The following is a 144,179-nucleotide window of genomic DNA, read 5'->3' on the forward strand; positions in this document are numbered from 1 at the left end:
GAAAAAAATATATGTAGCCAATATACATAAGGTTTACTTTCTTGTAGAATTTTTCACATCAGTTTTTATTTCACATATAACAGGTATACTTTTCTGATAACACTATTTTTGGAAATGCTAAAAGCAACCTGAGAAACACTTTTAAAACATCTGAACAAAAACAAAGTTATTTCTGACTGAGATAGATGTGAAGTTCTGATTTATAGAATGGGAATATTTTCGTAAATGGCAGATCCTTTGCACAACTACTTAAAGCTAATAATAATGAAAAATTTAAAAATAAAAAAAGTCCCAATATTTTATCATTTTATGTAATTTTATATAATGTAGGTTATTATTATTGAATGCATACTATGGTTTCAATGGTGAATTTAAAGAATACAGTAAATTCTGTTTTTGATAAATACCTTTCCTATATTTAACAATCAGATCAAAATGAAATTTTTAAAGAGTTACAGAATTCTGTCTATCTCATATATACATATGGTGCATTTGTGTGTGTGTGTGTGTGTGTGTGTGTGTGTACAGATTTTAAATCAAAACAGATGCAGGTTATAAAAAGCTGATATTAAACTCAAAATAATGACATATCAAGTCTTTAACAACACATCCAATGCTATAAAGAACAGAGGTGCTTTCTTCAAGTTTACTCTGCTCTCCTTCTACCTTGAACACTACTATTTCTTCTTTTGGAATTGTTGCTGGAGGGTTTATAGTTCTTTTTCAAGAACACAGTATTTTCTATTACAATTTATTCATACTATTGGTTCTCAAATAGGAGAGATATTTTAGTGCATATTTTGCAACTCAAGTGCATAATCTACATTTGAAACCTTCAGGTGGAAATTCTGATTATGAGAGTTTAAGATGCCATGCTCAGTTCTCATGAACTGCTCTCTAATGGAAAGGTTTTGTACTTTAGATAGCATGCCTACTTTCCTGGTTGTAAGGAAAAGTTCTGATTGAAATGAGAAACTGTCTGGTTGTAAGGCGTCCACGGAGGAGGACAGTGCCAGCCATGCAAATGGGTTGGTGAGCAATGTGACCTAATTATCACACATAGTAAGGGAACTTGTGACCTGAGAGGTTGTTGGGTCAAATTCATTAAGACCAAGCAGTAAGAACCAGCAGGCAAATCAGTGCTTCTAAAAACATCTCGACTCAGAAGGGAAGTACTATGCCCTTTCCTGATAAACTCCTCTCAGAGGATCCACAGGCATCTCCCCATTACTTCTAATCAATAGTTATTGTGCTTATGCACATGACATCTTCACCAGGGAGATGAAGCTGATTGAAAAATAATGATGATCAACCAGCTCACCCCAAGAGTTCATTTTTGTCTCAGAAGTGCAATACAGAGCAGACACAAACCTTATACACATACAGGAAGGGAACGGTGTGCCGACAAGCTGGGCTCTGCCACTTACAAGACATTTCCCCCTCCCAGTTGGTGAGGAGAGGAACCAGCAAGATTATTCTTCATCAAAGTCACAGATGCTACAGTGGGAGAGGACAAGGACCTCACTTTGTTTTTCTTATCAGTATAGGAAATACTCTTCATGGGCAAACAGTGGACTACAGAAGTCATTCCTGTTTTTTGTTGCTTTTTTTTTTTTAAAGAGTAAAGTTTAACGATAAGTATGATGCTCTTAGGAGGTACATCATTCATTAGTCACATTTTGTTCTATTTTTATCATTTCAAATACTTCAATATTACCTACTACAACCACTGAAGATGGTTATTTATGCCTTCTGCACTTGTACTCCCAGTGGTTCAGGTATTTTGAACCTGTCGTTCCCAGTACCATTTGAAAAACTGAGTCTTAAAAACCTTCAGTGTTTTAAACACATGTTAAAAAAAAGAATAAGAGCTACTTTTAATTATGTAGCTTATGTGCTTCATGATAGCTTTTCAAAATGAGAATGTAAATCATTGTATATAAACTCAAAATAGGTGATACAGAATATTTTCTGGCATTTTCTAGAAATAAAGCATTCAACATAAAACATCTTACAATGAAAATATAAGAAAATAAATGTTTACATGTTCATATGAGATTACCTTAGGGCAGCAGAAGTCCATATAACTGGTGCAAGCAGTAGAGACCATTGAAACCCACATTTCTGTCCACAGCCCTTCTGGGAAGGCGCCACAGCTACTGCCATATGTGTGGTGGGTATCCCAACATCATGATTAAGGCTCTCTAGTTTGAAGGAATGAACTCTAGTCTTACACAAGTACAGAAGTACCACAATCTTCGGTGAAAACACTGAAACATTCTAGAAAGTTTCCAAACATTGGGCTAAGGGCCTGAGGGACAGGGTTTGACTAGAAAAAGAAAACAAAGTAAGAGTAACTTCAAGTACTTTGGGGGAAAGGATGCTGATGCACAGTGCCAAAATAAGGAGGAGCAGAGTCCTAAGAGACTCCAGGAACATCCTTCCCTTCTCCCCCACAACCTTATTCCCACGCAATCGAGATTCCTAGGAGCCAAAATGGCGGCTCTGGGAGGAAGATGAGCAAGTTGGATGGGAACCAGGAAGTACAGTTTCTCACCATTTGAACACACCTATGCCAGTGCCAAGCCCTGTGGAAGATTGCCCTCGGAATGAACCATAGACATTGGAAGTTTGGAAAATGGAAAATGCCATCTATTTTCAATTAGGAGCAGGGAAGAATGAAGAGTGGAAGAACCTGGTTCCTTCGAATGGCAGTATTTCAGGCAGATGGCGATATAGGTTTCCTTGGAGATCTGCTCTCCAGACCGGTGTGATGAAACCGGATAGCTGGAATCTTGTGCGGTGAGTAAAGGTGATTGAGGAAGTTTTGAGGTGTGCTAGGAGGGCTAGTCCCTGGGGGCAAGTAGATCCGTACCTCACTGTCCCAGAAACTGGGACAGCAGTGTTGGCATCCACAACTGCCTTCAGTTTACTACAGCAGCATATGAACGATAGGCTGGGGTCACGTCTGTCTCCCACAGAAAAACTGGAGCTGGAGACGTGCTATGGCCTGCTAGAGCCTGGTGATGTCTCTGCATTGCTGCAGATCCCCAATGCTCTCATAGTCGTTTTCCTTGGGGACTGGGCCATGGGGACCATTGGTCTCTGGGGGGGCTCTTTCTTCCTCTCTGTTGAGAGTGTGGATTGCTTCATAGTCTGGCTCTGGCTCCTCACTGGGTCTCCTCGCTGGTGGAAATGTGCTGATGCTATTCCCAGTTTTCTCAAAGTCTTTAACAGTAGCATACAGGTCATTACAGGAGGAGGGCGACCTCTGAGGGGCTTCTTTAATGGAGCTGTAGGTGCACTCTGGTGCTTTCAGCGACTGCCCAGATTTATGCATTGATTGTCCAGGTTTATTCACTGAGGAGTACATGGCTGAGATCTAGGAAGCAAAAGGAGACCTGTGAACCTTGTCCCTGTTTTGGTGATAAGATACATACATAGCACTTATGGGCTTTAAGATTTGCATTTGTTATCTACATCCATCATTGAATATATTACTAGAGACCGATGAAGACATTATTCATTACTGTTTTTTTTTCTTTCTTTCTTTTTTGTGGGTCATGGGACTTGAACTCTGGTCCAGGGTGCTGTCCCTGAGCTCTTCAGCTCAAGGCTAGTGCTCTATCACTTCAAACCACAGCACTACTTCCATTTTTCTGGTGGTTACTTGGAGGTAAGAGTCTTATGTTCTTCAGTGCCCGGGCTGGCTTTGAACAAGATCTCAGCCTCCTGAGTAGCTAGGATTACAGGCATGGGCCACTGCGCCCACTTCTATTCTTTACTTTGTATGCAGATCAACCCATTCATTCAATTCCTTATGAAGCACATTTTTTTTTTTTTTTGCCAGTCCTGGGCTTAATCTCAGGGCCTGAGCACTGTCCTTGGATTTTTTTCAAGGCTAGAACTCTACCACTTGAGCCTCAGTACCACTTCTGGCTTTTTCTAAGTATGTGGTACCAAGGAATTGAACCTGGGACTTCGTGCATGCTAGGCATGCACTCTACCACTAGGCCAAACTCCAGGCCCCATGAAGCATGTTTTATGGGACCCAGGACAGCTGGAGGAGTGGTGCTCAGAAGTGCAGCACCTGCGTTATTCAAGTTCCATGTTGGGACGACATTTCTGGCTTCAAAATCTGATCCTCTGACCTCAGCCTCCTAAGTAGCTGGGATTACAGGTATGTACCACCCCTGCCCCCTTGGCCATTGTTTGGGTTTTGGGACAGGATCTCACTGTTTTGCCTAGGCTAATTCTGAAACCACTATGTAGCCTATGTTAGCTTTGAACTGGGGATCTTCTTTCATCCCTAAATAGGCTAGGCTTACAGGTATGTGCCACCATCATTGGCTCAAGAAAAAATCATTTTTTAAAAAATTGTTGGAATAATGTATAGAGGGATTACAGTTACATTTGTCAGGTAGTGGGTACATTACTTCTCACATATTGATACCCCTTCTCATGTTTTTGTTCCCATATCCCTCTCCCCACCCTCTCCCAATCATCTTGTTTTCCCCCCTTCCCTTTCCTATTTCAAATAAACAAATAAACATATATACAATATACCAGGTAACAAAGTCAGAAACAGTAATAAGAAATTAACCAAAGGGCAACAAAAGAGAAGAGAAATAACATAGTACATTAAGAACAACAGTCACTCAAGGTAAAGCTCTTGTTTCCATATCCTAGAGATCCTTTCAGTTAGTCTCATCCTATATGACCTTATATATCTAGGCTTTGAACTATTGTAATCCTCTGCTAGGAGAGTCCTAGATGTGTACTAATTATTACAAATGAGGGAAACCATTGAGCCTATGTTCCTTTGGGCCTGGCTTACTTCACTTAATATGATGAAAAAAATCATTTTTATGTGTAACTCAGTCAACTCAAATGAATTTGAAGTCCACTTATGGTTGCTTCATCCCATAACAAGAGCTGGATCTTTGCCAAGAATACATTCACAGCATTGCTAACATACCACATATAATCTCTAGTATCAAGCAGGATTTTTTAGGTAATGATAGATTAAATGTACCAACTAAGAGATAGTTGGGGAGCTTTATTTTACTGTTAGAACTCATGATTGCAAACAAAATATATCCTCTATTTTCCTTGTATTTTTAAAAAACCATAGTGATTAATTCATTCTAAAACCGAGGAAATAAATAAACATGTTTCCTAACAGATGCCTGGCTCCCCAAGTGTGGAGGGGCATTCTCCTGCTTTCCCAGATCTCACATACTGTGGGTGAGGTTTCCAGCTGGCCTAGAAGCTTCCAAAGATGGGTGGCCTGCTGTGTGTTAACTGGTCATTTGCATGAGAAGTTTTCACTCCCAGACTGTGGCTCAGTTCTGCTAAGGCAGTGACAGAGAAAGTGCCTTTGGAAAACTCTTACCAGGTGGTCCTGACTGTTGTAATGAATAGGAAGTTTACATTCTCATGTTACAGGTCCCAATTGAAGAGGCACTCTCAGGCTAAGAATGATCATTTTATGAATTTAGAAAGAATAAAAGGAAATGTGTTGTTTTACATAGTGAGATATGAAAAGATGAACTTTATCATCTAAAAGGTAGCACAGTGAAAAACATAGACCCATTATAAAGGAATGAACCATGCAGAACAGTGACCAGGGAAGCAGCCTGCCCTTGAAGGGGGAGGTCAAGGGCAACAGAGACATCTGTACTTAGATGGTAAGATGCTAAGTGGCTCTTCCACACGCAGTTTCTCTTCTCAACTTCCTTCCCATTGTTTCCCACCAATAATGACCACTAGTCTTTGTAAGAGTTCCTACTGTTTACAATTTTAGGCTTGAAAATTTATTTGCAATTTAAAACTTACTCTTGGAATGAGCTCCACATCAGAGGACATCATTGGACCGACTGACCAACCTCCTTCCCTCCCTCCCTCCCTTCCTTCTTTCTGAGCTCTTCAGCTCAAGTCTAGTGATCTACCATTTGGGTCACGACACCACTTCTGGTTTTCTGATAGTTAATTGGAGATAAGAGTCTCATGAACTTGTGCCTGGACAATCTTCAGATCCAGCCTCCTGAGTAGCTAGGATTACAGGTGTGAACCTCTGGTGCCTAGCTCCTCCCCCGCCCCCCCTCAGTCTGTCTCTCACTTTCAAAGCTGCTCAAACCTTCTAATAACCCTTGGGAATGTTTTCTGTGAGTATTTCTAGCTTATTTCTAATATGCAGACAGGCTTCTCTTCAAGCCTCTTGGCCATTTTGCTTTTCTGTTTTTTTGTTTAAATTTTCTTCTCATTTGAACATTATTACTCATTCTGCATATTGTTATGATATTTTCATAAATTATTCTTTGTCTTTTTCCATTCCTTTCATTTTTATCTTTTCTTCATCATTCTTGTAAGCCAAAACAGTCATATTTAAAGCGTAGATCTCTGTTTTAGTCTGGGCTATCTAACACTGTAAGAATGCAAAAACAAATGATTTCTAGGCTTCTTCCTTCCCACTACCCCTATCTTCCTAACCTGAATGGTTGGAAACTGCAGTTCTTTATTTCATATTCAAACTTTTTATCAGTATCACTAGGCACTATATTCACAACCGCATTCAAGTATACTGGACTTAGAATTTATTTGAAAGGATCATTGCCAAGATTTCTTTTATATCCTTCCCTGTGTTAAAACCCCAAACAGTTCTTCTGGCTGTAGAAAGCTGACTTGAAGGAGCTGCCTTGGGAACTGGGAAGGACACTGTTCTCCTGTGAGGCCCAGCTGAACTTAGGTGCTTGTGACACAGTGAGAGGTACATTTAAAGAGACTTGGCTAAGGACAACAGCTGGGACAGTAAGGGATAGGAGGAACAAAGAATGACTTCTAACATCTTGGAGCAAGAAAGAATACGTGGCAGGTCCATTCCCAGGGAAAGGCAGCATGTAGGGGGTTAAGAGGTATCATCTTTAAAGTAGCAAAATGTTCCTTAAATTTTAACGCAGGAGATTGTCTTCATATTTTAACAGTTCACTAACGCAGATGAAGATGTACACTGATTTTACACAGGGAATGCTAGCATGTTCTAGTGAATGATTCTAGATCATTTAAAACATTCATTTGTCTGCCTGAGCCCAGCTCCACACATAGCACACATATGGTTTTCACATACACATACACATACACATACACACATACTATAACTTTTAGTTTTTCTTAATAGTCTAGTGAATTTTTAGCTGTGATTCTTGAGAACACAAGATCTGTTTTTGTTGGCTACAATATCTGATCGATCATAGCTTTGGCTTAAATTATACTTCCTAAAGGTACCTGCTCTTTGCACCTGAAAGTCCCCATAGAAACCTTCTTCTTACAGCCGGGTGCAGTGGCTCACATCTGTAACTTTTGCTACTCAGGAGGCTAAGATCTGAGGGTCACAGTTCAAAGCCAGCCTAAGCACAAAAACACAAAAACCCCTGAGATTCCTTATCTTCAATTGCCTACCAGAAAACCAGAAGTGCGCTATGACTCAAGTGGTAGAGTGCTAGCCTTGCACTGAAGAGCTCAGGGACAGTGCCCAGGCCCAGAGTGATGGACAAACAAAAACAAAGAAAGAAAGAAAGAAAGAATTTGATCCCAAGTGGGATTAAATTCTCTACACCTACTTGTCCCAGTGCTTGGAATTTTCTAGCTCACTGTTGACTTCCAATGCTCCTGTACTGAAAAAAATTTCCATCTCCTTATCTTTTCTTACTATGTATGCTGGACCTTTCCTTCTTAGCCAGTGTCAGGTCCTTTGCTGACTAGTTCATCCTTATGCTTTGGCTTACTGTCTGCTAATCACCCTCTCCACATATAGTGAGTGACAAGTTCCAAACCTTGACCTTCAAATTGTGCTGAAATAAGTATTGCAGCTCTTTCAGACCAAAGGAAACATCACAGTACATTTATCCCAAGGGAGGCATTCTATTTCCATATCATGAGCTGGTTATTTCAAAAGAAACAATACTTACCTCCTCTTCTGTGAGAGTTGGGTCTTCTTCCCGTGACTTGTATGACAAGGAGCTGTATCTCTGTCGGTCAAACATACAGAGTAAGTCATTTGAAGCCAATAATCCAGCCTGTCTTTAACATGTCTCCATGTATCAGTCTATAAACTGTTTTCAGGGGGCTGGGAGTTTGGCCTAGTGGTAGAGTGCTTGCCTAGCATTCGCGAAGACCCGGGTTCAATTCCTTGGTACCACATACTTAGAAAAAGCCAGAAATGGTGCTGAGGCTCAAGTGGTAGAGTTCTAGCCTTGAGAAAAATCCAAGGACAGTGCTCAGGCCCTGAGATTAAGCCCAGGACTGGCAAAAAAAAAAAAAAAAAAAGAAAGAAAACAAAAACTGTCTTCAAACTTGGTACCAATGTTTCACATGCATAATCCTACCTACTCAGGAAGCTGAGGACTGTGATCTGAAGATAGACTGGGCAGGAAAAGTCCAAGATACTTCTTACCTTCAGTTAACTACCAAAAAGCTGGAGGTAGACCAGTTGTAGAGCACCAGACTTGAGCACAAAAAAAGCTACGGGCCCGAGTACAAGCCTTAAAATTGACTCTGTCTCTCTGTCTCTGTCTCTGTCTCTGTCTGTCTCCCTCCCTCCCTCTCTCTCTCTCTCTCTCTCTCTCTCTCTCTCTCTCTCTCTCTCTCTCTCTGTCTCTCTGTCTCTGTCTCTGTCTCTGTCTCTGTCTCTGTCTCTGTCTCTCTCTCTCTCACACACACACACACACACACACACACACACACACACACACACACAGAGGCAAAAACATTTTCAGATTGTCATGGAATACAAAATAATTATGTGAGATGTCTGAGAAACAAACACACGTATTCTATGTACGTATGATGTTTTTGGCTACCTTGGCAGCATTACATAGAAATGTCTTCATATTTTACATTTACATCTTCAGGTACAGATAAACAAAACTTTTTAGATTACTGTTTAACCTTCTGTCACTGAGGAACTGATAACTTGTGGAGAACTGATGATGGGAAAGGTTTTTCTTTTCAAATCAAATACATACACACATTGCATGTCTATAGTTACTAATTATCAGAAAGGTTTTGGAAACTCTTTGAAATAAACAGGGAATCAATTGTCATGTGGGGCTTTCTCCAACTCACTTCCCAATACTTTGGCTCTTAGCTTCCTAGCTATCTCACTTAACACATTTCTTGTCTCAGTTTTTGGTGATGTGAACAAAGGTGTATTCTTCCAAACCTTGTCCTCCAGTTCCTCTTCTGCCTTTTCCCCCACGGATGGTGCCACGGCACACGGATCTCATTCTCTCACTTGTATCCAGACCTGTACCCACCTCAAATCCACAGCCCTCTACCAACACAGTTCCCAGAAACCTCTTTCAGAATACTAGTCATTATTCAGGCTTTTTATTTCTATAACCCAATTCCAATAGTCTTTCACCACTGGTCACATCCAGCCATTTTTTTTCTTTCTTTTTATTTTTGGTCTTGGGACTTGAACTCAGGGCCTGAGTGCTGTCCCTGAACTCTTCAGCTCAAGGCTAGTGCTCTATCACTTTGAACCATAGCACCACTTCTATATTTCTGGTGGTTAATTGGAGGTAAGAGTCTCACACACTTTTCCCCCTGGGTTGGCTCTGCACCTCAGTCCTCAGATCTCAGCCTCCTGAGTAGCTAGGATTCCAGGTGTGAGTCACCAGCTCCTGGCCCAGCTATCTTTTCTATCTTTCCCATTCTCCTTGGTATCTTTCTGCTCTGTATCACCAAGCTTATGGGGAGTGTAGAGAGAATAGTTCTCCTTCCTCCTTTTCCTTTCTCTTTCTCTCTCTCTCTCTCTCTCTCTCTCTCTCTCTCTCTCTCTCTCTCTCTATCTCTTTCTCCTTCCTTCCTTCCTTCCTTCCTTCCTTCCTTCCTTCCTTCCTTCCTTCCTTCCTTCCTTCCTTCCTTCCTTCCTTTCTCTTTTGCCAGTCCTAGGGCTTGAATTCAGGACCTGGGCACTGTCCTAGAGCCTTCTCAAGGCTATAGCTCTACTAATTGAGCCACAGCACCACTTCCTGCTTTTCCTGTGTATGTGGTACTGAGGAACCCAGGGCTTGGTGCATGCTAGGCAAGCACTCTACCACTAGGCCACTCTCCCAGCCCACCCTTTTATTCTGTAGTTTGGAAGAGGAAAAAAGCCTAAAAGGAGTTTGGGGAAAGTTACCTGAGCTATCATTTAAGTATGATTATAGGTTTTGTTATCTTTCTATATGCGAGGTGACAAACACCAGACTTCATTTTGCAGTTTATGAGCATGATCATGAGCACTTTTACTGGTGATGTCAACAGCTGACATGGAAAGCTGAAACACAGCCACAGAACAGACTTCCTTATGGGAATCAGCATAAGCAGGGCTTTTCTCACCTTGAATTCCAAAAGTATGGTGAGGTTACAACTGGGTGACCAATGCTGTTCTTCCTACCAGAATCTGGACTCAAGGGGGACTTTGTGTGTGTGTGTGTGTGTGTGTGTAGAACAAAAATCAGGTCCTAGTTGCTTATAGCACACTGGGCCTAGCGAAATCCTGAGGAGATCTGACAACTAGAGAAGCAAAGTTGATTATGGCTGGGCTATCCAATTACACATATTCGTAGAAAGCCGTGGATTGCATGTACATTTTAGAGCTTTGCTGAATGTATAAACTTTAGAGCTGTATGTTATTGTTTAACATACAAAGCTCTTCACTGGTTTCTACGAAAACATACACAATTGGCTGTAATCAGACACACATGCATGTTGGCTCTCTCTGTATACACCACAATGATTTGATTTCTGGGACCTGGAAGGGTCAAGGCCACTACAGTGCTTGCAACAGCAATAAGCAGAAAAGATAAACCATGTGGCCAAGTGTAGTCTCTTTCTATCATTTGTAGTCTTTGGTGTATGTAAAACTAATAGCTGGTCTTAATTAGACCAGCTAGGATGTAGGAACTGGAAAATACCCAAGTAAGGTGATGAGAGAGAACTATTTTTATAAACACGAGTTCTCAGTCTTCTATTACTTGGGGCGGGGGGGGGGGGGGAGAAAGCCAAACACAGCTTATATTAAAACAGCTTTCATCACTCAACAAACTCCTTGGCAGGATAAAAGCTCTGGAAAGCGGAAGCGCACAGCCTACCTTATTGGTTTCGCTGGTCCCAGGTGAAGCCTGCTCTTCTGCCCCTCCCTCCTCCTCCTCCTTGTCCTGCAGGGTCTCATTCTCATCCAGGAGTTTCACAGGAACAGGTGGCGGGGCCTCCTCCTCCTCCGCCTCACATGAAGTCTCAAGCACACTCTCAGCATTGGTACTCTGGCGACACTTTTTGTTCCTGTCTACTGAGGCGTACTCAGCAAACTCTGCTTTGCCTTCAGATGGAGGCCCAGGAAGATCTTTCAGTGCACAAATAGACTTGGACTTGCCTTGGCCTTTGTCTAGGTGTGCAGCCGTGGCCACCTCCTTGATCTCCTTCACCGTCTCATACAAGCAGTCCTCCACTATGTTTTCCTGGGACGAACTGTCCTTCAGCACCTCATAAGGCCCTTCCACGCCTGGCCCCTGCTCACTGTCCACGCTTCTTGTGGTGAGCATGTCCACTGAGCTCTCAGGGGGAATGCTGGGTAGCTCCCGGCTCTGATGACACTTGGGCTTCCCTGTGCTGTCCTGTGAGTCAAGCAGATCTGAAGCTGAGGTCTGGACTTCCTCGTAATGTTGCATGCAGGTCAGGGTGCTGCTGTCCTCTGAAAGAACTGGAAGAGCAGAAGAGCATTCCTTCAACAAGGAGCTCAGCCCATCAGATAACCTAACATTAGGTTACATCTCCAAGACACTTGCTTTCATATGACACATTTTGAAGTCATTTGGTATTCTCATATTTTAATCATATTTTATTTTTTAATGTTTTTTATTTCTTTCTGGTATTGGGGTTTGAACTCAGGGCTTTCTTGATTGGCTGGTGCTCTACTACTTGAACCACATCTCTAGCTCAGCTTTTTGCTACTTTGGAGATGGAATCTTTTGGACTTTTCTTCTTCAAGCTTGCTTCAAACCATGATCTAGATATCAGCCATTGGTTCCAGACTTCGATCACAATTTAAATAGAAACCACCTATTGCATCTTTCTCAGTACAAAATTTAATAAGTGGTCTGGCTATACTTTGATTCAATATTTCTTATTATTACTCTTAGTAAGCCTGATGTAAGCAATGTTCTGTGAGAGAGGATGAAAGTGATGATGGATGGGGCCAAATTGTAGGAGGCTGGACATGAAAAAAGGATGGCCATCTATCCTCACAGTTCACTTTTTGGAAGCAACAGGGTAAAAATACATATGTAAGACAGCATCACAAAGCTATGCTTTTTCAAAGTCCCCTCCCCCATCTCATCCCTGCTCTCTGAATCTCTATCAAATTAGTATGTTCAAATGTGAAATTCTTCTACTCAGGATATAGAGAATGAATTGAGGCCAGCAAAAGTTAGTAAGACTTCATCTCAAAACCAAGCCAGGACTTGGGCACTGATAGCATTGCAGTTCTAGCAAATCAGGAGGCTGAGACCTGAGAATCACTGTACGAAGCCAGCCTGGACTGAAAAGTCTTTGAGATTCTTATCTCCAACTAGCCACCAAAAAGTCTGAAATGGAGGTATGTGTAAAGTGGCAGGGCACCAGCTTTCAGCAAAAGAGCTAAGGGACAAAGTCAAGGCACTGAGTTCAAGTCTCAGCGCCAAAAAAACAAAATAAAACAGAACAACAAGCCAGGAATGGCACATAGACTTGCAATTCCAGCTATTCAGGAAGCAGAAATTAGGGGGCCATGATTTGAGGCATAGGCAAAAGGATGAGACCCTATCAAACTAAAGCTAAAGAACTGGGATGTGTGGCTCAAGTAGCAGAATGCTTGCCTAGGAAGTGCAAGGCCTTGAGTTCAGTCCCCATTACTACCAAATATGAACAAATAAAGACACATGTCAAACTGAACAGAAATGGTGCCAAGTGAAGTCATTCTTTTGTCAATGGTTGTTATAGAATGCCTACTGAGTTTCAGGAAGAGCCTGAGGCAGGTGAAGAAGTCTCAATGAGCAGAATAGAAACCTGCTGCTATAGTACCCAAAGAAGTAGTTATATTCTTTACATTACTGTCTCGCATATTTGTGGGGAAGGGTGCTGGAAATAGTGGGGCACACGGGAAAAATATCGGATCCCTCAACCCTCTGAATTTAGTTACCACCACTCCGCATTTAAACACTATCACCCTCATCCTGGGGAAAGCCTTCTGCCCTGGAGTTCTGATTGTGTCATGGGGGTCAGAAAATCAGCACTGGTATTAGAGAACTTGGGGATGAATTCTGACTACCTCAGTTTTCTTACCAGCAAATGACAGGGAGACATTGCGGGGTGTGTGTGTGTGTGTGTGTGTGTAGAAAAGGAACCCCCAGAGGATAAATGAGGCAGAGCCTAGAAGGACCAGTGAAATAAACCATAAATGACTGCTTCCTGAACACAGAAGGTGAGGACAGAGGGCTGAGGAGACAACAGAGCATGCTGTGGTGGCCCTAAGTCTTTCTACCCTTCTGGGAACTGGGGTTTGTCCATAAGCTCATTGCCAAGTGACCGTATGTATGTATGAAGGGAGGGAAGGACACCCTCCCAGGGCACTTCCAGTTTCATTGCTAAGTGATTCCTTCCTGTCTGCACACCCTGTTTCCACTCAGGGGGAAGTGTATCATAAGCTGTAAACCACAAAGCAAATGTAATTGCCGCTTCTGTGAGTGAGCACAAAGCGCGTGTGAAGAGGCTGGGATGTAGAGTACTCTGAGCACAGGCCCAAGACTCCAACTGCCTGGTTCACTGGTTCACGACTGGTGGCTCATGCCTATAACTCTACCTACTCAGGAGGCTGAGGTCTGGGCACTGTGGTCAAAAGCTGGCCTGGGGAAGGAAAGTCCATGAGATTCTTATGTCCAATAAAAACTACCAAAAAGAGGTGGATGTGGAAGTGTGGCTCAAGTGGTAGAGTACTAGCCTTGTGTTCAAAAGCTCAGAGATAGCACTGCGGCCCTGAATTTAAGATCCAGGCCCAGCAAAACAAAAAGCAAGCAAACAAAAAAATCCTCCCCCAAACTAACTTCCAGATCCTGGAGCTCAGTGACTGTAAGTTCTTGGTGAAATTATTCACCTCTCTGTGACTGGCAGAGGGGATAACCAGTCCCCTTTGCTATTGCCAGAGGGAGGTCTGCAGATGGATCAGGGGTCAGCTGACTGTGAGGAGAGAGAAGAGAATACTGGACCTTCAAGATGGCAAAAAGGAAATGACATGTTTGTTATAAGTGAAAGAGGGAGTGAGTGAGGCAGAAAGAAATGTGACGATGGAGGTAGGAGGTAAAAATATTACCATGGATAATGGCAATCTTTCTGGGTTGGGGTGAATGACTTAACACACATATAAATCTTAGAGCAATGGCTGGAATGCAGGAGCCAATTATTAGATATTTATCCACATACATGAATATCTACACGCTTTCCGATTTCTGAGCTACATTTTAAAAGAGCACTTGTGCGGGTGATGAGGCCAGGTGGGAAGTTGGTATTTTTGCAGCACTTACTGTCACCATTCGTGAGCATTCCATTCTGCTCACTGCTTGCAAGGGGGTCCGTTACGAGGCTGGTTGCGGAACGGCTGAACATCTCCTTGTCTGATGGCTGCAAAAACAAACAATCCACAGTGCTGAGAAGCTAAGAAATATAGCAAAAAATAGTACACACACTTAAGGGCTCACACAGCCCCCCAACCTCATGATTTGACGGTGTGTCCCAAGAATCTCAGAGAAACCAGCCATCTCCCTACTTGATGATCATCAAATGAGAACCTATCTCTGATCAAGCCAGGGAGGAGAACCAGAAGTTACAGTACAAGTCAAACTGAATAACAGGTGTGACACACATGGTCAAGTGTCACTCACTGTCACCTTAAGAGAAAAGACTTAAAACTGGTAAAGCTCAGACCATGCCCCGGGTTTCACTGATTTCTGAGACTTTGGAACCATCATGCCACCATGGTTCATAAAAAAATATTCTACATAGCTTTGCAAACTTTTCCCAAACACGCATGGGACACTTGGAGGGATGGCATACCCAGCTTGTTTCTTGATGGCTATATGGTGTTGACACTGCCTGGAATAATTTGCCAGGTGAAGTTATCACTAAGCCTAGGCAGAATTGTGCTTTTCTCAATGTAGTTCTTTAAATGCCCAACGGACTCCAGATTGCAGCCAGATCGAATTAGTGTATGATTCCCCCCCCCCCATCCTTGTCAGGACTTAAAAATTCTGAAGATAGGAACATGTCAGCTGGTTGGATTTCCTGTTCCATATTCGGACTCATCCAAACTTCCTTTTTTGTACCCTAGTGACTCACCTAGTGTGTGCCTGACCTTGCAAAATGATGTTCTATGTAGGAGTCATTGTTGCTGACACTAGTGAAGATAAGGTCACATTAGGATAGGGTAGTCCAATATGTCTGGTATCTTTATAAACCAAGGGACAAGTTTGTTTAAAAAGGGGAAAGTTAGACTCCCGGAGGGAAGTCCATGTAGAGGGAGACAGCCATGGGAGGGCAGAGGCAGAGACAGGAATGATGCATCCATAGAGAAGGAAGGTCAAAGGATATAGCAAACTCTCAGAAAGCAGGAGGGCCTGGGGCCTAACGCCTTGGTTTTTGGCTTTTGCCTTCCACAACAGAGAATACAACTGCTATTGAATCCACTTGTTTGCCCTCCCAGACTCACGCAGGCAAAATAGAAGCATCCTTATGGTATGTGGGTGCCAGTATAGGCACCCCCATTTCAGAAGCCCTCAGTTGACCTGGCCAACTACAAGATCTGCAAGCCAGAGTGACACCAATGGACAGAAGGTCACATTCACTTCTGCCCATTTCAGTCAGATAATTAGTGGTGACTCACTTGGATGTGTGGCTTTTAAAGCACATAGACAGAGGTCAGACAGAAAGACAGGCAGACAGACACAGGCTCACCACATTCATTAGATTCTCATGGTCTCCACTGTGCAGCCTTGGTTTCTTCTCTCTGAAATGGAAAATAAGACATTGATTTAAATGTTCAATGTGTCCTTTAAAGTCAAACCCACACTGTCTTTTCCTATCCTAACTCTTGCTAAACTTTAGATCTCTCTTGTTTTAAGAAACAAGAGAAAAGACTGGACGACAGTCAGTGGGCCTTTGTACTTGTCTAGGGTCTGAAGAGGTCAAATTTGACAAGGACTGTTCCCCTTTGGTGAGAACCCTTTTCTCAGAAGTAGACACAAGAGGACCAAGGCTGGGGTCTAGAATTCCAGAAAGAGTTCTATCATTTCTTAGGAAATCCAAACAATTATTTCATCTCTTCATTTAAATCACACACTGTTATGGAACAAAGAAAAATACAAATTTTGGCATGTCAGTAATAGTACCTCTCTTAGGATGAGTCATATATACTTCTAGTTTATGGAAAAGTCAAATGAAAATAGAAAGTTAAAAAAAAAAAAAAAGAAAATAGAAAGTTTTCAGTCAGGCCAATCCACAAAGCCTTTGGGTGTATACCAATTTATTCTGTGTATGAGACAAGAGTGACACCTCGTGGCAGTATCAGAAATTTCAGCAGTAGATCCTTCCAGACCTGAGAGGGCCAGTAGTATGGTCACCTCTGTCTCCTTTTCATAGCCATTGGACCTGCCTAGCTATGGAGACCTGGCTCCATTCTAGGTAGGAGCCTATATGGGGTCTGAGAGTCTGGATTTTCTTCTCCAGAAAGGTTTTTTTTGTGGGTCATGGAGCTTGAACTCTGGACTGGGCGCTGTCCCTGAGCTCTTCAGCTCAAGGCTACCACCCTACCCCTTGAGCTACAGCATTATTTCCCATTTTCTAGAAGTTAATTGGAGATAAGTCTGACAGTCTTTAGTGCCCAGACTGTGTTTGAAACTTGATCTTCAGATCTCAGCCTCTTGAGTAGCTAGGATTACAGGTGTGAGCCACCACTCCCTGCCTCCTGACAGATTTTTAAATGGCACTTGTCCAGTTTGTTCTGAAAATAAGAGGACAGCTAGATTGAGGTGGGTCCCCAGGAGCATGAAATAACATGGCCCATCCCAGAAGGCTGCATGCAACACAGGTGTGACTGAAATCACAACTGTTACTAAGAAATCACCCCCGATAACCCCAATTTTCTTTTTTTCTGAATAAAGACATCTTTATTTTTAAAGGGAGGCAGTACGTGATATTTTGCACGAGACAGAGAAGAGAGACAGCATAATTCTAAAAGAAAGAAAAAGGCACTGATAATGATTTTACATATAACATTATTCTCTTCTAGGAAAATGAATGGGAAACTTCAGTTTTAAATCACACATTTTAATTTCCCAGGTCAGCCTGGAAGGAAACATCCATGGGGCTCCCTCCAACAGGAAGAAGCTGAGTGTGGTGGCATGTGCCTTGCGTCACTGCTATGGTGGGAGAGGAAAGACAGGAGGAGCATGGTCTAGGCATGTATTCAGACAGGAAGGAGATCCTATCTCAAAAAGAATTAGCACAAAACAGGGCTGGAAGCATGGCATAGTGGCAGAGCACTTACCCACTAAGTGCAAGGCTCTGAGTGAAAAACCTAGCACTGCCAAAAAAATTCATTCTGAGTTAAAAATATAGGAAGGTTTTCTTAATCCTTCCCCAGCAAACACAGTAGACATTTCTACTTATTTAGTGAAGAGACCCTTTGCCAACAGAGCGACCTAAAGTAATTTGAATTTAGGAGTCTGCAAATATCTGTGCAGTAGGGTTTTGTCTATAACTAACTGGCTCTCACCTGTCACAACTAGAGCACAGGAAGATGAGGAAGGCGATGAGGAAGAACATGGCGGCAGCTGCCAAACTCGCACACAGGATGGTCTGCACCTGCCCATGGCTCAGCACACTCTCTGCAGGTCCCATGATGACAGCAGGAAATGGCACCGATGATGGAGGGAGTCAGTACTTCAAAGGTGGCTGCATAGGGATGGAGGGCTGGGTCCTCCTGCAAAGCAAGCAGAGCATTGTAAAGGCGCCAGAACCTGGAAGAAATGGAGTGAGTATTCCTAATTAAAAAATCTAAGATCTAAATTGACCCCAAATCCTATCTTTCTGAGTACTGGCATGATGCCACAAGTGGAAATGCCCACACCTGACTTCGAGTGACAGGTAGGTCAAAATGCATGCCCAAGTCCAGCCAGCTCACTTTCTCCAGGAGATATACTCCTGGCTGCCCCATCTGTCACCGCTGGTGTTAGCCCCATCAAATGCTTCTCTCCAGTGCCCAAAAAACAAAGCGCCCCCCCCACCGGAAAAAAAAATTGTCAGGCTGTGTGCAGAAGGTGAATATGAAAGGAATTTTATGTCCAGATTTAGGCCCCTTCCAAAAGATACTCCATTACAGGTCTGCAAAGGTTTTGCAAAATCCGACAAAATCCCAACCCCTTGGGTTTTAGATAAGAAATATTCAACCTGTAATTAGATTCCCAGGGTTGGGGAGCATAAGGTCTCAGAGCAAAGTCAGGGAGGCGTGTGCAGGAAGCAGATGCGATTGTGCTGGCTCTGGGCCATTCCCTTCTGTGGTTACTTTCCCTTCATGGTCAGGTGTAAACATGTCAAGTGGGAAAGCACCAGTGCCTAACAGTATTTGGAACAATGCTTATCTTACCATATTGCTATGTTTGGAGGATAAATTACTTATTTTATTTTTATTTGGAGTTAGAATTCAGGGCTTCCTGTTTGCTAGGCAGGAGCTCTATTTCTTTAGCTACTTTGCCAGTCCTTTGTGTTCTGGTTATTTTTTAGATAGGGTCTCCCTTTAGTCCTCAAGCTGTCCTGGATTGCAATCCTCAGACTTTTTGCTATAGCTAGGATGGCAGGCGTGTGCCACCACACCCAGCTTTTTCTGTTGAGAGCTTTTTTTCTGTTGAGCTTTTTCTGTATGGTCTTAATACTTTTTTTTTATTTTCCTGTTGGCTAAAGCCATGATCTTCTTGATCTCCGCCTCCTGAATACCTGGGATGAAAAGGGTGTGTGAGTATACTCAGCTATGCATTGAGGTGAGGGTATTATCAACATTTTTTGCTCTGTTTGGCTTGACTCAGATGGTGAGCAGTTATGCTTACTAGGGGATGGATTCTAAATGTCTTCAAATAAGGATCCCAATTATTCTGAGGCAAGTAAATACATGTTTATATAGGTCCATTTCTTTTAAATTATCAAAACAAAACATTTTTATATAGCTTTTGCAAACATGCAATTCCTTATCTGTGCCTTACTGTCATCGCTGACCCCTTAAGCTATCCAAGTCCCTTTCCTCTTAGAAAGTTTAGGGTCACCAATGTCATTCTTTAAAGAAATAGAAGAGGCAATCCAAAATTTCATATGGAATAATAAAAGACCCCGTATAGTAAAAACACTTCTTAGCAGAAAGAACAGCGCTGGAGGAATTTCAATTCCAAACTTTAGACTCTATTACAGAGCTATAATTCTCAAAATAGCTTGGTACTGGCACAGGAACAGGCCTGAAGACCAATGGAATAGAACTGAGGACCCAGATATTAAACCACAGACCTATGGCCACCTAATCTTTGACAAGGGAGCCAAAAAAATAGAATGGAAGAAAGACAGCCTCTTCAACAAGTTGTGCTGGCAGAACTGGTTAAGCACCTGCAGAAAACTAAAGTTGGATCCTTCTTTGTCACCTTGCACTAGAATTAACTCCAAATGGATCAAAGACCTGGAGGTAAAAGCTGACACACTGAAAACTCTACAGGAAAGAATAGGAGATACACTAGGCCTCCTTGGCACAGGTCGAAACTTTCTTAATAAGGACCAAGAATCACAACAAATCAGAGAAAGGCTGGATAAGTGGGACTGCATTAAACTGCAGAGCTTTTGTATGGCAAAGGACATAGCTAGTAAACTAATCAGGAAGCCTACAGAGTGGGAGAAGATCTTCACCAACCAAACAACGGACAAAGGCCTCATATCTAAAATATATCAACAACTCAAAAAATTGAATCACTCCAAAACCAACCTCCAAAGTAACAACCATCCCATTAAAAAATGGGCCAAAGAGAGTCTTCTCTGAAGAAGAAACAAAAATGGCCTATAGACACATGAAGAAATGCTCAACATCTCTGGTCATAAAAGAAATGCAAATCAAAACAACTCTAAGATTCCACCTCACTCCAGCTAGAATGGCCAGGATCAGGAAAACAAATGACAACAGATGCTGGAGGGGATGTGGCCAGGAGGGATCACTACTACACTGTTGGTGGGAGTGCAAACTCATTCAACCACTATGGAAAGCAGTATGGCAGTTCCTCAAAAGGCTAAACATAGAGCTCCCCTATGACTCAGCAATTCCACTACTTGGCATTTACCCAACCACCCAGAAACAAGGACATACTAAACCCACTAGCACAACAATGTTCATTGCAGCACTATTCACCATAGCAAAGATATGGAAACAACCTAGATGTCCCTCAGTTGATGAGTGGATCAACAAGTTGTGGTATTTATACACAATGGAATTCTATGCTGCTGTCAGAAAGAATGACATTTTCCCCATTTGTTAGGAAATGGAAAGACTTAGAAAAAATCATATTAAGTGAAGTAAGCCAGACTCAAAGGAACTTAGGCTCAGTGGTTTCCCTCATTCGTCATAATCAGTAGAAACCTTCGGCTCTACTAGCAGAGATTTGCAATAGAGCAAAATCTTGATACATAAGGACATATAATGCGAAGCTAATTGAAAGGACCTCCAGGATATTGAAACAAAAGCCATATAATGAATGATTGTTGTCCTTAATGTACTATGTTGTCTCTCATCTCCTTTGCTGTCCCTTGGTTATCTCATATTGGTATAGTATCTCACTTTGTTATCTGATATATTGAATTTATTTGTATTTGGATATTTGAAATTTGATAGGGAAGGGGGGAAAACCAAGACGGGTGGGGGGTGTGGGAGGGAAACGGGTACCAAGACATGTGAAAGGGTATCAATGTATGTGAATTAATGCACCTTCTATCTGGCAAATATCATGTAACCCTTTTACTAATTACAATAAAAAAAATCGCCCCCCCCCAAAAGAAAGTTTAGGGTCAATACAAGTCAATACAATGAAGTAGATTGCCCCTCTGTTTGCCTGCCCACAGTTAGCCACACAACTTTATTTTCATTGAGCTGTTTGCTGTGAGTATTGAATAAATGCATTTTCAAATTAATGGCTGGAAAGACATGCTAGGAATATATCCTAAGTAATAAATAAGAGCTATTTTTAATACTTGTATGTGCCAGGAACTCTAAATGCTTTCCACATTTAATTACTACCATCATGTGGAAAGCACTGCCAGTCTATGTTTCATAGACATGGAAGCTGAATCCAGCAGAGAAATCACTTGCCTCAAGCATCGCAAGAGCTCAGTGGTCAGGAAAGGTACATGCATCCCTCTGCACTCCAAAGCTTGGGGCTCTTATTTCCTCCAGGAAGCTCTGGCTTACTGGGACTGCTGCTTTCTGCTCTAGCTATGATGCTAATAAATGAGAATGGGCAGCTTAGCCTTATCTCTCTTAAAAGAAAAGTCTCAGCTAAGTTCTGGCAGCTCCTATCTGTGATTCTAGGCTTCCCAGGAGGCTAACGTTTGAGAGTCACTATTTTAAAAAGCTTAGGGACAGCCAGTCTCTGAATTCAAGCTCCAGTATTGGGGGTACATGTACAAACACAGACACAGACACACACATGCACATATATACACACAGTCTAGAGCTTACGCAGAAAGGAAGAAAATAAAATTGTAATCTTAAGAAAACAAACCATAACCCAGCTACTGAGGTTTACATTTTCATTTGCTTCAATGACAGTCCTGAGGCTGTGCAGCCATCCCTGCTTTCTTACACGCAGGTGTCTAAGTGACAAACCAAGGTGTGACTAAAAGAGCAAGTACAAACCATTTCAGCAAAGACAGTTCCAGGTGATCACATTTTCTCCAGAGGAAAAATGGTCACATTTATTCCAATATTCAAGGTCGAAGAAAAAAATAAAAAGTTAAAGATAGAGAAATTTTATCTATGGTGCATAAAGAGAGAACTATGGGAGATGAAGTAGGACAGTTCCCACCACCGCTCTACAATACATAGATCAGAACTTCCTGTGCAACATCCAACTGCTTTCCCCCTGTTTGCTTATATATGATGCCTGAGGAGACGGCCAGGAATGTAGTGATAAACAGTCAACTGGTTTCTATTGGTTGCAGCTATAACTGAATGAAAAGTCTCATCTTCTGACTTGTTGATGCAAAGAATCATTCACTTTAAACAGACTCTACACCTTGTCACCAGAACCAGTTATTAAAATACATTCAAGAAAGCAGTTAAATCTTAATGACCCATGGAAATACATAAAATGAGTTTTCATGCCTGGAACCAAACCATGGGATGTTTTAGAAATTTCAGACAAAAGAGTAACCCTCTGCATGGACCTATTTCTTGCATTCACATAGCAGATTAATCCAGTGAGACTAGTGCACGAAGAGCTAAGTTCTTAGATTAGTCAGAGGCAGAGCTCACCAGCGAGCCTGCTTTGGGATCTCTGTCTGTCTCTCCATGTCTCCACAGGTTTCCTAACTTTCCTTTTTCTTTCTGCATGATGAGACTGATGGAAGAGAATGAAACATGCGGGGTGCCAATCTATTAGGACAGTGCCAGGAAGAAGCATGAAAGGGGATTATTATAAGCCACTGAACGGTTGGAAAAAATGGTGTGAAAACTGCCAGCTTACTCCCTTTCAATTAGAACTTTCTGCACTTACTGACAAATATACTTTCCCTGAAAGTTTTGTTCTCACAGCAGACAAAAATCTCACAGTGAAGAGGATGGTGGGGTGGGCGAGGTTTCTGAGGGAGGTCCAGTGTGTCCCACGGCGTGGAGGACCTCTTCCTTGGATGCTTCACAGTATGCCTGTGCAGGAGCCACGCCACAGCAGTGGGGGTGAGTGGTGCCAGGGACCCCCAGGGCAGAGGCCTCTGCGGCAGCTACAATGTGCCAGACCCCTGGGGCTTGGCAGTGTGTGTGTGTGTGTGTATGTGAAGATGAGAAGATGAAGTTCTTAAGCAGGTCTCTTGGGTGGGGTGATCTGCTCCACTTCTCTCTTGGACCATTTCTTCCTAGATTGCTTTGTAAAATTCCGCTGCCTCTTCCTCCTCTGGATAGTCTTTACATTTTGATTGCTCACCTACAATACAGCCCAAACTGTCTCCTGCCATCTCCCTGTGTGCAATGCAGTTGGACTGCAGTGCAGGTGCATACGTATGGCTCTTGGGCTTTATAAGGGTGGGGGCGGGCAGTGGATATTATGTATTTGAAATTAAAAAACTCTGTTAAAACTAGTTCAGGTCTCCTTCTTCTTCTTCTTCTTCTTCTTCTTCTTCTTCTTCTTCTTCTTCTTCTTCTTCCTCCTCCTCCTCCTCCTCCTCCTCCTCCTCCTCCTCCTCCTCTTCTACTTCTTCTTCTTCCTCCTCCTCCTCCTCTTCCTTCTTTTCGACTCAGGGCCTGAGAACTCTCCTTGTGCTTCAAGGGTAGCACTCTACCACTTGAGCCACAGCACTACTTCTGCCTTTTTCTGTGTATGTCGTACCAAAGAATTGAATCCAAGGCTCCATGAATGCTAGGCAAGCACTCTACCACTTGGCCATGCTCCCTGCCCCATAAACTAGTTCAGTTTTTACCTAGCAATGGTGAGGTGGTTCATGCCTATAATCCAACTTACTCAGGGGGCTGAGATCTGCAGATCGTGGTTCAATGTCAGCCTGAGCAGGAAAGTCTGTGAGACTATTTTTTTCTTTTCTATGTATATGGTACTGAGGAATCGAACCCAGGTCTTTTTGCATGCTAGGCAAGCACTCTACTACTAGGCCAAACTCCCAACCCCTGTGAAATTGTTTTTTGTTTTGTTTTTTGTTTGGTCCTAGGGCCTGAACTCTAGGCCTGGGCATTGTCCCTGAGCTCTACCAGCGAGCCACAGCACTACTTACAGTTTTCTAGTGATTAACTTGAGATAAGAGTCTCATGGACTTTAGTGCCATTGGCTGGCTTTGAACAGAGATCCTCAGATCTCAGCCTTCTGAGTAGCTAGGATTATAAGCCTGAGCCACCAGCACCGGGGCTAAGTCTGAGAGACTCTTATTTTATAACCATGAAAACCTGGAAATGGAGCTGTGGCTGAGGTGGTAGAGTGCCAACCTTGAGAAAAAAACATCTGATTAGAATGTGAAGCATTCAGTTCAAGCCCCAGTACACACACACACACACACACACACACACACACACACACACACACACACACACAGAGTTGTCAGACCATAATTACAAATACTCTTTTTGAGGTCAACATTATACCATGGCACTTGAATGCTCTACTAAGAGGAGACACAGAATATGGTAATATTCATGCAATTAGAATGTAGCTTAATAATTATCCACCATTCTTTTCATTTTACAAGAGTCTTCATTATTGGCTGCACGGATATGAAATCATGGCTGGAGACTTTTTAGTAATACTAAACTGGGAGGGATTGCTTGAAAGAGATGGTGGAGTTCCTTCCAGCCTCTAGGTCTACATAACATTCAGTTTTCTTGGAAGCTTATCCTTGACCCTGAGAAAGGTTAGTGCTTGCACCTACGTGACCCCTGTGGGGGATCCTTACAGAAGTGGACTTGATTTCTAATTTTTAATGGACATCTCCATAATCTATTTTTATTCTTTAAAATTCATTCATTCTGGGCCGGGAGCATAGCCTAGTGGTAGAGTGCCTGCCTAGCATACAAAGACCTTGGTTTGATTCCTCCATAACATACAGAGAAAAAGCCGGAAGTAATGCTGTGGCTCAAGTTGTAGAATGCTAGTCTTGAAAAAGCCCAAGGACAGTGTCCAGGCCCTGAGTTCTAGCCCCAGGACTGGCAAAAAAATTCATTCATTCTATGACTTTATTACATTAGTGATTCAATTGACTACCACCATTCATAAAACCACTGGCCCTTTACTTAAAAAGCAGGAGCTATGTTTAACCACAAGGTGGCAGTATAATGCTAGTCTCAGCCTCCATGAGCAGGCTCCTTTCTCAAGGAGAGGCACTCAATTATTCTTGTTTGTGTCTTAGGTTTGGCATTTTAATTGTCTTCATTAGCTGGGACTATCAACTGCCCAAATCAATTCCAACAGGAAAGAAAAGAAATCCCAGATAAAATTAATGAAAGGTGCACACCAGGACATGGCAGTTATTTCCTTCTTCACCCAAATGTCCTCGGGCTCAGGTAGGTGCTCTGATCACAGCCAGTTCTATAGATAATACCTGGGCAGAGCTGGATGGCTAGCTAGATTAGCTTGTGAGACAGACACTCTGCACTTCCTCTGAAGCCGATTTAGGTCAGTAATGATAGTCATTACCACTTTACAGCTGTCCTAATCAGCCTATAATTAAGGATGATAGAAACAACCTCCACTGATTGTCATGACACCCCCACGTCCCCTCTCCCCCATGGACAAAATAAAGGTGAAGTCCCCAACCCACGGGAATTGCTCCTTCCTGATCATTACAAGGTAGGGGAACAGTGGGGTCAAAGGATCCTTTCAAGGGCTACAAATTAAGCAACCATGTTGAACGATGGCGGAGGAGCCATCTTCTCTCTGGTGGAGAAGCCTTGTTTCGGGAGTTTATTGGGGGAGGCACAGGCTGACCGGACAAAGCCTGCTTCACAGAATGAGAGGATACCAGGTCTGTGGTATAAATATACTTTTGAGTCCACCTTGATAAGGTACAAAGGCTTTCCTCCCATATCACACGGTCACCACAGGGATGTACACATTGTTCCTTACCGAATCAAGGGCCTAAAATATTCTACAGTGTTTGGACTTCACCTAATTCTGGTACCTATTTTCTCACCCTAGTACCTCTGAATTCCCTCATCCAAAGAAAAAAGAAAAAAAATACCATCCAAAGATAAGGAGGTGGTGGAAAACTCCAAGGCAAAATTACTTTATGTACGGTGACTACAATACCACTGTACATGACGATGTCACCTGGAAGACCTAGCCTGGCCAGGCCTCAGGGACATACACTCAAACTCTCTGTTCAGGGCAGAGCCAGGTTCTGGTCCTCAGAGGCCCCACAAATCCTCTCAGCCATCTGTCAGCACAACCTGATTACTTCCCAACACACCAACCTATCAGGCCTCTCAGGAAACATGAAACGGGACCATTTGGGGATGGGATGTGTGTAATTGTCACTTGTCCTCGAGAATACATTAAACTTGCATAAGAGAGCATATAGTTGGTTGTTTATCAAAGCCCAGTTATTTTATTTTTTTTTTTTACCTCCAGAAAAAAATCAAAAGTCCAATGGCCTTGATAGAGAAGGGAAAGAATGACTACTAAGGTTGTTTTCCTCATATTGTGATTTGAAGGCCAATTTCCAAGGGTCAGTTTTCAAGAAAGCCAGGAAGAGTTAGTGTGAATTATTAATGTAAAAGCTTGATCTTTAAAAAAAAAACTTAAAAATTTTTTGTCAAGGTAATGTATAGAAGGGTTACAGTTACATTTGCCAGATAGTTGGTGCATTACTTCTCACACATTGATATCCCTTCTCATGTTTTTGCCCCCATTTCCCTCTCCTAACCCTCTCCCAATCATCTTGTTTCCCTCCTTCCCTTTCCTATTTCAAATAAACAAATAAACATATATACAATATACCAGGTAACAAAGTCAGATACAGTAACAATATGAGATTAACCAAAGGGCAACAAAGGAGAAGAGAAATAACATAGAACATTAAGAACAACAATCACACAAGATAACGCTCTTGTTTCCATATCCTGGAGATCCTGTCATTTAGCCTCATCCTATATGGCCTTATGTATCTAGGTTTTGTGTTATTGTAATCCTCTGCTAGGAGAGTTCTGGGTGTGTACTAATTATTACAAATGAGGGAAACCATTGAGCCTATGTTCCTTTAAGTCTGGCTTACTTCACTTAATATGATTTTTCCAAGTCTTTCCATTTCTTTACAAATGGGGAAATGTCATTCTTTCTGATGGCAGCATAGAATTTCATTGTGTATAAATAGCACATCTTCTTGAACCAATCATCTACTGAGGGACATCTGGGTTGGTTCCATATCTTTGCTATGGTAAATAGCGCTGTAATGAACATCATTGTGCTAGTGGGTTTAGTATGCTCTTGATTCTGGACGTTTGGGTAAATGCCAAGGAGTGGGATTGCTGAGTCATAGGGGAGCTCTATGTTGAGTCTTTTGAAGAGCAGCCATAATGCTTTCTATAGTGGTTGAAAGAATATACACTTCCACTGTGTAGTATAAAAGCTTGATCTTTGTAGAAGTACATATTGTGTGCATTCTGGTCAGAGCCTGAGACTTGCACTTGAGCAGAGACATGTTCTCAGCTATGCAATTTGGGCGTCAGATTTTCTTTCTTCCCGCATCATGTATTTGTTCACTAGCCACTTTTCAGACACTATTTTATTTAATCTTATTACACTCAGATTTAGGGATAGGAATCATTGAATGCTTTTTATGGATTCAGCAATGAAAGCTTTGAGTAATGCAAACAATAACAACACTTTCTCCTCTAAGTGCCGCCCTGCTCTGTGTTCCAGGGGCCTGACCTGTGTTGGACAGCAGTGGATGGGTGAGAAGCAGGGAGCCACTTCATCTTCCTAGAGGTGTCTGCTTCCCTACCCCACAGCAAGCTCTGCCACTAGAGACCAGGATGACTGCTCTCATTCATTTGGCCTACATGAATGCCCAGCCATGCATTAATCACAACTGTCTTTGCAGGGCTAGGAGGATTTACAGGCCCTGGCCCAGCAGCTGCTCTGATGGATATGGTGTTTACACACAGGCCCGCTTCCTGAGACCAGCACTACTGACAGTCACACTCGGCTAAGCATTACTTTGCACTGTTTTTATTTGGCTTTTGTGGCTCAACGATTCAGTTATGTCTCTATCAAAATAATAAGACTCAGACAAAAACCAACCTGGGTTTCTTTGTTGAGAAAGGCTCAGAAATGCACTCCTGGACATCAGTACCCTTCCCTCCCATCTTTCATGGTTCATGAAAAAGGTGACATGTATTTGAATACATTGGAAAGGGATGGTTACAAATGCTCCACTCTGTCACCACTACCACTGGGATTTTTTTTTCCTCTAGTACTATATTTGAACTCAGGGCCTTATATTTGCTCAGCTGATGTTCTACCACTTGAATCATGGCCTCTGCTTGGGTTTTTGCTGGTTAATCAGAGATGGAGTCTTGAAGAAGACTTCTCTTCCCCGGCTAGCTTCAAATCTCAATCCCCTAGTTCTACGTAGCTAGCAGGAATGAGCCATGGTACCCAGCTCCATCTAGCTTCTTTGTGCAAAGACCTTGTGCTACTCAGGAAGCCGTGTATCAAAAATGCTTTTCTGATAATAGGAAAGAGCTGAAGAGCAGACAACAAGTCACTCACACAGAAATGCCAGCTGAGGTATTCTGTTTGTAACACCTGTTCATTCTGTGACAGGGCAATTAGGTCAACACCACCCTAATGGGTTAGGTTGTGGGTGCTGCTCATTTAATATTTAATCCAGGCACTGGCAAGAATGCAGCTCAATTTATCATCTGATGGCTAATACATCATAGTTATCCTTATATTTAAGGTTTTTTTTTTTCCTTTCCCGTAACGGGATTGAACTCTATGGTCTCCTGCATGTTAGGTAAGTATTCTATCACCTGAGCTTTGCTTCTTCCCATCCTTTTACTTTTATCTTGTTTTTGAGGTAGAATCTTACTAACTTTGCCTGGGCTGGCTTAGAACTTGAGCGCCTGCTGCCTCTGCATCCTAGTAGCTGAGATTATAGGCATTTGCCACTGTATCTGGCCCCAAGAAATATTTATATTATGAAAGAGCCAGAAAAAAATACTTCTTCATTCTTAAGAAAGAAACAAAGACAAACCCACAAATTCTCCAAACACAGAAACATATTACTTAAGGGTGTAATTGCCTACACAGATGTGGGGAAATGTTTCGAAAGAGACTAGATTGATGGGAATATGTGGAAACCCTAGGCTGTGGTTTGTTTCCTGCTCCTCCCCTCCGCCCCCCACCTCCTCTTTCTTCTTCCTGCCATCTAGGGCTTGTACTCAGGGATTCATGCTTGCTTGGCTGGTTCTCTACCACTTGAACTATACTTCTAGACCTTTTTTTGTGGGTCATGGGGCTTGAACTGGGCCTGGGCCCTACGGTCAAGTCCCGTTTTCTAAAGGTTATTTAGAGATAAAGAGTCTCAGGTCCTTTTGTGTCTGGGCTGGCTTTGAACCTTGATCCTCAGATCTCAGCCTCCGGAGTAGCTAGGATTACAGGTGTGAGCCACTGTGCCTGGCTAGACCTTTGTTTATTTTGGAGATAACTGTTCTGGCCTTGAACTGTGATTCTCCTGATCTCAGCTTCTCAAGTAGTTAGGATTAATGTCACAAGCCACCCGGCTCCAGCAATGTCTATTTGAACAATTCTGGTGACAGATGTAATCTGTAATTACAGAAGACTATCCTTAGATTGGTGCTTCTCTCACTTTAATAGGCTCACAGATGATCCAGAGATCCTGTTAAGGTGTAGATTCAGATTCAGCTAGTTTGGAGGAGGCCAAGGGTTCTGTATTTCTAACTGGCTGTTATGTGTTTTCTAGGTTATGGCCTTGAGTTATACCAGTAAGATGTTTGTCTTCCTTCCAACAAGGGATGGAGAGATGCAGCCAGATCCCTGACCTACCTCTTACCTGAAGTATATATGACCATAAGGTCAGAGCTCTTGTATCTGAGGAACATTCCTTCTGTTACTACTGTTTTGAGACAGGGTCTCCCTGCATAGGCTATGCTGGCTTTGAACTTGTGATCTGCTTGCTTCAGCCTTCCAAGTATTGGGATTAGAAGCATGCATCTGAAGACCTTCTTAATTTCCAGAGTATGAGAAAATAGCAGAGACTGGTCTATATTGCAACCCTTGTCACCATTTAGCCCAGATTTAGCATTTACTCTATGCATTCCCATTGAGTGGCTTGAAACTTGCCCACATTCTCTGTGCTTCACTTTCTCTTTCTGAAAAAGATCTGTAATCACTGCTGAAGTGACGTTCTGGCTGCAGCTTCTAACATTTTATAATCATGGTTGGTGATTCCCAAAATGTGCAACAAAAATTCAGGACTTTGTACACAAAGCCAATGTTGCTCCTGCAAGAACCTTAGATTCTCAATGGTATGGATAATTTCAGCTTTTCTGACAGCAGGGGAACCCCGACGAGGCCACACCAGCTAAAAGGATGCCACAAGGAAAAATCGTGACAACCTTTTGAGACGGTACCTTGCCAGAAGTCACCCCATGGCCCTTACAGACACTGAGTTCATGCTGGCAGTGCTATCAACATACTCAGACCAAGGAGTTCCGCATAGCCTCTTTCTCATGAACACACGCTTGGGTGGGGTATGGTGTCACATGATTACAATCCCAGCACTTGGGATGGTGATGCAGGACAATCAATAGTAAGCTCCAGGCCAGCCTAAGCTGTCTTAAAACAACACAGGAACAACAGAACACAGGGGCTGTGTGTTAAACCTTGTGTGGGTCTCTTGGGAATTTGTGGACTAATACTTCTGATGAGATTTTTACTCTCTCATCTCTCATCTACGCAGCACCATCCAGCTAATCACACCTTGAGCATGAGGTCATATGAACCATTATGAAACTATTCACAACAAAATTCCAGCCACAGAGATGCATTTTGGCTGAAAACAGAGAACAACTCCAGGTTGAATTTCACTGTGACTTGCAGACAGGGCGGGACATCCCTCCCACCACATTGCATCAGAGCTGGCATTTTCCCTCTGTCGCTGTAGCTCTGTGCTTCCTCACTTGGTGGCTGAGGCTCATGCAATCTCAGGCAGCTGCAGAGACCTTGGACTGATGTGGTTTCAAGCTGAGAACTGTCCTCAATGTGTCTGGCAGATTCTGAAGACAGCCTTCGCATGTTCACAGGGTGAAAAGGCCCACGTCCCACATGTACACGCCCATCGCAGCAGGGTCAGTTGGCCTCTCAGGGTGGGCCGGGTTCCAAGGATAATGAAAAAGAGAGCCCCCAAACACCAATCCCCCTTCTGAAGGGCAGAATACTGCTTTCACTTTGCAATTAAGATTTAAGCTTAGAAGAGCACATGTCACAAAAGCAGGTAGGTAGCTTGAGCCCTGAAAATCACACGAAGGCATTAACCACTGGCAGCAGACCAAATCAGCTGCTGAAGAAAAGGAAGGGAAAGGCTGGTCGGAGGGAAGATAGGGGGAAATCAACCTGGTTTTCTTTTTCTTTTCAGGTCACTTCTTTCTGCTTTCACCTTGATTGTGGCTGGCCTTGACCTTGGGGAACTTAGTGAGGAACGATGTACTTGTATTCGTATGCATGAGCACATGCATGCAGGGATGGATGGATATATGTATGTACATGTGTGTATGTGTTAATATTCTGGTATCCCTTTCTTCCTTTGTCCAACATGGAGAAGATAACACTATGTGAATAAAAGTAGTGCATGGAGCCAGGTGTGCTAGCATAGTAACATTTGTGGAGTCTATTCTCACAGGAGCTCACAGGATTAAATATCAGTTGGAATGTGTCATGTCTCTGAAAGAAACTTGTTCTCTCTAAGGCTGCTCATAATTTGGAGAGGGGAAAAGTCTCTAAAACAGAGAAGCCCATATGGAACATTTCAAGGAGATATGTGTCTGGGAGAAAAGATCATCTCACTTTGAGTGGGCAAGCCAGAGAGAGCGTCAGATCCATTGCTGTTGGTGAGAGACTTGAGTATGGGCCTACTGAATAATCAGCCTGCATTCACATCAGAGATCCACATGGCCTGAGGGTTCCTCCACCAATACCCACCCCTTGCCTCTTGGCCTCAGTGGATTCGGTTACCTTACTTCCCAGGCAAAGGTGCCATGAAGAACCCTTTACTCTCTTACCTCCTCCCAGACCTGCTGGTGATACCTGGAACATGCCCAGGACTGGTCATCAGATCATCTGACAGATAAGAATGGGGCCTAAGAACACACACACACACACACACACACACACACACACACACACACACACATGCGCGTGCACACAAAATCTGTACCAGGGCTTGAACTCTCATCTGGCTTTCTTGTTTATGGCTGGGGCTCTATCACTTGAACAAAATCTTCAGTCCAGCTTTTTGTTGTTCTTGTTGTTGCTGATCAACTGGAGATAGAGTCTCACAGACTTTTCTGCCAGGGCTGGCTTCGAATTTTGGTACTTCAGGTTTCAGCCTCCAGAGTTAGGATTATAGGTGTGAGCACCTGGGCCTGAACTCTGGGCCTGGGTGCTGTCCCTAAGCTCTTCAACTCAAGGCTAGTGCTCTACCACTTGAGCCACAGCACTACTTCCAGTTTTCTGGCCTTTAATGGAGATAAGAGTATCCTGGACTTTTTGCACCTGGGCTTGATTTGAACGGCAGTCCTCAGATCTCTGCCTTCTGAGTAGCTAGGATTAGAGGTGTCCAGGCCTCAAACATCTGTATTTCTTATGTGCATCCCAAGAGATTCCAAAACGGTGCATCCAAAAGAAAACTTTTGAAGAACACACGTGGGTCCTGTCTTTGCTATCTGATTTGGAATCTGTTCTTGTCCTGTTATCACTGCCCAACAGCTAAAGTGCCACCTCCAGACAAAGGAACAGGCCTTTGTCTCAGGATCTACAGACAGCCTCACGGTGCCAATGGAACTGAGGCAAAGCTTCAGTTCCACGGTGGGGCTTCTTAGTTGTCACCTGCCTAACAGGAACCCCAGAAAGTGGTAGTCATTCATCTTAGCCAACCTTCAGAATGACTGAAAATCCACACAGTATTGGGGAATCATCATAGAGGTTGGGAGGAAACTTTTTTTTTTTTTTGGTGAATGTGGCTCCTATACAGTGTTCATTGGTTCATTTTGGGAAAGGGAAAGTCTAATCCCACATTGGGAGCTGAAGATAGAGGGAGGGAAGGTCCAGGGAAGTCCACAAGGAGCCGGAAGGCTGACTCTGCTCCTCACAAAGCCACATCACTAATGTGATTATGAGACCTAATGAACCAAGACAAATCCAATTGTGAATGTCTTAATAGCTAATGAAATCACATCTTGTCCCTCAAGATTTCCCCTTTTCTCTACTTACAAATCACAAAGTAAAATGGAGGTGTTGCGTTAAGGTTGTGCTTATGTAGAGTCTTTTGAGTAGAAACAGTTTTAGGCTTTTAATCTTATCGTGTTTTTGGAGTAGAAGGATCACATGTGGAAGTTCCATTACAGACCACAATGTTAAGGAGTTGTGGGAAAAGAGCTTAGAATATGATGAATTCATTCAATTAAAAAGATAGTCCCCTTTTCCCCTTCTCTTACTGAATTTAAAGTGCTTTGTATCCGAGCAGTCAATGCGGTCACTTCATCCCAATTTCCACTGTCTTTAGAAAGTAAAGATTCGGAGAATTAATAATCTTGCCTAATGTGCCAGGCGGTGTCTCGCGCGTGCAATCCTAGCTACTCAGGAGGCTGAGATCTGAGGATCATGGTTCAAAGCTAGCCTGGGCAATACAAAGCCGTGAGACTCTTATTTCCGATTAATCACTAGAAAAGGGGAAGTGGGGCTGTGGCTCAGGGACAGTGCTCAGGCCAGAGTTCAAGCCCCATCACTCCCCCGTCCCCCCCCCCCCCCCGCCCCAAATAAGCTTGTCCAATGAGTACTAATACTAAGGCGGGGGTGGGGGGAATCTATCCCTTCCCCCATTCCTTACAGCTTTGTTCTGTGTTTTTTGTTCCTTTTCCAGAAGGGCCATTTTAGCAGCATTGCACTGAGAGGGAGGGACAGATGGTGAAGTGGAAGGCCTCCCAGATTGGGAGTGTGGCACGTGAACTGGGATAAAAAAATGCTGGCCTCATTCTCCTACAGTACCAAGTCACTCTGTTCCAACTTGGTCAGCTGAAAGGCTTTATGAAGAACCTTGAAAGCAGGACGATTTATTTAAAGCTTGGGAACTCAGATTTTTCACATGACGTCAGGAGTTCCCTCTCCTCTGTCTGAGACTGTGAATGGAACTGGCAGTGTTGTGCACAGATGGATGTACTGAGCCCCCCTTTAGAGGTGTGGGCTGAGTGTTGTGCAGTCATAGTGACCCTGCCAATGCAAGCTCTGGGAAATATTACAGTGGGAATTGATCTGGGAAGATCACTCTGTATGTGTTTCTTATAATCTGTAATAAATTTTTTTTTCAAAAATATATTTACAAAATTGGACAAAATGTGTGTTCAGCACCAAAAGAACTCATCTAGGAATCAGGTGTGGTGGCCCGACTTGTAGTTCCAGTGCCCAGGAGGATGGAGCAGCAGGAAGAGGTCTAAGTGAGCCCAGATTTCATGGGCAGCCTGGGCAACAAACCAACCATCCAAGACCAAAAACCAAAATGTAATCTAGGAAAAGGTAGTCCTTGCCATCATATATCCTAAGAGAATGCTGTTATAGCTCCTTTTCTCCTAGTTTACTACTAGGTGTGGCTTCCAGACAAACTAAGGGCCTACTCCTGCCTCTGTTTACCAGATAGACAGCATTCTTGAGTGTGGCTAGATTGTTCCTATGCCACGAGCTGTGGACTATGTGAAACAGCAGCAGAAGCTATCAAGTAATTAATGTCACAAAAGTGGCTTTCATACAACAGCAATATAACCAACTGTTATGGTTTGTTTACCTGCATTATTGATAAAAACTGTTGATGACACTGCCATTAACAATGGCCTTCATTGTTCTCATGTAGTGTCCCTAGAGTTTTATGTGACTGTGTACTAATCTTTTAAGAGATTTTAGTGCTTGGAAGGTTTTCTGTCCCCATGAATAAGCTTGCCTCTTTTTATAAAGACAGAACTATTCATACAGAAACATATTTCCTTCATTTCCTTTTTTTTTCTCCCTCTCACATGGCTGGCGGTAGGCTCAAAGCATGTAATTATCTTCAATTACAGCAATTATCTTAGTCTAGTTCTTTTTTCCCTCTCTCTGCACCAACCCCAATTACAAGTTTCTTTAATCTTACACTTTCTGAAGAAACTTATGTGTCTGTACTATAACTTCAATTTTTAGAAGCAAATCTTCATTTCTGAATAATGCATACATAAAGCTTTAAATTTAATTACCATGGACTATTCTTTATAGGTTAAAGAAAGTCCTCAATGTCCAGATTAGGCTTTAGAAGGAAAATACATCTTCAAGACAACAAAACACAGAAGAAAGAGGGAAGAAGGAAAGAAGGATGGGAATAGGGAGGGAGGGATGAACGAAGGAGAAAAACTGTCCTTCTAAATTAACCCACAGAGCCATAAGTTCTGATCTCTAAGGCAATAACGAAGGAAATGGCAGCTGATAGCCTATGAAACGCATTAAGATGATGAAAATCTAATCTGCTTTATCCTACAGGCTATGGAGAATTATGAAATTTCTTTAGATAATCTATTCCTTTGAACAGACTAATGGTTTTTAACTCTGGTCATATATTAGCATCACTTGGGAAACTTTTAATGCTATACCAGTGCCCAAGCCCAACCCCCCAACAATGGCTTAATTAGAGATGTGGGATGGACTTACTTCCTTGCATCTCCAGGGGGCATTTAAAAACATAATTAGGGTTGAGAATCACTGAACTAGACTGTCCATTCATATTTCTAAACTCTTAAATTGCAAAGACTTCCTCTGAGTCACTTGTCTGTCCTGTGGGATTGGGAAAGGGTGTCATGAGAATAGGATAATAGAAAAGATACAGCTCATTCCTTTTCTTCCCACACAAGTCTACAGCGGGAAGTGGATAACCAAGCTTTTGCTCAGATGTTCCTGAACTTAGGATAGAAATGCATTCCAATAAGCCAGTCTTAAGTGAAAATTATTGTAAGAGGGAAATGCATTCATTATACCTGTTCTATATACCAACACAGCATGCAGTCAGGTTAACTCACGATGGCATGGCTGACTGGAGCTTAGGCCCATACTACTGTGCAGCATTAAGAGAGAACTGCACCACATCCCATTAGACCCAAGTTCAAAATTCCAAGTACAGTTTCTATTGCCTAAACATTGGTCCCATGACATCATACAATTATAATAAAATCCTAAGTTGAACCATGGTAAGTCAGGGTACATGTATTATAAAAGCCTGGGCCCAAACAGAGGCCACATCAAGTCTATTCCCGAATGCAGTGTCTGAGCTCACCACATAGATGTAGATTCACATGGATTTTTGAGCCATACCTTTGATTACTGTATTATTTCTATGCATTTTTTTCTCCTCTCTCAAAACTACAAATCCCAGTTATATGGTTATTCCTGGTTTATTAGAGATTAAAATAACATTATTTAAAAGTATGTTCTAACATTTAAAAAATCCAATAAGATATTTATTAAATCTCCTGTCCCATTATTGTTTTGAAGCCCACTTAGTGTTGTTTTAGGCTGTGTTAAAGTTGTCTAAAATACATTTGTTATCAATCCACTTGCACGAATCTTTCATCCATTACCCTGTGCCTTCCCTGCTGTCCATATCTGAAAGCATCTTTCTCATTGCTCCATGTGTATAGTGTTCTCTGTACACTCTATAGACCACAATAGCCTCCATGAGCACAGACCCCTTGTTCATCTCTGCATCTACAACTCCAGCATCTATGACCATGAGACAGGGAGTACATACTCAGGGAGTGAATTAATGCCTACCTCTGCTGTTTTACTAAGAACAGTAGTGAGTGCAGTCTTGAATTCTTTGAAGTGGAACACACTGATGGTTAGTAGGTAATAAATGAGTGTGCACAGTTGCAATTTTAGTCTACAGTTCTCCCTGCAGTATGCACATGTTGGGATTTTAATTAGACCCACAGTGCCAGCTACTTTTGCAGAGAAGGCAATCTGTATCCTGTGCTTCTCCGACCTCTGGTTGGCTCTAAGCTTCTGCCAGAAGGAGCTCCTCATTGTGTACATCTTGCATCTTAATCTTGGCTGTTCCTCCCCACTCCCAGCAGAAAGCAGCTCCACGTTGCTTGACATCACTTTCAATATTCTGTTGATTTTTTTTAAAAAAGACTATTTCAGTTTAGACTACACCATATTTATTTGGCTTAGGGCCAAAAGTTTTTGAATTTCTTGCTATTGTTCTTTCTCATACAAATCTAGTTTTACAAAGTCCATTTGGTCTTAGAGGAGTCATTATAGCCTAGAATCATTTGTTAGTAACTTCTCTCTCCATTATTATCATGTGATACGTAGGGTACTGGCCAGGAAGTCAGCTGGAATACCTTCGGGATAAATTCTACTGACATATGGCATAGACAGTTGGGCACTACTGCTATTTCGAGGCACTTCTGTTGGTCTAGACTAGCATTTTCAGCTATATTGATAACACACTGTGCCAGCTTTCAAAATATGTGCCTGTGTTTGCATGTCAGTTCTATTCAGTGTCTTCATGATTTCAGTTTTCTTTTTGAAGCCCATAACATATATTTGATAGTACTATCAAAATCAATTACATTTATCTATCATAAAACATTCAGAGTCCAGTGCCCTTACCTAGTACAAACTCCCCAAAGAAATGTTATCCCTGTCTGCCATTCCCTTGGTAATTTATCAAAATTGTATTTTATTGAGAAACATAAAGGAAGAATTCACATCTTACTGCAGTCAATGCAATTGATGCTGGTATCGTTTATAACTTTGAATTTAATATAGTTTCAACCAATAAAAGAAATAATCAGATACTAGCTGTGTATAAGTACTTTATATACGTTGGATTTTCCTTTTGCCAGTCTTGGGGCTTGAACTCAGGGCCTGAGTGCTGTCCTCAGGCTTTCCTCAAGGCTACAGCTCTGCCACTAGAGCCACAGCACCACTTTTGGCTTTTTCTATGTTTGTGGTACCAAGGAATTGAACCTGGGTCTTCATGCATGTTAGGCAGGCACTCTACCACTAGGCCAAACTCCTGGCCATATGTTGAATTTTTAAAAGAAGCAGATACCAGTTGGGTGCTGATGGCACACACCTGTAATCCAAGCTACTTAGGAGGCTGAGATCTGAGGATTGCAGTTCAAAGCCAGTCCAGGCAGAAAAGTCTGTAAGACTCTTTATTTCCAATTGGCTACCAAAAAAGCCAGAAGCAGAGTTGTGGCTCAAGTGGTACAATGCTAAGTTTGAGCACAAAAGCTTAAGAACAGTGCCCAGGCTCTGAGGCTTAAAGCCCTAGGACCCATCCCTCTATCTCTCCCCGATTGCACCTCACGCACACAAGCAGATGGATTGAACTGAATGCTCAATCCTAATATTGACCAAAGATGCACAACTAGATACTGAATGGTATGATACAGCAGAAAGTACTGGGAACACCCAGAATATCTAACTAAAGTGAACTTGAGCTGACCAGGGCTCTGGATCTAACTGCTAAGACTTCATCACATATTTGTTGCCACTGTCGTTTGAGTGAATAAATAATTATTAAGGATTTTGTCTAACTCATGTCAGTCAACTCAAATGCACAAGAAGACTGTGCATAAGTTTCTGGAGGTTTTTAACTGTGCTGAAACAAATGTTTACCAAATTTCAGATAAGCATTTTGTATAGCTGTGTTATCTATGTGTTCAACTCAAAAGGCAGAATTAGGGACAAGAGGAAGATGATTCACTATGGCACATGTGATAAAAAACACTTCTGGCTTTGGGTTCTTTTCCTCAGCTGTGAGATTGTAGCTTTAGAAGGCTCAGTCTTAGTCTCCCCCAACCTCTTCTACTCCTGGGCGTGTCATCCATAAGTGTAGCTTCAAATCATGTTGCCTTGATACACAAATTTGTATCCCAACCAAAGGCTACACATACAGCTTCCCTATGACCCAGCAATTCTACTACTTGGCATTTACCCAACCATGCAGAAACTAGGGCATACTAAATCCACTAGCACAACAATGTTCATTGCAGCATTATTCACCATAGCAAAGATATGGAACCAACCCAGATGTCCCTCAGTTGATGAATGGATCAACAAGATGTAGTATTTGTACACAATGGAATTCTATGCTGCTGTCAGAAAAAATGACATTGCCCCATTTGTTAGGAAATGGAAAGACTTAGAAAAAATCATATTAAGTGAAGTAAGCCAGACTCAAAGGAACTTAGGCTCAATGGTTTCCCTCATTCATCATAATCAGTAGAAACCTTGGGCTCTACTAGCAGAGATTTGCAATAGAGCAAAACCTTGATACATAAGGCCATATAGTATGAAGCTAATTGAATGGACCTCTAGGATATTGAAACAAAAGCTATATAACGAATGATTGTTGTCCTTAATGTACTATGTTATCTCTCATCTCTTTTGCTGTCCCTTGGTTATCTCATATTATTACAGTATCTCACGTTGTTATCTGATATATTGGATATATTTGTATTTGGTTACTTGAAATTTGATAGGGAAGGGGGGAAAACCAAGATGGGGGGATTGGGGGGACGGTAATGGGGACCAAGACATGTGAAAGGGTATCTATCTGGTAAATATCATGTAACCCTTTTATTAATTACAATAAAAATATTAAAAAAAATAAAAATCCTTTAGTGTATTACTACTGCTCAAAGGACAAAGAAAACAAAAGAAAATTAGGTCATTAACTCTTGCAAGTTGTACCTTTCACCTAGCTCTTTCACCTCTGCCCGTTTCTTCGTTGCCTACCACCCCAGTTACTTCCTCTTTTTCTGGAACTTCTTCAGCCTTGCCACAGATTTTCTTTCCCAGTTAGTTCCTACACTTCCTGTAAGATCCAAGAGTCTTCCTTGCCCACTCTTGCGTTGCTTTCATTGACACCTCATTTACTTTTGTGTGATATCTTTGGTCATGTGTGTCATTCCTGCTAGACAGTGGAAACCTACTGCAAATCAACCCCAAAAGAGCAGTTGGTGGGGTACTGTATTCTTGGCTCTGGTCTGGTGGTACAAGACAATCTTAATGTCCATGGTTAATCTAGGGATATTTGTCTGATATTTTTTAAAATTTTTGTAGTTTTTATTGTACTATTCACAGTTATTTCATTTTTCCCCTATGGTTTTACCCCCTGCTGTCACTGCTTTATATTTTGATACCCTGTGACTTGTGTATAAGTTTATCTGATTTGGAGAAGGAAGGGGGAAATCACAGAAATGGTGAGACAAAGGACAAGTGTGAATCAATACAACAGCAATACTTGCAAGACAGTATGGTGGAAATGAAGTTTACACCTTGGGGAGCTGGGGAGGGGTCAGGAAGAAGGGAAAGCAGAAGAAAACAAGGGAGGAAGTAATATGTTTCTACAAGTATGACACTCATTACATTACTTATATACCATAATCATTCTGTACGTCACTTTAACAATTAAATAAAATCTTAAAAAACTTAAAAGAAAGACCCCAAAACCTCTACATAATATTCATCCAGGGGAATGTTGTAGGGTTTGAATAACACTGTAAACTGAAGCAAGTAAGAGAATACACCTCTGCACACTGAAAACTCTACAGGAAGGAATAGGAGATACACTAGGCCTCCCTGGCACAGGTCGAAACTTTCTTAATAAGGACCAAGAATCACAACAAATCAGAGAAAGGCTGGATAAGTGGGACTGCATTAAACTGCAGAGCTTTTGTATGGCAAAGGACATAGCTAGTAAACTAATCAGGAAGCCTACAGAGTGGGAGAAGATCTTCACCAACCAAACAACGGACAAAGGCCTCATATCTAAAATATATCAACAACTCAAAAAATTGAATCACTCCAAAACCAACCTCCAAAGTAACAACCATCCCATTAAAAAATGGGCCAAAGACTTAAAGAGAGTCTTCTCTGAAGAAGAAACAAAAATGGCCTATAGACACATGAAGAAATGCTCAACATCTCTGGTCATAAAAGAAATGCAAATCAAAACAACTCTAAGATTCCACCTCACTCCAGCTAGAATGGCCAGGATCAGGAAAACGAATGACAACAGATGCTGGAGGGGATGTGGACAGGAGGGATCACTACTACACTGTTGGTGGGAGTGCAAACTCGTTCAACCACTATGGAAAGCAGTGTGGCAGTGCCTCAAAAGGCTAAACATAGAACTCCCCTATGACCCAGCAATTCCACTACTTGGCATTTACCCAACCACCCAGAAACAAGGACATACTAAACCCACTAGCACAACAATGTTCATTGCAGCACTATTCACCATAGCAAAGATATGGAAACAACCTAGATGTCCCTCAGTTGATGAGTGGATCAACAAGTTGTGGTATTTGTACACAATGGAATTCTATGCTGCTGTCAGAAAGAATGACATCGCCCCATTTGTTAGGAAATGGAAAGACTTAGAAAAAAATCATATTAAGTGAAGTAAGCCAGACTCAAAGGAACTTAGGCTCAATGGTTTCCCTCATTCGTCATAATCAGTAGAAACCTTGGGCTCTACTAGCAGAGATTTGCAATAGAGCAAAACCTTGATACATAAGGATATATAATGTGAAGCTAATTGAAAGGACCTCCAGGATAGTGAAACAAAAGCCATATAATGAATGATTGTTGTCCTTAATGTACTATGTTGTCTCTCATCTCCTTTGCTGTCCCTTGGTTATCTCATATTGGTAAAGTATCTCACTTTGTTATCTGATTTATTGAAGTTATTTGTATTTGGATATTTGAAATTTGATAGGGAAGGGGGGAAAACCAAGATGGGTGGGGGGTGTGGGGGGGGAGGGAAACGGATACCAAGACATGTGAAAGGGTATCAATGTATGTGAATTAATGCACCTTCTATCTGGCAAATATCATGTAACCCTTTTACTAATTACAATAAAAAAATTAAAAAAAAAAGAGAATACACCTCTGTAGTGACAAATAATAGAATAGTCATTGTAGGGGACTCCATGGGAAATCATACAATTCAGTCTCTATTTTTAGAGAGTTATGCTGCCAATTTTGAGGGGAAGGGGAGAAGACAGACATATATGGAATGGGAAGATGTTTACTTTAGGAAAAGAAGAGCTCTCAACCAAGATCATTATACAAAGATTAGAATTGTACTATAATTTCATTTTTCAATAAATTCAGCTTTCTGTATCACAGGAGGGAGGGAAGCAGTTAATGTATATTATTAGAGAAAAACCTATGGAATCAGCTTACAAATATTTTCTGCAATTATCTGTGTGTGTTCTCATGACATAAAACACCTTGAAAACCAGGAAAAGTTTTATTAACTTTATTGAGAACATTTATGTCATCATACAATATATATATATATATATCGCCATGAACCAGTTATGTCTGATATGTTTTTGTTTTCATGGTCAATTTTAAAGGAGGAGGTCAGATTTACCAAGAGGAACATTTGTATTGTTTGTTGGAAAGCTTAACATTATCAATTATGACATAATGCTTCTGATTGTCTGGTAAGACACCATTTAATTATATTATGAACTTTCCAAATTTGAAGTTTAATAGAACCATGAGAGCATAGTTTGGGTTTCTCAAACTAATATGGATGTGCAAAATGCATATTCTATCATGCTGATTTAGCAAGTAGTCTTTTTATAGTAGAGTATAAAAAAAGATATAACAACATCCTCAGTAGTAGTGGATAAATAGGCAGACAGTAGCAACATCTTGCTCCTCTAAGATGTCATCTCAGATCTAAGAGCCTACTTTATCTTTCTCCACCCATTGATTCATAGCCACCGTAATCAACTTACTTTTGTGTACTACCTCAGACCTTTCCTTCTTTTCCTTTCTTTTCCCTTCCTTCCTTCCTTCCTTCCTTCCTTCCTTCCTTCCTTCCTTCCTTCCTTCCTTCCTTCCTTCTTTCTTTCTCTTTCTTCTTTTGTCAGTCATGGGATTTGAACTCTCGGCCTGGGCACTGTCCCTGACCTCTTCAGCTCAAGACTCCCATCTTACCCCTCGAGCCAGAGTGCGACTTCTGGTTAACTGCGACTGGTGGTTAACTGGAAATAAGAATCTCACGGACTTTATTGCCCAGGCTAGCTCTGAACTATGATCCTCAGATCTCAGCCTCCTGAGTGGCTAGGATTACAAGCATGAGCCACCACGCCTGGCCAACTTCAGTTTTATCAAATGTTTTCATAGTTTTCTCTGTGCAGTTAAAAAATTTATGAAGAAATATAAGGTGGAGTTGTGTTTTTATTTCCAAATCATTATGAGTGGCTTTATTAAGGAGGAAACAACAGGATAAAGTAGTTGTCTTCGACCCAACAGCTAAGGCAGGAGACAGACGGCTTTCTCTGCTTCCATTCTAACTCCTATATTCTTCTACCTGTATGTCTGTCCCTTAGGAAAAAATGTGATTCTACAAAGCCTCTGTTCCTAAGCCAGGAACACATAGACTGTAACAGGGCTGCCACTGGTGCCACAGGGACCTGACAGGTAAGGAGCACGCACGAGATAGTTAGGGGGATATTCACCTATGAAATGAGACACCATATTTCTCATATATCTAGAAAGATAACTGTTCATTCTTTTTTCCCCTCCTACTTTGCTTTCTTATTAACACTATTTTAAGAAGACCACAGCACCAAATTAATGAAATTTGGTGACTGCAACTTGATGGTGGAGGAGCTGTTCTCTTAAAAGACACAGCCTTGTCTAAAAGGGATAACGGTCTATGGTTTCAAAAAAAATAGAGGAATGGGCTCCACTACCCAGTGTCAACCTGTGAGGGTTGTGAGACTGCTATAGATTTATGAGGTAGAACTAGCACTTAGGTGTTACAACTTATCTAAAAAGTGAAGAATGAAACAGATGATGTTTATTAAATTTGGCTGTAGCTTGTACTGTATATGCTTTTCTACGTATTCTAATTTATGTGTTCAACATAATTTTTTTTTGCCAATCCTGGGCTTGAGCTCAGGATCTGAGCACTGTCCTTGGGCTTTCTCAAGGCTAGATCTCTACCACTTGAGCCACAGCACCACTTCTGGCTTTTTATATATATGTGGTACCAAGGAACTGAACCCGGATCTTTGTGCATTTTAGGCAAATACTCAACCACTAAGCCAAACTTCTGGCCCCAACATAATTTTTAAACCAGTATGATTACTGAAAACCTTGCACTGGTTGGGGGATTCTTGAACTCTAGTTCCAAATGCCTACTTTTTTTTTTCTTGGTGCTTGTTGTGGTGCTTGAACTCAGGGTTTGGGCATTGTCCTTGAGCATTTTTGCTAGCTCTACTACTTGAGTCACAATTCCACTTCCCCTTTTTTTGGTTTAACTGGAGACTTTCCTATGTTGGCTGGAGCCTTCAGAGTAGCTAGGATTGTAAGTGTGAGCCACTGGAGCCTGACTTGCTTTTTATTTGCTAAAAAAAAAATGTTGCAGCATTTAATATATCTGCAGGACTTACCAAGAGGTAAAATACTCTTATCTGTATTTTAGATCTGTACCCAGTGTTCTATTTTTACCAAACACATGTCAAAAATATGGAAATCCCTTTAAAGACATATATGTGTGTATATATATATACCTCTCTCTCATATATATATATATATATATATATATATATCATCAAGTTTAGAATATGAAGCCCCAGATGGCCCAGTAATAGCAACAAAAGCCACTTCCCTTGCCAACATGAATTTCACAAACTAGAAATCATTATCGGACCTGCAAGTGCAGACAGAGCAAGTCTACAGATACTTATTACTATATGCTAGGTATTACGTTAGGTACTTCATTACATGGTCCATAAAACACTATTTTAGAAACAAACACTGAATGCTCAAAATGAACTGTTTATTCTTCACCACAAAGGCACTGGAGCATCTCCAGAATGCTCCAGAATGCCTAGCCTGTATACCCATGTGTTCTAGCAAGACAGGGCTGTGAATGCAAATGGGACTCACGGCCTTTAAAAGCAAAATCAAACTTATATGCTGGGTTGTCTTGAATATTTAACTGCTCTCTCTCTCTCTCTCTCTCTCTCTCTCTCTCTCTCTCTCTCTCTCTCTCTCTCTCCTTCTCAATCTCCCCCCCCCCTCATAATCTAAGTTTGTAGGATTCAAACAACTTAGTAACTGCGATGGAACAACTACATAAACATAAATGCCACACTGTGATTATAACTGATGAGATAGGGAGACAAGGCTTACTGATTCAAAGGCTTCCCTGTTGCCTGGAGAGGAAGAAAGTAAGAAAGAGATGAGATGCAAGCCTCATCTCTAATCACTTCACCTCAAGGACTTTCTGAAATCATAAAAAGGACTGTTGTACAGTGGCAAATCAGTGCTAGATAATGATGAATTGACTAAGTAGCCACATGATGATGCCAGTGGTCCTGAGATTTCTGAAGAAGTGGGTTGGGTGCATTAGGTTAGAGTCAGAAGACAGAGACCAGTGCTCTTTAAGAAGGGTAAAAAGTCTATCACTCTACAGATCAGACACCACCCTTAAAGAATACTTGCGATAATCCTACACTGCATTTCGGAGTAACTGTTCATAATCTATTTACATCAAAACAGAAAGGTATTTTTTGACCCAGTTCACATATCTGATTAAAGATATTCTAGCTGACGCATAAAGGTATTTCCATCCAATGCAATTTATGAGATTCAAGAGTAATTTATAGATCCAGTCTAGAACTATATATTGCTTAGTTGGTTTTGTGAAAATACTAATAGTAGTAAAAGAAATCAGTGAAGGTTTATGAAGATTTTCACTCTTTGCTTAAGTTTTGACATGGGTTCTTGCCTGTTGTATATATAGCTTCTAATAATTTTGGAATTCAAATATTGCATGCAATTGTTTTGGGTTCTTTTCTTGTATTAACCCTTTGTGTGTTACACATAGCTCTCATGGGACTGTCAGCCTCATCATGTGATAGCACGTAGTACTCACACCAAAGGACACACGCATGCACTCAGAGCCGTCTCTCCCTACTTCTGTTGTCCTTCTGCACCAGAGAAAGAGTAACACCAAGTGCATTCAAAGGCTCATCTGATACTCTAAATGAATAAGCAATTAAGTACTTTGGCTGAATTTTTTTTTTTTTTTTTTTTGTGGGTCATGGGGCTTGAACTCAGCCTGGGCGCTGTTCTTGAGCTCTGTAGCTCAAAGCTTTGGTCCTACCCTTTCCATTTTCTAGAGCTTAACTGGACATAAGAGTCTCAGGTCCTTTTGTGGCTGGGCTGGCTTTGAACCTTGATCCTCGTATCTCAGCCTCCTGAGTGGTTAGGATTATAGGCATGAGCCACCATGCCCGGCTTGAAAGATTGTGTCTTTAATATAACTAAGGAAAAGCTAATCACTTCCAAGCACTGAACATCTACAATTTGCCAAGTACTTTTTTCCACTCATGTGAAAATATTGTATTTAACTTGTTATCTAAAGGATTTCTGTGAGGTACAGATAGGCAGAAAAGACAGTACAAATGGTTTTTCCTTCCCAGTATCTTTACTTTGTGTGTGTGTGTGTGCTCATCCTGAGACTTAAACTCAGTACAGGAGAGCTCAGCTGTCTCTTAGTTTTTTTGCTCAAGACTTGCGCTCTACTACTTCAGCTACAGCTTCATTTTCAGTATTTTTCTGGTTAACTGGAGATAAGAGTTTCATAGATTTGTCTGCTTGGGCTGGCTTTGAACAATGATCCTCAAGATCTCAGTCTCCTGAGTAGCTAGGATTCAGGCATGAGCCATTGTTACCAGGCTTGTATTTTTATTGCAGTGTGACTCTGTAGCTCCATGTAGCCATATATGTCCATCTATCTTCTCATTTCTCATTGGGACTCACTGTAGTCTTGGTGAGTGCTTTCATTCTGCAACTGCTCACAAGCTTTGCACGCTTCTTCTACTCTTACTCTTGGAACTCTGTGATAAGCTCAGACTAGTGTATGGGACAGCAGAGAGATATACGGTATCCTTGTTTTCCCTAAGTTATCCAATGTCCAGAGGCAGAGAAAGATAGCTGACTATAAGTTGATGACAGAAGCGCCCAAAGGAGACCAGAAAAATTCTCACAGTAAACGAGCAGCCTAGAAAACCACAGAACCTATGGAGATTGCTTGATGTTCTTAAACTATGGGGTAGTTGATTATATAGTCAAAGCTAGTTGAGAATAGCAGGCATTCTTAACCTCAGTATACTAAAGAGACATCATAGTTTATCCAAGCACGACTAGCTGGTAAGTAGTAATGCTATTAGGTTATCACATTTGCTTTAAGGGCCCATACTATTAAGTCCCTTTTATTGCTTTTGTTTTTTGGTAGTCCTGGAGTTTGAACTTAGGTTGCACTTGGCAGGTATTATCTCTCTAGCCCTTGATGATATATTTTTTAATATCCTTATATAGAGTACTTTGTATATGCTCAGTGTTGGATTAAATGTATTTCCTACATGTAGGGGGCTTACCATCTCTAGTTGTTTTTTACAAATTAAATTGCCATTTGGGTGATCTGTGATTCATAGTACTGGACATGTGTGTTCTGTCTTTGGAACTTGTTCAAATATAATCACTCCTCAGAAATTTCTCTTAATCTTCCTTAGGCATCTTCGAAGAGAGAAATAAAAATTTCCAATTTGGAGTTAATTGTAAAACCAATCACAAGACAAAGGTCAAATGGTGAACCAATGCAAAAATGATATTCCCAAGACAATGCATTGGAAATGAACTTTACAACTTGGTGTGGGGGGGGAGGGTAAGTGGGTGAAAAATATTGGAGGGGTAAAAATACATAATAAGAAATCTACTCACTACCTTATGAATGTAACTCTAACCCCTCTGTACATCACCTTGACAATAAAATTAAATTTAGAAAAATCCACAATTGCTCATTTCTTTCTTTCTTTATCCTTGCCCTTTGTGATATGACATTTCAGTAACAATGTAATGACTATCAGGAGATGAAATAAATCTCTCCATCTTCTGAATTTGGACTTGCCTTGTGACTGTCTTTGAGCAAGAAATATGGCAGAAGTGGCAGTGTGGCAGTTCTGAGAAGCCTTATGACCTTTGTATGTTCCCAAACATTCTCTATTTCCCAAAAATTTTGGTCTGTTCCTTCCAAAGAAAGAGAGACCACAAGGGCTAGAGCTCAGCCAGCCAGTTGTCTGAGATGAAGCCTCCACACATGTGAGAAGAGGCCAGGCATGATTAGCAAAGCCAAACCATGCTGACCACTGTCATATATAGAGAATCAAGCTGAGCTAAGCCTGAAATGCCCATCCCAGAATTAGGAGCTAAAAAAAGTCACTGAAAGCCACTAAGCTTGTACTGAAGCAACAGATAAGGGAGATCTATTGTGCTTTTTATATATGAGATCTGTTGTACTCTTACTTTTCAACTCAGTTTTTTGAATAGCCAGAATGAATGGATGAATGAATGAATGGCTAAATATTCAACTACACTTAAGCTGAGACTTTCCTAACAAAACAGAACTTTGGCTTTTGGAATAGCAAACATTTCCCTTGCCTAGATGGGAGTCAAAGCAATGTTTAAGCACAAGACCTGCTACTTAGCAGGTGTGCTCAATAAATGCTAGCTCCCACTGATTCTGAGTGTGAAATCAGATGCCAAACAAAAGCCAAAGCAAACACCATGTACTGAGATGGTCTGGATGTTTTTTTTTCCCTAAATGCTTTCACAATCAGGGCAATCACTCTGGGGTACCTGGAAGATGGAGATTTAGGACAAGCAACATGCTGCTTTTGTTTCGGTAGATGTGGGCAAATGTCTTTATTTTTGAAAATGCACACTTTTTGTGGCTTCCTACATCCTCCAACCACCCCACTATCAAGAGTAGAAGTCCTGCAATGGAAAGACCACACTGGAGGCCTCTTGCTTATTAAAAACAGTGCTTCATAGCTTTGATTACACTCTGGAAGCATGTTGTGTTTGTGTGTGTGTGTGTGTGTGTGTGTGTGTGTGTGATGGTAGTGGGGGCTTTAAAAATGTCTCCAATAATTGATTTAGCTAGTTTAGGGGTACAGTTTGCAAGTGGAGACTTTGAAAAGCCTTCTGCGTTATTCAGTGAGGAGTCCTAGTTGAGAACCTATCCTTAAGTTTTCTCCCCAGACTGCTTCCACCAGTGAAATGGTTATTACTGCCTTAACTTTATTTTTTAACCAAAAATAAATCTTGGACTTATTTTATCCATTTAAACCATTTTGACAATTAAGTTTCTACTCCTAGCAAGATCTCCAATTCATATTGCAAATATTTATGGATATCAGGAACTAAGTACATGCTTTTATTAAAACTAAATGAATTAGACTCATAATTGTACAAGGCAGTGGTCACTTTATACAATCATGACCAATGAATAAGTGAGGAAACAAGAGGTTTAAAAGAACAAAGCCATTTATCCAAGGTCCCACTTGTATCAACTGAAGATACTAGGATTACAGTTATTCTGACTGCTTCCAGAGCCTGGGCTATGGCAAATATCACCTGACCTATTCCACCCACTGCTGTACTCTGGGTCCTCATGTAGTCAGGCCACAGGAGACATTTACCTGCAGCTCAGCATCCTCACCATCTCACTTCCTGAACTGCTACTGTTGCATTGTTAGGAGCCCTTTAATGGGAGCCAATAGAAGGAATGACTATAAATGCTGAGCTGTAACTGCCTTAACTTTTAAAGGAATTTTTAAAAGCATCTTCTATCAAAACCCAGCCCTGACTTGCTATAGCTGAGAAGCATTTTTTTCCCTGATAAACAATGATGAGCGCAAAAGAAATTAAGAAATAATTTTCAGGAAAGCCATTTCCTGATGATTGACTACTTAAGTACAATATAAACACTTGGTAAGGTCGTCTAGGTCTTAAAAACCCTTGAACTTATATAAGGAAGTGTTCAAAATTTTATTGGCCTAAAATGACATAACACATACATTACATTAAATAATATATCAAACCTAATTTGTATCTAAGTATACAATAGTAAAGTATAGTTGACCCAAATCTTTCTCTATGAAAAATGCACATTACTCCAAAGGTAAAATAATTTTCACAAATTGATGTCTTACTAAATATTTTAAGCTCAGGCTCAACCTAAGTATTAAAAAACCTGTGGTTTCATCTTCATACTACATAAGGGATTCTCCCAAATGATAATAGTGTTATTTTTAGCCATTATTTATTTTTATAGCATTTAAAGTGGTTGAAAAATGATGGTTTTATTATACCAGCATAATGTATGCAAATTGCTTTAATGTCAAGACTTTATCCTCAATAATTCTGTAACTGCAACCACAAAATGGACCGGAAACATATATTCAGAGTGAGAACTTTATAAATCACAGTCTGTCCAAGAGGAAAAAAAAATCAGTTTTGACATTTCTGATTTCACAGTTAACACTGGAGACAAGATACAGAAAGCATAAACTAGAACAAGTAATGCTCAGGATTGAATGTTTAGCACAGGACTTTAGAGTCTGTATCGTCTTGCTTCTCTGGAGGTTTCTAGAAGATAATTGCAAAGTGTGATCAAGCCCCCCTCCAAATCACATGGAATTGGTTCCCAGTTTGCCAAACAGGTTTTTAAATATATATATATATATATATTTTATTTTTTAACCACTGCTACAGATGGCTAAATTTAACATAGAAGGGCAACAGGAAAAATGATCCTTTTCTACTTCAATTCTTCTTAACTACAAAACAAAATCAACTATAGTCATTTTTTGTCTAAGTTACAAGTATATTTGTTGAACTTTTTAAAGGTTATCATTGGCATATTATAATTAATGAATCACTATATCATTATTCTCTATAGTCCATACTTAATTTACCTTTGCCCAGTTTTTCCCAGATGTCCCTCTTTTGTTTTAGCATTTCAGCCAGGATGGCACATCATAGATAATCTTCTTTGAAGAGAGAAGAAAAAGGGGGAGGAAGGAGAGAGAAAGACAGAAAAGGAAAGGGAGAAAGGAGAACTAGTTTTCTTCTCTCAGCCAATTAAGGGCAAAACCTTACAAATTACTTTCCCATGTTCCCCAATACAAAAGAACAGGGCATATGTTAATGAAGTAGCATGGAGTTTTAATTATGAGAAATACATTGTGGATAAGACAAAGATTAGGTTAGAAAGGATGTGACATTTGGAAGGACCCTACCAGATAGTCTGTTTTCAACATGGATTAACAGTCCAGTAGGCAGGACAGTATGAAAACATAGAGTAACAACAGCCATTTATATAAAACCATAGTAATACTATGCAATATGCCATTGCTTCTTCTAAGAAAGCTTGCATTTTTAAAGCCCATAGAGATGTAGTGATAGTTTCCTTGCCAATGTTTATGTAAAACATTTTCCAAACAAGAGTGATTCATCTTATTCTGAAACAAATTGTTAGAACATAGCTAAAGACGTTAGTGTTTGCATCCCTAATACAAATGCCAAGCCAAAATCTTACTCTGCCTGATAGAGTAGTATAAATGGGGAAATTAAAATACTATACATGTTCTCCAAGTTGTTAAATATCCTTCCTTAACACTTACTTCTTAGAATAAATAACTTGTTCTTTCAAAGTTTGGCAATGAATGCTAGTTCCATTCAGAGAAATGTCGTAGCTTATTTCAATTAATGAAATGTCAAGGATTACTCATAGATATTTCTTTTTCTTTAGATCATATACATTGAACTGCCTCTTTAGATATTTGTTACAAAAAGCAGTTACTCTGATGACAATGAGTTTTTAAATTAAGAATTGGAACAGCAAAGCAACATTAATGTTGGAAAACTGATGCTATGTGTTTCAATATAATAATAGATATGAAATTTATTTATTATAATAAAAACGAATGATAAGTCAGACTTCAAAGCTAAGAAATACATCAAATAAGATTATATAAATACTGCTCTAAGAGCACCATGTAAACATTAAATTAAATTTTAATAGCTCACGTAAAGAAGTCTTAAAAAGAAATCAACTTGCCATGCACTGGTGGCTCATGTCTCTAATCCTAGCTACTTAGGAGGGTGAGATTTGAGGATTATGGTGCAAAGCCATCCTGGGATGAAAGTCTGTGAGACTCTTATCTCCAGTTAACCACCAGAAAACCAGAAGTGGAGTTGTGGCTCAAAGTGGTACAGCACTAGACTTTAGCTGAAGAACTCAGGGATAGTGCCCAAGCCCAGAGTTCAAGCCTCACAACCCCCCCCCCCCAAAAAAAAAGAAAAATCAACTATAGGGCCTGAGAGTATGGTCTAGTGGTAGAGTGCTTGTCTAGCATGCACGAAGTCCTGGGTTCAATTCCTCAGTACCACATACACAGAGTTAGCACACTTTTAAAGAGGTGATTCATGGACAGAGAGAGGGAAGAAGGGCAAGACTGGCTTCACAACATTTTCTGTTCTTTAGACGTCATTATATAACAGTCAAGACTTCACGATACACAATTACAATGATGTATAATGCTTCTATGCTTACTGTTCTTAATCAAAATTGAACATATATTTAAAGTAATGGCATGTTAGAAATTTATAAGAATGGTAAGATTCTCTTTATCTATGCAAATAATTGTTCCTTCTTTTTCTGAGCTTCATTAAAGATGCTATGTGTTGTGCAAAGTTAAATTTTTGTAAGCCTTCAGGGGAGATATATTGTTTTAAAATGTTATAATATATTAATTAACCTGGGTAAAAGGATATGATTTTAGGTAAATTATTATTACATATGATCAAGTTTAAATTCAATCTTCAATCATTATACTTTGACTGCCCAACTACCTAAATTCTTTTGTAATGAATTGCGTAACTGGCAGGCAGTTTTTATTTTGCCAGTCCTGGGGCTTGAACTCAGGGTCAGATCACTGAACTTGGGTTTTCTCAAGGCTAGCACTCTAACCATTTGAGCCACTGCACCACTTCTGGCTTTTTCTATGTATTTGGTAACTGAGGATTTAAACCTGGGTCTTTGTGCATGGTAGACAAGCACTCTACTACTACGCCGAACTCCCGGCCCCATTTGCAAACAATTTTTGAATTGGCATAATAGTATATATTCTTGGTTTGAGGGTCTTTGTAAGTTTCAAACTGTATCTCATATGCCAGGATATACAAAATAGTTTTTGTCTTCAGTGTATCAGGGAGAGTGAAGAGGATGGACAGACGGACAGATGGACACACAGACACGCAGACAATTTATTTAATTTAGCCACCACTCAGTTTAAGAAAAAAATACCAACACTATGAAAGCATGTAAGAACACTGATTAGTTGGCTGAAGATTATAAAATTCTTTCAGCAATGTTCCTTATGCTTACTACATAATGAACCAGGTATCCATTATGTGTATGAAGTCAGAATATGAGTAATGATAAGAACTAATTAAAAGCACTATGGGAGCTGGCATTGTTCATGTGAGCCATAAGCAGGCTTGCTCATTTGAATATCTCTAATGGCTGTGCATCTTCTAAGAAACTCTCTTCCCAATTTTATCACAAATATCTAGGCATCATTTAACGAATTAATTACTGTCATTTTATTTTTTATTGTCTTATGTTAGCTTTGTGGGGATGGATGGGTGGGTGGGATGTCATGGCTATATTTCTGTGTTTACAATACATTTCAATCCATCTTGTTTATTCTATCCCTCTCCCTTCTCCCCATTCCCCTTTAACCAAACAATTTCAGCAGGTGTCATTGTTCTCTTTTATTAGAGGCAAATATCCTACGTTCAGCATACTAATCCTCTTCATTTTATTTTAACTTTAAAAACAGAAATTGGATTTGAAAGTTTACTATTTTTTTTGCCAGTCCTGAGTCTTGAACTCAGGGTCTGGGCGCTGTCCTTGGGCTTTCTCAGGGCTAGAGCTTTATCACTTGAGCCATAGCACCATTTCTGCCTTTTTTCTATGTTTATGGTATCGAGGAATTGAACCAGGGTCTTCATGCTTGTTAAGCAGGCTTTCTACCACTTGGTCAAACTCCCAGCCTGAAAGTTTACTATTCTAAACAGTGTATGTAATACATCTATGATACCTTTGAGTCCCAGTGGTTTTCTAAAGTGGCTGTCAGGAAGACCAGTCTCACTTCTCTTGGCTCTGCTCTGACAAATGACAATAAGTTAGCAAAGGATGGAAGGAAAGAAAACAGGGTATCTTGGAACTAAGCAAGAAGGAGGAGGCATGAAGAAGGTCAGACTAACAGGTTCTGCTTTGAACACTGCTTACCAAGGAGAGTAACTGGGACCTTGGGCCTTTAGTCACACAGTCCTGAAGGTGTGAGTAAAACATAGGAGCTCACAGAACTAAGACATAAGCGTCTCCATATATACCAAAGCTGGGATGGTAACTACGATGGAATGGTTCAGAAACTTGATGTATGTATAGTTACCCATAGTAAACATCTGCTAAGTTCTACGTTTCTTTTGGTGCATCTGAAGCCAGAATAGCTACATACAAGACCAAAAGGCTAAGAATTGAAAAGCATAATCAGAGTTCTGTCATAAAACTTTTGAGCTTCAACTTGGAACAGCTATTTCTCCTATGAGTATATAATTGTTTGTGTTTAGGGGTTTATTAACTATGAACAAATGAACATAATTTCCTTTTCTAAGTATTCACTAATAAAGCATCGAATAAAGCTTGATTCTATCCCATGAAAGGGTTTTCAGAACATATTTTGCACAAGCTTCCCATCTCTACTTCTCTTCACCTTTATTTTCCGTGTTTCCTTTTATCCTTGCCTATTTTTTTCATTTTAATGTGCTGTTTATTGTGTTACATTCTCAAAGCTCTTCTGGAACAAGGCAGGGTATAAACAAACAGTCCACAGCTACCAAAGATGGAAAGGGCTTAGAGAGAATCTAGCTCTATCTCCCATATTTTACAGACGAGAAATCTGAGGCTCCATGACCCAATGACTACTGGTTTAAAGACTAGAAATTTGGAGATTACAGTATCTAGCTGCTGCCTACAACAGGATATTCTGTTGTGTGTCCTTTTCTCAAACTATCACTGTCCAAGTGGTGTCAGCAGACATTTTCCCTACCTGAGAGAAAGCAAACTGAAGGCAATTGTGTATTCCACATAACAAGAAATTCTTTGAGGAATAAGTGAATAGATTTAATTCAGTCTAACCTATACCTCTTTAATATATGTGCTTGTAAATCTTGTTACTTTACTTCTTTGGGACCTGTATATAGCATCCCTCAGAAACACACTTCGGGAGACCCTAGAAAGCAGATAGGAGGGAGGAATGGTCAAATGTCCATTTTTCTACACATTGGCCTAAATATTGACTATTCTTGACATGGCCAAGTGGTGTTGGTCCACTGGTCTAGGAATATGGTCTGGTAATAGGGTATTGACGAAGGGGCAAAGCACTCGCCTGCAGCCTCTCTGAAGTCCTATACAGGTATGCTGGGGGAGGGCCTGTTCTTTAGGTAGGCATTATCCTGCAACCACTTTGACCCTAACCAGAGGGAGGAGGATTACAAATTCTTCCATTAACATAAATATGATCAGATGAAGAATGTACATTTCCAAACATGGTGACATGGCATCCTGTGTGTGCTTCTATAGGGATGCATGTGTGTTTATAGACCCCAATGGGATATGGCAGCTAAGCAAGTGTTGGTGTGGTTTCAGAAGGCCCAACACCCAAATTCTAGAGCCAATACCAATGCGAGGACTGATCAGGCAAGTATTCAGTCTCTCTGAGCTTTAATTTCTGTTTCCATTAAATGGGAATACTTGCTAGTATAAAATGGAAATAGGTAGTAAGTCAGCCAGGTGGATTACAAACATATTATATGCCCAGTATTTGGCCTAGGGTTTGCTTCATATTAAATCCAAGGTAGAATGATGCCATTTGGGATTCATTCTACCTCCCTTAATATATTTTTTTTCAATGTAGAAAACAGTAGTGTATAATAATGGCTTCAACAAGACTCTTACCCTCCTCCTTTTGAAGCCACCCCAGCTAATCAGTGGCAAGGATCCCTGTAAGGGCTGTGTGTATACTGAACTCCCACTGTTTCTGGTGAGTGGTTTTCAGAGCCTTGAAGAGCCAGTTCTCTGCCAGCCCATGGTAACTATCAGGCCTGGAGTACAGTGGCTACTGGGGATTCCAACAAAATACAATGAGCAAGCAGGACAGGAGATGTGGCTACCAGAGTCCCTGGCAACTAACCGCAGTTTCGCTGCAGTGCCCAGACACACAGCCGTCTCCCGGGGCACCAATCCTACAGCACAGGCAGCACTAACACAGAGCCCCTGGCAAGGCCAAAAGGCTGGCACCACCTTCATGACATCTGATTACAAAGCGAAGTCCCATGTTCCTCTCAGTCATCCTTACCTAGTTATTAAACATAACCAAGCAAAAATCATACACATACTAAAATGTGCCATCTAGAAGCAATAAGGAAATGGAACAACTCTGATTAAAGCCTTGGTTAGTTTTTCTTACTTTCTTAATTTAATTGGAAACACATAAATATATTTATCTCTCTGTGTAAATAATAATAATTATGATTATTTAAGGTTCTAGGAATCAAACCCAGGACATCACATTTGCAAGGCAAGTGCTCTACTACTGAGCTACACCCTCAGGTACACACATGCATGCACACGTATATATTCACATATCTATATTCATATATGCATATATTTTGTATACATATATGTAGGAAGAGACACAAATACAAACCAGGTCTTACTATGCAGCACAGGCTGGCCTTGAACTCACTATGCTGTGTATACTGACGTTAAATTTAAGATCCACCTATTTCCACTTCCCAAGTGCTGGTATTACAAATACACCACAATGTCTGGCTAGCTATCTTAAAAATACACATATTGCTGGGTTGGTGCCTCATGCCTGTGATACTACCTATTCAGGAGCCTGAGATCTGAGGATTGTGGTTCAAAGCCAGCTCAGGCACTAAAGATGGACTTTTATCTCTTATCTCCAATTAACCACAAGAAAACCGGAAGTGGTGCTGTGACTCAAGGAATAAGGTGGGAGCCTTGAGCTGAAGAGTTCAGGGACAGAGTCCAAGCCCCATGACTGATCAAAAAACATTTAATAGTACATATTAAACATTAACATGCATATTAATTCTATACACTTAAAACACCTGTATTTTACATCTATTTAACTATATATTCAAAAAGATTGCCACATTTATTTTAAATAATTGAGAAACACAAATGATTAATTCCAGTAGTCTTGAAGTAAAAGATGGGATTTAGTTACTGAAGACCAATTCCTACATAAACTATACAGAAAGGCCTCACATATTTATAATAAATCTAATGATCTCAGAACTGTAGTTTTAGAAATCTCATAATTTATATTATAGAGTACTTGTGAAAATATTCAGGAGGTTATCTGTACACATACAAGCAAAGACTGGCGAGCAAGGAGAAATCTCCATGTTTGATGCTGAGGGACCTGATAGTGATCCCTAAACACCTGCTACTGAGAATGCTCTGGGATTGGAGTCTCTTCTCTTGTTCACATGCCCTGTGAACAAAACAGACTGCATTCTCCAAACATTTTCTACTCTAGTAACACACACACACACACACACACACACACACACACACACACACACCCCACACACACACTTCTCAGGCACGTAGCAGCTAGGATTCTCAGGGATCACTGTAATTGTGAGATCTCTGTGCTCAAGGAAAGGTGGGAAAATACAGCCTTCCAGAAGCTGAAACCCAGGACCTCAGTCATGCTTCTATTTCTGTCCATCCCATTTCCAGTCCTGGGTTTGCACAATGCTTTGAATCTTCCCTTGCAATTGTGGAATCAATTTTGCAGTTGTTGCTTTAAAGTTATGAGTATGCCACCCTTTCACAATCCCCAGCAATATACCTCTTACTTCAATGCACGTCTTTTAAATTTGTTTTATTTTCTTACCTGAGGCAGCACACATTTGCTCCTGTGAATCACCAGATAATGAGCATGGACTAATATTCATTTTATGCTGATGTGAATGCTGATGCATAAGGAACAGTATCAGAGCAGGTCTGATGTGCTCCTAGAGTATTTAGTTCTTGCTACTACAGCATTTAGACAGGCATATTGCTCTCTTAAAACCCTTTTTCATGTAATACATGTACAATGCAATATGAAGAAAGGAGTCACTGAAAGGAAAACTAGTTCCCCAAATTATGACTTACATCTCAGTAATGAGAAGCTATTCAAATATATTTTTAAAAGAAAATCCCTAAGCTGATCTATTCCTTAGAATGTTGAGATTTCCCACTGCTCTGCTATTTTTCCATTCTGTATGCAGAGCACAGATTCCTGCCAAGCCCATTACAGTGAGCAAACAATGCCCTCTCTGTCAGACAGGGAATGAATAGTATCACAAAATTCTCTAATGTACAGCCTGCACCCCCATACCAAAGCCCTTCAGAAGAGAATACCAGGATGAGGGCTGATGAGAAAGACCTGCCTCTCTCCCTGGTCAGTCTGAAACTGCCTTTCAGAACATAAGGGTAATGCCACACATGTATTCCTTCTGAATAGAAACTTGGTGAGTATCTTTTCTTTCAAATAAGGTCACACACTTTTGCATTTCTGGATATATGAGTACACAAACACCTTCCTAAGAAAATAAGCAACATTTCAGGGTTCGGCAAAATCAGTTTTTTGTTACAAATTGAGCAGCAACAGGGCAACTTCATAGAAATGACACAGCAATTTGTGTTAAAATATTGGCAGCTAATTCATGAGGGCTGCGTTTATTAAGCCTTGATTCCTGCAAATCTTGTAGTTCATAAAGAAATAGCTGAGAGCTACTATTCTTGGGTCTCAGTGTCTGTTTCTTTTCCTCCTTGTTACACCGACACACATACATGAACATACACTTCACCCTCCTACAAGGAGAGGATTTTCCAACACTAGAACTTCATGCAATATTTCTCATGAACTAATAAAAGGCTTAATTTATAGGCATTTTCAGAGATGAAAAGGAATTTCCTAAAAATCTTCCTCAATCTGTAAGCTTTAAAGGATTATCCTATTTTTTTAAAATGGAAAAATGTCCTTTTATACTCAAACCACACACTGGCTTTTGTTGTTTTGAAGATCTGTAACAGAGTAGTTTAGCTTTCCTTTCCTTTCTCTGTTTCCACACATTTGCAGTCCAGCTCAGCTAGCTCCCAGAGTTTGATGGCATTTTCCTGGTGACACATTTAGCAGAGGCTGCAGTATGCCCAACAGCTCTACTCTACTTTCTCTCTCTCTCTCCCTTCTCTCCCCCCTGTTTCTTCTCACATCACTCTCGGTCTGCATTAGACTAAACAATTAAAGCTTTGTACGGTAGCACTGGCATCCAAAAAGTCTCATGATGTACTTATTAGTACAATGGTAATATTTACCTTGGAGAGTGGTCCAAAAAAAAAATATCCCAAATTCTGGCAATGTATCCTTTTCAAATGTTGCTATGGTGAGAGTCTCTCTTCTTTCTTGGCCTATAACCAAAAAGAAAGTTAGAAAAAAAGGGGGCAGATGGATTTGTACTATGAAAGACATTTTGCCCAGTAAAATGCTGGCACATTGATAACCCTTCTTAAACACAGCAAACCACCAAGTTTTAACCTCTAAACAGGTACAACTATAAACAGCAGTGAATAAATATGAGATTTGCTTTAAAATAACAACCAAGCTAGTGTCTGATGAAACACAAATCAATTTACTTGCTCTTTTCATATTTTTCCTACTTTATGACAACCCAATTTCTGTGTAACTGTAGTAAAATTAAAACCATCAAATAACTGTTATGTGAATTTGAACTACAATACATGATTTAGTTGAAAGTACATTTATGCTTTTCTTTTTTGACAAGGTAAGCTGTGTTTTAACTGGGCAGATTTCTTAGTAAAAGGCATCTCTGATGCAGTGTGACAGCATGGCATGAATGACATGTGGATCTAATCCTTTACCATTCCTATGTGGAGATGGGGAGAAGGCTACAGAGGGGACCTTCTAGTCTACTCTGACTCATCAGCTCCCCAGCATTATTTGTAGTTATGCTCGGTTTTGGTCCAGGGTTTCCTTATCCTCCTTTCTTCCTATCTACTAACACACCATGGTGAGAGTGGTGTGAGATGGAGGAGAGAAGGGTGGGAAGAATGAATGAATGGTGTATACTCTATGGAGAATACCTACGTTGCTGACCAGGATTCAGAACCTCTCAATTATTTTAGCAAACCAAGACAAAATTCTTGATTTTCATTATAAAAACCCAAGCAGGACATGCATTTCCTACATTTGTATCTACTGATATTCATCTGACACATTTCTTTCCTTGGAAAATTAGCAGATTCTTTCTGCTATCTCAAGATGTATCTATTGTTTCCCTGTCAGTTATCAAGTGGGGAAGACTGACTTTTTGTTTGCCACGGCATCCAGCTACATTATCATTTATTTTAAACATAAATCCAAAAAGATCAGAACAAGACACACAATCATGGGCTGTCTTCCTCCAGCCTGACTTCAGGTCCTTGCACTATCAATCACGTATTGGGGGAGGGCAGGGCTTCACTGAGGTGAAGTAGCTGGCAAATAAGTGAGTTTTCATGCCTTTGTTCTACTCTTTCATTAGCTTTCAAATCAAACCTTCTCCTACACTCCTAACATCTGGAAATATTTAGATGTGGATTTTTCACTGCAAATCTCCTCACTTTTCTATGACAATAAGTCAAACCAGGGGAACTCTCTCCAAATAGTTACAAATACAAGCAAAATTTGATTAACCAAATCACATGGCTATACTTAAAAAATCCTTTCTTTTACTAGGTGTTATTTTAATGTTATAGGTGAAATGAAAATCAAGAAGCTGCAAAAGCATCCGACTTTTTATTGATTAAAACTGGCTTGCTCTGTTACACACTGGAACATCAAGGGTGAAATTACTGTGATGTGCATCTGCTGTCTAGAATTTCCCTTTAAAAATGAACTTAAGGGAACCTGGCTACTCCTGACCTCTTAGGGAACATGGTGGGGAAACCATCGGCAGGTGTCTCACATTGCTACACATAGGTTTAAAAACAAAACAAGCCTCCCAGGTGGTGTTGACACTTGTTCTTGAGAGGATATCCCCATTTTAGGATGTTTGGATACACTCTTTCTCTTGCTGGATAGATTCCTGTGAGGGAGGAGTGTTTTTTTTCCTCAGTATTAGTTTTCTTCAATTTTGCTGGTCAAAATTCACTTCGGACATGTCTAGTTTATCACTCATCTTCAGTAAGAGGCTGGAGGCCTGGTGACTCCAGCTGCTAGGACCTGGCTGAAGAAGGCTTGCCGGTACCAGGCAGGTTGGGTCAGTTAAAAAATTCTTATTAAAATGTTATTTCCCATTAATAGTATTAGAATTATTCCTTCTCTTTTACTAGACATGAATAAAGAGCTTGATTCAAAAATTAAACACAACTTGATAGTCTAATAAGATAAAAATGGTACATAACTTTGCATTTCTTTTCTTTTTGCCAGTCCTGGGGCCTGTACTCAGAGCCTGAGCACTGTCTCTGGGCTTTCTCAAGACTAGAGCTCTACAGCTTGCGCCACAGCACCACTTCTGGCTTTTTTCTATGTATGTGAGGAATCGAACCCGGGTCCTTGTGCATGCTAGGCAAGCACTCTACCACTAGGCCAAACTTCAAGGCCCCCACAACTCTGCATTTCCAAGATAGGCATTGCATGAATTGAAAATATTTCAGGAAAACGAAGCAATCAAGACAGTGATACTATTATAAAGATGGACATACAGATTAATGGAATAGAATTTAGTATCCACATAAATAAACTTGTATATTTATATTCTTTTAATAATATGGTGAATTGGTATTTTTGGCAAAGGAGCCAAGACTATTCAATGAGAAAGCAATCACTACAACAATCAATACTGGGACATCTAGATAAATCCATGCAAAAGAATGAAGCTGGATCCTTAGCCCAGACCCTGTTAAAAAGTTAACTTGCTGGATGTGGTAATATATATCTATAATCCCAGAACTTGAAAGATGTAGGCAGAAAAACAATTTCAGGCCAGCCTGGGCTACATAGTGAGGCCTTTTAGATATATGTAAAACTCTTGAAAGAAAATAGATCTCTATAAGCTCAAATTTGGCAGTAGAGCTTTAGCTATGATACAAATGTATAAACAACAAAAATGTTTAAAAAAAAAGGTAAATGGGACTTTATCCAAATAAGAATATTTTCTGCTTTAGAAAACACTATCCAACCAGATGCCAGTGACTCTCTTCTATAATGCTAGTTACTTAGGAAGCTGAGAAATGAGGGTTCTTGGATGAAACTAGCTTAAGCAAAACAGTCTAAGACATTCCATCTTCAAAACAACCAGAAAAAAGTTGGCATGGCTCAAATGGTAGAACATCAATTGAGTGAGCAAGAAAGCCAAGCAACTGTGAGGCTCCGAGTTCCTATCCCAATAGTAGAAAGAAAAGAAGAAAGGCAGGAAGGAAAGAAAGAAGAAAGGAAGGACATTATCCAGAGTTAAAAAGAGAATGTAGAAAACAAGAGGAAGCAGGAAAGCCAAACTAATTCCGGTAGATCCATGAATGAAATACCATATAGAAATTCCTTTAAACAATTAATATGCACTTAAAAATAAATGACAGGAATAAAAAAATAGGTCCCATCTGGGGTGTGGGTACTAGTAGGATGAAAGAGTATATATATGATCAAAATACTTACATACATGAGAAAAATGAAACAATGAAACTTTTTTGAGATGGCTTTGGGAAGGAGAAGGAGAATACGGGAGAGTGATGGGAGAGGATGAGAAAGTATAGAGGAGGTGTCTGATGAAGGTACAGTGTATACACACATGGACATGTCAAAATGAAAGTCCTTGTACAACTAATTGATGCTAATAAAGCATATCAGTAAAGGGAAAATAAATATCAGAGTATATAATATATACTTATATATAAACGTCCTATAAGTCAAGAAAAGTAACCTCACCAAAAATGAGGTCTAAACAGACTTTTTTTCTAGAAAAATACAAAAGGGCCAATAAACACACAAAAAGATGGAAAACCTCATGTTCAGGAAAGTACAAACCAAAACCATAACCAGATACCACTTCACATCTACTATCACAGCAACAATAAAAGACAATAAGTGCTAGGATGATCTGAAGATATCATCACCCACACACTGCTGCTGGGGATGTGAAATGATGCATCCACTTGACAATAGTGTAGAACTCTTTCATAAACATTAAACATAATTACTATTTGACCTAACAATTTGACTCCTTTGACTCCTCGGTATATATTGAGAGGAATAAAATTGTGTGTACACACACACACTTATATATAGATGTTCATAACATTCACAACATCTCTGAAGTATAAACAACACAAATGCCCATCAACTGGTGAATAAACACAATATATGCATATTGATATAAAATATTATTCAGAATGATGAGAGGTTGGACATTGATTAAGATGTATTGTACTCACAAACTGACATGGTAAAATGAAACCCCTTTATGTAACTACATAGGATAACTAAAAAAAAAAAAAGGAATAATAAGTAAATAGTCCTACAATTGAGCAGGATACCATTGATTCATGCCTGTAATCTTAGCTACTTAGGAGGCTGAGACCTGAGGATTGTGGTTCAAAGCCAGCCTGGGCAGAAAGTCTGTGTGACTCTTATCTCTGATATATTATTACTAAAAACAAAAAAAGCCAGACTTGGAGCTGTGGCTCAAGTGATAGAGCTTTGAACAAAAAGAAGCTCAGCAATAGTGCCCATGCTCTGAGCTCAAACCCTAGAGTGGGTGCAAAACAAAACAACAAATTAACAAAACAACAACAACACCCTACAATTGATGGTTATACAAATCTAAATATACTATTACCTTAAATTTCATGCCTTAAATTGATGGATTGCATAATGCATGAATTGAATCTTGGCAAATCTTTTACCAAAAGTAAAATCATATTCCAAGAGATGTAGACATTATATTGTCAATAATCTTCCATATCACTCTAATTCTAGCTGATTCTTGGAGTTGTGCTGCAGTAAACCATTTAACTCCATTAACTGAAACAACCTGAGTTTAAAGGTGCATGGTTCTTCAGGTCTCCTCTAATCTCATGACTGTTCCTACATGTGGACAGTAGTTAAGCACTGCAAACAACTATTAGCTCAAACAAATCCTATAATTCTGATTTAATTTTCCTTTGTATTAAATAAATTTAGGACTTTCGAAATCAGCTATTTGCTCTAATACAACTGTTCCCACATCTGCCAATACTATGTCAGTGGAATTTCAACTCTGCCCCGTTTCTTCTGTATTTACTACACGGACAGTGTCCACGATCTCTTCTTAATACATATCGTGATGTTCATGACAGGGCCAAAACAAATGGATTCTGGGAGTTCACCATGTGCTTACCAAACCGACCTGAAGGCTTGCTCTGACTAAGGGCACTCAGAGCAACTGCAATAGTTTAATTTCTGGGACACCGGGGCCCTGAGGGATGAGCCATGCACCTGACAGATGGCTTGTTCTGAGCCCAGCTGGCAGCACTTCCTAATTCCTAGTTCCCATTAACAGTACTTCCCAGAGACAGAAAGAATTCCATGGGATGGAGGAAGCCCTTCACTATGGAATGGAATCTGGCACAGGTGGATCTACATTTTGATTATTGGTTTCTTTCCATTACAACATAAAGGAGAGCCATTACATGCATGATTTTTGCATGTGGAAGCACTGCTGTGGTAGTATGAGTGATCCGTGGTCCTATTCCCTTCAGGGTTTTGAGTAACAGTGGCTTTATTATAGTCATAGCCTTGTCTACACTACAAATTAATTCATTTAATCTGGCAAATAAATATTTGAGTATTGCTATATTCTGGGTACATAACTCAAAAGAATGCACTTGGATACACAGGAATGGAATCATCTGGAACTTGGAATGACAAGGCACAAGTATCACAGAAGCCTGGGTGTCATTCCTGGGGTGTCAGATCCTGCATCTGGATAGGCCTCTTGGGGTTACTTCAGAGTTCAAACAAGAGCAATGCTATCTCGGAAGGGGAGATGACAATTTAATCAAAAAAGTCTGCCAATATTGAGCAAGACTATTGTGGGAGAGGCACAGAGAGGTTATGACTAGTGTGTGGGGTTCAGTTAAGAATCCCAAGTATTTCCTGCTTTGGTCAGAGCTAATATAGATTTGAGGAGGGCAGGAGATGTATGAAAAAGGAACTGGAAGATGGGGAGTGTCTTACTGCGGTTGAACTTGGGTGTTCTGCTTTCCTTTTCTACACAAGTATCGTAAAGGCAATTCTGCAGTGAAGCAATGCTCCCTTGTGAAGACTGGAGCACAGCTTGTTTTCATTGGTTAATTTACATACCATACTTTATTGAGAAAGACCTTAGGAGGATTTTCTTATCCTCTTTTTTTTTAAACTAGATACATTATACTGTAACATAAATGATGACAGCGTGACTCAAGTTTAAATTCCTTTCAAATATGATGCTGCTAAACTACATCTCTCTTTATTGTCCTGTTGTAGTTTAACCGGGCAACGCTGCTTACAGGATTCCCATGGCAGTTATGTTTCTCAGCTTTAGGTCACTTGTATTAAATTCTGCTCTGTCTTTTGTCATATTAGCCAATTCTACCTTTTAGTAGCACATTTAACATTTACCCAAGTGATACCTTATGCTGATGGAGATAGGATTAAGATTAAAAAAAAAAAAAACCCTCAAAGCCTCTACATCTCCAGAAAGACAGCGATTTATTAATCTCTTCCCTCTGGGCATATCTACCAAATAAGAGATTAATCCAAATAATTACACACATCCCCAATTTGCCCAAATGATAAATATCAGCAAATTGATATACCTTTTGGTAAAAAAAATACACACACAAATACAGTCTAGTTTTCATTAGTCCATTTGAAGTTTATGATTGATTTAATAAAATTAACAATAAAGTAGAAGTTCAGTATTTAGCCAGTACCAATGGCCTATACCTTTAATGCTATTCAGGAGGTGGACATCTGAGGATCACAGTTCAAGGCCAGGCTGGGTAGGAAAGTCCACGAGATTCTTACCTTCAATGAACCACCAGAGAGCTAGAAGTGGAGCTGGGACTCAAGTGGCAGAGTGCTAGATTTGAGCACATAAGCTCAAGGACAACATCCAGGCCCTGAGTTCATGCCCTAGTACACACACACACACACACACACACACACACACACACACACACACACACACACAATTTCAGTAGTCAGTCTTTCATGGGTATCATGCAAAACAATATTAAATATGCTCAATGGTATAACATTCAAAATAGTAGCAAAGACATAGCGTATTGTGCAATATTACAGAAGCATAACTAATAACACTCCCCCTTCCTTTATTCACGTCTGCTTAGTCTCAGCTGCTCTTCTCCCATTCTTACCTCCCTGGTATTCTCTGGCTGTCTTTTCTTGCTGGCTCTCCCAGCTGTGCTGCTCATCCTCCCTACCCCCTCAGCTGCTTTGGCTCACACATTCAGCCTTCCTGGTATTTGCTGTGTTTAACAGTTCTAGTGTTCATGCCATCTGATGTCTCCTGCTTCATTTTTCACACACTTGAACAGCTGAAATCCCTGATGTATGCAAAGCAACAGTCTATTAAGAAAAGCGCTTTTTCTGGGTTTATTTTTTTCATTGCAAACAGAAAAATGGAAGAGGCAAAAAAAAAAAAATGATCCACAGAAGTGCAAGGGAGAGGCCACAGTGAAAGTAAGATGGCTTAAATAGATCAGACTTTTTTTAAGCATCAAAAAATTAGGATGCTGGGAAACAGATTTCCGAAAATCCTCTTGAAGCTTTAGTTTAATAAAATAATCTCACCACTAAGAGCAACATATTTTTCTTGAGTTCTATGAAGCCAATGATAAAAATCATGAATCATTAAACATGAATTATTATACTATCTACTTTCTACAGAACCCAGGCTCAACAGACACAGTAATCACACATACATTGAGTTCTTAACAAGTGACATTTTATTAGCAAAACCCTATTTGTAAGTATGCTACCTGGAAAGAGGCTTAAAATGACAGAATTTGATATAAGCCTTATCTGTAAGCACATTTCCTAAGTATGGCTTAAATAAGAATTTCTTGCATTTTCAATATTAGAAGAGAAATAACCCGAATCATGAAGTGTTCAACAAGAAAATTCGTTTCTAGCTGGCAAGTAAGAGAATAATTTATAACAGACATGAACTTCTTTAACATATGCTCCCAAAGAGCTGAATAGAGAACAAGGTAGCATAAACATTAACATTAAAAGATTTGCTTTTATACTTACATTTTACTTAAATGAACAAAAATACATGAAAAGACTTCTGTAATGACTGGCTTAAAGTTAGAAGAAAAAGAAATCTTTAGGAACATTCTCCTTTAAACAATGTAAATAAACATGGGCTAATAAGGTAACTAAAGAGGGCATTTATTCATTTTCTTTATTCATTTATCAATTTCTTTGTTTCTGAATGAAAATAATAGTATTATTCTGGCTTGTTTTACTGTGCACATTTAGGAAGCACTTTTACACTGAGAATCTCCTGTCATTTAGAAAGCTTCTAGCTCTAGCTTGCCTTGCCTCATAGTGGATATCTCATTGGGAAGCTGCACAGAGCAAGGCCTTGTTTGTCTCAGAAATTCTGTCAACTTTCAGACATGTCCTGCAGAGAAATAACTCCTCTAGCTTTTTTGGTACTATCAAGTTTGAACTCAGGTTCTCATAATAGTTTTGCTGGTGCTCTATCACTTGACCCTTCATGCCTTCTACTCTGGCGGTTACTTGGGAGATGGAGTTCTAATGAATGTTTCTGTCTAGACTGCCATCAAAAGTGATCCTCCAGATCCTTGTCTCCTTGGTAGCTAGTATTACAGGCATAGGCTTGTGGTGCCTCAATTCTAGGGCTGATGGAAATGGAGGGCTGCTGATGGCTGCATTTCCCAGCAGAAGCTAAGAGAATATAGTCCCTGTAGAGAGATATGCTAAGACAACTTCCACTTCCCCAGAAGCCAAGGAAATGTGGGGCTAGGATTGTAAGGTTGCACAAGTATCCTTTGGAACCCCCAAATTCATGAGCCCATGGAATCACTCCAAGATATGAAAGGCTTTCCTCACTGTTCTTGTAGATCCACAAAACTAGCTCTTTTCTGTGGGACTCAAAGTAGAGTTGCTTAGGGGGAGGGGTCACAGGTGGAGATATGTATGATTTTCCTGGCAGCACTCCACATTATTATTGTCTGTAGAGTAACTGAACTCACAATGGGTATGTAGGCCTGTGCATGAATACAAGTGGGTTGGTGACCATACAGGACAGAATAACTTTCTTCCCCCTTCACCCCCCCCTTTCCCTTCTATGTGTACTTATTCAAGCAAAACAAACTAAACACGTGATTCCCTATTTGTATACAGCTCCAAGAACCAAAGCAGGTTCTGGAAACTCGAAGCAATAACATGATCAGACAGCATTTATAGGAAAACCAAAGTGGTCAGTCAACAATCAATTTGTTATGGCTTAACTAGTTAATTATTTACAGACAAATCAGTTGACTGGCTTTAGGACCTTCTGCAACCTCCCTAAGCAGGTAATTTAACTGAATATTGATTTGGTCAGTTCAGATCTACAGTCTTCTACAAAATATTATTTCACACACATATACACACACAATTACCTCTGTATTCATAAATTAAAACATTGAAAAAATTCTTATGAATTTTTTTAGCATATTGTGAATAAAAAATATTTAGAAAAATCCTTTCCTGAACACGGGCTTTTTTCTTTTTTGTTTTTCTTGTGAATTATGGGACTTGAACTCTGGGTTTGGGTATTGTCCCTGAGCTCTTCAGCTCAAGGCTACCAACCTATCCCTTGAGCCACAGCCCCACTTCCCATTGTTTAATGATTAATTGGAGATAAGAGTCTCACATTCTTTAGTGCCTGAGGTGGCTTTAAACTGCAATCATCAGAACACACCCTCCTGAGTAGCTAGGATTACAGGCATGAGCCATCTCATCTGACAACACAGGCTTTTTTTCTTATCATTATTCCATAAATGATATAGTATAGCATCCATTCTGCATACCTTTTATGTTATATTGGGTATTATAAGTCATCTAGAAATGATTAAGTATATAGGAGAATGTCTTATGGCAAATACTGCACCATTTTATGTAGGGACTTGAACATCTGCAGATTTTGGCGTGCGTGTGCATGCGCATGTGTGTTCTGGACAAACATTTTCAGACACAGGAACAGCTGAACATGTAGTGACACAATTCATGCATGCATTCACACACACACACACACACACTTCAGCACTTTAATCTTAAACTTTCAACATTGCCTGTAGATGTTGCACCAGCACTGTGCCACAGATGGCATACTCACATGCATTCTTTACCCAGGGCATGCTCTATGGAATGCTCTGATGGAAAATAACTACTTGATGATCTAAGTTGAGCTTAAGAGAAAATTCAAGACACCCAGTGACATGTGATGCTTGGATCTACTACCTAGATTTATCTGAAAGCAAATAATGCATGAATTACCATGTAAGTAAGCACCCCAACAGGAGCCTTACAGCAAATAGTAAGAGCTCAGTGAATGTTTACTGTATCATAATTAGTAGAACCCAGTGTGTTTTGCAGACTGAAGGTATCATGATGAACTCCAGTAAACTACATGTCTGTAGGGTAATCACACTTACAATATTATAGTGTATGTGTATGTGTTTGTGAGCTATCTTTCTAAGACTATTATGAAGTTGAATTGTGCCCCTCCATTTGTTTGTTAAAGTTCTAACCCATAGGACTTTAGAATATAACCTTATTTAGAAATAGTGGTATATAATGAAGATGGGTTTCACTAGATTAGGACAGACCCCAATCCAATATGACCAGTGTCCTTATAATCAAAGGGTAACCTGAGCAGAGACATGCACAGAAGAGAACCTAACATTGATATACCAAGTAATGGAACTCTAAACAAAGGGCAGAGGCCAGGAATTGATCCTGGCTAAAACAACAGGGTGGGGGGGAGGGAAAATGGGCTTATCAACAAACAGTATTTCAGAGCTCCAGACTGCAGAAAGGAGATGATTCCTGAGTTTAAGCTACTCAGTTTGTAGCGCTTTGTTTTGGTCACCATGGGGAAGCCAAACTCCAGTCCTGACTTAGGGAAGAGAGAAGAAGGGAGGAAAGCAACAATACTCCTTATAAATATTCACTCATCATGTTAACACATCAGCTCCAGATGCTGTTATTTCTTAATTACATTCATTCAAATAAACATTGAAGTCACAGGTCCACGTAACTTATCAGTTTCAATGACAAAATGCATATTTTAAACATTGTTTCTGTAATAGCTTCAGAGATTAATTATGAAGATAAAATGCAGCAGAAATTGAGAAAAATCCAGTTATGAGGTACGTTTTGAAAGGATTCCATAAGAATTTGGATTGACCAAAATTTCTGGAGATTCTGTTCTTTTCTACTTTTTTGGTACATAATTTACTCATATTGCAATGTTAGACACTTTCATTTGTTTTTACAGTGTTGGAGGTCAAATCCAAGACATCTCTCATATTAGGCAAGTGTTCTACCACTGAGCTACACCTCAACCTACTTTTGACTCCTTGACTTCTTTGGTCTTTTTGGTCTCCTTGGATAATCTCTACTCTGCCTGAAAGATCACTCACTGAAATTCATTCTTCAGAGACTATGCTGGTTCTCTTAGTTTACAATATTTCTATTCTATGGTTTGGCACTTGTGCCAATCTCAGAGCTAGATTAAGACACTTTCATAGATAGTAAAAAAAAATCTCCACAATATTTCAGCTCAGTACTTAGCAAAAAAGACCCAACTGTGAGAATAAGCTGTTCAGATTTGAGCTGTGAACAAAATCCCAACCACTTTTCATGGCTTTCAGCACTCTGGTGATGGCCTGGACACTTTACACAGCTACTTGTGTTTGTTCTTGTTGAGTTGCATAAAAACCTTCTGTCCAAAGGTTCTCCTATAATATCACATGCAAATCAGGCATTCCAAAATACATGCTAAATATATACTACTTAGCTTGGCGTGGTGGCCTAATCCTGTAATCTTAGTTACTTAAGAGACTGTGATCAGAGGATCATGGTTTGAAGCAGAAAAGTCCACAAGACTCTATCTCCCATTAATCAACACAAAGCTGGAAGTGGAGCTATGGCTGAAGTGGCAAAGTGCTAGCCTTCAGAAAAACAAGCTAAGAGGCAGTATCTAGGCCTTGAATTTCCTACTAGCTCAAAACAAATTATTCCAAATGATACTGTTGTTTCAGGAAGATGCTAACACCTGATAGTCTGTTTTAGTTGAAATTTACTCATACCCAGAATGTATTTTTTTCAATAATTTTGTAATACAGATTAACATTTGTATAAAATAGAGGTTTTTTTCTTAATTATTTTAGTGTCCAGACTAACAATATTTTAAGTAAAAATGAAATCCGGGTTCTCCTCCTGCAGATCTTCATCTGTGAAACAAAGAACCTGAGACCAGAAGGAGGAAAAATGACAGTTGAGGTTGTGGTTCAAGTAGTAGAGTGCTTGCCTACTTTGTGTAAGGTCTTGAATCTAACTCTATTACAGCAGAAAAAGAAAGTGGTAGAGGAAAAACGGAAGGGAAGAAGAAAATAAGATAGAAAAGGAGAAGGGGAAAATTTTTCACCGGGTTACAAAGGTTTTCTACTTTTTTTTTTTTGGAAAAAGGCATGACTTTTATTATAGCTGATAAAACCACCAGAAAATAAATACCGAAAAAGACTGACACAGGTGCACTTTAACTAACATGTAAAACTGAAATTGCAGAGAGCAGTTTCAACAAGAACCTACCAAATGGAGAAATAAGTGTCATCACCCACAGACTAGGAAGAAATGAAAATACCTGTTGAATGCAACCAGGAGAGCCAGAGGCAAGAAATACAGCTGCAGTTTCTTCACTCAAGAACTACATTTAAAAAACAAAACAACAACAAAAGAACTACATTTTTTCTTGCCCTGCCATCAACAAGTTTTGCCATGGTAACTGTTCTGTGGTTAAAACGTAGTAGAGGGAAGAAAAACTGCAAAAGCATCACAAGGGTGTGGAGTGAGAGGGAGGGAGGGGGGAGGGAGGGAGAAGGGGGAAAGGAAGGAAGGAAGGAAGGAAGGAAGGAAGGAAGGAAGGAAGGAAGGAAGGAAGGAAGGAAGGAAAGAAGGCAGGCAGGCAGGCAGGCAGGCAAGCAGGCTGGAAGGAAGGAGCAAGCATTGTAACAAAACCAAGCTCAGATGCAAGAGAATGAGTGAGCAGGTACTTGATCTGACATTTTGTTGGGGTTGTTATGCCATTCTAAGTCCATGTGTCAAGGAGTATGGCCCTTGAAGTCATAGTAAGAGTCACTGCCAGGGTACTGTCAGGGATGCTATGGCCCTCTATTTGTTTTATATGTCACTTTACATCATTGTTTGCAATGATAATTTTATCTCTTTGATGACTGATGGTTTTGTGTGTGCGCGCGCGCGTGTGTGTGTGTGTGTGTGTGTGTGTGTGTGTGTGTGTGTGTGTAGGAGATAGCAGAGGTCATGTTATATCTGGAAACTTTTGGAAAACAAACATATCAGTGAATGACTTTCTTATTGTATTTTATTCTTGCATATAGTATAGAGATAACACAGGTCACAAATCTGGAAATATCTGGAAAACAAACATATTAGTGAATGACTTCCTTACTGTATTTACCTCTTGCATATAGAATATTTAGTAATAATTTCTCTGCTTGATTTCTTCAGAAAAAGAGCTACGGACTGCATGCTATGAATTAATAAAATAATTTTCTTTTTTTGCCAGTTCTGGGGCTTGAACTCAGGGCCTGGGAACTGTCCTTGGGCTTTCTCAAGGCTAGAGCTCTATCACTTGAGCCACAGCACTGCTTCCGGCTTTTTCTATGTATGTGGTACTAAGGAATTGAAACCCGGTCTGAATGCTAGGCGAGCACTCTCTTATTAGGCCAAACTCCCAGCCTAAAATAATCTTCATATGAACAATTATCATCAATATTTCTAGGCTAGCTATTAGGAAATTCTCTGAAGACTGCTTAGGGTTAAAGCTTCATTCCTATGACCCTTCCTTATCGTTCACAGATTGTGACAACATTCATTGATTTAATGTTGTAAATGAAGAAATAATTATTACTGTCTTCCCTCTCTCTTTCTCTTTTGGTAAGGCGGCCTTAAGCTTAAACACCTTTTTGTTGCTAGGCAAGTACTATGCCACTTGAGCATGAACTGTAGCCCTTTTCTGCTTTTAGTATAATTTCCAAGGTAGGGTCCTACAGTTTCTCCCTGGGCCATGATCATCCTATACCTACTTAGGCAAACACCATTCCTAGGCCAATTAAATCTAATTCATTATTTATAGTTTGTAAGCTATTGTTAGTGGCCACCCAAAAGGTCACAGTCTATATCCATTATTTATCAAAGTCGCTGTTCAAATGACTAATCTTACTTCACTAATAAATAACATGGGCTAGCATACACTGCTAATTTCCATGATTCTTCAAGGTTAAGACATGACAGAGGAAGATTTGAAGAGACAGCCTGAAATGATTAATGATGTGAAGACAAATAATGCAGGGAACTGAGTACATTCTTCTGAGGCTAAGGAGGCATAAGAGTGTCACAAGGATGACAGGTGAGATGATCACTCAGGATATTGCTCTGAGACCTGACTCTACCTTTCCTCTTCATTTCTGGGAGTTGGTATCCTCTCCTGTTAAGAGGTAGGGTTATTACTCAATTCAAGGGATTGGTATGAGGCCAAAATGAGATACAAAGTGCTCATTTGCAACAATACAAAGCATACATAAACCAGCTCATGTAAGGCACTATCTCCACTCATTATCCAGGTTTTCTGCTCTGTCACCACTACCTGATTCACATTTTTGTGGACTGAACAAGCAGCAGCCTGTGAAAACTGTCACATGATGATTTGGGGGGAACACCTCTTTGCTCCTTATTTGGAGATGCTTTTCTGAGACACCCTTTCTTCTGTGAGTTTTCTTTCTGCAGGCTAGAAGACTGGTATCAGTTAGGAAGCAGTATGTATAAAAAATGAAGAGAGGTGAAGGAGGAACAAAGGGATATAAGGTCAGACATGGAAACAGACAAGGACAGAGTAAACAATGAGAAGGTGTGAAGTTTCCCCACCTAGATTCTACACTCCTACCTGTCCCTTGACTTTTTTGTCTTGAAACTTTATTTGCAATTGTAGGTCACTAGGAGTGAGTGGCTGGTGGTCTTCTACACTCTTGAGCAGAAGCATTTCTACATCAGATTGTAATCCGCATGCTGTTTGTCTGTTATTTTGGATGGGTTTTACCAGGTCTGGTGAGAGGAGCACAAGCCCTTCTAGACCACAGACTACAAACCCTACTTCTTCATTTCAGTAACAGCCATACCTCGGTCTTTATTTTTTTAATTTTAAAATATAGTTCTTTTAAAATGTGGTTCTTTTACTTTTGAATTTATGTTTCCCTTTTTCTCCCTACAACCTCTCTGCTACTTATGACATCTAGCTGTTGGTCAAGTTTCAAGCTTCTGCCTTATCATGACACATTTCCATTTTTGACATAATACATATCTATTGGGAAAGTCCACAGAATAAGGAGGATGTATTATATTAAAAAATGAAACTTCCTTTTCACAGATTACACCAATCTCATTCCCCTCCTGTTATGGTTGAGGTTTTTTTTTTTTCTTTTTGCCAGTCCTTGGGCTTGAACACAGGGCCTGAGAACTGTCCTTAGGTTTTCTCAAGGCCACAGCTCTACCAGTTGAGCCACAGCACCACTTCCAGCTTTTTCTACATATGTGGTACAGAGGAAGCGAACCTGGGTCTTTGTGCATGCTGGGCAAACACTCTACCATGAGCCAAACTCCAGGCCCTATAGTTGTTTAACACTTAAAAAAGGCTACTAAATCCGGGAGTAGTGGCTCACACTTGCAATCCTAGCTACTCAAGAGGCTGAGATCTGAGGATCAAAGTTCAAAGCCAGCCCAGGCACTAAAGTCCATGAGACTCTTATCTCCAATTAGCCACCATAAAACCAGAAGTGGCGCTGTGGCTCAAGGGGTAGAGCTCTAGCCTTGAGAAAGCCCAAGAACAATACCCAAGCCCTGAGTTCAAGCCCTCAGACTGGCCAAAAAAAAAAAAAGGAAAGAAAAGAAAGCCTACAGAGTGGGAAAAGATCTTCACTAGTCATACAAGAGACCAGGAGACAAGGGCCTCATATCTAAAATATACCTACAGATCAAAAAATTGAATCTTTCAAAAACAAATCCTCAAAGAAACAACCATTCCACTAAAAGGTGGGCTAAAGATGTAAAGAGCGACCTCTCTGAAGAGGAAGTAAGAATGGCCAATAGACACATGAAGAAATACTCGACATCTTTGGTCATAAAAAAAATGTAAATCAAACCAACTTTGAGATTCTACCCCACTCCAGTTAGAATGGCCATTATCAAGAAATCTAATAACAGCAGATGCTGGTGGGGATGTGGCCAGAAGGGATCACTATTAGTGGGAAAGTAAACTTGTTCAAGCACTCTGAAAAGCAGTATGGTGGTTCCTTAAAAGACTAACCATAGAGCTCCCCTATGACCCAGCAATCCCATTCTTTGGCATTTACGCAAATGTTTAGAAACAAAGACATACTAAAGCTACCAGCACAACCATGTTCACTGCAGCATTATTTATCATAGCCTAGATGTAGAATCAACCCAGATGCCTTTCAGTAGATGAATGAATAAAGAATGTGATATTTATATACAAAATAACTCTATGCTGCCATCAGAATGACATTGCCCCATTTGTAAGGAAATGGAAAGGAATCATTTTTGGAAAAAATCCTATTAAATGAAGTAAGCCAGACTCAAAGAAACATAGATTCCATGAATTCCCTCATTTGTAATAATTAGTACACATCTAGGATTCTCCTAGCAGAGGATCACAATAGCATATGGACATATAGGACGAGGCTAAGCAAAATGAACTCTAGGATATGGAAACAAGAGATTTATCTTTGTGGTTGTTTTTAATGTACTATTTGAAGTTCTTTTTTTTTTTGCCAGTCCTGGGCTTGAGCTCAGGGACTGGGCATTGTCTTGGACTTTCTCAAGGCTAGAGTTCTACCACTTGAGCCACAGCACCACTTCCAGCTTTTTTTCTATGTATATGGTATCAAGGAATTGAACCTGGGTCTTTGTGCATGCTAGGCAAGCACTCTACCACTAGGCCAAACTCCTGGCCCCTCGAAGTTATTTCTTTTTTCTTTCTTTTTCCCCTATGGTTTACCCCCTGTTGTTACTTTGATAATTGTGTATGTTTACTTGTTTATTTGAAATAGAGAAGGGAAGGGGAAAAACAAGATGATTGGGAGGGGGTGGAGGGAGGAAAAGTAGGAGAAAAGCATGGGAAGGAATATGAATGTTCAAGAAGTAATTTACCCACTAACTGATGAATGTAACTGTAACCATTCTATACATTACCCTGACAATAAAATAAAAAAATTTTAAAAGGCTACTTATTTTTATTTGTTATATATTCATATATCCTCCTGTGTTCAACAGTTCCATTACATTCACTTACTTATATAGTTAATTTTATTACTTTCAACCAACCAATGAATGGTGTATGTACAGTATATTTAGGTATTTCCACACTGATGAATATTTAGATTCCCCCCCCCTCAATTACAAATACATAGAGAAATGTTAACTCATAGTACCTTAGAATGTGATTTAATGAAAAAAAACCTGGGTCTTTAAAGAGGTAATCAAACTATAACTAGAATGAACAGAAAAGGAGAAATGTGGATAAGGAAAGTAACATGCACAAAGGGAATGTGAGGAGGCAGAGAATGTCATGTGAAAACACAGGAAGAGATGAGAATTTTGGCACCACAAGCCAAGGCTACCAGAGGCTGGAAGAGGCAAGGTTGGATCTTTCCTTTATAGCTTTCAGAGAGAATGAAGTCCTTACAGCAACCTGAGTTTGGATCTGCAGGCTCAAAAACTATAAGATAAACTATTGTTCTTACCCATCCATTTAGTTCGTGAGACTTTGTTACAGCCATCACAGAAATGAGTACAGTTGTAAGGCCTGGCCTCTTGGTAGGTCACGTAGTGCCTTTCACACACTGGCTAGTAGTAGCCCTTGCCCTCATCCTCTTCATTATCTTCCTTTCCTACCAATGTCCTACTGCCTCACCCGCTTAAGAACAAAAGTCCCTCTGATGCTTCCTATGTCTGTGCACTTGAACACACTGGTTCTTCCACAGAAGTTCTGTGCCCATCTCTCCTCAGAGTTGATTGTCCCTATGAGGCCTCTCTGACATTATTTGCACTTCCTTGTAGATGCATACTCAACCCCTTCTATGCTATGAACTCTCTGAAGGTTTAGCCATTGTTTATGCAAAGTCATTGCACACAGAACGCCCATGTGGGATTTTTCTGGGAACTAGTAATCAGTGCCACAAACAAAAATATAAAAAATGATCTGCTATTTGTCACAGAACTTTATACTGTTCAAAGCATGGGCTTTAGGTAAGTTAAGCCTTAGTTGCATAAACAACAACAAAAAGAGTCTCATGCAGAGTCAAGGCTAACTGTAAATAACTCACCCATACACTTGGTAATGGTGGGAGAGTAGTTGTCTACAAGCTAGATTTGATGATGTGCTTCCTTCTTCTAACAAGCTGCATGTAAGAACATTAGGTTTTTTCATAGGATTGTGAAGACTCTAAAATTCTCAACCTTCAAAGGTAAGCTGCACACAAGCTGTGGACACCGACTTATAAGAGGTCCATTGGAGACAGACCCCAAATCAGCAGTAGCCAAGTGCTGAGAGGTGGGATGAAAGGGAAACAGAAAGTGACAGCTGAGGTGTGAGGGATTTCCTCTGGGAAACATCTTCTAAGAAGGTGTTAGTCATACAGCTCTGTATATTCTCAAAGCCACTGTAGTGTATACATAAAGGTTCTTTATTACAGAATGGTTCATTAAATGCAGTCCGTTTCACAAGAATTGCTGTTAATACCACTTACACTCTTCATAGACAAACTGAGGTATACTTTTTACCTTAAAAGGAAAACAACTATCACAGTCTGTAATGATTATAGCCTCTAAAAGAAAACTTGACAAATGGGTATTGCATGTCAAACCTGCTTTCTCCAAACATCTCTTGTCCAGTTGTAGCTACCTAACTAGACCTCAGGATGTTCTTTTTGTTTTACAATAACTGTATCCTTACTTCTTTCTCTCTTTGTCCTTCAAAAGCATTGGTTCAATTAATTAATAGCTGGGAAGGAGCTAAGACAGCATTTGCTCCCAAAGCCCTCATTTTATAAGTGATACAATGACCAAAAGGGAGCCCTAAAACTACTAAGTTTTAGGTAAGGAAAAAGATGTTAGATGTTTCACATTGAGTGCAAGGAGTTGTGTGTTAGGTCAGGACCATAGCATAGGGCAGTGTTTCAGGCAAAGAAAATATTTTGGAAGCCTTCAGAACAAGTAAGGCAAAGGATGTCTAAACAGCAGGTATTCTGTCTTGCTTTTACCACTGATATGTGATTTTTTTTTTCCTGTGAGTCATGGGGCTTGAACAGAGCCTGGGTGTTGTCTCTAGGCTCTTTAGCTCAAGGCTACCACCCTACCCCTTGAGCCATAGCCCCACCTTTCCCTTTTCTAGTGGTTAATTGGAGATAAGAGTCTCACAGACTTTAGTGCCTGGGCTGGCTTTGAATTGCGACCCTCAGATCTCAGCCTCCTGAGTAGCTAGGATTACAGGCTTGAGCCACTGTGCCAGGCTTATGTGATTGTTTTTGTCATATCTCCCTAGGGAAATTTCCAACTCCTGGATGATAAGGAAGGTGGCTTGTGGCTTTTCTCTCCCCACCTCCAGGTTGTCTTATCACCATTTCCTAAGCATCAGTAATGTTGCATTGTAGTCCACATCCAAAACTAGAAAACAGCTCACAATTGCTTTATCCCATAAAGACATCTAACAATCTAATAGTATTAAACTCCATATTGGTGACATTGTGTTTGGGCAAACATGATTTAGTGAAGGGAGAACAAAATCTACAAGGTAATCTATACTACAGTTGATCTTGAAGAAATGCATTCTACCATCAATTCAATAGAAACCAATGTCTTCAAAATGAACAGGCTCTTGTTCTGTGAATGTGTCTGGTCTTACCCAATGGGCAGGATACCATAAGAGCCACTTGGACCAACAAATATCACAAACCAAGTTTGATAACTATCTCATGCATAAGTTTCTTTCAGAGGTAGCTTTTAATATGACCACAAACAAGATTTTATCACAGGGAGGAAAGCATTCTTCTCTGTGCAGGCTCTTTACTACTGAAATCTGATGATTAGTTACCGAGTTTATACACAATTGGGAAATCTATAGTAAATGTAATTAGCCAACATAAATTACAGAGAGAACCGTGCAAGTATCTAAAAGCATTTTCAAGGTTCCTTCATCTAGGATACAAAAAAGCAAAAAAAGAAAAAGAAAAGTCTCTTGCACATATTCAGAAAGAACTAGTCCAATATGCTATTGCTGACAGCTCTGTGAATAAGAAGGTAGTTTACAAGTTTCTGTAGTCACTACTTTCCAATCAATCACCTAAGTGGTTTACCAATGCAAATTCACCTTATCCCACATGTAACTTTGCTGGTACTGTTTATGCCAGAATTTCCTTCCCTTTCTCTTGATCACTCAGCTGCATGTCATGACCATCCTTAATAAAGCTCACACTTTTCCTTCCATCCTGAGATTCCATGTAGAACATGTAACAGCAAATATTATATACCTGTCCTATACTGAAGTGAACATCTCATTTTAGGGCTAGGGACATATCAGCTCTTTATTTACTCTATCTGAGTGGAGATGAGTCTACTGAATTATCTGAGGCAGCATAGCCTGGACTCTATCCTTCTCTTTCTCAGAAATAGGTCTTCCATCTAGGAAGCCTCCAGGCTATAATTTGAGTTGATCTTTGGGGTTCAGTGTGAGGTCTGTGTTAGCCACTGTGGCCTGTCTTCATCCTGAGCTTTCCTGCTAGTAGAACAAATAAATCATGACCTCAAATCTGACCTTTATTCATAATAAAGGTGATGGATTAGTCTCATCTATTATTTATTCTACCTCCTAATTTTTCTTAGATATTATGAAAGCCTTTATTATGAGTATCTTTATTGTGGGTTTTATCAAGAGATTCCACTATAATTCTGGGTGGCTATTTAAACTAATTAGAGGGCTTTAAAAAGTGATGTGAGATGATGTGTAATCTCCCTGCTTGGACAATAAATTGGGGTCATGTCTTATAGGACTTTGCAGCCAAGTACACTCTGATAATAAAGAATAGTAAACACAATCATTAACACATCATCTAATTAAGGATATATAGAGAAGATTGAGAAGCAAAACCCAGGATCCTTGTAATTCTGGCTAATGGTTATGACTTTATTAGCATATTTCTAGTATCACTTTTCAGCACAGTGAGCATAAAATTAATATATGCCACACAATGTGATCCTTCAGAAAATCAAATTACACATTGGGCAAGAAGAAAGAACAACAGATAAGACAATACTGATTGATTTTCTTCACCAAAACACATAAGACTTCATTTTAACAAAACCGGCCATTAAATTGACAGTATATCTGAGTGAATTTTATCTATGAGTAACATAAAATATCCTAATGTAACTTACTAAGGAATGGTGGCAATCCACTATTAGCCAAATTTATTTTTTGTTTGCTTGTTTGTTTTTGCTAGTCCTGGGGCTTTCCTCAAGGCTAGCGCTCTACCAGTTGAGCCACAGCACCACTTCCAGCTTTTTCTGTGTATGTTTCAAGGAATCAAACCTGGGTCTTCGTGGATGCTAGGCAAGCACTCTACCATTAGGCAAAACTGCCTGCTCATTAGCCAAGTTTTTATTTAGTTATATCTTAAACCTTCATCTAAAACATTTAAAAACCTTCATATAATATATGCTTCACTTTCCTTTGTGGACTCTTATTCACATGTGTTTTTCCATGAGGAAGCAAAAAGAAAATTAGATACAAAAAGGAATCTGAATTATGTCTAAAAGAAGTTCAGAGTTGCAAAGAATGCTATAAGTCAAATAATCGGTAAGACTATTTTTCTTCTTGTTTTATTGTCAGCATATTAGCTAGCTTCAGTATGCATTTGTTGAAAGCTAACTGATGTTAGTAATAATGAGGTATTGACAAGAAAAGCAGCATATACAACACAGTAATGCTAGTAATGATTGTCTATATGAGCAGTTATCAAAGGTGTGATAATTTTTCTTTTGATTGTCAGACTTTCCTTTGACTCTTGGTTTTCCATTAAAATGACCAGACAAAGGTTGTTCTACTCAGTATAGAAATGAAGAAACAAAGACTCAGAAGTCTGGTGGTACTCCAGCTGACTCCTAGTTATTAATCAGGTTCAAGAAATAGTTGTATATCCTCCATAAAATAAAAACCCTGTCTGAGACCTGGGGGTATAGAAAAATCTCTGCTCTCCTGGTTTCTACTCTAGTTACTTTATTTGCCATAAAACCAAATTCATCAATATGTATATGGCAATTCTAGTACTATTTTTAACATATATAGATAAGAAATGTGTACGTACTTCTTCTACAAAACAAAACTAGAAAATGCTGCCATAAAATTAATAGTTATTTTTTTAAAAACCCTTAAGCACATATTTCATTGTTATTCTTTTTTGTTTTGTTTTTGTTTTTTATTAAATAATTTATTAAGATTGATTTTTACATCATATTTCAAATGACATATTTAACAAACAAGTGTTCAAGAAAGGAATGTCTATATACAATCACTGGCACTTAGATTTTAGATGATAATTAAAATTAGGCTGAGGGTTTATATGTCATAAATACATATTAATCTATGTAATAAAACATGCCTATAGAGTCATAAATTTCTATGTTTATGTAGTTGTGTTTATATTTCCAATACAATGTCCATAGCATTGGGTACACAAATATTGAGTCCTCTCTCTTGTACTGTTTGGATCTAATAGCCACATATTAAGGATACCATGCACCTTTTGTTCCTTTGGTCTTGACTTGTCACACTCAACATGATTCGCTCTAGATTCATCCAAGAAGCAGAAATTTTTATTGCCTATCACTTTAGCTATTCATTCAGTGATGATCTCCTTTTATTTGTTTTCTCTGACCTTCCTTTTCTTAATACTTACCTAGAAAGCTAACATTTCACTGATAAGGTTTTATGCACATGAACATCCACACACAGAATTAAATGTGACACTGAAGCATCTCACTATAATTTGAACTCAGCATTGTAGTTAAGATAAATGTAATTCCTTTCAAGATAGAAGATGAGATATCCAGCTTTCACACTGATGAATAAGTACCAAAACTATATAGCAAGTGTCCTCAAAATGTTAATATTTTTAATTGAATACTATTTGCTTTTATGTTTTCTGTTTAATATCACATCTTGGAAATGATCAGGGTATCAAAAGAAAATAAGACATTCCCACAGTTAAATAAAAGTAATTTTCCAGAATGTAAGTTTGAGTTTTTGTCTTTCTATAGAATACTGTTATCTTTTAATACAAAAAAAGAAAAGGGAAAAGAATGAAGAAAACTAATAAAGAAACAGCGAAAGAAGAGAGAGATTGAAGGAAGAGGTAGGGAGGAAGGGAAGAAAGGAAGAAGGGATGAAGCAAAGAAAGAAAGGAAGGAAAGAGAGGAGGTAACAGAATGAGAGAGAGGGAAAGGGAGAGATTCTTTTTTTTTTTTTAACTTGGTCTCCATAAAAGCCATATAATGAGTGATCGTTGTCCTTAATGTATTATATTATCTCTTATCTCTTTTACTATCCCTTGGTTATATCATATTGTTACAATATTTCACGTTATTATGATATACTTTATATGTGCTTAATTGGTTATTTGAAATTGGATAGGGAAGGGGGGGAATCAAAAAGAGCAGGGGGAGGGGAGAGGGAAATGGGGACCATGTCATGAGGGTATCAATGTTTGTGAAGTAATACACCTTCTATTTGGTGAATATAACCCTTCTATTAATTACATAAAAAATAAATTAAAAAAAGAAGTATAAATCATTGTTATTCTTTAGTGATCAAAATAGAATGATGGTTTAAATTAATATTGTGGCTCCAAGTTAAAAAAATGTCCTTTGGGCCAGGTATGGTGGCTCATGCCTGTAATCCTAGCTACACAGGAGGCTAAGATCTTAGGATCACGGTTCAAAGCTAGCCCGGGCACAAAGTCTATGAGACTCTTAATTCCAATTAATCACCAGAAAACCAGAAGTGGTGCTGTGCTCTGTGGTTCAAGGTAGTTATGAACTGAAGAGCTCAGAGACAACGTCCAGGCCCAGAATTCAATGACCAACAACAACAAAAAGTCCTTTGGCATTTTTCAGTGAAGCATTTCAATCTAGTAAATGCATTAGAACTTAATCATATATATGAATGTACTTCATTCATAATACCAAGATGTCATAATTTCTGTAACAAAATCAACTTATATTTAAACATTTACAGAAGAACCATGAGACAGTTGTTGATGAAGATCCTCTTGGAAACTCAAAGGTCTAAAGTCTTAGGGGTCTAAGGTCGCAGTACCAGTACATTTCTCAAGCTTTGATTTTGATATGAGGTTTCCCCTTCAAATCAGCAACTGTCATATAATTCTATAATACATGGGCAAGAGAAGGCTGACCTTTGTTCTGAAATGACAGGAAATGGTACTGCCATGGCTATTACCTCATTTGCTCACAGGTTAATAGATGAGTAGTAACTACATCTGGATTTAAGGCAGACCTCCTTCTTCATAGGAAAACCAACAGACAAGTAAATATAAATAAATTCAATAAAGCAAAGCGGTTCATGACTTATCCAAGGCCACTGCTCACTATTGCCTCAAGCTGCCTTGCAGTCTTTGCAGAAAGTCTTGACTTGCTAAGATCTGAGCAGAATTTTTATGTACAACCTGGTCTCAAGACTTAGGTATGCTACCTTCCAATTGAGTCAAGAGACCCTTCAAGGGGATGGGCACCCCAATAGAATAGTGATACAATCATAGTAGCAGCTGCACCCATTGTGGGTTTGGCCTAGAGGAGGGTGTTGAGGCACTGTTTTTAGCTTAATAACCTTCACCACTTCCTTTGCATATTTCAGCTATTCTGAAGTCTGATGGTGAATGACATTTTTCTCTCAGACTAAAACCATCCTTAATTTGATGGTAATTGAGCTATATCACTCTTTACATGTCTGATCAAAATATAGCTTCCAAAAGTCTATAATTACAATTTCAAAAGCATTTAGAAAGCCTTATTAATATGTTATATAAGCATTATCCAGAGGAAAATATTAATCTCTAAAATGAAGCTATTATTCTTCACATTATTTTGTGAACAGATAAAACTTTTTATGTTACATAAAGGCTGTCTTTGTTCAGAGTATTAGAATTAATTTATGGTCTCTGCTTTTGACTTAAGTGCTATAAACATCTCTGTTGCTCTTGGAAAACAAATCTGCTCTGGCACAAGTTTTAAAATAGAGAAACTGAAATTAAAGTACTATGAAAATATTTGCCAGATAAAACAAATGCCAAGATCAAAGATGCTAAGATGCTGAGTGGATATTTGTTATCCCCACTAATCCTTTTGTATTTCAAAGTTTATTTATTTTTACTGTGCTCTTCGGTGCACTTCATCACTTATTACAACATAATTTTAAATTCATAAAAGAGAAAGCAGAGTTTATAATACCATGAGCCTTAGAATAATATTATTCAAGCAATACTGAGGAGGAGTTAAATGCATTTATTTATTACTTGACAAGATTATTTGGATAAGAAAAGAAGTTATAATCTAATGTAAGAATTTTAACTCCCTAATCCCCAGCCAATGAAGCCTCACAATAAAGAACAGAGATTCAATTGTAAAGTATTAATGATGAATAGTTCAAAATGACACCTCCATAAATCAGTCATTTTCTTTTCATATTCAAATAATGAAATGAGCAATTTTTATAATATTTTTGACCTTTGACCATTTCCAAATTCTTTTTTTTTTTTTGCCAGTCCAGTGGCTTGAGCTCAGGGCCTGAGCACTGTCCTTGGGCTTTCTCAAGGCTAGCGCTCTACCACTTGAGCCACAGCACTACTTCTGGCTTTTTCTATGTATGTGGGGTTCTGAGGAATCAAACCCAGGTCTTTGTGCATGCTAGGCAAGCACTCTTACCACTAGGCCAAACTCCCAGCCCCATTTCCAAATTCTTATCTGTGAAATAGTAATCTAAGCCAAGTCATCTGCTTAATTGTCAAAGCTACAGCAATGTCTCATGGAATATACCTTATGGCATTAAGGGACTATAAAGAAAATCTTAGTCTAAGGCCTGGAGGTTGGGGGTTAGGGGTGGGAGGGTGGGGCAGGAGGTGGGAAGGGAACTGGTCACTTCTAGATCTTCCTCACTACCCTCTAGGACACCATGTATTTGGCACCTTTTATCTGTCAAATATAACTGTAACACCTCTATACATTAAAATTTAAAAATTATTAAAAAATATTCAAAGTAGTAAGCAAAGTCAGTGAACAAAAACATTGTCTACAAAGGGGGCAAAGAGTAACTATTTCAGGCTTACAGTCTGCCCAAGTCTGACAACTGTAACATAAAAGGAGCAAAAATAACTGAAGAATGAGTGTGCCAGTATTCCGATAAAAGCCAGGTGTCAGAATGTATTTGGAGTACAGGTCATAGTTTGCCATTCCCTGAGTTAGATGACAAATGAAGCCTCAGAATGGAAAAGGTCACTCAGTAACAACATAAATGAGGCAAATTTGTATGTTTTAAAATTTGAAAGCACACAATTCTGAATTTCTATTCAGTTACATAGGGACTATATATACTATTCAGCAGGTTTACAGCTATTCAGATGAGAAATACCTGGCTTTGGATCAGTGAAATAGGACAGGTTATTTAACCTTTGAGGCTCCATTGGTTTGACTACAAAATAATGATAATGTTGACTCCAGCTAACAATGGGCACAGTGTTAAAGAATATATTATTATCAATCTCAACCCTCAGAATTAGATATGATTATTTAGCTCTTCTGTACATGAGAATATGGAAGGACAGAAGCTACTAAAAACATGCCTAAGTGGCACAGCTGATAGGTGGTAGAAGGGGATTGCAGCCTAGCCAGTGGGCCTTAAATCTCTATCTTAATCAAACACACAGGCCTCAAAAGGTCATGATGAGGAATAGATGTGAAGAGGGAGCCTTCATTTTAGCTGGAGTGAGGAAGAACCAGTACAGCATTTATTATTTCTGTCTTGAGTGATATTAATAACCCGAGGATATGATAGGACTAAGATGAGGTTGGCCTGGCCCAATATACTCTTTTTTTTTTTTTTTTTTTTTTGCTTTACTCTTTCTTAGGTGGCACAATATAGCTAAGCCACTTTTTTTTTTTTTTGCCAGTTCTGGGCTTGAGCTCAGGGCCTGAGCCATGTCCTTGGACTTTCTCAAGGCTAGAGCTTCACCACGTCCGGCTTTTTTCTATGTATGTGGTACTGAGGAATCGAACCTGGATCTTCGTGCATGCTAGGCAAGCACTTTTACCACTAGGCCAAACTCCCGGCCCCCAATATACTCTTGATTCAATTTCTCACATCAGTTCAAAATGGCCTCCAGATCAACTCCACTGTTAATTTTTCAATCTGTAATTCTCATGAAGAGAGTGCAAGAAAAGCAAATGGTAGCAGCTTTTCATTACCATTTATGCTTTGTTTGTTTGCCTTTGTCAAGTATCCCTGGTAAATTTGGGTTTATTTTTGATATGCTACATTGAAACTTCACAAGGACGGTTTCTTCCTTTTGACCTGCTGTTGCTCAAACCTGCTTTAATAATTTACAGTTTGGGGAGGAGGACTACAATATGTTAAAACTAAAAAGCTTTAACTTGTTAAAACTTAAAACTAACATGCTAAGTTAAAACTAACAAGCATTTACTCTTGGAAGAAATTACAATAGGATTCAGAGAAAAAAAAGAAAAGAAAAAAGAAAGCTTTCAGAAAAAAAAATGTTTTTGATTAACACACTACTATTTATATCCAGTTCAAAATTTCTCTGTGCTGCATAGCGTTCCTAATTTCTTCCTTGGTCCTACCAATTCTACTTTCTCTGACATTTTTTTCCTTTTCTTTCTCTCTTTCTCTTTCTCTCTCTCTCTCTCTCTCTCTCCCTCCCTCCCTCCCTCCCTCTCTTTCTTTCTCTCTCTCTCTTTTGACATGATCTTACCATGTAGCTCAGGTTAGCCTTGAATTCATAATTCTCCTGATTTAGCCTCCTGAGTGCTGGGATTATAGCTGTGTATCATGTCTCCTTATACATTTTTGATACCTCTGTGCTCATTATTTACTGGTATAAATTTTTTTTTTTTGGCCCCCTTCTCTTTCTGGCCCCGCTCGCTCCGGCCCCGCTCGCTCCGGCCCTGCTCGCTCCGGCCCCGCTCGCTCCAGCCACCACTCGGTTGGGCTCCGCTTGCTTGCTTTCGCTCTCTGTCGCTTGTTGCAGTCTCGTCTCTGCCACTTCCGGCTTGGTTGTGTATGTGGGATACCGAGGAATCGAACCCGGGTCTTTGTGCATGCTAGGCAAGCACTTTAACCGCTAGGCCAAACTCCCGGGCCTACTGGTATAAATTTATTTTTTGTGCCAGACCTGGGGTTTGAACTCAGGGCCTGGGTAATGTTGCCAAGCTTTTTTAAGCTCAAGGCTGGCACTCTAGCACTGGAGCCACACACCTACTTTCAGCTTTTTGGTGATTAACTGGAGATAAGAATCTCGTGAAAAAAAAAAAAAAAGAATCTCGTGGATTTTCCTGTCCTCTGATTTCAGGCTCTTGTGTAGCTAGGATTATAGGCATGAGTCACTAACATGAACCATCAGCTCCATGTGTAAAAATTTATTTCAAAATAAAAACTTTTGTTGGTACTCAGAATAATATGTAGGAATAGGATTTATTTGGTAACAGGTAGTACTAAAGAAGTCATTAACAACAAAAAAAAAATAAATTTAATTTGTAAGTAAGAACTGTTAGGACTGCCTGGAAGAAATGACTTCTTCCCTTGGCTCTCTCCCCCTGCACCCTGGAAATCCCCACCCAGCACCTGTAACCCTGGCAACTGACATGCCTGGGGGCAGTAGGAGGTCCCCCAGTCTGAGGCATTTCCCCATCCTCTGAGATCACATCCACTTCAGCTGTGGCTACACCCCTTTCCCTATATAATCTCTTACTTCCCGCCATAAGCAATCTGGCTCACCTGACTCCATCTTGAGCAGCAGGAATCTGCTCTTTCCTCATACAATAAACCCTCTTCTCCTAAACTGCGTGGAGTTTCCTTTCAGCAGAACTTAGAAGAACAATGAATTTCATATGTTTTTATCAGTGGTAGTATTGCTTGATATGTATTTGAAGAGCTTAAGTAACCAAGTAGATATGCCTATCCAATTATCATTTAAATTTAGTTAATTGTTGTTAAAACAGAGATAAAGTCAGCTCATAATTCTTTCCAAATATGGACTCTGGAATGAATTATTCCTACTCAAGCAATGGGTTGAACATGTATATTTTAAGTCTGGCACTGATACCTCACATCTGTAATTATAGCTATTCAGAAAAATGAGGATCAGTTTGATGATTGTAAACTCTGCTGCTATAAACATAGATACATAAATATATAACAAAATAATCTTAAAAAAATAAACACAGGTATACAAGTAACTACTGCATATTGGTTTACATTCTTTGAACATATACCCAAGCTTAGCAGATTAAAACAGTTTAATGTTTTCAAGGGCCTTAGTATTTTTAGTAAAATTCAAATAAAACAAAAAAAATTATTAATAACCCAAAGATCTAAGCACGTCTGAAATTCCTTATCTTTAATCTGGGAAATTAACTCTATTAAAAGTCAAAGAAAAACAAAAAATAGAACAGAGAAAAATGTTATTCTTACAGGATTTTTTTTCATATATTTTTATTATAATTAATAGAAGGGGTTACATGATATTTGCCAGATAGATGGTGCATTAATTCCCATACATTGATACCCTTTCACATGTCTTGGTCCCCATTACCCTCCCCCCCACCCCCCATCTTGTTTTCCCCCCTTCCCTATCCAATTTCAAATAACCAAATACAAATATAACCAGTATATCAGGTAACAAAGTGAGATACTGTAACAATATGAGATAACCAAGGAACGGCAAAAGAGATGAGCGAATAACATAGTACATTAAGGACAACAATCATTCATTATATGGCTTATGTTTCTATATCCTAGAGATCCTTTCATTTAGCGTCCTACTATATGGCCTTTTGTATCAAGGTTTTGCTCCATTGCAAATCTCTGCTAGGAGAGCCCAAGATTTCTATTGAAGGAAACCATAGAGCCTAAGTTCCTTTGAGTCTGGCTTACTTCACTTAATATGATCTTTACTAAGTCTTTCCATTTCCTAACAAATGGGGAAAATGTCATTCTTTCTGACAGCACCATAGAATTCCATTGTGTACAAATACCACATCTTGTTGATCCACTCATCAACTGAGGGACATCTAGGTTGGTTCCATATCTTTGCTATGGTAAATAGTGCTGCAATGAACATTGTTGTGCTAGTGGATTTAGTATGTCCTTGTTTCTGGATGATTGGGTAAATGCCAAGGAGTGGAATTGCTGGGTCATAGGGGAGCTCTATGTTGAGTCTTTTGAGGAACTGCCATACTGCTTTCCATAGTGGTTGAACGAGTTTGCACTCCCACCAACATTGTAGTAGTGATCCCTCCTGGCCACATCCCCTCCAGCACCTGTTGTTATTAGTTTTCTTGATCCTGGCCATTCTAACTGGAGTGAGGTGGAATCTTAGAGTTGTTTTGATTTGCATTTCTTTTATGACCAGAGATGTTGAGCATTTCTTCGTGTGTCTATAGGCCATTTTTGTTTCTTCTTCAGAGAAGACTCTCTTTAAGTCTTTGGCTCATCTTTTAATGGGATGGTTGTTACTTTGGAGATTAGTTTTGGAGTGATTCAATTTTTTGAGCTGTTGATATATTTTAGATATGAGGCCTTTGTCTGTTGTATGGTTGGTGAAGATCTTCTCCCACTCTGTAGGCTTCCTAATTAGTTTACTAGCTATGTCCTTTGCCATACAAAAGCTCTGCAGTTTAATGCAGTCCCACTTATCCAGCCTTTCTCTGATTTGTTGTGATTCTTGGTCCTTATTAAGAAAGTTTCGACCTGTGCCAACGAAGTCTAGTGTATCTCCTATTCCTTCTTGTAAAGTTTTTAGAGTGTCGGCTTTTACCTCCAGGTCTTTGATTCATTTGGAGTTAATTCTAGTACAGGGTGACAAAGAAGGATCCAACTTTAGTTTTCTGCATGTGCTTAACCAGTTCTGCCAGCACCACTTGTTGAAGAGGCTATCTTTCTTCCATTCTATTTTTTTGGCTCCCTTGTCAAAGATTAGGTGGCCATAGGTCTGTGGTTTAATATCTGTGTCTTCAGTTCTATTCCATTGGTCTTCAGGCCTGTTCTTGTGCCAGTACCAAGCTGTTTTGATAATTACATCTCTGTAATAGAGTCTAAAGTTTGGTATTGAAATTCCTCCTGTTCTGTTGTTTCTGCTAAGAAGTGTTTTTGCTATATGGGGTCTTTTATTATTCCATATGAAATTTTGGATTGCCTCTTCTATTTCTTTAAAGAATGACATTAGGATATTGAGGGGTATTGCATTGAATTTGTAGATAGCCCTTGGCAAGATTGTCATTTTCACGATATTGATTCTTACAATCCAGGAGCAGGGACAAAAAATCACATTATTGTCTCAATAGATGCAGAAAAGGCATTTGACAAGATCCAACACCCCTTTATGTTAAAAGCTCTGGAGAAACTAGGAATCCATGGAACATTCCTCAATATAATAAAGGCTGTGTATGACAAACCCACAGCTAGTATTATACTTAACGGCGAAAAGTTAAAGCCATTCCCTCTAAAATCAGGAACGAGACAAGGATGCCCACTCTCTCCACTCCTCTTTAACATAGTATTAGAATTCCTAGCCAGTGCAATAAGGCAAGAAGGAAGCATAAAGGGGATCCAAATAGGGAAAGAGGAAGTAAAACTATCCCACTTTGCAGATGACATGATCCTGTATTTAAAGAATCCTATAGACTCTACTCCCAAGCTCCTTGAGCTGATTCAAAACTTTGGAAGGGTAGCAGGGTATAAAATTAACCCTCAAAAATCTACACCAACAGTGAGAGGAATGAGGCAACAATCAGGAAAGCAACTCCTTTCGCAATAGCCTCAAAGAAAATAAAGTACCTAGGAATTACCTTAACTAAGAATGTAAAGGACCTTTTTGATGAAAACTCTTACAGGATTTTTAAAGTTTGAGGTAATCCACAATATGTCAACAGAAAGATTGAAGTATTAATTTATGACACTTTATTTCTGGCAATAATCTAATCTAAATACTCTAATCTAAATAAAAGATATTTTGTTCTTCCCAGAACAAAATAAAATTCTCTTGGAGAGACTTCATTTTTAAAAAAGACTTTATGGTATTTGTAGAAGGATTTTGTTGAGTCTCCCTGCTAATTTAATTTTCTGCTTTTCCTCTGTTGATAATAATAATATTAATCAATTTTAATAATCAATTTGAAATACCTGTTCCATATTATTAAAAATCAGCAAACATGAGTCATATTAATACTTTCAAGCCACTAGTGTACAAAAGTCACTACCTTAAGTGTTAAAAATTGTGAGAACCCAGTTAACCTTCCTAAATTATGAAATAACAAAGGCCGTGAAATTCTTTTCTATTTTACCTGAAACTGTCCAATGAACATTATCTGCCTGGGTGAGCACAGAACCAGCATTTCCTTGTGTTAATCTGTCATAAAATTGAGCCCATAAAATTACATTGTTCAGGCTCTTTCACAGTGTCTCTCCATGAAAGAATGGGATGATTCATACACATTCCAAATATCTGCTTTGCATAACTGAAGTAGACTTCATAGAAAAGGCAGGATTCATTATCATGTAAAATATTGCCATTAGCAGAAAATGTAGTAATTATATTTCTAGACAGAACAAGATTGGTCTTTTAGGCTACTGGGATGGTATTGGGGATAAGAAATGGAGTGTGTGTATAAGAAAGTCTCTGCTTCTTAAAAAGTTGTTTGGGTAAATAATCAATAGTACCTAAACAGAAGATGTTAAGAAGGCCTCATCTGCCATCACAGCAGAGCATGTATATCCAATTGACCCTTCTAGTTTATACCCATGTAAGTAATTCTTCAGAGTATATTTCTCACTCAAAACCCTTCTTGGATTGGAAATTTTATAAGTCTCTGTAAACACACAGTGATGCATTACTATCTTACCAAAAAAAAAAAAAGCCACAGCCAGGAAAAAGCTGTTTATTAATGACAGAAATGCAGAGCATGAAGTCCATGGATTCATGCCTCCTTAGTACAATATCAGTGAAGGCTTCCAAGACTGTCTTCATTCCCAGAGTGGCAGAATGGTCAGAGATTGTCCAAGCCATACAGAAGGTATATGGGGAGCAGTTTCATCTCTCTTTGCTAAGAGAAGGAGCTGGAAGAAGAACAACTCTACTGACTTTTGCTCATAGACTGGTCTGGACCTGTGGGGCTCACAGGAGAAGCCTCTGAGTATCTCTAGCAAACTTCATGGATAAAGAACCAACAAGATTTCTGGATCAATAACCAAAAAGAGAAAGTGAATACAGGAGGTTGAAGGATGAGTAAGGGATAAGCCTAGATTTGTAATTGTCTTTTTGTGGACTTGTATGATGTGGCTGAAGCTGTAAGCACTGCTCAGATATCATGTCACAATCCTGACAGCTAAAACATTTGGAATTAAACTTGCTCTAAGTTTGATCTGACAGGAGGTGAGAAGGCTCAGAGAATGGAAGGCCTGACATATTTCAACCCAGGATTTATGATGCTTTTGTGCGGATGGAATTAAGAGAGCACTGGCCAGAGAAAACTCTTTGGAAGTGAGAGGCTATTAGAATAATTTCCCTGTTTCCCAAAGAAATGAAGTAAGAGAAGTAAGAAGAAAAGTGAGAAAAATATCAAAACAGCGGTTTTAATGTTAGAAATATGGCTGACCTAAATCCCAGAGTTCAACATCACTGTATGTCAGCAATGTGGATATGGTGGCTGTCTGATTGTGCCTCCTGTCACTGAACGGATGAGCAGGGTGAACAGGTTGGTTGAGGAATGATGAATCCCTAATGGAATCAAACACAGGGTAGAGGAAGAGAATGACTTCGTAATTAGCTCCCTAGAGAAGGGCCTCATTAACTGATTTGAAAAGTGAGCAAATGAGTAATATGAAATCATATAATGTCGATTGCATTAGGAATGTTAAAAAGACTTTTGGGGACATAGATAAAGCTTGTTAGGAAACATAGGAAACAATCTTTAACATAATGGGTCATTTTTAATAGTTCTTTTCTTCCAACAAGACTTCTAGAATGTCTCTATAGGAAATTTGGCTTTTCATTGAAATAGACCTTAGCCCCAGGCTTCAAAACAGCAGCTCTTTGAATCTCTTCATTTTCCATACAGAAGATATTCATGAAATGAAATGAATAGCAATGCTCTTGAAGCCTAAGTGTAAAACACTGACATGCTACCTGGCTATTTTTAGTGTCAAGGCTGAGACAAAGGAAAACAAATGACCAGCTTTTGTGTTGAATGATGCTCAAACTCTTTCCATTCATTTTTTTTTGGCCAGTCCTAGGGCTTGAACTCAGGGCCTGGACACTGTCCTTGGGCTTTCTCAAGGCTAGTGCTCTACCACTGTAGTTGGCACCACAAAAACCTTTTTCTCTGTATATGGAACTGAGGAATCGAACCCAGAGCTTTGTGCATACTAGGCAAGCACTCTACTACTAAGCCATGCTCTTGGCTCCTCAAACTCCTTTTCTAATTCCAAGAACCTTCCTCAATAACCAAAAAGAGTACTGCAAACACTTCTTCTAAACCTCAGGCAATAGAACTTGGCCTGGAAGACCATCCCGCTGCTCTTGGGAGCAGACCCTAAAGACTAAAACGCTGCTCTTGGGAGCAGACCCTAAAGACTAAAACCAATAAAGTCCTTGATTATAAAGTTGCTAAGGGAATTATGGGTACTGGAAGCTAAGCCAATCACTCAACCCCCTTTTCAAGGAAAATTTTGGGGTTTGAAAGCTAGAAGAAACCTTATTTTTCATTCCTTTCCTCCTTTGAAAATACCAACTAGTTACTTTTAAATGGAAATAGATTTATGAAGGAATATGAAATCAAGAAGTGACAGTAATACCTGCAATTTCATATACCCAAATCTACTGTTTTTTTCCCTTCCTCCTTTCTTCCTTTCTTCTTGCTGATCCTGGCTTGAACTCAGGGCCTGGGTACTCCTTGAACAATTTTGCTCAAGGCTAGCACTCTACCACTTGAGCCACAGCACTATTTCTGTGTTTTTGGTTTTTGTTTTTTTTTTTCCTTTTTGATTTGGTTAACTGGAGAGAAGGGTCTCATGAGCTTTCAGGCCTAGGCTGGTTATGCACTAGGGCCCTCAGATCTCAGCCTCTCAAGTAGCTAGGATTACAGGCATGAGCCACCAGCACCCAGCCCAATTTATTGTTTTGTAAATGAAGCAACCATATAAACATAAACCTTAATCCCAGAGACCTCTGTATATCACCTTTAAATTAACAATTTAAAAAATAAAAAGATTCTGGACTGACTATCTGAAACATTTCTTCTTTAATGCACTTTAACAGTCTGATAGTAATTTTCATAGTAAAAACTTAAGGAGGAAGGGATGAAACTGCCCAAAAAGAAATGTATTCATTACCCGACTTAAGCAACTGTAACCCCTCTGTATATCACTTCTATAATTAACAATGAAAACAAATTAAAAAATAAAATAGACTATACATTACCCACACATTTATATATCGACAAAAGGTGAAAATATTTAGAGCTACTAACATTTTCCTTTGTTACATCTTATTTTATGGTATTTATTTTATTTTTTAGTCTTTAAACGTTTTTATTTTTGTGCTGGCACTGAAGTTTAAATTCAAAGCCTTGCTTTCTTGACTTTTTTGGGGGGGGCTAAAGGTTGTGCTTTACCAATTGAGCTATAGCTCCACTTTTACAATTTTCTTTAGTTACTTGAAGATAAGAGTATCACAGATTTTTCTGCCTGGGCTAGCTATAAATCACAGTCTTCAATTCTGAGTCTTTGGAGTAGTTAGGATTACAAGCATGAGCCACCAGCACCTGTGAAGTTATACACATACACACATATACATACATATTGACACATGTACACAAAAATATCTCAAAGTGAGCACACATATATTGATTTGCTCTTGGACAGAAAAGCCTTTCTAGGCAGCTCCCCTACTATATAAGGCAGACTTACAGGGAACAGATAAGAGGGCCAGCACATCTGTTGTGAGCTATCCAAATGACAGGGTATCAAGAGATCTTAGCCAAAGCTTATTTTTCTCAGTCTATAGTTCCAACAACCAGTTGCATGTCAGGAAGTCAGGGCCAGCTCTGACTTTGGCCCATTTGTAAAGTAGTAGAGAAAACAGAGGAATGGATGTTAGCCCTGTGCTGCTACTTTCCTTTTACATGTGGAAACATGGTAAGTGCACTTTTCCAGGCTGACGAGGTTTCCCTTTAGCATCAGCTCATTGATTTTTGAATCTTACAAAAGCTCTTCTTATTGAGCCTACACCATGGATTTACACTGCTATAACCCCTGTCAGATATCATCTCAGCTTTATGAATAAATAAAACTATGCTCTGGGGAAACATTGATTTAAGAGAGGAAAAAAATCAATATCCATCTAGCATGTGATAGAACTGAGCTTTAAGGCTGCACAATGCAATTCTATGTGTAAAAAGTACCTTTTGCTTCTTAATAAAAATGACAGTATGGGAAAATCAGGTAAATGATTGTTTTCTGTGGTCCTCTGAATACTGAAGACTTCTTTTTTTTTTCTTCTGTAAATGTAGTAGCCTTAGAAAGAATAAAAGGCAACAGAAGAAACCTTGGTGGCGAAATATAATTCATCTGTGAATCTAGCTTGTGAATATAAGTGGAGTGAATAATAACCCCCTGTGAGTGTGACATTTTTTTAACAATTATAAAAGGATGTATGTATGTATGTATGTAAGTTTACTTTGAGAAGGCTATTAGCCAATTGTTGACAATGGTTCTATCTGGATGATGGAGTAATCAGGGAATGGTTTGAAATGGTTTCCTTCCTTGGAAATTTTTAGTGTTCAACACATCTGTAGATGGGCATATTGCTATTTTAATTCAGAATATGATAAATATGATACATGTAGAAGAGGAGAAGAGAAAAGCACAGAGAGAGAGAGAGAGAGAGAGAGAGAGAGAGAGAGAGAGAGAGAGAGAGAGAGAGAGAGAGAGAAGTATTTTGTTGATTATTGGCCCAGATATCGCTAAAATTTCTTACTGTTCTTGAATGTTTTTTTTCAGGGCACAGTAGGTTGTTATTAAAATGGACTGGTTTCAAAAATAAAGTTAACAGCTTATGCTGAAATTAACCTCAGTGTTGAGAGGCAAAGATCAAATGCGAGACAAAAGCTGGTTAAAGCCATTGTTTCCTTGGCTCTGCAATCACCTTACAACCTAAGCCTAATTTCACAGCAGAGACAGTTGTTGAGTTCTGACATGCCCTGCGGTAACCTCTGATTACAAAGCCACTCCAGAAGGCCTAGCCTCTTATATACAATTGGTCTGAATTAAAAATGAATCCCATTCTTTTCTCCTAGCTCTTCAAAGATGTGGTTCATCACTAATTGTGTTAACTGTGACCTCTCAGGAAACACACTTGTTTGTTGGTTTGGAGACAGAGCCCATGTCTCCCAGACGCTGTGATCTCTGCTTGCTCATCTTTCTAATAACTGGAAAGCACAACCCTGGGAATCAGAAACACTGTCAAAGCACAACTATGTTAGAAATCTGAAAATGGGTCAGGGGCAACTTAGAATTTTAATCCTAGATTAAAATATCCCAGAAAGTAGGTATAGATATTGGCTGAATCTGTTTCAAAGTGGAAATGATGCCCAATGACAAATCTCAAAACAATGCTCCCCTCATGTTAGCACTGATAAAAGCAGGAGGAAAGAGGCCATGTGTTGCTTCTGGTGACTCTCCTTTAACACACAGATACTAAAAACAAAAAAAGTAAAGCTTTTTCTGGAAAGAAATGCCTATGGAAAAGAAATGCTTGAGGAAAAAAGCATAGCTTGAGATCTATTACCTTTCATGAATACTCTCTTCTTTAATACAGTGTCAAAGATGCTTCTGCTTAAAGAAAATAGAGCATCCATGATATGTAACTATGTGCTAGGTATTCACTATTAAATAACATTGAAACCTTGCCTTCAAGCTTTGAATATATAGGCAGGTCAACATACAAGTGAATAACTGAAACACAGTGTGATCAGAGATACAACTGAGGAGTAGGGGAGCCCAACTATACCTGGAGAGTCAGGAAGGGAAAATCAGAGGAAAAGGAACTGAAGGTCTTAAAGGATGCACCAGAATTTACTAAGGAAAACAGGGTAAGAGCATTCTCTGAAGAGATAGCAGCATTTGCAAAAAAAAAAAGACAGGTTTCTGAAAGGGACATGATGTTTTGGAACACCCCAAGAAATTCAGTTCTAATGAAGCAGAAGCTGGGCAGTAGGTGAAATCATGTGGGAAAGGTGTCCAGGCTCAGAGTCTTTACTCCAAGTTAAAAAGGCCCACAGACATGACTGAACAGAAAAATCATGCTAGAAATTTGGGAGCAGTGTCCACAAGTGGGAAAGTCTGTTGGAAGAAAGAGATGGCTCCAGACACTGATGTGTGTATAGCAGAGGTGATGACGATTAGAATTAAACAAATGACCAGTGGGAGGCAGAGGAGAAGAAAGTCAGATACTATCTTGAACATCTGTGACAGTGAGTTATGTAACCTCACTAAGCACCGATCTCCATTTTGAATTTTTCTTTTTTTAAAAAATATAGATGGGCTGGGAGTTTGGCCTAGTGGTTAAAGTGCTTGCCTGGCATGCACAAAGACCCGGGTTCGATTCCTCGGCACCACATACATAGAAAAAAGCCGGAAGTGGTGCTGAGACTCAAGTGGTAGAGCTCTAGCCTTGAGAAAGTCCAAGGACAGTGCTCAGGCCCTGAGCTCAAGCCCAGGACTGGCCAAAAAAAAAAAATATAGAATCCTGGATGGAGGAAATGAAGGAAGATGAGGAAATGTCAGGACGGCAATTTCTGGACTGAGTTACAGGGATGCCATTAATTGAAGTATTGATTCTGGGAGAAGCAATCGTCTGTGAGCAGAGGAATGAGGGAGGAGTGGGGAAAGTTTTCCTGTGTAGACACATTAAATGTTGAGAGCTGCCTGGGTGAGGCATAAAAATAAAGGTAACCATAACACTGGGAACAGAAGCTGGCATGACAAAGAGCAAAGTAAAAATTCAGGTTAAGTAAGGGATGGGGGAAGGTAGAAAAATATCTTCACAGTCAAACTGTACACATCAGCCACATACAAAAAAGTAACACACCAAGCTTTGTAGACAGCAGGGAGATCTGGGAATGGATTATAGAGGTATACAATAGCTGTGCTAAAATATACACATCCTCCAGCTAGATCTTAATTACCCCCAAGGTAGAAAATGCTCTGCACTCAGACCACCACTGAAATGTGCAAGACAAGCTGCTCTAGTGGACTAGAAATGCACTAGGGAAAACAATGATTTATTCCTAAGTCGAGATTCTAGTAGTGTAGGGAAATCAGAGGAAGATAGTCAAAGTTCTTAATGCTCTGATTCTTTAGCTGAAGTTAACTAAGAAAAGGCAGGCTGTTTTCCAGGATCTGTGGTTATATTTAGAAAGGCCGAGACTTAAAAGGAAAGCCCCAAATGACCCTGAAATGGTTTCCTGCTCTCCTAAGAGGAAAGGGTTACTCTACTAAGAGAAAGAATTTCCCCTTAAGTTAAAAGAAAGATTTTAATTAAAAGACAGTGCAGCCTTATTTTACAAGGTGCCTTCGGTGAAGAGATTGGGAAAATCCAGACCAGATGGACTCCTTCCTCTCCTGGCTGTAGAGAGATGGGGTAATGATGTGTAATAGGCATAGGTCAGACAGGCCAGAGCACTTGAGATTTCTAAATCTTTTAAATGGGATAGATGTGGCATTTCAAAGCCCAGGATTCATTATAAAAATTGATAACCTTGCAGTGATCTAATTGCTAAAATCAAATATAGAATGTCTTTGTATTAACATGTTGCTTCTTGAGGCTAGATGACTTCTTTTTCAGGGTATGATTCTGTTAGCAGAAATGGTTCAAGGTCATTAAGGATGCAACTTGATAAATAATTACAACAGTAAACATAGCCTTATATTTTTGATGATGGTGGAAGGTGTGTGTGTGTGTGTGTGTGTGTGTGTGTGTGTGTGTGTGTGTGTGTGTGTGTGTGTGTGTGTGTGTGGTGAGTATGTTCCCTTCAGCAAGCACTTGAATATATTCAATTATTATTCCTATTTCAAAGATAAGAAAGATTGGGCATTTGTCCAGGTTTCTTAGAGGGTTCTCAAAAAGTGCCAGTGATATGCTTGTTCCTGACCAGAGGGAAGCAAGGAGGCAGACTTGCTAGTGTCTTCATCTATATTGTGTTTTGACTATGAAATGTCTACCCCACAACTCCTGAAGGTTCATGTAAGAGGCTTGGTCACCAAGTGCTTTTGAGAGGCAACTGGATCATGAAGGCATTAACATTATCAATGAATTAACCCATTGGTGCATATATTGCTTAATGTGCTATTAGGAGACAGGAGATAGGTCTTACTTGCATTATGTCACCTGCAGATGTACCTTTGTGTGTGTGTGTGTGTGTGTGTGTGATGTGTGTGTGCCAGTCCTGGGGCTTGAACTCAGGACTTGGGCACGGTCCCTGAGCATTTTTGCCTAAGGCTAGTGCTCTATCACTTCACCCACAGCCTCACTTCCAGCTTCTGGTGGCTAATTGGAGATGAGTCTCATGGCCTTTCCTGTCCAGTTTGGCTCCAAACCATGATCCCCACATGCCAGTCTCCTGTGTATTTAGTATCACAGGTGTAAGCCACAAGTGCCCAGCTTGGGGATATGCCTTTGAAGGGCACTTTCTTGTTTGTGAACCCTTCCTTTCCATGTCTGTTTGCTTTGTGGATGCTGTTAGGTAAGCAGTTTTGCTCCATCTTGCTATTCAGCTGTAATGTTCTACTTCACCTTGGGCCCTAGTAGGAGCTGGGTGACATGAAACCACAAGCAATGAATCTTTTCTCCTTAAACAGTCTTGTGCAGGAATTTGTCACAACAGTGAATGCAGAATTTATAATGAACGAATCAAGGTGTTAAACTCACAATCGTATTAGCTTATTACTTGAGGATATTCAGCTTGGCAGCTACGTGTCTACAGACCCAAAACTCAGTCCCAAATGAACAACCGACACCTGTACATAAAGTTAAGCTAGAAGCCAGCTATGATGAGCAAATAATAGATAATAATAACAGATAATAATAGAGATAAATACATAAATATATACCTTAAAGTCAGCTATTCCCAGGGAGGAATTGTGCTCCGCTTCTTAAATAAGATTAGGATGCTATGCACTCTGGAAGGAAAACACAAAAGAAGACATGAGAGACAACATAGTGCATTAAGGGCAACAATCATTCATTATATGGCTTTTGTTTATGTTTCTCTCATCTCCTTTGCTGTCCCTTGGTTATCTCATATTGGTATAGTATCTCACTTTGTTATCTGATATATTGAATTTATTTGTATTTGGATATTTGAAATTTGATAGGGAAGGGGGGAAAACCAAGACGGGTGGGGGGTGTGGGGGGGGGAGGGAAATGGGTACCAAGACATGTGAAAGCGTATCAATGTATGTGAATTAATGCACCTTCTATCTGGCAAATATCATGTAACCCTTTTACTAATTACAATTAAAAAAAACATAATAAAAAAACAAAAGAAGACATGATTAAAAAAACTGTGCTGAATTAAAAATTACAAAAGTTAAGTGTAAAATTATTAGCTCCTTATTTACCTATTTAAGTTTTAGGCAATAAAGAAAGAACTGACACCAAACTGTTCAGTCTTAAGCATTTTAATACTACATGAGAGCAAAAAGGCAAAAGTTAAACATTCACAGATCTACATAGTATCCTATTAGTTGTACATATGGGGAAATAAAAACGATGGCATGAGCCGGGAATTTGGCTTAGTGGTACAGTACTTGCCTAACATGCACGAAGACCCGGGTTTGATTCCTTGGTACCATATACATAGGGGGAAAAAAGCCAGAAGTGGTGCTGAGGCTCAGGTAGTAGAGCTCTAGACTTGAAAAAGTCCAAGAACAGTATTCAAGCCCTGAGCTCAAGCCCAGGACTGGCAAAAAAAAAAAAAAATGATGGCATGAAATATGGGTATAACTAAAGATACTCTTACTTAGTTTTAGTTATTGCTTCCTTCTATTTCTTTTTCAGAGCTTCTGACAATAACCACAAATTATGGGAATCTTGCATGATAGCATTACACCAACAGCACCATTTAACCACGAATTATGATTAGTGCCACAACCATACATCTCAAATATTGACCCTTGACAATGGGCAAGGTATCACTGACTCAAAGCAAGATGGCTGCACACCTAAAAATACCCTTTCAGCAAAAATGAGGATGTAACCAAAATGCATAGAATCATGTGGTAAATGTTAGGCTTAATCCAGCATATTATCTTTACAATATTTTTTTGCCAGTCCTGGGCCTTGAACTCAGGGCCTGGGCAATGTCCTTGGGCTTTCTCAAGGCTAGAGCTCTGCCACTTATGCCACAGCACCATTTCTGGTTTGTTTTCTTTTCTATGTATGTGGTACCGAGGAATCGAACCCAGGTCCTCCTGCATGCTAGGCAAGCTAAACTCCCGGCCCTACAACAATATTTTTAACATAATTCCTTAAGCTTAAAAATAAAATTATATCACTTATAAAGATCGCTTCCTCTAAGAGGAGGTGTGGTTCAAGTTGGAGTGATGGAATCTCAAGCATAAAATTCTGCTTTTATAGAAAAGTAGCTCTAAAGTAGACATCTTAACATGTGCTATGTGGAAGTAAAATGTGGCTAGTAAAGGAATGACTCAAAACCTGGTCTGAATTTTCTTAGAAGATGTAGTCAATAAGGCAAGTCAACGCCTCCAAAATAACTTTTGATTTACTCATTTGTGGTAAAGTTTAAAGAAAAAGAACAGGAGGAGGGGGAGGAGGAGGAATAATGACAAGCCAAATTTGAAAGGGCAAAGAGAAACAGCAAAGCTGACAACAAGCAGGAAAATGGTCCTTCTCTGAGTTGGACCCTTTAGTGGTCAGCAAGCCTGGGTTCTAAACCCATGTGGCTCAAAACCAGTTTCTCTTATTCCATGCACTCTGTCCAGGTGGTCCAAGAGCCATTGGATGTGAGCACCAAGAGGAAAGTGCAGTAGAAGGCGAGAGAAAGTTACATAGAAGAAGCAAGAAAATGGTAAAGATCTCATTTGCCAGAACTAGACCTGTAGCCAGGCACTGGAAACTCTCTCCAATTGGCCTTTTGCTGGGAATCCCCCTCCCCCGCTCTGGATTAGCTGCACAGCACTATTGCTTAGCAATAGTGTGGGTTCTGGAAGGTCCCCAAACCAGCCCTAACATTTACAAAACCAAAGTGGTAAATTTCAAGCTCTAAACAACTGTTTCAGAAACAGGAACTTGGGAATGGCCTCTGTTCATAGGTGGAGACATAACAGTGGTGAGATGTTGTTGGTGGAGTTCAAAACACTGCTGAGTCTGTTCAAGAAACAGCTGCTGATAAACTTCCATATACTGTACAAAGTACACACAAAAAATCCCAGTGGCAGAAACTTTGTTCCAAATAAATACAATACAAAGAGAAAAACCCAATAAGATAAGTCTGTACAGGTTGTGAACATGGTGCAGATGAAAACATGATACCTTTGTTCTGAAAGACCTATACATATATTCTTGCACAATTCTTGAAATAAAACTCAAGCTCCTGATACAACTTGGCTGTCTCCCTGTCATGGCACCTCCCCTATGTTCACTATGATGGCTCACGATCATTATGTCTACATTGAGCTCTCCATGTCTCTGTCATATTGCATTTGCGTGTGTGTGTGGGGAGCTTGAATGCTGTCCCAGAGCTTTTTTTTTGTTCAAGGCTAGTGCTCTACCGTTGAGCCACAGCTCTATTTCTAGCTTCTTTGGGTGCTTAACAGGAGATAAGAGTGTTATTAACTTTCTTGCCTGGGCTGGCTTTAAACTGCAATCCTCAGATCCCAGCCTCCTGAAAAGCTAGAATTACAGATATGACCCACCAGTGCCCCGCCATATTGCATATTTTAAAAGAAACTGAACAATGAGTATAGAAATGAATATTATATATATATATGACTTATAGCTTCAAAGAGGGATCCTATAGCTTACTCCTATAATATCACAACTATGGCCATGGTCTGTCATGCCTATTCAACACTCCCTTTTATTTAGAGTCCAGTGAAGAAATAAATTTTAAAGACCTCTGTAAAGCTTGTGTCCTACAATATGCCATTTAGGGATAATTTTGTTTTAGTGGCTAGCAACCCTTACACTAAATTGAGACAACCCAAAAATGTCATCATATTTGACTAATGTCCCTTGAGCAGCAAAATATCCCCCCCCATTTAGAAATGCTAGTCTAAAATGAATGTGACTTCATGAAACACAACAATATTTATATCCTAACTTCCATTTTATGCTTAAAAACAACAGTGTGAATGGGACCCACAGAGAGGACACAGATGGGGAAGGGAGAGAGACATAAAGAAACAGAGACAGAGAGACAGGGACAGAGAATGTGCACATATTGAGCAACTGCTGTATTCCTGGTCCTATGGGAAGGCAGTCATCCTACTTAATACCTATAACACACTATGCTTTCCCCCTGGATCAGAGCTTGCACAAAACCTTGATTGGCAATGAGTTAGTGAACCTGATGAGGTGAGAAATGCAAATTTCTTCAGATTAAACTAAAAATAAAGATGGCTACAATTTTCTGTAGGTATTTTTAACCGTCTCCTTCATATCCAGGGGACTAAATGCCCAACTTTTTGTCCTTGAGACTGACCAGCATGGCATATTCCCAAGATAAGTACTTTCATTTTGTGACTTCTCAGGATAGTTTATGACCATCTTAAAGCCATGTGGTTGCTGTCAGAACAAAAGACCCACATAGAGTAAGATATAGATCTCATAATAGTTATCTCTTTTAGTAAAATTATACTGATAACCCAGGTGCAGTATCTGATGCCTGTAATCCTAGCTACTCAGGAGGCTGAGATCTGAGGATCAAGGTTCAAAGCCAGCCTGGGCACAAAAGGACCTGAGACGTATTTCCAATAAACCTCTAGAAAATGGGAAGTAGGGCTTGGCTCCAGGGTAGGACAGTAGCCTTGAGCTGAAGAGCTTAGGGATACAGCCCAGGCCCAGGAGAAGGGTGGTAGACTTGAGCTGAAGAGCTCAGGGACAGCGCCCAGGCCAAGTTCAAGCCCCATAACCCCCCACAAAAAAAAATTATACTGACAAGCCTATTTAGCCCAGAGAACTATTAAATGCTAATAACTTACAGCTCTTGCCAATGTCCCAAAAGAAGCTACCAAAACTCCAGATCGGGGTTGGGGGGAGGGAAATGAGGACAAAAACATGAGAGGGAGTATGTGTGAAAAGTGATGTAACCTCTATCTGCGCATGTAACCATGACCCCTCTATACATTACAATAAAGAAAAGAAAAGAAAAAAGAAACTTCAAATCCCTGAGAAATGTAGGTTGGTTAAACCATGACTTAAACTGGTGACCTCCTTTGGATGCATTTAATGAGACAAGGGACAAGGATTTTTGAATGAATACAATATTATGCATTTTTCTCCCCTGATCTCTGAAGGACCTGTTGGGCTCAATAGTTCTCTATTTAGGGAACTTTGAACCTAAATATGCTGAACTCTTTTTAGACCTGTCTAATCATAAAGGACAAGAGGAGTTTTTAAGTATTTTTTAACAATAGGTAATCTTATCCTAATCGTCCTTTTCTGGTTCTTTTAGTCATATTTCTTATTCTATCATCAATCAAATGTTTCCAAGGAGCATCTCATGGACCACCACTATTCTACATAGGATTTTGATACTATGACAGACAAAATCCCCTGACCTCAGGAAGCTGTCTAACAGAGGGGGAGACAAATCACCTATTTGGAAGAGCAGCTTCAATGACAGGAAACAACTGGAGGCATTGTAGAGGAAGGGGTCCCACACTTGGTGGGGTCACTATGCTGAGTTGGACTTCAGTAAAAACATCACTAGTGGAGAAGGTAGGGAGGCATATCATGTGCCCATGATATCAGATGTGGAACCAGAGCAAATCCAGTGCATCTGTGGACACTGGGCACATGCAGACATGGGGGCAGATCCAGGGCAGGCCACAGAGGAAGGTCACTTCTAAGTGGTGACACAGAAAGGAAAATAAGAATCAAATTACCTCTGAAATAGGATGGAGAAATAGATATCTGATGTACAGAGAAGGAGCATGAAGTGCTCCAAAAAGGACAGGGAGGGTTGACAGGACAAGGCTGTCAGTAGCTAGCATGGTCCTGCAGCCCTTCCACCACCAGAGGTAAGGCCACAGAGGGTGGCAGGAAATAGGTTTTATAGGGTGGAAGTTTTGCCACCAGCTAAGTATAATGATGAAAGGGAGAATGGAGCAAAGAACTTCAAGATGAGTACAAAGTAGGGATTGTGAAGAGATACCATGGAATGTAAATTGGGTAAACAGGAAAGGAGTAGTAGAGGGGGTGAAAGACAGTGGAAATGAGGAAGAGGAGCAGTGGATTGTGAGTACATCAGAGGTCAGGTACAGAGGACAGAAATACAGGAAATACAGATCAGAAAACTGTGTGGTTGAAGAACCAGTGTTTAGACACTTATTACCCAGATTATGGCCACTGGGCCAACAGCTTTACCTGCAAGCCTCTGAGAACTGGCTAGAAATGCAGATCCCAGAACTGCAAATGAGAATCTACAAGATTCCCAGATATTTGTGTGCCCCACACATCTGGGATCTAACTGTTGCAAGCCCCTGCCACCTCTGAGCCAAGATGGCTTAGTGTCTATGCACTGGCATAGAAGTTTCAGAAACCCAATGAAAGACTAGAGTGAAACAGGGTTCAGAGGTTAAGGATCTCCCCTAGGGTTTTTCTCATAGAGTTTGGTTCCCACTGTAAATGGCTCATTTTGGTTTCTTCAGTTTTCTCCCAGCTGTGTAAACCCTTGTATTCTTATGATACAACTAGCAGGTTTCAGATTCCATTTACTGCTTCCCTCCCAGACTGCAGCAAAAAGTGCCCTGACTCCCGATTCTAACACCCACTCTCCACAATCTTATTCTCATTTATCTCTACAAGGCCTTCAGAGGTCTAGTGTGTTCAATTCTGCTTGCAAAATTCCACTGCCAGATTTACATGTGAGACACCAGTGTAAAACAGTCCTGCCATTTGTGGCTTTAAAAAATGTTTAACTTCCCATTTTAATAATTATTCATGGTTTGGTATCTCCTTTAAGATGTGTAGCTTCTCTTTACTCCTTAAAGATGATTTTATTAAAAAGGAAAACAAAAGCTCATGCTAAATTACGGAATGAAAGGTTGGGACTGAGCCCATTTAGAAGCTTTGTCTCCATAGCAGCTTTATCCCTAATAAGAAAGGTGTGACATTTCATTAACCCAGATAAAACCCCCTGTACAAAGACATGCATACAAAGTAGCATTGAAAATAATAAATTCAGAACCCTATTCCACCCCTCCCCTCTATTTTTTTTTTACCTGAGCTATTTCAGATGTGTTTTGTATGCCAGTTTTACCATGATGATGAATACCAGTCAGTTACAAGTCCTCACTTTTTGGTAAACACTGACTTATCCATCCCATCTATCCTGGTGTCCTGTATCCACTCACAAGCATTCCATGGGATCCACACAACTAGTATGCAGCTTCCACAGTTAGGAAGAGAGGTTTACAAAGGAGAATTAGCAGTTGCTAAGTGGTAAAGGTAGGTTTAAACCCAACTGTACTAGATTCCACAGTACCACCCACAGAAGTGCACAGCTATATCCTAATAGCATGGAACAGATAGTCTCCTCTGCATTTCTGTATGTCTAAGGACACATAGAGTCACCACTAAATATATGTGCTCTCCTAAGCCAAAAATGCATAGAGCAAAGTCCTTTAATTTTGCTGTTAGTATATGAATTCAAAATCCTTGATTAGATAATAAGATTTTCTAGATGTGTGGCAATTCTTTTCACTCTTGGTGAGTTAGAATAAATCAGTAAACTGAGCCCTCCTAATATCACTCTGATAATCAAGGATATAGTTATAATGGAACAACTAGCCACCTTGGGCATATGAGCATTATCTCCAGCAGGTTGAACCAAACCTCACTGACAGTGGCTCCTCATCTTACCACTTTCTCCACCCACACAGCCAAGAACTTGAGCCAGTCAGTTCAGCAAATGCAAGTGTTCACAGAAGAAAGAGAACCAAACTCCAGACTTTGGTTCTGATCAGTTCCCTCCTACACATCACCCAACAGCCCATGATTCAGAGATAACTCATCAGCTCACTGTCCTCATTTTCCAAAGGTGGCATGAGGATGAATGATGGGCACAGAGCACTGAGGACAATTTAATGAGCCAATTACACATACTCAAGGCTGTACACCTCCATATCAGGCCAAGGCATTTGTACATGGACAGGGTCAGGAATGTGGACTGCTATTTCTCTCTCTCTCTCCCTCTCTCTTTTTGGTTTTGCACCAGTACTGATGCTTGACTTCAGGGCCTCATGCTCTTGCTTAGCCCCCTCCCTCTCTCTCCACCTCTCTCTCTCTCTCTCTCTCTCTCTCTCTCTCTCTCTCTCTCTCTCTCTCTCTCTCTCTCTCTCTCTGCTAGCAATGACTTGAGCCATTGAGGCACAGTTCCATTCCAGCTTTTTGGCTGATTAACTGGAGTTTCTTGGATTTATCTTCCTGGACTGAATTTGAATTTTGATCCTAAGATAGATCTCAAGTCTCTCTAAATAGCTAGGCATCACTAGATAGGAGTCACTAGCTTCACATTTCTTTTTAAGTTAGTGAGGCCAAAGTGAATCAAACAACAAATGGGGTCGGCCTCCTACTTCCATCTATAAAATAGAAACAAAAGTGTTTTTGTTTTTTTTAAATTATAGGACAACCTTTCAGTTCTCCAGATTTTATTTTATTTTTTTTCCATGGAAAAACCCTCTTGTTTATTTGATTAAACAAAAATAAAATAAGCTGCATAGGAACATTTTTAAAGTCCAAAGAGACACCAACTTTGTTTTAAGGCTGTGGTAGCTGATACAGCATCTCCTTGCCACCTTGTCCAGCCCTCTCTGTGGACCACAGCGATACATTCAGAAGCCTGTTAGCAAACACAGGAGTTTAAACACTTTTCCATTGGTTCTTCACCTGTTCATTGCCTGTCATGCCTGCGGCCTGCAATACTAACATACAAGGTTTAAAAGTCAAAACAAAACAGGATGGGTCAGGGATGGTGTACAAATAACAGGAACACACTTCTGCCAAAAAGGTTTGGGAAAATCTTCCATCCATCCCCAGGAATGTGGGGACCACAATGCCACAGCAGTGCCCATTCACACGGGAATGGTATGCAATGGCAGCCCAACTGGGCTGGTAGTGAGCTTCCTGCAGCCCACCAGGTATTCTGCTGGCACATAATCTTATTGATTTGCCTTGGAGAAATAACAGAAAATCAGAGGTTTGATCAGTCTAATACCAGGCAACATGGCTCTGTGACATGTCACCAAACTTCTGCATTTATTCTCTTTAAAAACAAAAACAGAGGCATACAGTCTACACTTAAAGCATTTTTTGCTGACCAGGCATGAGAGCTAATGGACAGTATTAAGCAAGATTCATTAAAATGGGAAAAAAAATACAAACAACCCTCCCTCCCTCCCACCCCCCAACTACATGGAACATGCTCAACATCCCTTTTACCCACCCACAAGTTCTCCAGATTTTAAAAAGAACAAAAGCTCCATGAAAATAAATAGCTCCATGTTAAACATATACCCATTTTTATTTTAATGTGCTCTGTCAAATGAACATTTATCAGTCAATATTTGTTACTGTTTCAATATTTATTACTATCTCCATACGTTTTTCTTTGACATTAGTTGCCAAGTCTGATAAAGCAGACCTAATCGATTTAGTTCTTTTTGGAAAGCATGTGAAATTGTTATGCGTAATTAGGCATCTAAAAGGGTTTCTGATGAAGATGACTGTGAAGAATGAGAAGAGATAATACCATGGTAGGAATGTTTAGTGAAATTCTCTTGTATTTCTGAAATGTCAGATAGTTGCATGTTCAAAGAATTGTAGAGTTAGTTAAGAGAAGTTGAGCACAGAGATTATATAGAATCTGCTAAACAACTTGTGGTCTACGTACCAGCAACATCATCTACGATCTTGGTAGAAAGGCAAATCCCAGGCCCCAAATCAGATCTGTTGAGTCAGAATATACCATTTTTTGATTCCTAGGTAATTTCCACACACATTCAAGTCTAAAGGACACTGACTTGAGAACCTTCAAAAGCAGAATTGAGAACCACCAAGTTAATTTGTCAATTGAGAAAGTATCAGGTCCAGCTGACTGAATGCCTTATAAGGGGTTACCAGAGCGGGATGCAGTGACAGAGCTACTTAGGAGCCTGAGATCTGAAGATTGCAGTTTAGAGCTAGCCCAGGCATTAAAGTTAATGAGACTCTTATCTCCAATTAATCACCAGAAAACTGGAAGCGGCACTGTGGCTTAAGGGGTATGGCAGTAGCCTTGAGCCGAAGAGCACAGAGACAACCCAGACCCAGAGTTCAAGTCCCACCATATCTTGGCTGGGTATTTGTACCTCCAGATTCCAATATTTTCTACTTCTTGTTCCTTCAGGAGAACTCGTGCTTACTTTATTCTGCAGTGAGTCTATAGTATATAAATTGCAAACAATGATCTACATTCTAGAACATTAGTTGAACTAGGTATGAAGAGACTGGTTCTAGAAGTAGGTATTGAACAAGAGATTGGTTCTAATTTTATATACCACTAATGTTTACTTTTCTGCATATTTAGAAATCAGAAAGGAGAGGGGCTAGGAGTTTGGACTAGTGGTAAAGTGCTTGCCTAGCATGCAGGAAGACCTGGGTTCGATTCTTGGGTACCACAAACATGGAAAAGCCAGAGGTGGTGCTGTAGCTCAGTGGTAGAGCCCTAGCCTTGAGAAAGCCCACAGTACTCAGGCCTTGAGTTCAATCCCCCAGGACTGGGTGGTGGGGAGGAAGAAATCAGAAAGGAAAGTGTTGGATATTTTTTTAAAAATACAGCACCACACTGGTAAAGATAATGGCTTATAAAAAAGAGTAATTGAGTCAATAACCCAAAGTTGTAAAGATGTGAAAAAATTCAAGTTATGCTAAAAAAACAAAATGTCCTTTCTATTTTAGAGACAAAGACAGACCTACCCATGTTCTATAAGTTCTTAAGTAAACCTTGTCAGATTAAATTGATCTGAGAGGGCATTGAGATCCTGCTGGTTCATTTCATTCACTCAGGATTTTATGATTCATACTTTGGATGCTAATAAACTGTGAGTTCTGCTGGGACTGTGATGTCTTCTTTCCCACTTACATGGTTCATAGTCATTCTCTGACACTTAGGCAGACTTTCTGACCTCTTCAGTCAGCATCTACTGTTTTGTTCTGTGTTAAAAAAAATCAAAGCTAGTTCTGTAGCCCACAGCTCATTTCATTTTACTATTTGTGTATTCATTTTTATTATCTTTAAGTGATTATACAAAAGTGTTTCAATCAATGTGTCAGTTTCTGAATACAATGCATCATGGTCAATATTACCCCCACTGTCCCCAACTCTACCACCCTCAACCCCTCACCCCACCCTGTCCCATCAACTTACACAGATCATTTAGACCAATGGAATCTTCTGATCTTCCTAGGTTTCTCAATCTATAAATCACCCATTCTACACACACACACACACACACACACACACCACTGGCATGGGGAAGGAAGGGTCCTGCTCGTGGGGGAGCTGGAGAGGAAGGTAAAGGGACAATAGGATTTGCATTTTCCTTACAGAGATAAAAAAATGAAGATAAAAGAAAATGGAGAGATAAAAAGAAATGAAGTAAATAGTAAGAAAAACCAGAAAGGTGAAGGATAAAGATTGTTTCTTCTGGACTCTTTTTCCCAGCTTTGCTTTTGCAAGCTGGTGAGAAAGTCAGGTATGTGTGACAAGGTAAAACCTGTAAATAAAGGAAGGAGGCAATGGTTTCAAAAGGCGAGATAAAGAAACATGGCCACTGCCCCTGCTGCTGGAGCCTTCTTAATCCAGGCCCCGGTAGAGGGTGTCAGCAGCTGCTGAAAGAATAAATCCACAAACCACTCTGCTCTTCCTAAAGCCTCATCCTGTTACTTTTTCTCTGTAGCAACAATCACTCTTCCCACAGCATCCTCTGCTGCTTCTCCCACATCTCCAGATCCAGTCAGAAGAGACCTGTTAAAGCTCAAAGAGCAACACCTTGAAGCTAAGACCACTGTTGTTGAATTTTGGTATTACCATTCAGACCTGGCTCTTGGCAAGGTCTGGATCAAAGAAACTGTTGACCTTAAAAATACTTCTCCTGAAGTGGCACTAGCCTTGAGCTGGAGAGCTCAGGGACAGTGCTCAGGCCCAGAGTTCAAGCCCCATCTCTCTCTCTCTCTCTCTCTCTCTCTCTCTCTCTCTCTCTCTCTCTCTCTCTCTCTCTCTCTCTCTCTCTCTCTCTCTCCTTACAGGCTCATTCCAAAGTGCACTCAACAAATCACTTAATATAACAGAAGAAAACAACAAAAAAAGTGACTGCTCATTTACTGCTCATTTCTGGGTTCAAATTATTCAACTGTATGTTATTTCTTATGTTCCATGCACCTGAGGCAAGGTAGTTTAAACTTTTAATGCTTAAAGTTTAAGGTACCTTAAACTCAAAAAACAAAACAAAACAAAACAAAACAATGAAATCCCTTGGTAGATTTTTCTCTAGACCTGAGGAAGAAGATGTAAGAACTAAGGCATTCTTCTCCAGGGGAAAAGACTTCCTACTGTATTCATGAGCAGATGTACTTTGGAAATGAGCAGTTATTTGAGTATAACACATAGACAAGGCCTGAATTAAACATCTCAGGATAGAAATAGGTTCTCCATCTGAAAACACATGTTGGCAATGGTTCCAAACACAAGTGTGGCCCTGATTGCCTATCTTTATCCCTCTAAATTGCCTACCAGGGTTCTGCTTCCTTTCACTAAGAAATATGGTTGTTTCAGATGACTGTGAAGGTATGGAATAAAAAGAGAAACTGAAAAATTGAAAAAAAAATCCAACCATGAAGAGCTGTTGCTACTTGTATGGAGCAGGAGACAGCAGGCCTATTCTTAGGCCTTTGTCTTATCACTTTCCTCAAACCACCAGGTTCTACTGCCTGTACTTTTCATATAAAAACAACCCTATAGGGCAAGGACTTTGGTCTAGTGGTAGAGTACTTGCCTAGCATGCACAAAGACCGGAGTTCAATTCCTCAGTACCACCTACACAGAAAAAGCGGGAAGTGGTGCTGTGGCTCAAGTGATAGAGCTCTAGTCTTGAGAGAGCCCAAGGCCCAGTGCTCAGGCCCTGAGTTCAAGCCCCAAGACTGGCAAAAAAAAAACCCAACCCTATGAGACAGCACTAAAATCATGCCCATTTTACAGATGATGAATGCTGCAATATTACAATTTACAATACTATTTATTGGGAGGTGAATTATTTGCTCAACATCACACAGCTGGTGGTAGGGGCAGTGAGATAGAATGCTGAACACAGCTCCTGAACTCTCACCCTTTACTCTATTTGGTATCCTTTCCCCTACTTCCTTACCTTCTTTCTTGCTAGTAAACTGGAGAGTTCTACCCATAGCAGACTTCCAACTAAGTGCTGAAACCCTAGATCCAGGGAAATCCCGCTGAGTTCTCAGGCTGTCTCAAGTGTCTCCTCTCCCGACAGAGATAGCACAGATTAACAGGTACAGGAAACACATGAGCGGGACACAGATTTGATCCCAAATGGCCTTACCATTCTTTGACTTCTTCCTTCTGAATAAAAAATGAAAGGCAATCATGTGCTTGGTCCTCCCATATATGGAATTTTCAGTCATCCTTCTATTCCAACACTTTCTGTCATCGACTCCTTAGTCAGAAAAGGAATCCTGCTTCTCATTGGAACACTACAGTGTACAGTACCATCATCTCCAAGAACATAGTTCCACTTTTTAGTGTCTATAAAAAAAATGAAGTCTTTCAATGAAGCCCTTTACTTTCATTTCCTGCTTGGTTAACTATTTGATACTAAGCTCACAAAACTCAGGAGAATCTCCAAATTTGATCCATTAGAAGACGAGGCAGCTTTTGAGTGATAAAATTGAAATCCTTCATCAGAACACCAGCTGCAGGCAAAACATTTCCTCTTATTACATGTATTACTTGCGTGGAAACAAAATGAATCTAGAAGCTCCCAGCTAAAACCCTATATAAATAACTACAAAGTCTGCAGAAAGGAATGTTAAAGTAATTATAAGACTGATGAAGGAAGGTTAAGAAATGTCAAAGGAGACAATCAATTTCATGTAAGCCTTTATTATTTCAATGAAGAGCTTCAATAGATTAGTGATTTCAGCCCCTTCAAGTTTATGGAGGTCTTAAGTTCAACAGTGGCACGAATAATGGAGGCTTTCAGAGAAATTACTTCAAGTAGTTTATGATCAGGAAGAATATAACCATACAAAGCATTAAGATAGCCAGTGGGAAAAATACATGTAATATGTAGCATCAAAAAGCTATTTGAAATAAATGTGGCTTAAAACAAAAATTGAAGTAATTGATTATTACTAAAGAGATCAGAAAGACTGTATGAACTTTGAAGGAGCTCTGTTCGGGCAAGCAGGAAGAAGAACATGGTCTCAGAAGGAATAAACTTTCACAGTATCATAAATTCAAGTGCTGGTGGGGTCAGGGGATCCCAGGCTCAAGTGAAGTGAGACAGGTGAGACGGGTAAAAACATTTCCCTTTATGATGAGAAAACAACAGTGTTGCACAAAGGTACAAAGCTGATGGGTGGTTTCAGTATCTGGAAGACAGTAAGGAATGGTTAGGACTGTGGCAAGTATGCCTCATCTAAGAGCAAGCCTTAAATATTTGCAAACCTTTCGGGAACATTTGGAAACATGAACCCCATGTTGGCAGATTTGCTGATTTGTCAGAAGCTCCTGCATTTTTATATACCCAATCATGTTTAAATATATGATATGAAATATAAATTAAGAAATTGTAGTCTATTATCCAACATTAAGTGGATAAGAAGAGATGCTAAGAAGAGATGCTAGAGGATCTGTGTACACTCTTCAAAGATCTATGCCATTATTCTATTCCCTTTCTATCCTCCCCTACTTCCTTTTTCCTTCCCTCCTTTTTCCCCCTCCTTCCTTTGTGCAGGGGTTCAATGCCTGCTAGGCATTCTAACACTACATTATATTCTGAATCTGTGCTCATTTTCTAATTATATTACTTTTAGTTACTGAATTTTACTAATCCTTTGGTGGATACAGTATTTGCAAATATGACCTTCCACTATTTCATGGATCTGATGTTTAGCCACCAAATGTTGTTGTAGTGACATTATATGCTTGTAATTCTATGGACTTATTCTTCCCACTTACCCTTCTTTTTCAAAAAATATTTTTTGGTAGTACTACAGTTTGAACCAAGGCCTTGGACTTTCTAGGCATGCCCTCTACCATGTAAGCCACTTGAGCTCTTTTTGTTTTTCTCCTTTTCAGGTAAGGTCTCATGATTTTAGCTCAAGGCGTGCCTCAGACTATTATCCTATCTATGTCTTCTGTGTAGTTGAGATTATAAATGTGGACTGCAATTCCTTGTTTGTTCTCTGAGACAGTGTCTAACCAACTTCTTTTTCTGTGGGCTGATTTCCTATTTCTGCCTCCCAAGTAACTGGCATTATAAGGGAAAGGCATCACACCTGGTTTCTAAATTGTTTAAGTTTCACTAGTTGCTGTCTTTTTGTGTGCATCATGGAATAATTTTAACTAATCCTACAAAAAACATAACAAAACAAAACAAAACACCTGGCTGATATTTGACAGAAACTGTCTTAAGCCAGTACGGCAGCTTTGGAAGAATCAGTATCTTTTCTATATTGAGTCTACTCATCCATGAAAATAACAAGTCTCATCAGAATTTTGTTTTTGTGTTCTTCAAACACAAGTCCTTTTTGTTTTAGGGTTATTGTATTGTATTTCTCTCTTTTAGGTAGATTTAAGGATGTTTAAGCAGAGTTTTAGGCTCACAGAAAACGTAAGCAAAAACAACAGAGTTCATATATATTCCATGGCCTCTCCCAACATAGAGCCCACAACCCAGCTCATCAAAAATCCTATACCACATGAGTACAGTTGTCACAACTGCTAAACATATACTGATACACAATTATCAGCAAAGGCTTCACTCTTGGAGTTGGTATTATATATTTAATTTGATGTTTATGTACTCATTTGTAATATACAAGACCACCACTAATTTTTGTATATTTGGCTCAAACCTAATGATCCTACTGAATTCCACTTGCTAGTTTTAGGATTTATTTTGTAAAATCACAGGGATTATGTGCTTAGACAATTATTTGATAAGAAGGGCAGTTTTATCCCTGTTTTTCCAATCTTTTTTTTGGGGGGGGGGGTTCAGTCACAGGACTTAAACTCTGGGCCTGGGCACTGTCCTGGAGCTCTTTAGCTCAAGGTTAGCACTCTACCACCTTTAGGCATGGCACCATGCCAATCCACTTCTGATTTTCTGATAGTTAATTAGAGATATAAGTCTCAGGGACCTTCATGCTGGGGCTGGCTTTAAACCACAACCATTACATCTCAGCCTCCTGAGTAGCTAGAATCATAGGAGTGAGCCCCTGTCATCCAGCCCAATCTACATTTTTAAAAATCTTTTTCTTATCTTACTGTGTTAGACAGAACTTCCAGCAGAATAATGCTCAGAAGAGTGAGAAAGTACATTTTACCTCTTCCCAACCTTAGCAGGAAAGAATATGGTCCGTTACCATTATTAAGTAATTTCAGTATTTATATATACATATACATTTCTTACAGTTTTATATCCAATTGGTCCTGTTTTTCGCAGATGTATTTTCTGATGCCTTCTGAAGTAACTTGAACACTGTTTACAATTTCATTTTAGTTATGTATAATGATTCTAAATATACATTTTAGAGGCTGCTCTAGATATTTCATTATATGTATATATGCAAGATTTATCATTGTCTATTGCTCTTATGGCTAGAACTGTGAGTGAAGTATAGAAACCTCAATACCCTTTTGTCCTTTTATTTGCCTCCATCCATTTGATTTGTCTAAACCTTTTTTTTCTACATTTGTTTAACCTATATAAAAAGTTGTAATTTTTAGTGTTGACTCTCTAGTAAATTTTAGAAAACTCAAGGAGAAGGGAAGTCTATTGTCTTAAGTCATATTTGTATTCACTATTTTCTTGTTTCTTGTGTTTCTAAGATTATTTTCCTTCGGTTTAGTGTATTTCCTTTATAAATTCCTTTAGAGAAATGTACTGTGTCTAATTCCTTTGCTGTCTTTATCAGAAAGTATGATTTCCCCTTCATTTTGGAGGGTGTTTTCACTGTATATACTTTCCTGAGTAGACATTTTCTTATAATACTTAAAACTTTTGTACCAATTCTGTTTTTTTATTTAAATTTTATTATAAAGTGATGTACAAAGTGGTATTTGATGGTGTAAAGGCTTTTTTTATCCAACTTGTAAGCAGTAGGAAAGAATTCATCCTCTTCAACAATCAGGAAAGCAACTCCTTTTGCAACAGCCTCAAAGAAAATAAAGTACCTAGGAATTATCTTAACTAAGAATGTAAAGGACCTTTTCGATAACTTTAAAACCCTGAAAAAGCAAATTAAAGTAGAACAGAGGAAATGGAAAAACTTCCCATACTCCTGGATTGGAAGAATCAACATCGTGAAAATGACAATCTTGCCAGTGAAAATGACAATCTTGCCAAGGGCTATCTACAAATTCAATGCAATACCCATCAATATCCCAATGGCATTCTTTAAAGAAATAGAAGAGGCAATCCAAAATTTCATATGGAATAATAAAAGACCCCATATAGCAAAAACACTTCTTAGCAGAAAGAACAGTGCAATACCAAACTTTAGACTCTATTACAGAGCTATAATTATCAAAACAGCTTGGTACTGGCACAAGAACAGGCCTGAAGACCAATGCAATAGAACTGAGGACCCAGATATTAAACCACAGACCTATGGCCACCTAATCTTTGACAAGGGAGCCAAAAAAAATAGAATGGAAGAAAGACAGCCTCTTCAACAAGTGGTGCTGGCAGAACTGGTTAAGCACCTGCAGAATACTAAAGTTTGATCCATTTGGAGTTAGTCCTAGTGCAGGGTGACAAAGAAGGATCCAAGACCTCGAGGTAAAAGCAGATACACTGAAAACTTTACAAGAAGGAATAGGAGACACACTAGGCCTCCTTGGCACAGGTCAAAACTTTTTTAATAAGGACCAAGAAACACAACAAATTAGAGAAAGGCTGGATAAGTGGGACTGCATTAAACTGCAGAGCTTTTGTATGGCAAAGGACATAGGTAGTAAATTAATTAGGAAGCCTACAGAGTGGGAGAAGATCTTCACCAACTATACAACAGACAAAGGCCCCATATCTAAAATATATCAACAGCTCAAAAAATTGAATCACTCCAAAATTAATCTCCAAAGTAACAACCATCCCATTAAAAGATGGGCCAAAGACTTAGAGTCTTCTCTGAAGAAGAAACAAAAATGGCCTATAGACACATGAAGAAATGCTCAACATCTCTGGTCATAAAAGAAATGCAAATCAAAACAACTCTAAGATTCCACCTCACTCCAGTTAGAATGGCCAGGATCAACAAATCTAATAACAAGAGATGCTGGTGGGGATGTGGCCAGGAGGGATCACTACTACACTGTTGGTGGGAGTGCAAACTCGTTCAACCACTGTGGAAAGCAGTATGGCAGTTCCTCAAAAGACTAAACATAGAGCTCCCCTATGACCCAGCAATTCCGCTCCTTGGCATTTACCCAATTGTCCAGAAACAAGGACATACTAAATCCACTAGCACAACGATGTTCACTGCAGCACTATTTACCACAGCAAAGATATGGAACCAACCTAGATGTCCCTCAGTTGATGAGTGGATCAACAAGATGTGGTATTTATATGCAATGGAATTCTATGCTGCTGTCAGAAAGAATGACATCGCCCCATTTGTTAGGAAATGGAAAGACTTAGTAAAGATCATATTAAGTGAAGTAAGCCAGACTCAAAGGAACATAGGCCCAATAGTCTCCCTCATTTGTCATAATCAGTAGAAATCTTGGGCTCTCCTAGCAGAGATTTACAATAGAACAAAATCTAGAGACATTAGGTCAAATAGTAGGACACTAAATGTAAGGACCTTCAGGATAAGGAAACAAAAGTCATATAATGAATGACTGTTGTCCTTAATGTACTATGTTATTCGCTCATCTCTTTTGGTTATCTCATGTTGTTACATTTTTTCACCTTGTTATCTGATATATTTTATATGTGCTTAATTGGCTATTTGAAATTAGATAGGGAAGGGGGGAAATCAAGGTAAGTGGGGGGAGGGTGGGAGGGAAATGGAGACCATGTCATGAGAAAGGGTATCAATGTTTATGAAGTAATACACCTTCTATCTGGTGAATATAATGTAACCCTTCTATTAATCACAATAAAAAATTATTAAAAAAGAAAGAATTCATCCTCTTGAGTTTTCTAGTTTTTAGAGGCTTCCTGTGCATCTTGGCTGATAAGCATGAGTCTTGTCTTTTCTCCCTCTCTTCCAAGATCTCATTCTTTCCAGTCTTCCTGTCTCCTCTTTATAAGAATTCTAATTAAGTAGGGATCCATTTAGAAAAGCCAACATACTCTTCTGATTATATTGGGACCCTTTAAGATAAGGCAGGAAAATCTTTTTATCTCAAAATCTCTAAGTTAATCATCTCTACAGGTCCCTAGGCCCAGTAAGGCAACACATTCTGTGTAAGAGGTTAGGGTGTGGCCATCATTATACAGCTTACTTCATTCCACTTCTTGTTTCTATTTGTCTTTTATCAAATGTGCTAAGCTTTAGTTAGTACTATTTCAGCCCCTCTACCTTCCTACCCTCTTTATGCAACTGTAATAATATGCTAGATTTTTCTCCGTTGTTCAAGTTGAACAATCATATGATTACTTCCAAAGTGTACTGACTCCTTTCTCCATCCTTTCCATTCTGCCATTCAGCCTATTGAGATTTTTGCTTTGGGTACTATTAGGTTATTCTATTTGCTCAGGTTTCTGTCTTTATGTTGGTGCCTCCATGTTTACAATTGTTTAAAAAAGCATTTTTAACACTGGCTGCTTTTGGGTCTTATTGGGCTCTATTAATCGCATCCCTTTCCTTTCTCATTAAGCTTGAGATCTTGGTTCTTGGAATAGAGTTATATTTTCATTAAAACAGAGGACTTTTTTTTTTTTTGCCAGTCCCTGGCTTGAACTTAGGTCAGGGTCTGGGCATTGTCTCTGAGCCTCTTTGTGCTCAAGGCTAGTGCTCTACCACAGTGTTTCTGGCTTTTTCTGAGTATTTTGTTGGAGATAATAGTCTCTCAGCCTCCTGAATAGTTAGTATTACAGACAAGAGCCACTGGCTCTGGGCTGGAAATTTTTTTTCCTCTTCTGCCATGATAATTTTCATATTACTTACACCCATTTTAGTTGTACCTTCTGATAGCAACTCCAGCAAGGGAAGGCAGGATTATGTTGTTATTGTCAGGTAGAATCAGATCCCTGTCTGCACTTCTACTGATAACCTAAGGGAGGATTCTTACTGAACATGTAGGAGTTTGGGTCCTACATTAGGGCAGGAATCAAGTAACCACTTCCCATGTGACAACACCCCAGTGGGAGAGGCAAAGGCTGTGTCACAACTATTGGGGCTGGGAAGGGGGGTTGAAAACCAGGCTCTTGAAGTGCAGGTCTTTACTTACCTGTAATGGAAAATGGAGGTGTTAGTTACTACCCAACACTTAGCCTTCTGTGATGCTATCTAGTGAGGAAGGCTGGAGAGCTTCAAGGGAGCCTGGGAAAGTGAGAGTCTAGGTTTCCCAATCAGCTTGTGCTGACTTTGTGAGAGCACATCAATTTTTATTTAAAAGCTTTCTGTTTTGCTATGCAATGCAATCCCATGCCATTTCTGGTGTTCTCCTGGAGAAAACAGACTTTCATTTATTTTTGTCATCGTTGCTAGCTTGCTTATTATTTGTATAGTCTGCTCTTATTGATGTTTCCTCTTTACTGACTTCTTCAACTCCAAATCTGTGATATATGAGGCAGAAAGAAAATCCAGCTAATACACCATTATGCTGTTTCTAGAGCTTTCCAGATGGTCTGCTGCCATTTTTCATCTTTCATACTCTCATATTTGCTTATATCTAATGTATAGCAGTTTTAGTTTATTTTATGAGAGGAACAGGGTAGTATGTCTACTTCATCTTCCTGGAGGCAGATTAAGTTTTTCCTTTCTATTTGAGGTTGAACTTCTAATTGCTGATAAGCAAGGAAACTGCATTTGCTCTGTTAATAAAATTACATCGAGAACCAACAAAAGTTCATAGGAAATCATTTCCAAAAATGTTATACACGAACCTTAAGGGAAACTTCAAAAGAGTATGATGGCATTTAACCCATAAAAATATCAAATTAAGCTGCGTGCCAGTGGCTTACTCTTGTCCGTAATCCTAACTACTCAGGAGGCTGAGATCTGAGGACTGAGGTTCAAAGCCAGCCCAGGTAGGAAAGTCCCTGAGATTCTTGTCTCCAATTAGCCACCAGAAAAACAGAAGTGGAACTTTGGCTCAAAGTGGTAGGGTTCTAGCTTTGAGCAAAAAAGCTCAAGACTAGTGCTCAGGCCCCTAGTTTGAGTCCTCTACCATTGACAAAAAAAAAAAAAAAAAGAAAAGAAAAAATCAGCTTAAAGATAATGCATTTTAAACATTCTCCAAAAAACAAGTGGTGTTAACTTTTTATTTCAGAAAGAGATTTTTTTTTCTATGTGGGTGATTTTTCATAATTATCATCCAGAATGCAGAAACTTTTAATACTTTCCAACCATTAGTTGAGGCCTTCTTTCTTTTCTATTCCGTCTTTTGGAAGTAGCAGCTGGACTTCTGTATAGTAATAATATTTGAAAGCTTTTCTTCCCACTGACCTGTTCACAGGATTTGAGAACCAGATGTACATTAGGAATGGTAGTGAGCATTCAAGGGCAAACAAGGTCTTGATATTATTTTCCTCTAACCAACTCTTTCTGTTAAATGAAATGTACAGTGGTAAAAGCACAGCTACAAGTAAATGGAAATCTAGCAAAAAATATTTGGAAATTAAGTCTGTTTTCACCAGTATTTCTCTTTTTGCAGATCAACATGAACAGCTAATCTTAAGAAATTTGGTTCAAAGTACCAAAGTCAAATAAGATACAGGAACTGCCAAGAAATATGTAAATGAGAATAACATTCACATTGATAAAGGAATTTTAAAAGAATCTAAGAATATCTCTGAGCTACTTAAAGATGGCTGGTAGTCCTCTGCTTGGAATAGTTCTGAGGAAATCAGGGCTGATTTTGTGCTCCATGTGCCAATTAGAAGCAAATGGTAGCTCCTCAGGCTAGACACTAAATTCATCACATTACTGCTTAATGTAGCCATTTTTTCTTCCTTCAGTGAACAGAAGGAAACTGCATGGTACAGTACTCAGTGAAATGTAAAATAAGGATTACCAAGCCATTCTGCAGATTTCACAAAATTAAGCTTTATCAACCAGCTTGACTCACAGCCAATCCAGCAAAAAAGCCAGCCTGGGCATGAAAGCCCAAAAGACTCTTTTCTCCAATTAACCACTAGAAAACTGGAAGTGGTGCTGTGGCTCAAGGGGTAGGGTTGTATCCTTGAGCTGAAGAGCTCAGGAACAATGCCTAGGTCAAGAGTTCAAGTCCTATGACGGACCAAAACAAAAAACAAAAAAACCTATAAAACTCTGAAAAACCAATGCAAACAGCCTCTTTCAAGTTTAGAATTAGAAGGAACTTTTTACCTTTTATCTTGTTTTCTGTTTGTTTTTTGAGACAGGGTCTTACTATGTAGCTCAATGTGGCCTTGGATTTGAAATCTTCCAGCTTCAATTTCCAGAGTAAAAAAATTTTTGTGTACATTTCAGCATTTGAACTCAGGGCCTGGACATTGTCCCTGAGCCTCTTTGTGATCAAGACTAGTGCTCTAGCCAGGCGTGATGGCTCATGCCTGAAATCCTAGCTACTCAGGAGGCTGAGATCTGAGGATCAAGGTTCAAAGCCAGCCTGGGCACAAAAGGACCTGAGACTCTTTATCTCCGATTAACCTCTAGAAAACGGGAAGTGGAGTTTGGCTCAAGAGGGGCTTGCCTCTAGCTTAGGGCCATAGCCTTGAGCTGAAATGCTCAGAGACATCACCCAGGTCCAGGGGTATGGTGGTCGGTTTGATCTGAAGAACTCAGGGATAGCACCCAGGACAAGTTCAAGCCCCATGATCCACCAAAAAAAAAAAAAAGACTTGTGCTGTACCACAAGAGCCACCCCACCACTTCTGGTTTTTCAGTGGTTAATTGGAGGTAAGAGTCTCAAGGGACTTTTCTGCCCGGGCTGGCTTTGAACTGCTATCCTCAGATCTCAGCTAGGATCATATACATGAGCCATTGGCACCTGGCTAGAAATTTCTTAAAACAAAAGAGCCAAGGAGCTGGGTGTGTGGCTTAGCAGTAGAGTGTTTGCCAAACACACTTGAAGACCTGTGTTCAATTCCTTGGTACCACATACATAGAAAAAAAAAGCCAGAGATGGTATTGTGGCTCAAGTGGTAGAGGGCTAGCCTTGAGAAACGGCAAGGATGGTGCCAAGGCCCTGAGTTCAAGCCCCAGGATTGGCAGGACAGCAAGCAAGCAAAGAAATCAATTAATTAATTAAAAAAAAACTAGCTAGCCAGCCAAGAACTAGGTTAAGTCCCCAGGATGGACACAAAGCAAAACAACTGCTAAAATTAAAATTAAGATATGCCTTCTGAATATACTTTTAAGAAATCCCAAAATTGCATACTTTAAAATGGCAAACTTCAGGATATCGGGATATATTATTTGTAATCACAATAAAGCTGAATAGCCCTACCTGAAAAGTTCAAGTCCAAAATGCCCCCAAATCTGAAACCTCTTAAGCATCAATATGACATTCAGATTTAAAAATTTCAGAGTAGTGATGTTCAACTGGGAAAGTATATGCAAATATTCCAAATCCTCCCAAAGTACAAGATTTGAAATACTTTTTGTCCAGTTGAGTACTATCTAAAATACTTGAGACTAAAACACACACACACACATACACACACACAAGAGACACAAAAACAGTTCACAAAACAGCTCACAAAAGCAAGAGAAAAATATTTGAGGGCAGGGAGTTTGACCTAGCATGCCTAACATGCACGAAGACCCAGGTTCAATTCCTTGGTACTACATACATAGAAAAGCCAGAAATTGTACTATAGCTCAAATGGTAGAGCACTAGCCTTGAGGAAAGCCAAAGGATTGTGTTCAGGCCCTGAATTCGGTCCCCAGGACTGGCAGAAAAAAAAAAAATATATATATATATATATATATATTTGATACACATAATAATGACAGTAGAATACTCCCTAAAATATATAAAAGATCTGATTTTTAGTAAAAGGTGAAAGATTCATATGATCTGAAATGAAACCAGAGGGGCTGGGAGTTTGACCTAGTGGTAGAGTGCTTGCCTAGCATGCACAAAGACGGGGGTTCAATTCCTCAGTACCACATACACAGGAAAAAAGCAGGAAGTGATTTAGCCTTGTAGAAAGTGGTAGAGCTCTAGTCTTGAGAGAGCCCAAGGCCCAGTACTCAGGTCCTGAGCTCAAGCCCAGGACTGGCAAAAAAATATCCTGAAATGAAACCAGAATATAGATTCTATTTTTATAATAAAAATACAAAAAAAACAGGAAAGAAATACAAACAAGTGCTTCACAGGATAGGAAACATAACACTCATGATTGTAGGAAATGTTGCTCCATCTCACTGGTAATTGAGGACATGCAAATTGAGGCCCATAATATGGTACCATTTTTTAAATCTACTAGACAAGTAATTAAAAAGCACAATAATATCAGGTTATGATGGAGGTTAAGTATGTTGGGAATTCTCTTATTCTGTTTGTGGGGGATAAATTGGTATAATGATGCCGAAAATAGCTTCCTATTGCCTGCCCAAATGAATGTATTCATAACTGATGACAAGTAATTTCTCTTTATATATGTATCTGAGACCAGGGTTTAATAAACTATGCATATGCTAAGATGTTGTCTTTTCTAAAGAACTATTCCAAAAAGAATGTTAGTAGAGACCATATATGTTCTGAAAAGCCTAAATGTGTACTACCTAGTCATTTTTAGCAAAAGTTTGCTAATCCTTGTTTTTGCCTACTCTTGGTATTAGATTTATAACTGAAGAAAGATAAAAGTCACATATCCACCAGTGGAAGACTTAATTGTGAAATATTGATATACTGATACAATAGAATCATATTCAGCAGTAAAAATATACAACAGCTGGATGCAGCATATTTTAATTCCAATATGAACTAAGTTAAAAGCAAGGGTGACAATAATTAAGATGTACTGTATTCATAAACTGATAATAAAATGAAACTAGAAATGTTATAGAGCTCTTAGTGTGTTACAGGTATTATATTGATGCAGTGTATACAGTAGTTGTGTGATGTCTCACAAAGAAAACTGTGAAACAAATTTTACTACTTAGATGAAGACAATAGAATCTGATGTTTGATTTGCTCAAGATCCCACATATATGTTTGGTAATTACAGACTAATCCTTGGAAAATAAATATTTAGAAATGTCTATCATCAAAGAACTCATAGTCTAATGAGGCAATGACAGCAGAGTGTCAAACGCTCTCTGATAACTATTTATGGTAATGCCCCCGTATGTCATATAGATGATAACATAGTCAGGCTGGTATGGAGTAGGTGCACAGTTTGGATCTGCTTTTCAGAGCAGGGGGTTCTTGAAGAATGCAGCAGGAGTGAGTCTAAGGGCATGCATGGTTCATGCAAAAAGCCTCATTCTATATCTGAGGCACTCAGATATACTGATACAGTTGCACAACTAGACCACAGAAGATGAAGCACAGCATCAGAAACTAAGTTGACTGACAGTGAGTGACCACATCAGAGACCAGACAGTGAAAGACCTTGTATCCCAGGCTAAGGAGTTCATGTTTAAAAAAAAAACAAAACCAATGCCAGATTTTAGAGTGACAGAGTAAGACTGCACATTAGAAAGTTCTTTCCCTGGCACCAAGGAAGAATAGAATTCTGGCCAAATCTGGAATAATGCTGTCTTGCTAGGAGACTTCAAAAAAAATCACACAGAACCATATGTCATCCGGATGATGGCAAAGGGATTTAAAATTAAAAGGTAGATTCAATATTTAACATAAAATATACAGACCTCAAAGGATGCAGAGACATCACAGTGATTTCCTATTTTACTTTTGGGACTACTAAATGGACAATAGAAAAGCAAGGATCACAGGAAGAGATAAGATGATAAGAGATAAGCAGTAAGCTCCATGTAAATCATTACGTACACATGTAGAGTTGGAATACCATTGTGAAAACATTCACTTTGTGTCAGGAACAAAAGGGAACTAAAAAAAATGTGTATAGTTCTTTTCCTATATTATCTAGTTGAGAATACACATATATGAATGAATAATTCACGGAAGGCCTTGGTAAATGCTAGAGCTTATGAAACCTCAATGGAAAACTTGATCGATGATTTTTTTTTCCAGTCCTGGGCTTGAGCTCAGGGCCTGAGCACTGTCCTTGGACTTTCTCAAGGCTAGAGCTCTACCATTTGAGCCTCAGCACCAGTTTCAGCATTTTTCTATGAACGTGGTACCAAGAAATCGAACCCGGGTCTTCATGCATGCTAGGCAAGCACTCTACCACTAGGCCAAACTCCTGGCCTCTCGATAAAATTTTTATAGGTGTGTATCCTTGGTCACAGGATAAAGCAAGCAGCTTGACTGCACTAGTTTGGGTGCTTGTTTGAAAAGAAATTGATCTCTCTATAATAATTCAAATAACTCTTTCACTTTTTTATAATGAGGCTCCAGAGAAAGGAATTCACTCTAAATATAATTTCTTCTCCAGTTAAGGTAAATATGATAGAAACTACAAATCTGTAGAATATTCACATCTCAGAAAGAACGAGTTTTAAAATGCCAACTGACTAAACTACCTGCTGATGTTTCTGGGCAGTTCTAAAGATATTAGCTTGGTTCAAAATTCTATCTCATTGTAGAACTGATCTAACAAACCAAAACAATACCAAAAATCAATTACTTCTCCCTATACCATTCAGAACAATCACTGAAAATAATTTTTTAAGTAAAGTCAATGACATACCCCATTTTACCTGGGCAAGATAGCCATGTGGTCCGATTTAATAACTGATTTTTTAATCTCTAACTGATTTAAAAAGCACTGTCTATCCCTTTAAGTAGTCAGTGTCAGTCACTGTTCTCAAAGCAACAACAGATGGAGAAAACAGCATGTAAACAGTACATAATCCTTTGTCACTATCAAAACTAACTATATAAAACCAGAACTGAGTATAATACTTAGCTCAAATCTGCCTCAGATAAGATATCCTACCTTTGTTAGATCAGCCATGAGTAAAGTATGTAGGTTTGGGGTGTTTTTTTTTTTTTCTTTTCATGCTCTTCATCTCTACCTATTATCCTGAGGAGATGTCAGTAAAGTCAGGCCAAGCTATACGTTATGATGAAATTATATGTTCCAGGTAAACACATTCAATTCCTTATCCACAGAAGAGAGTTAAGCTACAACCTTCCTCGCATATTCTGATGGGGCAAAGCAGGTAATTTATTGAAGCACATGTATTTTCAAGACAGCTTTTAAACAAGATTCCTAATTATTAGTATGCTTTTCATTCAGCAACTCTCCTCCTCCCCCAACATCATTTTGTAACTATTCATTCAAAAGCCACTTAAGAAATAAATGATTCATAGTAACTGAAAGCATGATAATTCTCTGTGAGGCATAATGGTTGGGTTTCCAGGTCTGTAGGTGATAAAAATGTGCTATCCTTTACACCTTTTTAAACTTGTCGTAAGGGGGAAAAAACAGCAAAAGAAGATTCAGAAAGAACAGTGAAGATACAATATCTTTTTTGAAATATAGATATTTTCTCTTAGGACTTAAAATTCTAACTCTGAGGAATGAAAATCATTTTTTCTTAGAAAAGAGGAAAGCCAACAGAAAATGACCATTTCCGGTCCTACTTCAGGGTGGAACATCTTAAGCACTTGAATTTGTGAAATGGGCTATGTTAATTCATAAGACACATCCTAGAGAGGTTTTCTGAAAATTTAAGGGCTTTTTAACAGGATTAGCTACAAAATGGAGACAATTATTTTGCCTACCCTAACCAACTATGTGACCTTGGGCCCAATGCTTAATGACACAGAGTATGCTTTTTTAATCAGTAATCTAGGAAGAATAAATTTATCTCACATGGTGGTTCTTCTTTTTTTTGTCGTCATTTTTTTTTTATCGAGTTTCTTTCAGCAAACAGTAGCCAAATGAGTATCTTGATACTGGAGCAGAGGGGGGCTCCAGTATCCCCACCCTTCCACAATAAACCAGCCAGCTCAGCCTCTTAGGAAGTGTCCATGGTCTGGACAGTTTCCTCCAGCACCTCAATGTCCAAGGAGGTAAACCCTTTTGTGAGGACCATGGTAATCCCTTTCTCACACCTGTTCCGGCCAAACCTGGTCCCTTTCTTGTTGGGCACAGAGTATGGATGGAGGAAGTCCAGCTTGGCCTTGCTGATGACACAGAAATCAATGTTGCTACCAGACCCGAAGTCATTAAAGATGCCAGCGGCAATGGCCTCGCTCACCAGCTTCTTGACTTCCTCCTCCTCCATATCTGGACTAAATTTATCTTCAAACATAGCCATTGCTGCCAAGGAGCCAAAACTCATGGTGACATGAGGCAATTTATCAGTTGACCCATTAGGATAGATGCTGTCTCAAAAAGACTGATCAACTGACTACCTGTATCCAAGTCCCCTAAAGGGCTCAATAGTCTTGTATCTCACTCCTTTTCACTAGAACTGCAAATAATCACTATTCACAAACATTTTAATTGGTAGATTAAGTCTGCAATCACAGGCTGTGAAGCCTAATGTGGTTGGGATAGGGGCAGAAGAGGAGCCCAAGACCGATATTTAGCATCAAGTCAGAATGCTGCTTGTGCTACCTTGGCTCTGGTTCACGCTCCTAGTTCCAATTCACCTTTTAAAACTGATTATCATGACCAGGGCACAAGCACCCATCTTCAGTTCTCTGTCTTTCTGGCCTCTTATTGATTGGGTCTGCTTTTAACCAGGATAATCATAATTCTTGCCAACCTTTGTTGTCTTGTGTACATTTCACCGTAAATGCCCCCTTTACTGGAGAATCCTTCTTAACATCTCAGTCATTCCCAATGATGTGAATGTTTTTTTGCCTAGAACCTACACATGCTTAGAGTCCCTTGATTATGTGGCTGTCTACTCCCAGTAACAGCAGATAACTTGTTTCTATATTTACTACCTATCATGGTGCCTGGCATACACTAGGCATTCAATAAATGCATGCCAAATGAACACAGTAATTCATTACTGGCCTGTACAAGAAGCCTTGGCAACATTCTTACTCTGTAGGCATGAAGGCTGACAAGCAGAAAAGCTTCATTTCTTACCACACAATAGGACAACTGCAGAACACAGTTTGTTTTGGGCAATGTATGTGCTCATAGGAAGCTGACACAGAAACAGAACTTTTGTAAACGGATTCTAGTAAATTGAAGAAGGCCAGTATTCAAGCAAATCTTATCAAAAAGAAGTTTGTAAAGCATTTCTTTATATGTTTGGACAACTAAAATTATTGTAGAACTTTCAGAATGGATAACTTTAAAATAGCTCTATACACTTCCTTTGTAAAAGTAATGTACAGAGTAGTTATAGTTACATAAGTCAGGAAATGAGTACATTTCTTTTTAAACAGTGTCACCTCTTCCCTTGTTCTTCCCCTGTTTTTCCCTCCCAACACCTCAACCCCCCAAGTTATATATTTCATTTTCAGCACAGTTTCTAGTGAGTACCACTGCTGCATTTATTTACCCTTTGTCCCTCCATTTCTGTGCTCCCTTACATTCCCCCAGATTTACTGATATCAAAATCACCTTGCCTCACAAATATTTCCACTAGTGAAGGGAAACACTATTGTCTTTTGCTGGATGCCAGTGGCTCATGCCTGCAATCCTACCTACTGAGGTATGTCTGTGTGCTATAGGTAGCTTTTGTGGGGACAGGAGCAGGGAACTGTTTTTTTTAAAAAAGGATAGAAGGAAACAAAATATTTCCTCATTCCTCTGTTTACTTTTGATTTCTGCTCAGTCTGGTAAGTGGAGCCTATTCCCAGTTAGCTGCTGTGATTTCTCTCCCCTTTGGTTTCTGTCCTCATCTGTAGATCCTAGGCAACCATGGGACCTCAGCAGTAAGCTATCATTCCATACCTCCTCAGGAGAGACCCTGGCTACCAGGGTTCCAATTTCCTTCCGTAGGCTTCCCTCTCTTACGACCAAGCATCTCCATTTTCCTTTATGTAACTCTCTGACAACCAAAGCCATTCCCTTCCCACTCCCCACATACATCTGCTGTTAGTCTGCTTGAAATTCAGCAAAAAGAATTCTCAAGCCCAGATTTTCTGTTCACTCTTTGTGGGAACTATGCTATGGAATAGAAGTTTTCAGAATTAGTGAAAATATTTTCTTTCCTTCTATCCTTTTCTTTTTAAACCAATTCCCTGCTCTTCGCCCCACAATAACTACCTACAGTACACAGACATACCTTCAAAACTGGTGGTTATCAGCACTGGCTGCACCATCAAGGACTGGGGAGTGGTAAGGGGAATTGACTCTGTAATATCAGTAAGTTAAAGCCTCCCTAGGGATGTCTATGTGCAGCCGGCATGGTAAACATGGCTTTAAAGAGTATCACCAGCATGGGTAGCAGTGGCAGTAGGTGCATTCAGATGAAAACAGGGTGCCATAATAGCATAGTGAGGCTCCTGGGGCCTGACAGCATAGTAATAACAGGAAATGTGGCAACAAGAAATGCGTCCAAACTCAGAAAGACACCTGAGTTTTTGCTATAGCAAAACAGGACAAGTTCAGCAATCTAGCATTGAAGAATAGGAGAGAAAATGACAGGAGAGAAAGCTGCAAGACCGGTGGCTTCATCATGAGATACAATGAGGAACAATGTTTGCAAATAGGAAAAGTGGGTTCATTCTTTCACTACATAGAAATGATTCAACTTCTCCATATTGATGATTTGCCTTCAGATATTTAGTCTAGACTTGAAGCAAGAACTTACAAAATTAAGAACTTACAAGATAACAAGTATAGCTATATGACTCTAGCATGGGGATACCTATTAATATGTCCAGAGTTACCACCTCTCTTCATTCCCTAGTTGTCCTTTAGTAATATTCTTTGGTGCTTCCTATAAAAACACAATTTCTTTGGTGCTGAAGTGAACACACAGTTGGTTCTTTTCTCTCACTTTGGACACAAGTGGGTTCCACAATCTGAAATGTTTTTTGCCAGTCCTGGGCTTGAACTCAGGGCCTGAGCACTGTCTTTGGATTTTCTCAAGGCTAGAGCTTTACCACTTAAGCCTCAACACCACTTCCGGCTTTTTTCTATGTATGTGGTACCGAGGAATCGAGCTTGGGTCTTGGTGCATGTTAGGCAAGCACTCTACCACTAGGCCAAACTCCCAGCCCAACAATCTGTAATGTTTTTAAAGTATTATTACCATAATGTTATAGGACATATATATGTTCTATAACAAAGGCAAAATGTACGTACTGATTAGAATGCTTATTCTTATATTCATAATGGGTTTCCCACGAGCAGTGTTACCACAGAAAACCAGTTATGACCCACTATCATCTGGGAAGTTTTCTCTGTAAAGGATATGTCTTCAGTGCTTTGCCTTGAGCCAGCACTTCTGAACTGTAAGTCCACTAGAAAACACATATTTCCATCATGTCCTTATCTAAGCATCTTTATTTACCTCATGAAAATTTCTCTAATATATTCTCTTTCCTGATTTCCATCTTTTTCTGTAGCTCTCTATTTTCACAGGCTGAGATTTTGTGATAGGCGAGATTTTGTAATAGGATTTTGTTACCAAGCACAAATTTGGGAACCCTATCTGAGATGACAACTCAACATTGCCATCTTTGAAATTTTCTTCATGGATATACATTTGAACCAACAAAACTATCTTATTCTTTTAGAGACCTCATTCTGAAGAATATTCACATGGCTACAATCCAGGCCTACAGAAAGGAGGTGAAACCACAAACCACAAACCTGGCTGAGCAGAATACATCCATATCTGGCCCTCATCCATCAACTGAATAGTTGATTTGGCATTCTGCCAAGGCCAATAAGAAGCTAACAAGAAAGGAAGAAAGAGAGGGGGGAGGGGGGAGGGGGGAGAGGGGAGGGAGAAGGAAAGGAAGGAGAGAAAGAGAGAAGGAGGGAGGACCAGAGGGAAGGAGAGAGAGAGGAAGGATGGAAGGATGGAAGGAGAGAAAGAAAGAAATAGATTGAGAGAAAGGAAGATACAAAGAGAGGGGGGAGGGAGGGAGGGAATGAAGGAGGGAGGGAAAGGAAAGGAAGAAAGAGGAGGAAGAGAAAAGGAAGGAAAGAAGAGAAGATTAAAACGAAGAAAGGAAAACAATTATACCTATGTTTTAACTACATAAAATGCATATGTGGCAGGGGTAGGAGTGCGCAGGTGGAGAGCTAAAAAAGGAGTGGAACAATTAATTGAAATGTAATATCCTAGGATATACTAAGACTGGTCCATGAACTTTTATCTGTAGTTTTGAAGAACAAAAAATATTTGACTTTGAATGGAAACTCCTTTGAACAATTAAAGATAACTTTCATTTGTTTGTTATTTTGCTACCAAATGAACTACTCCAAATTTTAAAAACACCCAAAACTGTCTTGAATCAACATGCAATAGATTTTTTCTGGCCACCGGACTGTAAATACTTATTTTCTATGAAGATGACTGTGTGATTTCCAGATGTATATGTGTGATTTCCATCGTATATGAACTGTACTGCCTTTCTGAAAGTTGAATTCTGAAAGACATTTGACCTGAGGTTGGTGAGTTTTCCATACTGGATCCTTTTGTAGAGTCTCTATATCATGATGACATATATCTGACTTCACTTTTCATAGACTCATGGACTGAAAGAGTAGACTGTCTATCATATCAACACAGACAAGAAGCTGAAAGAACCTTCTTTAATGTGACATATGCTGCAGGAAACATATGCTTATCTTTTCCTTGGCTGCAATTTTTCTTTTTTTTAGCAATTTTTAAACTTGTATTTTTATTTCTTTGGTTTTCTTTTTTTTAAATGTGCTACCAAGGAATTGAACCAAGGGCCTCATACACAGTACGCAAGTACTCTACCACTCAGCCACATTCCCATCCTTGGTTGCAATTTCCTCATCTTACATATACCCAAATTTGCATTATAGCACATATCTAATACAGGAAATACAAAAAATAAACTATGTGAGGCTGACCTTGAAAAGAAAGACACATACCTACATTTTTACTGGTAAAGTTTAATATCCCAAAGTGAGCCCGAGACATTTTAGAAGGGGAATGCATAGAGACAGAAAACTAAAAAAAGGTTAATAGTCTCCTGAGGTGGGAAGAAAGATTGAATGCAAATCAGCCTTAGGACTTTTCCCTCTTCCAGAAAGACTCCTTGAGCTTAACTGTGCTAACATTTCCCTAGTACTACAATCTGAAAGAACAGCAGTGGATTGTAGAGTTCACACAGATTTTTATATCTCAATAAAGAGGTCAATAAACTAATACATAAGTAAGCTAATACCTTTTATGGCAACTATTCTCCTGACATTTCAAATTAATACCAATGGGATTAAAAGGGAAGAAGACAGCGAAAGGGACCTATTCCTGATTATTAAGGAAAATGAGAAATTTCACCCACAAAAGATTGATATTCCATCTAGACCGAGAACATGATGCCACCCAGACATTTCCCAATATTAAGCCAGGGAAATCTAAAAACTGAAACTATTATTTTCTCCAACTACAGCATTACAGAGAACAGACATACCTTTTTCCAGTCATTTTTGACAAGAGAATGTAAATGCCAGGAAGCAACAACTGTGTCCCACTGTACAGTTTTCTCAGCACTGAGAAGGTACAGACTATGGAATTGTACTCAACACAGCAATCCTTTCACTACAACCTTCTACTACACCTCCATTTGCATAAAACATACAAAGAAATTAAATAGATATTCTCTATATTGCTGAGAAGAGTTTCTCCATGGACATATTTGAGTGGAAAAATTCTTCACCAGGGAGAGCTTTTTCATGTATTATACAATGTACCAAGGTATGACTAGCAAATGGCTATTATCTGACCACAGGAACTAGACTATACGGAGAGAAGAAAAAGAGAGAGGTAGCTTTATTTTCCATGTAATTGTAAAGATGTAAAAGGCTTATTTGTATCCCTGGTTGACAGTTTTCAGGATATGTGGAGCTGTAAAAACACATGAGTGAAGGGTCCAAACGCCAAGTAGCCTGTGGCTACAAACAGTGTGAAGATAGCATGCTCACTGCCAACACTGGGCAGCTTATTATGAATTTTTATCTAGGAGAACGGTTTTGAAAAAGCTATTGAATATTTATTAAAAAGATCTATAATAATTCAGGCTTTGACATGTTACTATGGTTGAAGAGGTTAAGAGCTGCAGAAGCAGAAACCATTAAATTAAGTGTAGGCCTAATACATCAGTGTTTTATTCTTCTCAAACATTGCTTTAGTAATCCTGTTACAAATTTCCTAGCACAAAGCCTGAAAGTCTGTTGACATATTACAATCTTTGTGGTGGTACTAGGAGTTGAACTCAGGGCCTCACTCTTGCTAGGCAGGTGCTCTGCCATTTCATCTAGCTAGATTGCATCCTTATACTAAAACATCAAACTGTTTTGTTTCAATTCTCCTTTAGAGATATTGAATGTTCTATGAAACATGTAAGCTGAAAATGTACATTTTGAGCAAAGTGGCCACACATGTACAAATTTTTATAGAACTTCATTCAATATCCAACTTCAAAGCACTCATATATTTTATTTAGCAAAACAAAGGAGTCAGCTTCTAACCTCAATGCCAATAATTCAGTCACAACAATTGACACTATTCTGGGAAAAACTGTAGTATATAGTTACATGTCAATTTTTAATTGATTAAGTTTAATATATATATTCTGCTGTGTGTGCAACTGGTAAACAGAATTAGGTTTAGGACTTTGAGATATTAAGCATATACTTCTGAAATCCACTGAGAGAATACAAAATAGACAAACACAAGATGTAAAAGCACTCCACTTAAACTCTGTGCGCATAATTACAGCATTCAAATTAGATGACTAATTTAGACATGTCCCATCATGTTAAGTACACAGGAACATGAAAATGTATGAATAAAATCCAACTGGAATAAGTAAAAAAGCAGTAATGAAAATTTAACTATTTTTCTCAAGAAATGAAAACTAGTGCATAATACAATATCCTCCTAGAAAATCTAGTAAAAATGCAACTTAATTGTTTATCTTGGGATGAATAGTAGTTTCAAATCACTTGAACAGAAATCTAACTCTATGCTCTATATTACCATATTTACATGTGGATAAGCTGAAACATATATGAGACCTGAAATGGCCGAATTAATTTTTATTTTACTTCCCTTGAATTTCCTAACACATCACAATAAAGTCAAATGAAATCATACATAAAATGCCATATTGTTTCATATTGTTCTTTAAATTTTCACATATGTGTATTATAATTTCTCAATTACAATGACAATTACCAGAAGTAAGGTAGTTGCCTAATATTTTGTAAAACTTTTTAAAATTTATGAATATATTGCTCTTTTAAAAAAGCCAGCACCTCCAACAAAAGAGCAATCTACCAAGTGTCACAATTGTATAAGCCTCTTTAGATTCAACTGAGGCTAAAATGTAAAATTGGCCTGTGAAGCTTGAAATTGAGATTTAGGGATAAGCATTGGCGTCAGTTTTTTGCTGCTTGCTAGAAATTGCTTTCATCTGGAAAGTGCCAGTAAGCAGCCTCCCAGAAATGTGGTGTGTGTGTGTGTGTGTGTGTGTGTGTGTGTGTGTGCGTGTGTGCGTGTGTGCGTGCGTGTGTGCGTGTGTGTGTGCGTGTGTGCGTGCGTGCGTGCGTGCGTGCGTGCGTTCGTGCGCAAAATTTTAAAAAAATGCAGCAGCGGGGCTGGGAGTTTGGCCTAGTGGTAGAGTGCTTGCCTAGCATGCACGAAGACCCAGGTTCGATTCCTCGGTACCACATACATAGAAAAAAGCAAGAAATGGTGCTGAGGCTCAAGTGGTAGAGCTCTAACCTTGAGAAAGTCCAAGGACAGTGCTCAGGCCCTGAGCTCAAGCCCACGACTGGCAAAAAAAAAAAAAAAAGCAGCATCATAAACTTTTTCCAGTAGCCATGATATTCCATGTACATCTCATGATTCTAATATTACTGTGTTGTAATAACTGATGCCTGCTTTAATATTAGAGAAATGAAATTTTATGCTCTCCAGACCCCAAATCCAAGATGTAAAATTAAAATAAGCTCCTCCCACTTATCCTGCATCATTTATAGTGTTTAGAAAAATCTATACATTTTAAGAATCATCACTGAAATGGATAATAGGTGTTTTGGCAATACATCAAACTACATCATTTAATATACATATAGAGACTTCAATGATATTATAAAAAGGAAACTATAGTGTAAACTGTTTGGTTGATTTTTATCTTTTTTTTTTCCAGCCCCAGGTCTTGAACTCAGGGCCCAAGCGCTGTCCTTTTCTCAAGGCTTTGTGCTCTACCACTTGAGCCATAGCAGCACTTCTAGCTTTAAGGACTAAAATGCAATTATTACCATTGTTCCTAAATACTTCAATATGTCTATAACATAATGAGGTCTCTTTATATGAGACAAGTGAAAATTATATGATATGGTAGCCAGCATACTTCAAATAATTCAATGAGCCAAAAGACACATTAATAGACATAAAAGCGTAGCTCTAAAGATGCCAAGCCCTTCAAATATGCCATAGCAATGATAAAAGCCCACTTTGGGGGAATTTTAATTGTGTTATACATCACTTTCCTTCTCCTTTTCTCATTCAAGAGATTTCCATCGCCCCCCCCCCTTGGAAATCCATACACTTTATGCAACAAGAAAGTGAATCTTCCATTCTTCTCAATGAAAGAAGGAAAATGAATGAAAAGGAAAAATAAGCAATGACAATGCTGCCCCATCGACACCTTGAAATCAAAGCTCATTCTTTCATAGTGATTTTCTTTTTTCCCCCTGAACCTCATTCCTACTTACTTTCCTTACTGTCTGTCATAATGTGCTCCCCTTATGACCCAGCAACTCCACTCCTTGGCATTTACCCAATCATCCAGAAACAAGGACATACTAAATCCACTAGCACAACGATGTTCATTGCAGCACTATTTACCATAGCAAAGATATTGAACCAACCCAGATGCCCCTCAGTATCGAGTGGATCAACAAGATGTAGTATTTATACACAATGGAATTCTATGCTGCTGTCAGAAAGAACGACATCACTCCATTTGTAAGGAAATGGAAAGACTTAGAAAAAATCATATTAAGTGACTCAAAGGAACATAGGCTCAATGGTTTCCCTCATTTGTCATAATCAATAGAAATCTTGGGCTCTCCTAGCAGAGATTTACAATGGAGCAAAACCTAGATACATAAGGCCAAACAGTATGATGCTAAATGAAAGGCCCTCCAGGATATAGAAACAAAAGCCATATAATGAGTGATTGTTGTCCTTAATATACTATGTTATCTCTCATCTCTTTTGCTGTCCCTCGGTTATCTTATATTGTTACAATAATTCACCTTGTTATCTGATATACTGTATATATGTTTATTTGGTTATTTGAAATATGATAGAGATGAGGAGAAAACAAGATGGGGGCGGGAGGAAAAGGGAAATGGGGACTAAGACATGAGAAAGGGTATCAATGTTTGTGAAGTAATGCACCTTCTATCTGGTGACTATAATGTAAACCTTCTATTAATTACAATAAAATATATGAAAAAAATTCTCCCACTTAATGTTACCATCTCATCTCTTTTTCTCTGGTCTGCTAATTTGGTCTCAAAGTGAGGCCACCTGTGCCTCAACTTGACCCAAACAGATTGCTAACCTCAACAACAATTTCAAATGCTCAGAGAGCTCATGAATTATATTTTAAACTCAGCCTCTGTCTTGAATTCCAGAACCACCAGCTGCACAACTGTCAGTGTTACCACTGGTCCCATCTTCTTTTTGGTGCATTACATTGTATAAATCCACAACCTGTCACTGTCATCTAGGGAGCAATGCTCCATCCTCTGTGCTCTCTGTCATCACCAATAGCACCTCTGTCCGATCAATTACCCAAACAGATAGGTGGCTCACATCTTCAAAGTTATCATTCTCTCTTGCTTCTCTGTTTTCCCTTAAAGTCTGTACCCCTGTCCCGAATTCAGACTTTAAATCCAACAGCTATTTTCAGTGCCTTTCTTCCTCTGTCCCCTTCTTCATCCATTTTGTACAATACATTCAGGATGAGTACTCTTACATAAAGAGACCAAATCTAACTATGAGACCAATGTATGGCCCTTAAGTCCCTTCGAAAGTGGCTTCAGCCTCCTCTACCCATTCCCAGCCTCATCTACCACATAACAAGCTACAACTGCATTGGTCAACCAGCTGTTTCATGACATGCTGCCCTGTTCAATGCCTTTCATTTGTTACTTGTTTTTGCCACTCAGGTTGCTTGTATCCAGTCCTTCTCACCCTACCAACTGCATTGTGCCCTTGCAGGGTCAGTTAAAGTACTATTTCCTAAGGGAAAATCATGTTCTAAAAGTCAGGTACTCATGACAGAGCCCAGTGTCATCAGAGCTGGTTAAAATGAATGCTCGCCCCCTTCCTTCCTTCTCAAGATGGAGAGTCTTGAGGATTATCTTATGTTTGTGGTATTATCTTTGCCAGCCACCAATAAATACCTGGTGAATGTATGAATAAATAAATAATCACCTCAATTAAACTTGATTCAAATACAGCCAAGGTACTAGTAGTTCTTTGTTAACTAGAAGTCCATAAGTCTCTAAACAGAGGGAACAGGGAACAAAATAAGGGCTGAAGAGTGGAAGTTGAGTCTACTTCACAAAGAGACCTATTGGCTGTACTTCATCTCCTAGATGAAGAAAGATATAACCAATTAAAAAATTTAAGGCCGTTCTCTTTACATTTTCCAAGTACTGGATGCAAAGGATGATATTCTTGCGTATAACTATGAGCACTGTCCTTGGGCTTTCTCAAGGTTAGTGCTCTACCACTTGAGCCTCAGCACCACTTTCAGCTTTTTTCTATGCATGTGGTACCAAGGAATTGAACCCAGGTCTTCATGCATGCTAGGCAAGCACTCTACCACCAGGCCAAACTCCCGGCCCCAGCAATTGATCTTTTTAAAATCAAAAAATTCTGGGGCCTGGAATTTGGTCTAGTGGTAGAGTGCTTGCCCAGCATGCACGAAGGCCCGGGTTCGATTCTTTGGTACCACATACATAGAAAAATGCCAGAAGTGGTGCTGTGGCTTAAGTGGTAGAGCTCTAGCCTTGAGAAGGCCCAAGTAACAATGCTCAGGCCCTGAGTTCAAGCCCCAGGCCAAAAAAAAATGCCTGAAACTTATATCATGTGCCTTCTCCTTAACATTTCCCCAACAGCTTCAGTATGTTCCATATGTTTATCTCTGAGGTGATGGAGCAACAGACTGGGTAGGAGTTAAGGGCTGAAGTGGGTGAAAACAAGTTCAGCAGTAATGGAAAGTTCATGCACACAGGGAAACCAGACTTCCGTGGACCCCTGCTCATCTGGTCACCCTTCTTTCCTCCAAGAAACAATTCACATAAAAGCTCATGGGGCTCTCCAAAAAAGATGGCAGGCAAGAATAACACTGATTTGGTTCTCTCCCCATCCCCGCCCTTTTTTTTGCTACTTGGAGAATTAAAGTGGAGATGGTCACCTCCAAATGAACAGTTTGGTTTGAGGCAGCTGTAGACTTATTAGAGTGGCAGATATAAAGCTGCTCATGATCAACTTAAAAACATGCTTCTGGGGCCAGGAGTTTGGCCTACTGGTAGAGTGCTTGCCTAGCATGCACGAAGACCCGGGTTCAATTCCTCGGTACCACATATATAGCAAAAAGCCAGAAGTGGTGCTGTGGCTCAAGTGGTAGAGCCCTATCCTTCAGAAAATCCAGGGACAGTGCTCAGGCCCTGAGCTCATGCCCAGGACTAGCAAAAAAAAAAAAAAATGCTTCTTTGCCTCACTCCAAAATGTTTAGTGTTTCAACTGTTTTAATTAATAGTCTCCCTATCTCTATCAATGAACAATGCACATTTAAAAAATATAAAGTTATTAATCACTTACTAGTTTGAAAATTGTACAGTTATATAATCGTTATGGACAAGGCACCATCAACAACATGCCAAAATGTAACAAAGTAATTAATTTTTCATTAAAACTTCAGGGGACATGAAGAACTTCCTGAGTGAATGTTGGGTCCAGTGTGAAAGCAAGGAAAAAAATAGAGGAAGTAAGGCTCAGGGAAAGGGCTTTGAAAATATTACAATATGACTTTAAATGATGTCATTTTGCTTTCTGTTTGGACTGAAGGCATGAAAGGCTGAATACAATGTTTTGTTCTGGAACAATAGGAACAACACACTTTAGACTTGCTTATTATATATCTGTTATATATCTGTGTGCATTTCCTTTACTGTTCTTGTGTGTGTGTGTGAGAGAGAGAGGGAGAGAGACAAAGAGAGAGAGAGAGAGAGAGAGAGAGAGAGAGAGAGAGAGAGAGAGAGAGAGAGAGAGAGAGAGAGAGAGAGAATCATGCTGGTTCTAGAGCTCAAACTCAGGGTCTGGGTGCTGTTCCCTTGTTTTGTTGGTTTTGTTTTTTTTCCCTCCAGGCTGTCACTCTACCCATTGAGCCACAGCTCTACTTCAGACATTTTGATGGTGAACTAAACTTTTCTAGCTGGCCTTGAACCACAATCCTCAGCTCTCAGTCTCTTTAGTAGCTAGGATTACAAATGTAAGCCACCAGTAGCAAACTTTACATTACTTTTAAAAAACGAACTCACTGTGAATGACAGAAAAATACTCCCATAGTAATATAGTATTCCTGTGACAACTATGGTACATACACTTTTTTAAAAACCTCTGGAGAAAAATCTCAGGTTTTTTTCCATTTCTTCTTTTTTTTAAGAGAAAGATGCAAACATCTGACCCCAAACCCAGTTAAAGTGAGCACACTTCAGCACTGTGTCCCATAGCAGCTGAAGACTTCATGCTCTATGCTTCCTATTTCACAAAGTAGACATGTGGTTCCTGAGCTCTTGCACAAACTAAGTTTAAGCTCTTCCTCTTCAAAGATATGGATATAGTGCTTCAAGTTCAGCCAGTTCCAGCTGTATGTCAGAAGGTTTTCAAAAGCATAAGGCAGTACACAGATGTAATGCAGTTTAATTCTGATGAAGACTGAAAATCCAGATGGGAGAATGTAAGAAGGACCAGTCTTGTCAGAGTTTTGGGTACCATTCTATTTGGAAGTGTCCTTTGGGATCTTGGACAAATGCCCTAACATTTCTGGTCACCACTTTCACTTCTGCAAAAGAGTATGCTACAGTAAGTAGCACACAAGGTTAATGTGAGAGTTACAGGAAATACTGTCTCCTCAGCATGGTAGCCAACTCAGGGTAAGTTATCTCTGTTGCTATTCATTTCAATTCCTTTTTTTTGTTGTTGTTGTTGTTGCTGTAGGTCATGGGTGCAGGCCTGGGCCCGCCCTATCCCTAAGCTATTCAGTTCAAGGCTAGCACTCTACCACTCTGAGCCATGGTGCCACTTCTGATTTTCTGAAGATAAGAATCTAACAGACTTTCATGCCTGGGCTGGCTATGAACTGTGATCCTTGGATCTCAGCCTCCTGAGTGGCTAGGATTACAGGCGTGAGCCACTGGCGCCCGGCTTCATTTCAATTCTTATCAGAAGACATGACCACTATGGAGCAGAAATGTGGTCAAATCTGTCTTTCCTCATACCCACCCCATGGCCACAATCTCTGCAATGATTTGACCTTGTGGTGGTCTCTGATGTGTTGAATGTATCACTTGCTTGTGTATCCAGAAACTTGTACGACATCTCATAAGGTATGAGGTAACAGTTCTACAAGTGTCAGCTCCCAGCTCTCTAAAATCAACATAAAACTTCAAAATAGTAGATATGACTGGGGAAAGTAAATGATCTTCATTTAGTCATATCCATATTAAAACTAATTTGCATTTCTTACACATGTATTTTTTGACATAAAAAGAAAATGGGATGTCAGAAGGAGAGTTCTTTGTAGATCAGATCAACTGCTAAACAGACAACACAGACAGGAAATAAAGCAACTCTATCTATGCAAGCTCAGAAGACATAGCTAATAGTAAATCGCAGACTTGGCTCAAACTGCTGAAGAGCTCAAGGGAGAATTTTTGTGCAGAAAATCCCATAACAGAGGAACATTTGGCACAGAACTATTGACTGAGCCAAGGGGAGTATCTGCTCTCTAAAAAGGAAGGCTAAGACAGAAGTAGAAAACATTTCCGAGAGATGTGAGATGACTCAGTTGATGGCAAGTGCTCTTTTTGGCAGACTAAAACATTCATTTTAAATCCCCAGGCATACAGGAGCTGACTACTGGAAGTTCACTCCCAAGGAGGCTTTTTTTTCTTTTTTTTAAACTTTTGTTAAGTGTCACTCCTGAAAACTTAACTCGGGGCCTCCAAAGCTGTCCTTGAGCTGTTTTGCTCAAGGCTAGCACTCTATCATTTGAGCCACAGCTCTGTGGCTGGCTTTTTTGTGTAGTTAATTGGAGATAAGAATCTCACATTTTCCTGGCCAGGCTAGCTTCCAACTGTGAACCTCAGATCTTAGCCTCCTGGGTAGTTAGAAATAGGCATGAGTCACCTGGCACCCAGGAAGGTTTCATTTTAGAAAAAGAAAGAAAGCCAACATCAAACATCTGTCTTAAAGTACATTTCAGTGGTAGATCTATTAGCTAAGAGGTTTCATGAAACATGAAATCTGTGAACAGTCTGTTGGCTATATGCCTTATACAGCAATTGGATTTCAATATCTAGAAAAGAAAGCTGGCCCAGAAGCAGAACACTATCTAGTATCTAGTGGATAATTTAAGAAATAGTGGGACAAAAGGTGAACAAATATAACAGTGATACTCACCAGACTCTGTGTTGAAAATGAGCTACACAACTTGTAGGGGATGGGGATTGGGAGGGAAAACACTAGGAGAAAATGAGAGAAGGGGTGACATTGTTCAAAAAGAAATGTGCTCATCATAGGCTCCAGGGTGTCTCTCATTTGTAATAATTAGTATACATCTAGGATCCTCCTAGCAGAGGATCACAATAGCTCAAAACCTATTTACATAAAGTCATACAGGATGAGACGAAAGGAAATGAACTCTAGGTCATGGAAACAAGAAGTTTATCTTTGTGATTATTGTTCTTAATGTACTATGTGAAATTATTTTTCCTTTTTCCCCACTTATATTTAATCTCATGTGGTTACTGTATCTGACTTTGTTAACTGGTATACTGTATATACATTTATTTGTTTATTTGAAATAGAGAAGGGAAGGGGGAAAATAAGATGATTGGGAAGGGGTAGGGAGAGGGAAAAGGAAAGGGGGACAAAAAGCATGAGAAGGGGTTTTAAGGTTCGAGAAGTAATGTACCCATTACCGGATGAATGTAACTATAACCCCTCTATACATTATCCCGACAAAGTACAATTAAAAAAAGAAATGTGCTCATTACCTAGCCAATGTAACTGCAGTCCCTCTATACAATTACCTTTACAATAACAATAAATTAAAAACA

General features: G+C 39.5%; 1 protein-coding gene and 2 pseudogenes across 1 annotated transcript; all 3 read right to left on the reverse strand.

Annotated features, from left to right (window-relative positions):
* Positions 1-243: 243 nt before the first annotated feature.
* On the reverse strand, positions 244-59,574 carry Pag1 (phosphoprotein membrane anchor with glycosphingolipid microdomains 1). The gene is made up of 7 exons (XM_090338990.1): positions 59,494-59,574; positions 17,846-18,052; positions 16,027-16,078; positions 14,601-14,697; positions 11,139-11,746; positions 7,968-8,027; positions 244-3,382 (listed from the first exon to the last, which is right to left on the reverse strand). The coding sequence occupies exons 2-7, from the start codon at positions 17,968-17,970 to the stop codon at positions 3,014-3,016; spliced, it is 1,311 nt and encodes a 436-aa protein (XP_090195116.1). The 5' UTR covers positions 17,971-18,052; positions 59,494-59,574; the 3' UTR covers positions 244-3,013.
* Positions 59,575-61,220: 1,646 nt separating this feature from the next.
* Positions 61,221-61,355, reverse strand: LOC150058926 (thymosin beta-15A pseudogene; annotated as a pseudogene).
* Positions 61,356-128,643: 67,288 nt separating this feature from the next.
* LOC150058927 (proteasome subunit beta type-7 pseudogene) lies at positions 128,644-128,970 on the reverse strand (annotated as a pseudogene).
* Positions 128,971-144,179: the final 15,209 nt, after the last annotated feature.

Source organism: Megascapheus bottae, chromosome 9, assembly GCF_031878675.1.
Source record: "Megascapheus bottae isolate mThoBot1 chromosome 9, mThoBot2.hap1, whole genome shotgun sequence".
In the NCBI taxonomy this organism is placed as follows: Eukaryota; Metazoa; Chordata; class Mammalia; order Rodentia; family Geomyidae; genus Megascapheus; species Megascapheus bottae.

Bases quoted from the DNA above. Each gene is read 5' to 3' on its own strand.
- Pag1 (XM_090338990.1), bottom strand. From the start codon at position 17,970: ATGGGACCTGCAGAGAGTGTGCTGAGCCATGGGCAGGTGCAGACCATC. The intron at 16,079-17,845 runs GTGAGAGCCAGT...TTTCCATTTCAG, and splicing joins CTGTGCTCTAGTTGTGACAG to AGAGAAGAAACCAAGGCTGC. The intron at 8,028-11,138 runs GTAGGCTGTGCG...TTTGACCGACAG, and splicing joins GGACCAGCGAAACCAATAAG to AGATACAGCTCCTTGTCATA.